The sequence below is a fragment of the Spermophilus citellus genome (assembly GCF_964194105.1).
Source record: "Spermophilus citellus genome assembly, chromosome: 2".
NCBI lineage: Eukaryota > Metazoa > Chordata > Mammalia > Rodentia > Sciuridae > Spermophilus > Spermophilus citellus.
Window position 1 is genome coordinate 155,156,142 of NC_138183.1, and position 121,896 is coordinate 155,278,037.

The window sequence follows — 121,896 nt, forward strand, 5'->3', positions numbered from 1 at the left end:
AAAATTCTACCAAGAAACTTCTAGAACTAGTAAATGAATTCAGAAAAGTGGCAGGATATAAAATCAACACACATAAATCAAAGGCATTCTTGTATATCAGTGACAAATCCTCTGAAATGGAAATGAAGAAAACTACCCTATTGACAATATCCTCAAAAAAATAAAATAAAATATTTGGGAATTAACAAAAGAGGTGAAAGATCATACAATGAAAACTATAGAACTCTAAGGAGAGATATAGAAGAAGACCTTAGAAGATGGAAAGATATACCTTGCTCATGGATAGGCAGAATTAATATTACTAAAATGGCCATATTACCAAAAGCACTCTACAGATTCAACGCAATTACAATCAAAATCCCAATGGCATTCCTAACAGAAATAGAAAAAGCAGCAGAATACAACAGACACTAGTATGACAGTATGTAAAAACATGGATGTGTAACCGATGTGATTCTGCAATCTCTATACGGGGTAAAAATGGGAGTTCATAATCCACTTGAAGCAAATGTATGAAATATGATATGTTAAGAGCTTTGTAATGTTTTGAACAACTAATAATAATAATAAAAAGAAATAGAAAAAGCAATTATGAAATTCATCTGGAAAAATAAGAGACCCAGAATAGCTAAAGCAATTCTAAGCAGGAAGAGTGAAACAGGTGGTATCACTCTACCAGATGTTAAACTATACCTCAGAGCAATAGTAACAAAAACAGCATGGTACTGGCACCAAAACAGGCAGGTAGACCAATGGTACAGAATAGAGAACACAGAGACTAACTTACAAAATTACTTTAAAAAGCATGCAATGGAGAAAGGATAGCATCTTCAACAAATGGTACTGGGAAAACTGGAAATCCATATGCAACAAAATGAAATTGAATCCTTATCTCTCACCATGCATAAACTCAAAATGGATCAAGAATCTAGGAATCAAACCAGAGACTCTGTGTCTAATAGAAGAAAAAGTTGGCCCTAATTTCCATCACGTGGACTTAAGCCCCAAGTTCCTTAATAAGATGCCTATAGCACAAGAATTAAAACCAAGAAGCAAGAAATGGGATGAATTCAAACGAAAATGTTTTTTTTCTGCAAGAGAAATACTATGTGAGGTGAATAGGAAGCCTACATCCTGGGAACAATCCCTCACACATCAGATAGAGCTCTAATCTCTAGGGTATACAAAGAACTCAAAAAGTTAATCAACAACAAAAAAATAACCCAATCAACAAATGGGCCAAGTACCTGAACAGACACTTCTCAGAAGAGGATATACAATTAATCAACAAATATACGAAAAAAATGCTCACCATCTCTAGTCATCAGAGAAATGCAAATTAAAACTGCTCTAAGATACCATCTCACTCCAGTAAGAATGGCAGCCATTATGAAGTCAAACAACAAGTGCTGGCAAGGATGTGGGGGAAAAGTACACTCATATATTGGTGGTGAGACTGCAGATTGGTGCAGCCAATTTGGAAAGCATTAAGGAGATTCCTTGGAAAACTGGGAATGGCATTTGACCCAGCTATTCCTCTTCTCGGACTATACCCAAAAGACTTAAAAATGGCATACTACAGGGACACAGCCACATCAATGTTTATAGCTGCACAATTCACAATAGCTAGACTGTGGAGCCAACCTAGATGCCCTTCAGTGATGAATGGATAAAAAAATGTGGCATTTATACACAATGGAATATTACTCAGCACTAAAAAGTTCATGGAATTTGTGGGGAAATGGATGGCATTAGAGCAGGTTATGCTAAGTGAAGATAGCCAATCCCCCAAAAAACAAATGCCAAATATCTTCTCTGATATAAGGGGGGTGACTCAAAATGGGATAGGGCGGAAGAGTATGAGAAGAAGATTACCTATAGGTCGGGAAGAGAGGTGGGAGGGAAAGGGAGAGAGAAGGGGAATTGCATGGAAGATGGAAGGAGACCTTCATCGTTATACAGAATACATGTATGGCAATGTGAGGGGAAAAAAAGTGTGTCACATTAGATTGGGTAGAGAGAAGTGATGGGAGGGGAAGGGAGGGGAAAGGGGGAATGGAAGGACAGCAGAATAAAATAGACTTTATTATTGCTGTGGGTATATACGTGACTGCATGAACAATGTGATTCTGCAACCTGTACACTCAGAAAAAATGAGAAATTATATCCCATCTGATTCAAGTGTATGTCAAGATCATTGTACTGTCATGTGTAACTAATTAAAACAATAAAAAAACCATCTCTCTGCACACAGGCATGCCAACCCCTAGAACACAGCCTGCAACAACTTCTAGAGAGAAAGCATCCTGATTGGGAACTAGAAAGGGAGGGGTTGAGTGAGATATAGTTTAGAGACTAAATTAGAGGTCAGGAATTGTGGGATCACAGGTGATGTAAGGGGATAATACCAGGTTCCTACATCACACAAGCAGGCCCCAAAGGAGATCCTTGGGGTGCAGTCTCCCATTGGGGACCTGTGGGTTTCATGCCCCACTTCCAGGTGCCCTGCACCCAAGACCAACCCTCTTACCTTGGTAACCTTCATCATCCTGAGGCTAGAGATACCAGCAAATCACAGACAGCTCCACCTGTGGGACAAGAAGGGAAGCAGGAAAGATACTGATCTCCAACCAAAGCAACCCTTGTATCTTCCTTTGAGATTTTTTTCTTTCTCCCTCTCTCTTCTCCCACTCTTTCATTCCCAACATTGTGAAGTAGGGATGAGGACTGGGATGTATGAATTGTATATTACAGTTGTGTTGCATATTTATTTATCTCCAGATTTTTACATTTTTAATTTTTCTTAATTTTATATTTGTTTTTGAACACTTTCTATCATCTTCCCACTTACCTATCTACCTCAAATCACGTTCTCTTTCTTTTCCTGCTACTAACCAACTTCTTTAGATTCCACTTTCACACTTTCTAAGATCTAATAACTCTATATCCTCACCTCCTTCCCTCTCAACACCTCATTTTACACCTCTCCCCCTGGTTTTCTGTCCACCATCAGAAACTGTAGACCCTTTTGCAAACCTACTGTTTATATTATAGATAATAATTAAACTCACCATTTATGTATATTGTGACAAAACTGTAGACATCTTAATAATAGCTATTTGGTTTAAAGTTGTATATTGTTTGTATTTGGATCTGTGAACATTGTTCATCCCCTCAAAGGAGAGGTCTTGGGACCCTACAGGGGCACTATAAGCCTATGAGGTAAAAATGATAATGCCTCAGATATGCAGTGCTAGAAGGGAAGACACAAACAACATGAAGAAACAAGGGGAAAAAGTGCCCCAGAAAAATCAAGAGACTACATTATTAGAACCCATAGCCAGCTCAACAGAAGAAATTACAGAGAAGGAGTTCAAGATGTACATAATTAAAATGTTCTGCAAATTAAGGGATGATGTAAGAGAACAAATACAGGCAACAAAAGATCATTTTGATAAAGAGCTACATAAGCATATAATGGAAGTGAAATATTACTTCAATTAAGAATTAGGGGTTCTGAAAAAACAAACAGAAATCCTTGAATGAAAGAAACAATAAACCAAATTAAAAGCTCAATAGGAAATATCGCTAACAGATTAGATCACTTGGAAGACAGGACCTCAGACAATGAAGACAAAATATATAATCTTGAAAAGAACATAGAACACACAGTGAAGATAGTCAGAATCCATGAGCAGAGCATTCAAGAAATATAGGATAACATAAAAAAGAATAAATTTAAGATAGAGAAAGGCATAGAGTTCCAAACTAAAGAAATGAACAATCTATTCAATGAAATGATATCAGAAAATTTTTTCAAACATGAAGAATGAATTGGAAAACTAAAAAGAGGCTTACAGGATACCAAATGTACAAAATCACAATAGACCCAAACCAAGGCCCATTATAATGAAAATTTCTAGCACACAGAATAAAGAGAAAATGTTAAAAGCCATGAGAGAAAGAAATCAGATTACATATATGGGGAAACCAATAAGAATATCTGCAGAATTTTCAATCTAGATCCTGAAAGCTAGAAGATCCTGAGAAAATATAAGCAAGCTCTGAAAGAAAATGGAAGCCAACCAAGAATTTTATATCCAGCTTTAGATCTGATGATGAAATAAAAAAAAACCTTTCACAAAAACAAAAGTTAAAAGAATTTTACTACTAGAAAGCTGGCACTACAGAAAACCCTTCACAAAATATTCCATGAGGAGAAAATGAAAAACAACAATGAAAAATTAGCAGAGGGAGATAGTAAACTAAAGGAAAAAAAACAATTAAGGAGAAAACAAGTCAAATTAAATTCCAAAAATAAACAAAAATGGCTGGGGAAATAAATGATATCTCAATAATAATTCTGAATGTTAATGGCCTAAAATCACCAATCAAAAAGACACAGACTGGCAGACTGGATTTTTAAAAAAGACCCAACAATATGCTGCCTTCAAGAGACTCATAAGAAAAGACATCCACAGACTGAAGATGAGAGGTTGGGAACAAACCTACCACTCACATGGAATGCAGAAACAAGTAGGGGTTTCCATTCTCATATCAAATAAAGTACACTTAAAGCCAAAGTTAATCAAAAGGAATGAAGAAGGACATTTTTTACTGCTCAAGGGAACTATACATAAACAAGGCATAACAATTTTAAATATACATGCCCAAAACAATAGAACATCTATATTCATCAAACAAACAATTCTCAAGTTCAAGAGTCAAATATACCACAACACAATAATTCTGGGTAACTTTAACACACCTCTTTCACCACTGGATAGATCTTCCAAACAAAAGCTGAACAAAGAACACATAGAACTTAATAATATAATAAATAACTTAGACTTAATTGAAATATTTAGAATATTTTATCCATCAATGTGTGAATACATTTTCTTCTCAGCAGCACATGAATCTTTCTCTATAGACCATATATTATTCCACAAATAAACTCTTAGCAAACACAAAACAGTAGAGATACTGCCCTGCATTCTATCAGATCATAATGGAATGAAATTAGAAATCAATGATAATTTTTTTAAAAAAGCTACTCCAATAACTGGAGACTAAATAATATGCTATTAAATGAACAATGGATTGCAAAAGACATCAAACAAGAGATTAAAAACTTCTTAGATGTAAATGAGAACACTGATACAACATATCAAAATCTCTGGGACACTATGAAGGAAGTACAAAGAGGGAACTCTATGGCATGGAGTTCATTCCTTTAAAGAAGAAAAATTTATCAAATAAATGACCTAACATTACATCTCAAAGACCTAGAAAAAGAATAATAAATCAATACCAAATGCAGTAGACAGAAAATAATTAAAATCAGAGCTAAAATAAATTAAATTAAAACAAAAGACACAATTGAAAAAAATGACAACACAAAAATTAGTTTCTTTGAAAAAATAAATAAAATCAATAAATAAACCTTTAGCCATGATAACAAAAAAGAAGAAGAGAGAAAACTCAAATTACTAACATCCATGACAGAAAAGAAAATATCACAATGGACACTACAGAAATACAGAAGATAATCAGTTGTTATTTTGAAAATGTGTAGTCCAATAAAATAGAAGGAGGCATTGACAAATTTCTAGAATCATATGATTTGCCCAAATTGAATCAGGATGATATACACAATTTAAACAGATCACTTTCAAGCAATGAAATAGAAGACCCCAACAGAAGCCTACCAACCAAGAAAAGCCCAAGACCTGATGGATACACAGCTGAGTTCTACAAGACCTTTAAAGAAGAATTAATAGCAATACTCCACAAATTATTTTGTGAAATAAAAAGGAGGAAACACTTACAAATTCATTCTATGAGGCTAGTATCATCCTAATTTCAAAACCAGGCAAAGACACATCAAAGAAAGAAAACTTCAGGCCAATAACTCTAATGAACATAGATGAAAAAATACTCAATAAAATTTTTGAAAATCAATTACAAAAGCATATCAAAAAGACAGTGCATAACAATTAAGTGGGGTTTATCTCAGGGATGCAGTGTTGGTTCAACTTACAGCAATCAATAAATGTAATTCATCACATCAATAGATTTAAATATAACAATCATATAATAATTTTAACAGATGCAGAAAAAGCATCGACAAAATACAATACCCCTTCATGTTCAACACACTAGAAAAACTAGGGATAGCCGAAACATATCCCAACATTGTAAAAGCTATCTATGCTAAGCCCCAAGCCAACATCATTTTAAATGGAGAAAAAATGAAAACATTCCCTCTAAAAATTGAAACAAGACAAGGATGCCCTCTTTCACTACTTCTACTTAACATATTTCTGGAAACACAAGCCAGAGCAATTAGACAGAGGAAAGAATTTAAAATATACTTAAATTTAAAGGATAGGAAAAGAAGAACTAATTTTTGCACTATTTGCTGATAACATGATTCTATACTTAGAAGATCAAAAAATTCCACCAGAATATTTCTAGAACTAATAAATGAATTCATCAAAGTAGCAGGATATAAAATCAACGTCCATAAATCAAAGGCATTTGGTACATTAGTACCAAATCCTCTGAAATAGAAACTATAAAAACTACCCCATTTAAAATAGCCTAAAAAAACAATAAAATACTTGGGAATCAACTTAACAAAAAGAGGTGAAAGACATCTACAACAAAAAATACAGAGCACTACAGAAAGAAAATGAAAAGGACTTTTGAAGATGGAAAGTTCTCCCTTGTTATTGAATAGGCAGAATTAATATTTTCAAAATGACCATACTACCAAAAGCACTATGCAGACTTAATGCAATTCCAATCAAAATTCCTATGACATTCCTCATATAAATAGAAAAAGCAGTCATAAAATTCATCTGGAAAAATAAGAGACTCAGAATAGCTAAAGCAATTCTTAGCAAGAAGAGTGTAGCAGGTGACATCACTGAAACAGACCTTAAACTATACTACAGAGCAATAATAACAAAAATGACATGGTATTGGCACCAAAATAGGCATGTAGACCAATGGTACAGAATAGAGGACACAGAGACAAAAACACATAAATACAGTTATCTCATATTAGACAAAAGTTCCAAAAATATATATTGGAGAAAATATAGCCTCTTTAGCAAATGTTTTTGGGAAAACTGGATATCCATATGCAGCAAAATTAAATTGAGGCCCCATCTCTCACCATGCACAAAACTCAACTCAATGTGGATCAAGGACCTAGGAATTAAATCAAAGACCCTGTGCCTAGTACAAGAAAAAGTAGACCCAAATCTCCATCATGTCAGATTAAACCCAGACTACCTTAATAAGACTTCTATAGCACAAGAATTAAAATCAAGAATCAATAAATGGGATGGATTAAAACTAAAGAGCTTCTTCTCAGCAAAACAAACAATCACTGAGATCAACAGAGAGCCTACAGAATGGGAGCAAATTTCACCATATGCACTTCAGATAGAATACTAATCTGTAGGATATATAAAAACCTAAAAAATCTTAATATAAAAATAAAACAAACAACTCTATCAACAAATGGTCCAATAACTGAACAGACACTTCTCAGATGATATACAATCAACAAATACATAAAAAATGTTCAACATCTATAGCAATCAGAGAAATTAAAATCAAAACTACTCTAAGAGTTTATCTCACTCCAGTAAGAATGGCAGCTATTAAAAATACAAACAACAATAAGTGTTGGCGAGGATGTGGGGGAAAAGGCACACTCATACATTTCTGGTGGGACTGAAAAGTGGTGCAGACAATGTAGAAAGCAGTATGGAGATTCCTTGGAAAACGTGGAATGGAACCACCATTTGCCCCAGGTATCTCACTCCTCGGTGTATACCCAAAGGACTTAAAATAAGCATACTATAGTGATGCAACCACATCAATGTTTGTAGCAGCTCAATTCACAATAGCTAAACTGTGGAACCAACTTAGATTCCCCTCAGTAGATGAATGGATAAAGAAACTGTGGTGTATATATACACAATGAAATATTTCTCAGCATTAAGAGAGAATAATGTCATGGCATTTGCAGGTAAATGGATGGAGTTGGAAAATATTATGCTAAGTGAAGGAAGCCAATCCCCCCGCCAAAAAAAAAAAAAAAGCCAAATGTTTTCTCTGATATGAGCATGCTGATCCATAATGGGGATGGGGTGGGAGGAGTATGGGAGTAAACTTTAGATAGAGCAAAGTGGAAGGAGGGAAAGGAGGGGCAGTGGGGTAAGAAAGAAGGTGGAATGAGATGGACATCATTACCCTAAGTACATGTATGAAGACACGAATGGTGTGACTATACTTTGTGTACAACCAGACATGAAAAATTGTGCTCTATATGTGTACTATGAATTGAAATGCATTCTGCTATCCTATATAACAAATTAGAATAAATAAATAAATATATCATAAGTCAAACATTAAAAATAAAGCAAAATGATAGGAAATGACAAATATCTTTCTATGATAACACTGAATATAAGTGGTTTTCATTCTCCATTTTAAAGATGTAGGCTGGAGAATTGTATTGAACAAAATCCAATGGTGTGTTTTCTCCAAAAAATACAATAGGCAAAGATATTCACAGACTGAAAGTGAAAGGATGAAAAATTTATATTTCATTGTATCTGAATCAAAGCAGCTATTTTCATTTTAGAAAAAGCTGACTTGAATGAAGCTCAAATTAGTCAGACGAGACAAAGAGAATCATTATATATTGGTAAAGGGAAAAATCCAACAAAAAGTTTTAATGGTTATAATATTTATGCCACAAATGATGTGTACACTTAATTTAATAAAACAAACATTACACAACATAAAGGGACTAACAGGCCCTAATACAGTAATAGTGGAGGACTTCAACATATTGATTTCATTAATAGATAGGTAATTTAAGCAGAAAATCAACAAAGACATCAGATTTAAATGATACCATCAATCAAGTGTACTGAACAGATATATACTGAATATTTTATCCAAAACCAGCTGAATATGTTTTCTTTTCAGCTGCCCATGGACTTTTCTCCAAAAATTATCATATTAATTAGGCCATAAAGCAAGTCTTGGAAGATACAGAAAAAAAATCTCTTGCATCTTTTCATATCATAAAGGAATGAAATAAGAAATCATTAGCAAGAGAACCTACTGAAACTTTACAAATATATGGAGATTAGATAAACCATTTTTGAATTGTAGGTCACCAAATAAATCAGGGAGAAATTTAAATATTCTTAGAATAAAATGAAAATTGAAACACACCATAACAGAATCTGTGGAATGCAGTGAAGGCTATTTTAAGATGGAAATTTATAGCTATGAGTGCTTGCATTAGAGAGAGAGATTACAACTGACCTAATAATGTACCTCCTAGTCTTAGAGAAACAAGAACAAACCAAAACAAAACCAGTAGAAGAAAAGAAATAATAAAGATCAGAGCTGAAATTAATAAAATATAAATTGAAAGACTGATATAAAGGATCAATGAAACTAAGATTGTTTTTTTGAAAGGATAAATAAGATCAATAAACCCTTAGCCAAACTAACCAAAAGGAAGAGAAAGAAAACACAAATTAATAAAGTGACAGAGGAAAATGAAAATAATTCAAAAACGACTGAAATCCAGAAGATCACTAACAACTATTTTGAAAAATTTTATTCGAATAAATCAGAAAATATAAAGCAAATGGATGAAATTCTTGGCACATATCATCTACCAAAGCTGAACCAAAAGAAGTAGAAAGTGAAACAAACCAATAACAAGCAATGAGATTGAAGCAGTAATAGAAATTCGAACAAAATAAAAGCCCAGGACCAGATTGGTTCATAGCTCAATCATACCAGATCTTCAGAGAAGACTTACTACCAATGATCCTCAAGTTATTCCATGAAATAAAAGGAGGTTGCTTCAAAACTCACTATCACAAATGATAGGAAATATATATATATATATATATATATATATATATATATATATATATATATATATATAAAGCCAGTATCACCCGGATACCAAAACCAGATAAGGACACTTCATAGAAGCAAAACTATAGACCAATACCCTTGATGAACACAGATGCAATAAATTCTTAGTAAAATATTAGCAAATTGAACTCAACAACATATGATATTTTTACTTAAAAATGTCATACACCATAATCAAGTTAATTATCTTCAAGAGATGCAATGATGTTTCAACATATACAAATCAATGAACATAATACATCACATAAATATAAACAAAGACAAAAATCACATAATCATCTCATAGATGCAGAAAAAAATTACAAAATTAGCATCCATTCATGATGAAAACTCTGAAGAAACTAGTGATATAAGAAACTTACCTCAGCATCTAAAAGGTCCCTATGAAAACACCACAGCCAATATCAAACTGAATGGGGAGAAACTAAAAGCATTATCTCTAAAATCAGGAAAAGATAAGAAATCAGGAAAAGATAAGTCTACTCTTACCACTTCTATGCAATATAGTACTTGAAATTTTAAAGCAATTAGACAAGAGAAAGAAATAAAAAGGATACAAATAGGAAATTAAAAAGTCAAATTATTCCTATTTTCAGATGATATGAGCTAATATTTAGAAGACCCTAAAGTTTCCAACAGAAGACTTCTAGATCAGATAAACAAATTCATCAAAGTAACAGTATACAAAATCAACACATAAAATAAATAGCTTTTCTATACACCAATGAATCCACTGAAAAAGAAATCAGAAAAAAATTCATTCCAATACCTTTTAAAAATATGTAGGAATAAATATTATCAAAGAGGTGAAGGAGCTCTACGAGTAAAATCACAGAATACTGAAAAAATAAAATGAACAAGACACACTAAGATGGATAGATTTTCTATGTTCATAAATAGGAAGAATTAATGTTGTTAAAATGACCATATTACCAAAAGTGATCTATAGATCCAATGCAATCCCACTCAAAATACCAATGACATTCATAACAGATCTAGAAAAAAACAATTCTAAGATTCATATGGAAAAACAAAACACAAGAATGGCCAAACCAATCCTGAGCAAAAAGAGCAAAGCTGGTGATATTACAGTCTCTGACTACAAATTATACTTCAGAACATTAGTAAGAAAAACAGCATGGTACTGGCATAAAAACAGACACATAGACCATTGGAATGGAATTAGAAGACAAAGAAACAAACCCACACAGCTATACCCATCCGATTCTTGACAAATGTATCAAAATTATATGTTAGAGAAAAGACATCCTGTCTAACAAATGTTGATGGGAAAACTGAATATCCATATGTAGAAAAATAAAACTAGATCACTATCTTTCACTGTGTACAAAAATCAATTCAAAATGGATCAAAAATACAGATATAAGACCAAAACTTTGCAACTGTTAGGAAAAAAAAAACAGATGAAATACTTTGATATGTAGGCACAGACAACAATATCCTGAATAGGAAATTATAGCAAGCCCAGGAAATTATAGCAAGAATCAACAAATGGAATTGTATCAACTTAAAAAGTTTCTGCATAGCAAAAGAAAAAAAACAGTAAAGAGACAGCCTACAGAATTGGAGAAAATCTTTATTTCATACTCTTCTGTCAGGATTGGTATCCAGAATATGTAAATAACTTGAAATACTCAATACTAAAAACAAATCAAAACAAAAACCTCCATCAATAAATGGGTAAATAAACTGAGAAGACACTTCTCAAAAGAAGAAATACAGATGGCCAATAATTATATAAAAATACTCAATATTTTTATGGGGCAAACATAAATTGAAACTACACTAAGATTCTATCTCACTCCAATAGAATGGTAATTATCAAGAATACAAATAATAATAAATTCTGGGGCTGGGGATGTGGCTCAAGTGGTAGCGCTTGCCTGGCATGCATGCGGCCCGGGTTCGATCCTCAGCACCACATACAAACAATGATGTTGTGTCCGCCGAGAACTAAAATATAAATATTAAAAAATTTTCTCTCTCTCTCTCTCTCTTAAAATAATAAATGCTGATAAGAATGTGGGGGAAAACTCTTATACACTGTTGGTGGGAATGTAAATTAGTTCTGCCATTATGGAAATTATTATGGAGTTTCATAGAAAACTAAAATATTACTACCATATGATCCAGCTATAATACTCACTAATATTTACCCTAAAGTTTTAAAGTTAGCATACTTCAGAGATGCATGCATACACATGTTTATCACAGAATAACTCAAATAGCCATATTATGGAATCAGCCTAGGTATCTGTGAACAGATGAATAGATAAAGAAAATATTATATATATGGGTGTACAAACACACACAGAGGAATTTTATTCAACCACAAAGAAGAATAAAATTATGTCATTTACAGGAAAATGGATGAAACTGAAGAGTGTCATATTAAGTAAAATGAGCCAGACTCCAAAAGGGAAGAGTTTTCCCTCTATGTGGAAACTAGTGGAGATAGGAGAGGGCATCATGAAAGTAGAAGGGAAAACAATATTATAGAAGAAAGGGAGCAGGGGGGAGGATTTAGAGGGTGGTAGGGGGCTGGGGTAGAGGTTATGGGGAGTGACACTGATCCAGTTATGTTACATGCATGTACCAATATACCACAATGAAACCTGCCATTCTGCATAATTAATTGCACCAATTAAAAATAGGTCAAGAAGTATGCAATTGACAATGAGTATAGTACATTTAGAAAACAGAAAGTAATTCAGTATTTTGTAACACTATTACTACTATGTGCAACAGTATTTTTTTTGAGGGCTTTTTAGATACCAAGTACTGTATTGAGTCTATTTTAAATATTTTTCATGTAATTAAGTCCTCACAACATATCCTTAAAGTAATGTACTTGATCCTTATTTGAAAGATGAAAAAAAAAGGATCCAAGAATTTTAAACAACTTTTCTAAGATCCAGTAGTTTGTGTAGTAGTCCCACCCTATGCAAGATACCCAGCGGTTGCCTGAAATCACAGATAGCACCACATCTTATAGTTAATGGCAATTCCTGACTTATTATAATTCATCTTGGTATTTTCAGACTTCCTGATGACACAAAAGCCACACACATTCAGTGGAAACAATACTTTAAATTTCGACTTTGTTTCCTGAACAATATGCAAAACCATACTTTCTCACAACGCTGGGCAGCAGCAGCGGCAGCAAGTCAAAACTCCCAGTCAGTCCCCAATCACAAGGAGAGCAACTGGTACTCCACAGCGCACTGTGCTTTTGAGCCAGGATACTCAACCGGCTAGGACTATCCAATGCATTTGCAACTCATAATCACAATAATAATAATGGGTTTTTTTGGGAGGCAGCCCCATCTGGACTATATATTTTCAAATACACAATACTTACTTTATAGTTTAATTTATAAATAGGGCACAGTAAAATACTAACAGCAACAAGTGATAATAAACTAGAACAACTATAACAATATATTCTAATAAAAGTTATATGAATGCATGCCACCCTTTCTCTCTCCTTCTCCCTCTCTCAAACTATCATAGTATGCAGCACTTCTCCAGGTGACAGTGAAAGATGATACAATGCTACAGTTGGCTGTAGTAACAGAAACCACCAAAAGCAAAACATGGGTAAGAGAAGACTGTTGTAGGTGAGAGATCATGTATTTAAATCCAGATTTTTTTTTCTTTCAAAGCTTATAAGGAGTTTGGGACATCTCTTTATCTGTGTAGGAGGCAGGTATTTCAGTCTAGAAATGATCAGGGTTGAAGAGCCTCGAATGCCAGACAAAGGCAAGTAGACTGCATTTTGAAAACTAACATGAGCTTGATCTCCTTTCCAGCTTCATCTGATCCCTCTTCACATGCACCTTCACCAGCTTTAGCAAACATAACTTCGTTTTCCCACCCTCTTGCTTTGCACCTGCCTTTCCCTCCTCTAGGTATGTCTCCTTCCTCTGACAGCTGGAAACATCTTTTTAAATTTCCCAGGAAGTTCCTCTCTAGCTCCTTGTTTAGGAAAGCTGAATTCAAACCCAAGCAGCAAAGGGGAAAATATTTTCAAAGTTGCCTTATAGGGTCAAAAAAAAAAAAAACCAGAACCATGAGAAATCAGAAGAAAATTTGAGAGTTTATTGCCTCTATTATAAGACTGTTTGAATTCTGGGGAAAATAAAAAGGGCCATAAGCTGACTAACAACACTGTTACTTCCTTGAATAACCCCACCTGGGAGTTCAGCCCTTATATAACACATTTATAATGTTTGTCTACATGTCCTTGGACATCTCTAATCTTAAGTTGTTAAATCTAGAACAAGAAATTTGTTCTTTTAAAATGTCTTTCCTCAAACACGTCTACAGGTTGGACCAGTCCCTGTTGGTATATACAGGTCTTAGAAAACTCTGTTCTTGAGAATTCAGTCTTCCAACTAGTGAAAAAGTGAAAGGCACTGTGGGACATCTAATGATGAGATCTATAGCAGCACAGCCTCTAGGACCTTACACAGAGGTGGAAAATTGGCACCTCACAGTCACCTTTGGTGTGCTCCAGAGTTTTAAGAATATTGAAAATTCAGATTACATATAATCATCTAGACTTCTGGCTTCAACTGAAGAAGTGGATGATTGGTGTCACAAGCCTTGCGGTTCCAAATGAAATGTGCTGGAGCTGAGGGACCTGCTTTTTACAGACCAGGTACAGGCATTCCAGAGCCCTTAGAGATGTTCCTGCCCTGCCAATTCCCAAGTATCAAGTGAGGAGCAATTCTTGACCTTGATCTCTCATCCTTCATATTCAGTCAAGTCAATTCAATCTCTACAAAGTCCTTGTCTTCCATCTCCTTCTTTGCAGTCTAACTTTCAAAAATGATTCCAGGACTTCCTGATGATAATTATAATAAGAACTAACATAAATGGAGAAGCACTCACTGTGTGAGCATTTTACATGGACCATCTCAGTTCTCATAACAGCCCTTTGAGATAAATTCACCATAATCCTCATTTACAGTAGAGAAAAGCAACACACTAAAAGTTCAACACATCTGCCCACATCTTGCAAGTGGTGGTCTGACTCTATGCATTATAAATCACAATCTAAAGAGGTTTAAGTTTGGTGCCTAAGCAGAAATGAGCAGGATGCTTTAAGGGAATAGTTTTCCATTCCAGATGCTCAATGTCTATAAATATTCTGTCATAAAATGGTTTCACTTCTAATTCCACTGAGGTTCCAGAGTCCCCTGTCATCCCAACTCTTCTCTCACTGCTTACTCAACTTGAACTGGCAAGCCTTGTCCCAGATGTGAAACACTAGGCAGTAAATAAAAGAACTACTTGAAATATCAATATAGGTGTTGGAAAAGGTAAATAACATTTGGGTGACAAATCCTTCTGAAATTCAACTAAGTTTCAAGATCCTCTTCAACCTGGGAAGCAGAATACTGGAGTGTCGCTGCAACTCTAATAACGTTCTAATAACATTTTTTTTTTTAATGATTACCTCAGTGCATCACAGACTTCAAGTTCTTTGCTGCCTTATTCTAGGGTGGGGGCTGAGAGGCAGGACTGCTACTTCTGCAGTGTTCCTGCCTCCCCCTCTGCTCTCAGATATCTCTGTAAGCCAGCATCAGCATTAGCAAACTCCCCCTTCACCAGGGGGAGGCTGCCCTTACTGTTGTTAATGGATGCCAGACTTGGGGTGTGAGCTGGTGGCATCCTCTGCTTTCCTGGTCCAGCTTCTGTGTTTGGCAGGTCCTCTGTGCCTGGATTTTGGAGAGACCCTTTTCTGGCCCTCTGTGCTGCAGCAGCCACATTCTGCCTTGGATCCACAGTTGGTCTTTAGTGGGAACCGCCCACTTTCCTCAGGGTGGTAGCAGACCTCCACTTGGTATCAACATAAATCAAAGATGGCTTCCTGCCCCTCTGTAGGAGTAGAGGGTTTGTTCTTCTACCTCCTCTCCTTGTAGCCATGGATCTTTACTTGAGACAGGGGAACAAGAGAGTTACCTTCACCTCTCCCAAGGCAGACAGATCTCATCTCTAATCTTCCTTTTTTAGCAATGGATTTTTGCATGTGTCCTAGGGGCCATAGCCTTTCATGCCCCTCCTCCATGGACTTTAGGAACTCAATTAAGCCTAGGGATTTATGCCCATCCCCCAGGAGCTGCCAATTACTGTTTTCATGCCCACAACAAATAGGAGTGCTCGCTCAGTCTCCCACCTGAATTCAGCCTATCTCATTCACACCACTGGTAGGACCATAGGGAAGAGCTTCTGGAAACTGGTGACCTCCACTTTTCTGGTAACTCCAGCTATTCCAAATCAGCACACTAGCCCACAATTGGCCTTTAACAATTCATATGCCACTTTGCTGGTTTTTTATTTCCCTCTTCTATTGCTGTCTTCCTGTATCTGATAGTGATGAAATACTTTGTGTATCTCATCTCTTCTTGGAGACGCTTGATCCTCTTTGGAATCCAGGTCATTTGGTTGTCTTGCCATTAAGTGCTCTGATGTACTTGAGAAAGTTATAATATTTTATATTATTTGGATTTTTTCTCACTGTTAGGCTAGGAATAATATTCTTAGCAAGTAAGGATACTAATAAGAATATTTGGTAAGTGTGGATGGATGGGTTCTTTGTCTTGTGAATTTGAAGAATGAAATCCATGGACACAAGTATGAGAGCAAAGCAACAGAATTTACTAGAGTAATAGAAAGAAAGCAGAGCTCCTAAAGAGAGAGAGGGCCCAAGAAAGGGATGCCTACTGGTGTCTGTTGTCTAGGGGGTTTTAAAGGCATATTTGATGGCCCATCACAGGTGATTGGTGGGTGAGGGATGCTAGCACAGACCAATCAAGCTCTTCAAGTTCCAAACTTAATAAACCAATCAGAAGAGCATAAATTATTATTAACATAATTAAGAGAATGAGTCCAATCTTGTAGTCTGGCACATCTGTTGAGGAGAGAAAGTGCTTCATATAAGGGAAAATTTGGTGGTCAGCCATTGCTAGGAATAAGGGTAGGAGTAGCTAAGGAAGAGCTATGGTGGAAGCTATTAGGAACAGTAACCGGTGTTCTAGCTAAGAAGGAGGCGTTGCAGTTGAAGCCAGTAACAGGATGTTCTCCAGGCCCAATGTCTCCTTCTAGGATGGCCTGATGTTCTCCTCCCCTCCTTCCTTCCGATCTCCAAGGCCCTTGACCTGTCTGCCTATGGAGGTCTACCTTCTTGCCTCATCCCCTCACTACTGTCCTCTTTTTCTTCAGACACCCATATTACATTTAGTAGTCATGTCTGCCTAGGCTCCTTTTCATTGTAGCAATTTCTCAGACTTATCTAGTTTTTGATGACTTGTATTGATTTTTCTGGTGTTTTTCTCTTGATCAGATTGGGTTTATGGGTTTGGGGGAAGAAGACTACACAAGTAAAGTTCCATTTTTATCACATTTTTAACACTGTTGATGTTAACACTTGTCATCTAGCTGAGGTAGTGTTCATACATTTTCTCCACTGCAGAAGTTACTCTTTCCCCTTTCTGTGCTACACTCTTTGGAAGTAAGTTACTATGCACAAAATAATTACCATCTTTTTAAAATTTGGGTTTTCTATTTCTCCTCCAACCAAATTCATATTTATGTACCATGAAAATATATCTTATATGTCTAACTTTGCAAATCTGTTGGGTTATTCTAGTATTTGCTCCTGATTTTAAAAACCTTCCTAGTATCAGATGTGGTATACTTCTTTTTTATTCCCCAAGTTAATTATTTGTACATTTTCTTTTTCCCTTGGACAAACTTACTGGAAAGTTACTTACTGTTTAGTTTTGGTCCATGACTTGAACATTTAGTTCATTTAGTTTTAATTTTTATTGCTATTTAATAGCTGCATTAACAATTTTATATTTCCCTCTTGTATAATTTGGTGACATTGTACAATGTTTGATATACAGTACTTTCATTTTTATTCATTGCTAAATAAATATTTTGCAATTTTATTGCAATTTACATTTACATGATGGATTTGCAAGTTGTTGAGATTTCCTTTGTGACTCAGTATGTGGTCAATTTTTTATTCTGACATGTACTTGAAAATAATGTATTGCTTTTCTTTGTTTCCTTAGGTTTTCTTTTTTTTACCTTTCTGAGATTCATATTAAATATGGATATGGACATACTTATTTTTTGCTCCATATCTTTTAGCTTGTCTTTCATATATTTTCAACTCCACACTCCTTGTTGATTCCTAGGAGAGTTACTTAACCTGATCTTCCAACTTACTAATGTAATTTTTGTATAAATTCTACTTTGCACCAGACTATTTCTTATTTCAGTTATTATATTTTCCAGATCAAGACTCTTCAACTATTTTTTTCTTAACTGCTTTTTTTTCTGCTTCACATTTTCTATATTTCTAGCTTATCATTCTCCAATGATGTTTAGGCTTAATTCTATTTCTTACTTTATATGATCTATTACTTTTTTTCCTTTCTAATATAATGGTGTGTTCTTCAGATATCTTGTTATGTTTTTCCTGTGAGGTCACATTCCCCCGAGATGTCTTACTAGTTTGGATAATAATGTCTCCCATAGAAAGTAAACAAAATTTCAAGCCTTAGCTTGTGCCCTTGCTAGTGGAAATCTGAAGCCAGGATTCCTGTCTTTAACCATTTCCCATTCTCTCTCTCACACACACACAATACAGCACTGACCTAAAGTGACCTTCTGTATCTCTACCCAAATAATTTTTCCAAGGGCTATTAACCTCTTGAAATCAAATTACTTAGACCCCAGGTTCTCAACCAAAGATGGCATTTGGAAATGTGTAAAGGAAATTTGAGGATTTCTATGGATTATTACAAGATTTAGAGCAAGAGCCCAAGAAAGTATCTCAATACGTTGGGGGGGGGGAATCCCACATTATTAAGAACTGTCCCAAACAAAATGATAATAGTGGTAGGGGAGGTTGAAAAGTCAAGGAATGGTTCATTCGTTTGTACATGTAGGTTTCTCCTCACTACCTTCACTGGTCTCTAGTGCTGACTGATGTCACCACAGTTTGTACTGCATGGTGATACCATTTCTCTGTCACCCTATAGTATCAGGGTGCCAATCAATGTTCTAACCAGAACACAGTAAGAGAATTTAAAGGACTCATAATGCTCACTAAGTCCTTTCCCTGTTATGGGTATCAGCTTTTTCCTGCCCTGTGTTGGCTTCTTCTGCTTATATCTTCACCTACATCATGCACATCAGAACTCAAATATCTGGAACTTATCAGGGATTTCTCACAGTTTTTATAAATATCTGAAATCTATCACTTCCCCTTCACACTGTGGTATTTCTAAGGCTTGATCGAATGAGGTCCACCAGCATATTCTCTTAGTACCCATCTTGCTACCTTACTAGGAACATTGGTACTTAACAGAATATGAGGAAAAAGGTACATAGACCTGAAAAAAAATTACAGCAGCAAAGGAGGCCTTACTTTAAAACATATCTTCTTCAAACAGCCAGTAAAGCCACACAGAGAGTGGTGGTCATTTTCAAGTGGCAAAATACGGTATGTTGCTCACTGTTTCTCTGCTGACCATTCCTGTTATTGTCTGGGGCTTTGCTCACCTTCCAGGACCATTAAGGTCTTTGTTGGTCATTGTTAGGACAAGATGAGGTCTGGCCCAACTGGCATAGGGTTGACCCAGATCTGTGTGGCTCTATTGTCTAAAGCAGTGGCTGATAATGAATATATTAAAAAGTTGAATATTTTTAGCAATTTCAGAAATGCAAATCAAAACCACACTAACACTTCATTCATCTCACTCCAGTCAGAAGGGCAGTCATTAAAAATACAAATAATGATAAATGCTGGAGAAGATTTGGTGAGGGGGAAGGAGCACTTTTGAACTGTTGCTGGGACTGTAAGTTAGTAGAACCACTATGGAAATCAGTAAGGAGCATCCTCAAAAGACTAGGAATGGAATAACCACATGACCCAGCTATGCCACTCCTTGACATTTATGCTAAAGAATTAAAGGCACATACTATAGCAATACATGCATACCTATGTTTATAGCAGCACAATTTATAATAACCAAATTATGGAAATAGCCTAGGTGTCCATCAACAAGTGAAAAGATTATGTGTGGTACATATACACAGTGAAATTTTATTCAGCCACAAAGAATGAGATCACATCATTTGCAGGAAAATGACTGGGTTTGGAGGGCATTATGTTAAGGGAAATAAGCCATACTCAGAAAGTCAAGTGTCATGTGTTTACTCTCATATGTGGAAACTAGAAAGAAAAAAACGGAAAAAAAAACCAGGGGAGTGAATAAAATAAAAATTGAAGAAAGACCAGAGAGCAAAGAGAAAAAGGACCAGGAGTAGGGAAGAGAGGAGGAAAAAGAAATAAAGAAATGTACTGGGGAATGTAATTGAAGAAATTATATTGTTATATTGTGTGCATGTAATAATATATAACAATAAATTCCATAATTATGTATAATTAAAATAACTAATAAAAAGAGTAGAGGGGTGCGGTTATAGATCAGTGGTAGAGCACTTGCCTGGCAGGTGTGAGACACTGTGTTCAATACTGAGCATTACATATAAATAAATAAAATAAAGGTCCATCAACAACTAAAGAATATTACTTAAAAAAAAGAGTAGAAAAAAATTGGAAATGGGAAAATAAAAAGAACAATTTTTTAAATATATTCTACTTTCCCTTACAATTCAATATTCTTTGAAAACATGATTTTTCATAATTGTATAAATTCTGTATATGCTATACTGCAATATATTTGTACTCTATTGTTGGAGATTGTGTTTACTAAGAATTTTTGTTGTTATCTATGATACACACCCCATATATTACAAGCTTAAAAACGAAACTCAACAAAAAACAGTGGCTGAGTTTTCAGCATCAACTCCTCTTCTACAAACTTCAAATCCCCACTGCCCTCGCAGTGTTCTAGTGGTCACAAAGTCTGTCACCAGGCTACGCCATTGCCACCCAAGGGTGCCACATCCTCCCTGGGTTTTGCCTAGGCCCAACAGGGTTGCATGCAAACACCCAGCAGCCTGTATGGTCTGGGCTGCGCAGGCTGCAGCCATCAGGTCATCAAGGTGAGGCAGGGAGAGGTTAGTGGTGCTTCAGTCCCTGCGGTCTGGGATCTGCAGGACTGAGACCCTGCCTGACCTGCCCAGCCTGTGGCTTGGGGAGCTTGGTCTGGCTTTCTCACTGAACACATCCCGTTTCACTTTAATATATCAGTTCTCATTTTCTTATTTGTAATTTTTTTCTCCTAAAAGATTTATTATCTGGCTAGTTACAGAAAACATTTGTCTACCTCTGGATCAGATCATTCAAATTTCATGTCACTATTTCTGTCTTTGGATTTAAATCCGCTATACTAAGAGCTGTTTTCTTTGTTATTTTTCTTACTTCCTACATACCTCCGTACTCCCTCTCTCTTTCTCTCCCTCCCTCTCTCCCTTCCTTCCTTCCTTCCCCTTCTGTTGAGTTAATTGAACATTTAAAAGTTATTTCATTTAATTTCCATTATCATTTTATTATTTATGCCTCTTTTAAAAAGAAATGTTTAGTGGTTGCACCAAGTGTTACAGTACTTTTTATAAATAGTGTTTATGTCATACTGTTTTAGGATTAATGATAAGAATAAAGTCTGTACATGTTCAGTACATATGCAGTGTCCTGTTTCAATACTTTTCCATCTATGGTTGATTGAATTCACAATTGCAGAACTAATGAATACAAAAAACTGGCTGTATTTAACCTAACACAATCTCGTTTTTATTCTAATGTCATCTGTTTTGTTTTCCAAATTGTTCTAGCTTATTTGCTAAAATACTAAAGTGTTTTAAATCTTGGCATGGAATATTTGAGAGCCATTTCTCCTCAGCACAGAGTCCTTTTAGAACCTAGCATCACACATGAGGGCTTGACAAAAGTTTATTGTCTATATGACTTGGATTCGATCTTGAAAGACCAGACTTCTGAATTCCTCTATAAACATGACCCTGGTCTTCCAATTTAGAATTCAAAAATGTGCTTCAGGTAGTTAGTACAGACTTTAAGTCTCCTTGATTTGATGGTAATTACCGCCTGGCCTGCAAATGCCAAAATCTTTTCTTTCTCATTGATGGTTGATGGCAGATAATATGATGGAATAAGTCCCATTCCCAAAGACATAAATTGCTAACACCACCTTTTTGATGCTCTGCTTCTGCTATAGCAAATGACCAAAGGATCTGAATTCTAAAACAATCCAATATTTCAACATTTTAAGAGAGCTGGTAAGAATTTATCTCCAGAACAAACTCAATACTTACGTGCCAGGCTACAAATTCATTCATGGCATAGGTTTCCCATTCATTAGGAAGATTTATTCTTGGCCAACCCATTTCCAGGAACATTGCTACCACTGCTATTATTTTAGTAGCTGTTTCCATGCTCCAGTGAGCATCTGTATTCTTGAGGCATGTTACCGTTATCTGAAGACTACCAGAAGAAGCTGAGGAACTACTAAAGTCATCACTATACACCAAGGTACATGTGGTAACCTGCAGGCCAACTCCAGCCTCCTCTGTATACAAAAAGCATAACAAAAGCAAAGTAGATGAGGACAGGTGTGGTGAGCACAAGCATTTGATGCACCTGAAACAGAGCTGCTTACTAAGGAAGAAAGCGCTGTGACCAAAAACTCTGAAGAAACAGGCATTCACCTATGCTAACAGTAGTGATCCATACCAAAAACATTATGGCATCATGATCCTTCAGAAGAAGTGAATAATGGATCCTCTTCTATTCTTTGGATATCTGTCACATCATGTTTTTCATATGTAATTAAAAAATTTCAGTCAGTGCTTATAAATTTGACTATCACTAGCTGTACCATTTGCTAGAAATATGTAGTAGTTTCTATTCTTAACCAAAGGGTAATGTTTCTACGGAATGAACACTGCATTATACCATGTATCACCTCTAAGCCATAACCTTAAGAATATCCCTGAAAGTCTATTCCAGGGTGGCTTTGTCCCATTAGGGTTGTATATGCACAGTCTGATCTTCATAAATATACCTATAAGCCAAACACTGGTCATGAGAAAATGAAAAAAATAAATAGCCATTACTAGGACCGTTTATTTCAACCATCACTAATCGGGCATCTTGTGAAGGACAAGAAGGCACAGCCATCTGCCTTCTCTGGGTACAATCCAAAGGACTACTTATATAGAATTTCTTGTTCCCATGGTCTTAGGCACTGAGTGATTTGGTTAAATGGGTAACAAGACACTGAAAAAGGTAATAGAATAGCTTTAGGTGTTATAAATCAAAGTGCATTTGGTTGTAGAATTATAAGACCTGACATCTCCACCCATTAGATTTTATACTTCCTAACAACCGTGAATAAAAAACTATGTGTGATTCAGGTCACTGGGGAATTCCAGTAGACTTTAATTTCTGGTTCTTTAAATCAACTTGTATGATTCACAGCTAATCCCTGTAAATCTTCACAGAACACAAGCAATATCTGACAGTCAATCAGTGTGAAGAACACAACTCAAATTCTCAAAAATCACAAGCTCTTAAGGGAAAGCCTTTAAATGACTTCTCTGACAAAATAACTTAATAACTTAGATCTTATCTCTGGTCGGAATGACTCACTGACATATGGAGAGCAGGATCAGATTCTGGACTATGACCAAGTTTAGGAATCATTCCATAGCATAACTTGACTTTCATCTTGGTGTAATTTGCCACAGAACTAATGTCAGGGGTAAATCCAGGAAGGATCTGGCACCCGGTTGAGGGGCTGAATCTGGTAATGACTTTTTTATGTATGTGAGGTCCTGGGGATTGAACCCAGGGGTGCTCTATCACTGAGCTACATCCACATTCTTTTTATGTTTCATTTTGAGATGGGGTCTTGCTAAATTGCTGAGACTGGCCTCAAACTTGTTGATCTGCATGGGCTCTCTTTCATCCAGCAAGGAGGTCCACGGAGCAGGCTAGAGGAGACAGTGGCTATGGAGTCACTAATCAAAACCTACAGAGACCAAGCAGGAAGCAGATCTGACTTTATTGTGCAGATACCATGTATATATATTCAGGCTGTAGCTAAGCAGCTTACAGGCAGCTACCAATACAATTTCTGGCCAACTGTCCTTGCAGCAACCAATCGAGGAGCAAGCTGTGGAGCAAGTGTAGGGACTGCAACTCACGGCCTCATGCCCAGGGCTGTGCCTAAGGGGTAAGCGGTTTGCCGGCTCAGAAGCCTAGCACAGGGGAGTGGTTTGACACTCAGATGCCCTTAATGTATGCCATGTAGGCAGTACTCCATGCACTTGTCCCCACATTGATCCTCCTGCTTTAGCCTCCAGAGTCACTGGGATTACAGGTGTGGACCACCACTCCTTGGTCCCAGTGTGATAAAGTGCATCACATGGCAAGAAACAGCACTACAATAATTTTCTTAATAAACATTCAAGTTATATACTATTAAAAAAAAGCTTTAAGATAGTTTTTCCAACTTCCTACATTTCACACTTTGTGCTTTTGTTGATAAATGTTTTACTTTAATGTGTACTGTAAACATACAGTCCAGTGCTATTTTGCTTAGTAGCATCATTTATCTTTTAGAATAATTAAAAGTACTGAAAATCAATTGTATTTCACCTTTATTTATTTACTTTCAGCAGTATTTTTTGTGCAGAACTAAGCTTCTTTCTGATATCAGATTCTTTCATATTAAAGCCAGAGTATCTGCTGGTGATGAATTCTGTTTTCATCTTACTTTGCTTTTGAAAGGCCTTTTTGCTGGGCTTAGGTTTCTAGTTCACAATTTTTTTTTTTTCCAGTAAAGATTTCATTCGAGTTGCATGGTTTCTGATAGTCTGCTGTAATTCTCATTACACATTATTTCCCCTTTTTCTCTGGCCACCTTTAGGATTTTTCTTTGCTGTTTGTTTTCAACAGTTTGAATGTTGTCTACTTTTCCTTTTAAAGACTTGGTCATTTAAAATTTAAAATTCTGTTAGATAATTCCAGTCCATGCCTCATCCCTGAGTCTGGTTCTGCTCATTTTCCTGCCTCAATGGACTGTGTCATTTTGTCCCCTACCTTTCTATATGCCTTATAATTTTTTAATTGAAATTACAATTAAACAAATTAGTAGAGACTGGAGTAAATAATTACTATGTTTTAAAATAGGCTTATAGTTCTGTCCTCTAGGTCTGTAGTGTGGGGAATTGTGTTAATTAAGGCAGGAGCTGGGATGGACTTGAAGTTTATTGTTACAACAGTTGCCCTTAATGTACAAAGAACTTCAAATTCTTTTAGCAATATACAGTGTTTGGAGTGGAGACTAGTTTGCCATAGGGGTTTCCTCAGTATCTGTTCCAACCAGGGCTTTAGTTCATCCCTTAGTGCTATCTGAGGGTCATTCACGTTCAATATTTACTGTAGTATTTACTTATAGTAGTTAGTTGTTGCTCAGTATCTATTGGCCTGTACACAGAAGGTTCTGTTGTTCTGAATAACTTTCAGGTCACTTTCTTTTCCTTTTGTTCTCTTCCAAGCAAGTTAGGTCCTTGCTTTCATTTTTTAAAGCAGAAACTTAGATAAGATTATAATTTTCAATAGGAGTCTACGATTAGTTCAAAGATAAAAAAATTACAAAGCAAAAATAATTCCTAAGCTCTATTAAGAATTTAGGAGACTCAAAACCCAAACTATACCTTTTTCATCTACCTCCACCTTCCTAGACACAAATTTATCCATTGGAATCAAAGAATTCAAGAATCTTTTTACCTTGACCTCCAAACAAAGCTGACTGTCAGGGACCCAGTGAGAAAAGAAAGTTGAGTCATGAACATCAATAGCCCAATCCAGTCTCTGATAAATCTTATCCTAGTGTTTACAAGTCTCCACTTCAGCCAGAAGTGCTGGGGAATCAGGCCTACATTGCTTTCTATGGTTGTAAGGACCTCCATTTCCAATAAACCAGAACCACCTGTCTAAATGAGAACAGAAACAACTCTGAAAGAATAAGCAGTAATTCACACATATGGAGCAATTTAAGTTCATACTGAGAAGCAAGATTACCTCCAAAGAAGTAATAAATCCTGTGGATAAATGAGGCATTTTAACCATGCATCTATTTATACTATGAAATGGAATGCTTTTTGTTCTAAAATATCTGCATTTGAGTCATTCCAATTCGCCCATGTTCTCTGCAAGAAAAGGGGGCATACACTTGCTTTAAAATTACATCACTAAAAGGACCTTGGTGGTGAAAGAGTTCTAGTCAATCCAGAAAGGGAAATGTGCTTTCAAATTCTAAATTCCTCTTTTAACTGTGGTTATCAAATCTCGGTCGTGCAATTCTGTTATACCAAGTTTGAAGAAAAATCGACCTGGTGGACCAGTGCCCATATTCTATTGAGGTACAAATCCATTAAAGTTCAGGAAATCAACCATATCACTATCTAAACAAACATGTTTGCTTACCTAATAAAAAGGTTAATATACCTTTTCAACATAACAGAAAACATTAGACAAGTGGTATTAGAATTGATGAAGTGTCAAAGTCTGGCATGTTTGAATACACTGCTCACAGTCTTCCTGTTTCATTTCTCATCCTCATGGGAAACATGTTGTCAGTCAACAAAAAATAGGGAATTGGGTATAGAATGATGAATCTGGGTTTGTGTGATCAGAAGAGCTTCACACATTTTGGAATGCTCCTGGGAGTTTGAGAGGAGAGGTAAGTAATTCTTTCAGAGTCCCAGCCTGCCCAAGGACTCACAGAGATCTTAAGTGATGCTGAGGACAAAGTAGAAGGACCTTTAAGATAGGATACAGCTCTAGTGATGGCTCAGAAACTGCCCTAGCAGCAGGCCATGATTATTGTGGAGCTTCCACTGCTTTCTGTCCCTGCTTCTCCTCCTTCTGCTGTCAACATCTAATCTCTCCTCTCTTCCTCTGCTTCCTGCCTTCCTGCCTTCCAGCTTCTGGCAGTACCTGAAGTGGTTAAAACTGCAGCTCTGGGGCTCAGGTTTCAAGGCCTGCCTCTGCCATTTATGACCTGTGCCACCTTTGCTAGTGTATTTTGGCATCCTGTGCCTCATTTTCCTCCTCTGAAAATAGAAAGCACCTCATAGTATAGGTCGGTCTGAGGGTTAAATGGGTTAAAGCTTAGAAGGCATTCAGAAGAAAGCCCGGCATGTAGTAAGTCATCAGATAATGTTAGTTATTGCTATCCTATCCGTAGGTCTCTCCACATTCACCCCACCAATGCTTTTTTGTTCATATACAAACATATTGTTCAAATTCCAGTAATGAGGATATCTAGTGGTAGGCATTGCCAACAAAAGGAAGCACCCCAGTTGGCAAGGTGGTCATGCTAGCCTTCAGTAGGTTTCTACCACCAGGGTTTATTGCCTTTGAAATGTGCCCATCTCTGTTTCAGAGTGGCAAGGTAACAAGTGACTTAAGCCTGGAATTTTCCACTAGCTTTTCCAAAGAGGGCTGTGACAGGGCAGTCCCTGTGAACTGCATACATTTCCCCATTACATGACTGAAAATGGCAGTATGCCTCTGACCCTCTATGACTAGTAAATCTGGGGCCACAGTGACCTATCTGTCCACAACATTGGCCTTTTTACCTTCTATGGATAAAGAGGATGTTGACTGGCACCAGCCTGTGCCCTTCGTCGTTATTTCATGGGTCCTATGCCAAGTTCTCACTGCTGAAGTCTTGAGTCGTTCTTGGGCTGCATCTTTTCTAGTCTATATAATCAAAACCCTGCAGGGTCAAGGACCCTCTCCCTTTGCTCAAATCTCTTGGAAATGAGACTTCCTACCAAGTAGTGTAGCCTCCTTGGTGTTGGCATCTTTTTGTTTGGTTTCTGAAACAGTGGCCATTTCCCTACTTTGTGGCTGCATCTCCAGTGCATGTTCTTTGAATTTGCCGGATGCTTACAGTTGGCCTGACCATTTTTGCCTGGGCTATTTTAGATCATAGCCAGCACCACTCTTACCCTACTCCTTATTCAAAGAACTGCTGATCTCCTGGATGGTTTTTTATTTTGTAAACACATAGCTCTATAATCCCACCTGTAACTAAGCTCCCATGTTTAGACCGTTTATTAAGACTCCAACATTTAGGAGGAAGGAAAATACATAATCGAAGATGATGATGAAATGAACATTATTACCTGCAAGGAGAGCACTCTGTGGAAAATCAAACATCCTGCTCACACCAGGCTTTCCAGCCACTTGAATTAAAATAGTTTTTAAAAAAGCCTTTTTTTTAAAAAGCATAGTTGACAATAAATACATGAACCACAGAACCAACCCGAACTTGGTTATATCGTATGTGCTAGAGCATGCTGAATAGTGAAAAGTGCTCTGGATCAGAGATCAAAACAACTGGAATCCTGAACTCAGCCATGTTTCAAACCTCACTAGATGACCTGGACAAATTATTTAAACTCTCTTCTCTGTTCCCAGTTTTTTACATCAAGCATAACTAGTATGCCTATCTTATAAAAAATAAATTTAAAAGTGCCGGATTCACATTGAGTACAAATATATATATAACTAAAATAAAATCTATAAATGTTTGACTCAAAATAGGCTGTGAACTTGGGTGCCTGCTGGCATCTGTCTCCTAAGGAGAAGCCAAAGCAAACCCACTGCAAAGATTTTAATTTTATCATAGGTTCCTTGGAGCAAAGTTAAGCAATCATAGACCCAGGTACATAAGGTTAAAACAGCTTTTACAATCATCCTTATGTAAAGACATAAAGAGGTATTGTCAAAGTTAGTTTGGCAGAACAAGAGCAAGGATGTTGGAAGGACTTTCAAAGTTGGAGAGATTCTTATGAAACAGGTCTTGATTTTTGCTTTTCAATGAAAGGACTGAAAGGATTGATGGACATGTTTAAATATGTGTTACGCAAGGTAGCATCAATGAGACCCATGGAGCTACAAGGCTTCTCGCAGACCCTGGTGCATGTGTCCTAGGCACTTGCTTTTTCTGGCACCTTTTTTATCGGCTCAACAATACAAATCCCAGATGGATTAAAATCTGTGAATGTAAGCTGTTCTCAGTCTAAATTGTCTTGCCTTTATCGCATTTGAGGTTCTTTCAGTTTGCTTCAGCAAATTTTATTGACTATGTACTACATGCAAGATAATATGCAAGGTGGTCTTCATAACAAGGCAATGGGGTCTTCACAGCAAGGTTCACATGGAAAATAGGAAGTTCAACTCTCCATGGGTAACTGTTAAAATCTATAAATGTTTGACTCAGAATAGGCTGTGAACTCTCAATTATTTCAACTTCCGGCTATATTCGCTTTTGCCTTCTCAGGTATTTATCATGTCCTTACCAGAATTAGACTCCTAAAGTCTTAGAACATTGAAATCATTTCACAACACTGCCTGTGTTGCCTTGAACTGATGATTAATCTTTGTGATCCAAGCCCCTCCTTAATGGGGAGTTGGCATGCCTGACATTTTGCAGATGAGTTACACAGAAGGTTATAAGTCCAAGTAAAAAGTATCCAGACTGGTATAATTTATGCTTGTGTTTTATTTTGTTACAGAAAAGAGGTACCTCAGTAACATACTGGGAACTTCAGAAGAAAACCTCCACACCCAGCTCACAGGAGTTCTTAGGTATGGGATTGAAGAAGTCTTTACAACTAAAGGTAAGAAAACATTTTTAAAGTGGAGCAGGTGAAGGAGAGTGGTAACAATCATTCTTGAGTGCAGAAACTTCTAAAATCTTTTGTAAACTGGGAGTCCAGGGTAAGAGGTGCTTCTAGAAGGAGACAGTAAATTTGCAAGGATGGAATATTTTAGAAAGGAATCATTAAGCAATCTGATTTAACTTTATTTATTTATTTATTTATTTATTTATTTTTATGACTCCAAGGATCAAACCCAGGGCCACGTGCATGCTAGATAGGCACTCAACAACTGAGTGATAATCTCAGCCCAAGCAATCTGATTTTATTTATTTAGAATTTTTCCTTTGCCTCTTTTATTTTCTCACATGTAGGTATTTTTTAATTTGTTCTAATTAGTTAAACATAATAGAAAAATGCATTTTCATTCATTGTACACAAATGGAGCACAACTTTTCATTTCTCTGGTTGTATACCATAGAGTTGCACCACATATGCAGTCCTACATATACCTAGCGTAATGACATTTCATTCCACCAGCTTTCCTATGCCCATTTCCCCTCACCTCACCTCCCTCCCCTTTTCCCAATAAAAGTTCCTCCATTCTTTCAACACCCACCCCATTATGGGTCAGCATCCACTTATCACAGAGAACATTAGGACTTTGGTTTGGGGGGATTGGCTTACTTTGCCAAGCAACCTGATTTTAAATGACAAGTTGAAATCGCAAGTCAAAGACAAATCGTGTGAATTGAAGAAAAATGCTGATAAAGCCTGAAACAATTTTAAAAGGAAGTAATAGATACAAGTTTTAAAATAATTATTTTCAAGGTTGGTGGGTGCCAGAAAGTCTCAGAGTAAGACAAGAAAACAAATTTACAGATAGGGATTGGGGAAGCTGAATGATCAATTTACATAAGAAGATCAGTGAGATAATATGAATCTCAGGGTCAATATTTACTCAAGTTCTTCCGTCTTCTCATGATGTTTAAGGAAGAGAATAGGAGGCATGTGAGATGACACATAAGCTGGAGTCTTCACCTTAACCATGAGCATCCCTGCACCCTTTAGGTGCTTAGCTGCTCAGTTCCTTAGAGTCCATGGTGGGCTGCGTGGAATAACTTTCCTGGGCAAAGTACAAGCTGATCACCATGAACAGCTGCTGGGGGAGCTCAAGGGCAGCTGGGAGGGCCAAGGTTTACTTCTGGGAGTATCTCATCTGAGGAGGCACAAGCACTTCTTTCTGTTTTGTTGCATTGTGTGTTTTGTTGTCTCTTGTAGGATCTTGATCATGAAAACAACTGTGACCAATCGGAAGTCACTGTGGCTACTGCTGCTGATATTAGCCTTCTTGATCACTTTTACAGTTCTCCAAATGTCCACAAAGGTAGGAATTACTTGCTTTCTGTGTTTGCAAAAGTATATTTTTACTTGACACCTCCCCTGTTCTAGGAAAGTCCAGACTTCAAGACCTATAAAACGTAGTAGGGGAGTTTCAAAGGCGTGCACACTTTTTAAGTAGCAGAGTGACTGAAAATCATTAAGCAGCATCTGAGAGGGTAACACTGTGCTTATTCATAGACCTTGTTCCTTTGTTGATTATTTATTCATCACAGCTATCTCTTCACAACACTTAACCTGTATTTTCACCTTCTTTAAGAGAACATCTGAAGAATAAAATGTTTATTTTCATTTAGTAAAATTTATCTGCCTTTTTACTTTGAAGAGAAATATTTCCCCTCTCCAATATCAGACTGTTTGTCTAAACATTCTATTGAAACTTAAATGCTGCTTTTGAAGATCTAAAATCAGCATATCATAGTGATATGGCCGACTCAATGTTTATAGCTGCATGCTTCATAATAGCCAAATTGCAGAATCAACTCACATGTTCATCAATAGATGAATGGATTAAGAAAATGGAGTTTTACTCAGCCATAAATAAAAATGAAATAATGGTATTTACCATTGTGTAGTATTGGCACAGGAAATTGACAGTAAATTATAGAAATAGAGAAAAATCATGTGAAGTGAAACAGGCCAGACTTAGAAAATCAAGGGTGGAATGTTTTTTCTCATACATGGAAGCTAGAGCAAAGCAAAGTAAGAAAAGCTGTGGGGAAGGAGATGGGATATCAGAAAGACACAGGGAAAATAAGTGGAATAGAAGAAGGTCAAGAGTGAGGAAGGAAGGGAAGAAGGAAGATAAATAGAATGAATTTAATAAAATCATGTTATATTCACATATAAATTACCAAAGGAATTTTACTTTTATGTATATATAGAAGAAAGGAAAAAATTAGTAGACTAGAGGAGGGAGTATGGGGGTAGGAGGAAGGAGGTCTGGGAATTGAAATCAAATTCCTTGCATGTGTGATTTGTCCAAGTGAACCCAACTACTATGTATAATTATGATGCTCTAATAAAAAATGTTGCTTTTGTTATTTAACCTTTCAATGCATGTGCTTTATTTTGTTTTTATTTCCTTCTGTTATTCTTTTATTTCCATATAAATAGCCACTTCCTTTTATTTAATGTAGTCCTTCCTTTCTAGGGCATGCCACCTCATATCTCAAGGGTTGTCTACCAAGTGAAGGTCCCTTTGGGGCTCTTGTTCTGTTCCATTGACCACTTGGTCTTCCTTGTGCCAACACTACATTGTTACTACTGACAGAGCTTCAAAATTAGTCTTGAAAGCTTGCAGGTCACATTACCATTGTTTGTTTCACTTCAGAAGATTTTAGCTCTTTACTCTCTCTTGCACTTTTTAGAGTCAGCCTATTAAATCTGAAGAAAAATTCTATTTGAATTTTATAAACATGACTTTACCTTACGTAAGTCAAATTGGAAACTGATGTTTATATTTTTCTATTGAGCAACATCAAATATCTACTTATTTAGGTCTTTCTTCAAGTCTATCAGTAAATCTTACAGTTTTGGCCTACAGATCTTCCACATTTTCTGTTAGATTTATTCCTAGGTATTTTGTAATTATATGTTGCTATAATATTTTGTTTGTATATGCTGTTCTTTTTAAAATGAGAGTTTCTAATTGCTTAGTCATGGTGTAGAGGAGCACAATTGATTTTTACATATTGAACAATAAAATTTTAACTTTCCAGGATCTCGACTTGATTCATTAATGCCACCACCATCTCTTAGAGAATGGAAAGTATATTTATACTATAGCTTCCATCTTTTGTAGAACCTTATCTGTGTTTGGAACTATGATTTTTCTTTCTTGATTTAATCTCATCTGTCTTTAATTTTACTGGAGATTCCCCACTAGTTCTGGTTCAATTAAGGTATCTCTGTTTCCCAGAATAAAATTTGTGAAGTTCTCTTCTGTCCTAAGATTTTTCTGGCAAGAAATTGAAACTTCAGTATTGGCTTAGTCCTTCATCTTAAATCAGACTTTTCTTGTTTTCTTTCTACAAAATTATGAGCACAGAAAATAATTCTACCATTCTAAAAATCACTTCTTAATTTTTATTTAAAGTTGCAATAATATATGCATACCTGATAATGTGGTGTGATGTTTCAAATACACTATTATGAAAACATTGTTAAGATCCTCTGGGTCCTTGCTCCTTTTATTATATAGTTCATGTAGCAACTACTGACAGCGATTTTTACATTTCTAATTATGATTGTGGATTTTCCCTTTAATTTGTCAAAATTTGCTTCATTTATAAGTACATGTGTGTATAAGTGTATACACATGTATGATTGCTATGGTTTCTGACAAATTGATCCTTCTAACACGATGAAATGGCCATCTTTATTTCTAAAGATATACTTTGTCCCTTCTATAGTCTATCACTGTCTGTAAGGAATATGGAATATTATTTACCCTAGAGGTAACTTTACACTTGAGTGGTCTTCCTCACGGACAGAAAATGATTAGCTCTTGCTTTTTTTGTTTCTGCTTTTTAGTGAGGCAGGCAGTCCACCTACATTCAATGGAATTATTAAAATGGAAGAATTTAGATTGTTCACTTTGCTCTTTCTTTTCTGTTCTGTCCTTCTATTTTTTTTTTTTGTTTCTCTATATTCCTTTTCCTGCTTATTTTGAGTTTTACTGATTTTTTTATATGTCCTTTTAGTTTCTATGTTGCTTTTTCATTAGTTTCTTTAGGGATCATATCACATATTCTTAACTTTTACAATTATTAATATGTCACTTCATGGAATCTGTAATAACCTTTCAACCACTTAGTTCTCTTTATATCCAATCCTATTCTTTGGGCTATAGTTGTTATATTATTATAATTTTTTAGTCTTTAATTTACCAAATAAATATAGGTACTTTAAAGAAATAGAAACAATCTTTTATATTTATCTATATATTTCCTGCTTCTTATGCTGAGGTTCTGAGTTTCCTACAGCCTAAAGAACTTCAGTCAGCACTTAGAATGCAAATCCTGTGCTGCCCATTCTTCCAGGTATCGACTGCTGACTGCCCTCCAATTCCTGCCTGCTTGTGCTCATTCTCCACTGCTTTTAAAGAGTTGTTTTTTAAAATATATATTTATTCACAGTTTATAATTAGTAGTTGCAGGAGAATTGGTCCAGTACAAACTACTCTGCCTTAATTGGAAATCCTGATAAATGATTAATAGTAATGATTTATCCTACTAATATTTTATTATTTGACATGTTAAGATATTTTTAACAAAAATATTTAGTTATAAAATAATAGAAACAGTTATGATGAATACTTAGCATGTGACATAATCATTCCTAATGCTTTGTGTTATTCCATCAATCCTCACAATAACTACATAAAGTGTTTATTTTGTATTATGTGATACTCAGATGATAAAACTGATTCAAGGGAGGTTAAGAACTTGACCAAAACTACATAGCTAGACAGTGAAGAAGCTAAGCTTCCATCAGAGGAAAATGCCTCTAAAAAAGAGCTATCTACTGTGGTGAGCATACAGTAAGAATAGAATTCTCATGCACTTCTCGTCTGGATGTAAATTGGAACGATTTTATTTTTAACAATTTCATAGTATGTGTCAAATCCTTTAACAATGTTCACCACATTTTACTAATTATTCTATTTCTGAGATTCTTGGTAAATTTCTTGAATTGCAAAGAAGAGTCATTCTTTATAGAATTAAATGTATGATAAAAAACTGAAAGCAACAAATATCCAAAAATATAAGAATGAGTAAAATATTAAGCTATATCTGTAGGCTGAAATAATATAGGACTTTGACATAAAGTTGAGAGATTTTGATGTCACTGATTAAAAGTCAAAATTTAATGATGAATATTTATTTACTTTCATGCAAAGTGGTATACAAGGAATGAGAGAAATTCACCAAAATTTTAACAGTAATTATCAATGGGTTGGTATAATTATTGGTTCATTTTATTTCTTATACACTTTCAGCATTCTTTTAATTCTTAATAATATATTGATATTATCTTATGATTAGAAAATAAACATTCTATAAATCTGTTTTTCTGTATCATGTTAAAAAAATCAATCTGAATACTAATAACATAGAATGTTTAAGCAAAGTAAAAAAGATTAAATAGAAATAATGATATTTTTACATAAAAGCTCCATGCATTTAAACATTTTATTTCTTATTTTTAAATGTAATTGAAAAATGAAAATTTTATATATGCATTATGCATGAAATATTTTGAAATATGTGTACATTGGGGAATAATTAAATCAAAATAATTAACATTACTATTACCTCATTATTATTATTATTTGGTGGTGGTGACAATATTTCAAATCTACTCTCTAAGCAATTTTTTGCTGGGTTTTGTTTTGTTGGGGTATTTTGTGGGGGAAGGGCATTGGTGGTGCTAGGGAACAAACCCAGAGACTCACACATGGTAGGCGAGCACTCCACACCTGAGTTACATCTCCAGCCTCAGCAATTTTCAAGAATACAAATGCATTGTTATTAACTGTTGTCACTAGGTTAGACAATATATTTCTTGAACATATTTCTCCTAAGTGAAAATTTGTGACCAACATATTTTGCACTCATATCTACAAATCATTCTCCAGACCAATGTCAAGGAGCTTTTCTCCTATGTCTTCTTTTAGTAATTTTTCAGTTTCAGGTGTTACATTTAAATTTCAATTCATTTTGGATTGATTTCTTTATAAAATATGATGTAAGGGTATAATTACATTGTTCCACATGTGGACATCCAGTTGTCACAAAGATTTTTAAAGAAAATTTGTTTTTAAAGAAATTTTTATTTTTCTATTGTGTGTTCTGGATACCTTTTTTTAAAAAATTAAAGGACTAGAATACATGTATTTATTTCTGGGCTTTCTGCTGTGTTCTGTTGGTCTGTCAGTCTGTTTTATGACAGTACTATACTGTTTTGATTACTAGACTTTGTAGTATATTTTTAAATCAAGTATTGTGACCTCTAATTTTGTTCTTTTTGTTAAAGAGAGTCTTTGTTATTTAGGCTCTTGTAAGTTCATGTAAATTTTAGGATTCATTTTTCTATTTTTATAAAAACTGCCATTTGTATTTTGATAGAATTTGCATTGAATCTGCAGATTGCTTTGGATAGTATGGATGTTTTAACACTATTAATTCTTCCAATCCATGAACATGGAATATCTTTCCATTTATTTGTATCTTCTTCAGTTTTTTCATCAATGATTTGTAGCTCTCAGTGTACAGGTCTTTCACCTCCTTGGTTAAATTTACTACTAAATATTTTATTTTATCTAATTTTATTTTTGGCAGCTATTGTAAATGAAATCTCTTGATTTTTTTCAGATAATTGGTTATTAGCGTTCAAAAATACTAATGGTTTCTGACTGTTGATTTTATATCCTATAACTTCACTAAACTTGTTTATTCATTCTAACAGGTTTTTGGCAGAATCTTTAGGAGTTTCTAATTAAAAGATCATGTCATTTGCAAACAGGAACAATTTAACTTTCTCCTTTTCACTTTGGATGGCTTATATATCTTTCTCTTGCCTAATTGTTCTGACTAGTACCATGTTAACCAAAAGTTGTAAAAGTTTTCCTTGATATTAGAGGAAAACTTGCAATTATTCAGTACAGAGTGTGGTAGCTGTAGACTTGTCATATGCAGCCTTTATTGTGTTGTGGTACATTTCTTCTATACCTAACTTGTTGAGTGTTTTATGTTAAATCCCAGAAACTCAGGAGGTGGAGGTAGAAGGACTGCAAGAGGGAGGCCAGCCTCAACTATCCTATCTAAAAATTAAAAAAAGGAATAGGAATGTAGCTTAGTGGTAGCACCTCTGGGTTCAATCTCCAACACACACACACACAAAGATGTTACATGATTTTTCTGCATCTATGAAGACTGTCATATGGTTTTTGCCTTTCATTGTGTTAATGTGTTGCACCATTGTATCACACTGATAGATTTGCCTGTTGAATCATCCTTGAACCCCTGGAAGTGATCTAACTGGATTGTAATGAATGATCCTTTAAAAGTGCAGGTGAATTCATTTTGCTAGGATATGTTAAGGACATTTGTATTTATGTTCATTCATTAGGAATATTGGCCTGTAATTCTCTATTCTAGTGTTCTTGTCGGGTTTTGTTTCAGGGTAAGTGTGGCCTCGTGAAATGTTTAGAAGCAGACTCTCCAATTTTTTTTTTTTTTTGGCATACCTTGAGACAGATTGGTATTAGTTCTTCTTTAGAGGATTTAGCAGTGAAGACTTTAGACCCTGGACTTTTCTTTGATGTGAGACTTTTTTAGTAGTGAGTCAATCTTCTTAGTCATTCATCTCTTAGTGCATTCATATCTTCTATTTCTTCATGATTCAGTCTTCGTAGGTGTTATGTGTGTAGGAACTTATCCATCTCTTCTAGGTTATCTAGTTTGCTGGTATGTAGCTATTAAGAGTGGTCTTTTTTGATCTTTGTATTTCTGTGCTAACAGTTGTAATGTATACTTATTCATTTCTGAATTATTTATTTATATGTTTTCTTTCATTTTTCTTAGTCTGCCTAATATTTTGTTTGTTTGTATTTTTTTTAAATCACTTAGTTTTAGTGATCACTTCTATTGACTTTCTATTCTCTATTTCATTTACCTGCTCTGATTTTTATTATGTCCTTCATCTGATAACTTTGGCTTAGTCTGTTCTTATTTTTCCAGGTCCTTGAAGTATAGCATTAGGTTGGTTATTTGATGTATTTATTGCTGTAAAATTCCTAATTAGAATTATTTTTGCTGTCTTCCTTAGTTTTGGTATACTATGGGTACATTGTAATTTGTCTGAAAATATGTTTTTAGTTGTTGTTGTGTGTGTGTGTGTGTTGCTAGGGATTGAATATTGTGCCACATACATGCTAACCAGATGCTCTAACACTGAGCTACTTCTCTTACTCTCCTTTCTAATTTCTTCTTTGACCTATTGGTGGTTTGTATTTAATTTTCCTGTATTTGACAATTTTCTGAAATTCCTTCTGTTATTGATTTCTAGTTTAATTACATTTGAAAAGATACTTGATATGATTTTAATGTTAAGATGTGTTATGTGGCCGAACATGACCTAGCATGTAGAACATCCTGAGTGCACCTAAGAGGAGTATATATTCTGCTGCTTTGGGTGGAATATTCCATATATGTTTATTAAGTCCATATGGTCTAAAGTGCAGGGTTTTGATTTTTTGTTTGTGGTACTCGGGGTGGGACTCAGGGACTCACACATATTAGGCAAGCACTCCACCACTACCACCACTGAGTTACATCCCCAGCCCAGCTAAAGCGTACTTTAATTATGATGTCTCCTTATTGATTTTCTGTCTGAATGATCTATCCATAGCTGAAAATGGGGGTATTAAAGTGTTCCTTACTATAATTGTATTGCAGTTTATTTCTCTTTCTCAAATCTATTGATATCTTCTTTATATATTGAAGTGCTTCAATGTAAGATGGAGATAGATTATATATGATTTTTTATATATATATATATATATATATAATCATATCATCTTAATGAATTGACTCCTTTATCATTATATAATGACCTTTCTTTACAATTTACAATTTTTAACTTAAATCTATTTCATCTGGTGTAACTATAGCTACTACTGCTCTCTTTGTTTCCATGTGCAAGGAATGTATTTTGCCATTCCTTGACTTTCAACCTGAGTGTGTTCTTACAGGTGAAGTCTCTTGTAGGCAGCATATAGTTATGATGTTATGATGGTATCTCCTTTGGAGAATTTAATTTATTACATTATTATAGGTAATTATTGATAGATAAAAACTTACCACTGCCATTTTGCTGTTTTCCTGTTGTTTTGTAGAGTGTTTATTCCTTTCCTCTATGCTTGCTTTCTTCCTTTGTGAGTAGTGATTTTCTCTGGTGGTATGCTTTGATTGCTTACTTTTTACATTTTATGTATTTACTAGAAATGTATTCTTTATGGTTACCATAAAACATACAGAAATATCTAATATTTATAATACCCTCTTTTAAGCTGATAATAGCTTAAGTTTCACCACATGAAAAAGTTTCTTTTTATACCACTCATATTTTAAATTTCTGATATCACAATACATTCTTTTATATTCTGTATCCTTCAACAAACTAGTTTAGCCATTATTATTTTAAATCTTTTGCTGTTCACCTTCAAAATGCAGAAATGTGATTTCCTCCTCATCATTATAGTATCCTAGGATTCTGATTCTGAGTTTGTACTTATCCAAATGTACCTATACAATTGAATCTTATGCTGTTGCATGATTTATGTTATTAATGGCATTTTTCCTTTTATCTCACAGAACTACCACTATCATTTCATGTAAGACAGATCTGATAGTGATGAACAGATTAGATATCTTTGAGATTAAATATTCTTTTACTAAATTTTAGTTTTTTATATAAAAATAATAAAACAAAAGCATTCATTCATTACAGTTTAAAACATTCTCTCATTTGGTCTTCATAGTTGACCAGCAAGGTAGATTTCACAACTATTTTACAACAACTTCTTTCTTTTACAAGAAAGAAGATACTAGGGCTCATTTGGGTTGAATGGTTCTTCCAGAATTGATGAGCCAATGAACACTAACACAGTATCAAAAGTGTGTTGTGTATGACACACATGTGAACACAAAATCTCAATGTTATTTAATTTTAGTACCTCTCATTATTTCATAAAAGTTAAAGTGATATTAAAAAGGAAGATTTTTGATGTTCTCTATCCTCTGTCTTGTCATTTGAGGTATGGACTGCTCTCAAGTTGCCTATCTCCCTCCATCACTGGAACATGATCACAGAGTCCTCAAGCCCTGGAACACCTCTGAATCCAGCAGCTTCACCAACAGAGACTGAGCTGAGAATAAGTAAGATCCGGGAGAAACTAGACCAGCTGATCCCGCCCAGACCCTTCACCCATGTGAACAGCACCACCAGTGCCAAACACAGCACAGTCACCATCCTTAACCCTAGGGACACATACTGCAGGGGGGACCAGCTGGATATTCTGCTGGAGGCCAGGGACCACCTGGGACGCAGGAAGGAATATGGAGGGGACTTCCTCAGGGCAAGGATGTCCTCCCCAGCCCTGAAGGCAGGTGCCTCAGGAAAGGTGACAGACTTCCACAATGGCACCTACCTTGTCAGCTTCACTCTGTTCTGGGAGGGCCAGGTCTCCCTGTCTCTCCTGCTCATCCACCCCAGTGAAGGGGTGTCGGCTCTCTGGAGGGCAAGGAACCAAGGCTATGACAGAGTGATCTTCACGGGCCAGTTCATCAATGGGTCCACACGGGTCCATACTGATTGTGCCCTGATTTTAAACTCAAGCACTGAACTATGCCAGTACCTGGATGCTCAATACCAAGAAGCCTTCTACTGCATGAGGCCTCAGCATGTTCCCTGTGCAGCACTTACCCACATGCATTCCAAGAACAAGGAAGTTTCCTATCTTAGCAAACAAGAAAGGACCATCTTTGTAAGGTAAATAATTACAAAGAGATACCAGGGCAATATGTTGAATTTTCCCATATGTTGGTCCAAAGGAACATCGTATAAGCAAATCAACTTATGTACTGTTTAAGAAGATCCATTTGGGGGAGGATTTGTCAATTAATTTGGGGGACAGGGCTCATTGTCCAGAAGTCCTCAAGTTTTTTCAATCCTTGTCAATGAAATGAAAAAATACAGGCACAATGAAAACCAAGAAAAAAATGAGAAACATGTGTGGGTACTAATATATATATATATATATATATATATATATATATATATATATATATATATTGCAAAGACTTAGCAAGATATATATATCTTGCTAAGTCTTCCTCTGGGTACCTGGATTTCATGGAATTATAGGCAAAGAAATGGAAATTCCCTCACTGTCCTGAATTGAGGGCACCATAATTAGCTAATCACTAAGAAATAACTGAAACATTGGATTTTCTGACTTCGTGAATGTTTCCTGATTTGAGGCCACCAGCAGGTTCATTTCTATACTTGTCTTTTGAAGGTCAAATGTGGGTGTGGAGATTATGGAAAACTTCAATGTGATTAGTGTCTCCAAATGCAACAGTAAGTGCTCCTGTGTTTGTGGAGGGTGCTTAGTGCTAGACACACTTACAGCCTTTCCTCTTTCTGTTGGACTTGTTCAGTTTTAGTTTCATCAGCAAAATGCTCATTTATCTTGCCAATTGTGAGCCAAGGTATCATGTACTAAGTGAATGAATTATTAGAATCCCTAGGATATCAAATGCCTCTTTAGCAACTGTATCTCTCATCATTGATCTACTCTACACATCAGGTAATAGATCACCTGTCCATCTTCCACAATAACCTACAAACTGTTAAACTCTCTTCTAAGTCTTTACAAGGCCCCCTCCTCCAACACCACTCTTCTCTACACCACTACCCTTACTGCTTTCTGCATCAATTCTAGTCCAATAATCACCATCTAGAGGTTTCCAATATGCTACCTAGAAGTCTGGTTACTGTCATTATCTCCTCTTGATTTCTCACCTTTCAAACAACTTCAATATACAAAGTAGAATTTCCACATTCATTTTTACTAATTTCTCTTTAATTTATTTGACTCAAAACAGCCTAGGAAAAAACGATCTAAAATTATTTAAGGCAACATCTTTTATGTCTCTGGAAGCATAGCTAATTGCTAATGTACTTGTCCACACTAAAGTATAAATAGGTACCTTGTTGTAGAAATGATATTTTTCACTCCACATATATGGATAAGCCTATACCAGTCATTAAAATACTAAAGTATTCCATCTAATGAACAATCAGTGCTCCAAATCTGTCACTTCACTATTGTAGCCACCTCAGACTCTTCATGATCTAAACTAGCAGATGAATACCAGGCCCTTCATGGACCCTCAGGACTCTCTCCAGCATACAAACACACTCAAACAGATTGGAAGTTTCTAAAGTTGTTAATAATTTTTATAAGATTTTGAATTTAACTCAATGAATTTATAGACTTTTTTAGTGGCTTGTAATACACTGTGACAGAGTGAAAAACTTAAGAAAAAGGTGAATTAATTGATACTATGCATTATTTTTCATTTCTCTAGAAAAATGGATGACATTGTTTTCATAGAAAAACCGACAAATACTTAAATTTTAACAGAGGGTCATTTTCTTTCCTGGGAGAAAATGTGCCATTATAATGGACATTAATGATACACATTAAGAAACTCACATTAGATCATTTTTTCTGAAAAAATAGCTATTACTTATGAGGATATTTCTGTAAGGATTTTCTACTATAACCACCATCTTCACCCCCCTATTAAGAGGACACTTAGAAAACACAGAAAGTTCCTTAAAAATACTGATGAATAATTTGATATTTTAAGAAGGACCATTTCTTGCTGATTTTTGCAGAAGATCCAGTTCCAGTGAAAGAGAAATGCAAGCCTAGAATGACATCCACAATCCCCAGTGGGCATGTCTGGAAAGAAATATGGAACCCTGTCTCCTGTGATTTAGCTCCAATCAAAATGAATGAGTGCCTGAGAGGAAAATTTATACACCTACTGGGAGATTCCACCATCCGCCAATGGATTGAATTCTTCAAAGCCAGTAGTAACAGTATGATTCAGTCTAAGCTTTTATTCATATTCCCTTCAGAAATTCTCTTGCCTTTCAAGTAGGGAAGAAATGTAGAAAATGCCTCATCTTTATCACATTTCTTCATTACAATACACCAAAAATTTTCACAAGATATTTCCTTTACAAGAATACAAGGAATGGGGGCTGGAGATGTGGCTCAAGCGGTAGCGCGCTCGCCTGGCATGTGTGCGGCCCGGGTTCCATCCTCAGCACCACATACCAACAAAGATGTTGTGTCCGCCGAGAACTAAAAAATAATAAATATTAAAAAAATTCTCTCTCTCTCTCTCTCTCTCTCTCTCTCTCTCTCTCTCTCTCTCTCTCTCCCCTCTCACTCTCTCTTTAAAAAAAAAAAAGAATACAGGGAATGGAAAAGAGCCAGTGTAGAAAAATGTCCCTGTCCAGAGAGAAATTCACACGTCAGTATTTATCCAGAAATCATAGAAAATTATCAATGAAGCTAAAGATGGTTTGAGAAATTAAACTGTGTACTTTCTATTGTTAGTGTGAAGATTATGGGTGTAGATTCTAGATCCAGATGTCCTGAGTTCAAAACCTGAATTCAGATCCTTTATGACTGACTTGGACCAGTTACATGAGCATTCCGTCCGTCAGCTTACTCATCTGTCACCTACAGATGAAAAAAAAAAAAATACCAACCTGGTAAAATGAAATAATACAGAGGGTGCATTTGGAATATTATCTGTGAAGAATTAAGGTTTTATATAAATTATCATCACTATTATCATCACCTGATAGTATGACAGATACAAGAGGAAGGTAAAACTTATATCACATTGGCACAGTGTTTAAAAGCATGGGATTCAGAGTCTAATAGCACTAGACTTAGAAAAAAGGACCTTGGGCCTATTATTTATTTTCTCTGCCACATTTTCTCATATATACAATAAACATGGTGCTTGTTTTGAAGGTGAAATCAGGAAATGAATATAAAGAATTGAACACATTGCAAGGCACATTAGTATATAGAAAGCACCCCCCCCCCAAAAAAAGTACAGAAATTTCAGTTATCATTAGTTAATGTTAGAGTTGGGTTCAGAATACAGCTGGAAAAATCCTAGTACAATTGCTATATTTACAAAACCGAGAGTTCACCAACAATAGCTCAAAATAGATCTTAGCAATCTTACCTAGAGAACTGTCACTACCTGCCTATCTATGTCCCTGGGTGCGGTTCCTACTATTTAGGACTATGCCTTCATGGTGGCTCCATCCTGGTCTTCCAGACATGAAGCCACCCAGGATCTCCAACTTAGCGAGAAAGATGATTCTCAATAAAAAGGAGAAATCAGTAGGACCTGGATTTCAAGTTTTAAGAATTCCCAGTAGAAGAGAGGAGTTTTCAATCCTGACATCTGGGAAATGACAGAACTTCTTGGGAACTCAGTTTGCTCAGTTATAAAAGCAAGGGTCTAGTGATGACCTTCAGCATCACATTCTACAATGGAGGGTCTCAATTCTACAAAGTACTGCAGTACTGAGTTACCTAACCTCTTTAGCTCATCTTGGATGTTGCAGTTGGAAAACATCTCCTGTATGTTTTGTTTAAAGTTGAACTTTTTGGCCAGAGTCTGCTTTGGAGGAGAAAACTGAAGTAAGTTGGAAGCAGAATGAAGAAAATCATTCTGCCATTTTCCACCAACCAATCCTCCAGCATGTCTGTTTTCTAGTCACTAGGTTCAGATTTCAAATATATCTGTTTGCTTCTAAGGTAACACATGTGACCAAACATTAATTATCACTTAATACACATTTACCACTGATATTTTTGCCACAAATCAGCTGGCCTTAATATTCAGATAACAATGTAATTGAGATGCTGAAAAATGGTAGGACTGCATCTTTTCTACTCATGCTATATTTGTTTTCAGGAGTGTCAAGATCAGGTAGGATAGTTTCGCAAGACATGGTGGGAACTTCAAGTTAAAGGCTGACTCTTTACAAAATGTATAGTCCTCAGCAGGTTATTTTCTCTCTCTTTTCCTATTATATGATAATTAAATACATAAATGAGGGATGTTGACATGAGTGATTACCTCAGTCTAAATGAATGCTTTGTAAACTCAAATGACTTCACAAACAAATAGTAATACTATTATTATTATAGATTATTATTCAAGACAATTGCATGCATATGGAAGGAAACATATGCATGGAATTATATTATAAACTTTTGTGTAGACTGTAAGGAGGGGGATGGGGTGATGGCTCAGTGGTAGAGTGCTCGCCTAGCCTGCATGAGGCACTGGGTTCAATCCTTGGCACCACATAAAAACAAACTAATGTATCCACCTAAAACTAAAAATACATAAATAAATAAATGTTAAAAAAAGAAATAGACTTCAAGAAATTTACAAGAAGTTTGAGGAATAGATTTACTTTTGTTTCTTAATTTAATTACATTAGTTAGTATCTTTATCTTCAAATGATTTTAGTCTAGAGTCAACAAGTTGTACAAAAATAATACTTACAAAACTAACAACATTATCCTCCAGTGACATTTTTCCAGTGCCTTACCATCATCCAGTGCCATGGTTTTGCAGAAGGACATACATAATCTATAACATATGTGCAACATTTTTAATTGTTCAAGTAAATTTCAAATGAGTTCCCTCAATCAAACCCATAGTAAATCAGACATGATTAGCTTATTTATATATAATCACCAAATATTTTCTCTTGTATTTATGACTTTGTCAGTCAATCATTTTTAGTGCATTATAGTTATATATAACATTGGGTTTGTTTTAACATAATTATACAAGCATGGAATATAATTTGCTCCAGTTCAGTTGCCAGTACTTCTTCTTTCCTTCTCTTCCCCACCCCTGTTCCCTTTCCTCTATTCTACTGATCTTTCTTCTATTTATTTACAGTTTTATAAATTAGTGTGTTCTAGATCTATAAAGGTGAAATTCACTGTGGTGTACGCTCATAGGATTGTGTGGTAAGATTCATTCCACCATTCTTCCCTTTTCCGGTCCGTCCACCTTTCCACTCAATCACTTCCCTCTACTCCACTGACCTCGCTGCTACTTTCACGAGGTATTCTCTTCTCTTCTTTTCCCACTTATTTTTGTCTAGCTTTCACAGATGAAGGAAAACATTTGACCCTTGACTCTCTGAGTGTAGCTTATTTCACTTAGCATAATGTTTTCTATTTATATCCATTCACCATAACTTGTCAATCATATAACTTTTTTCTCCTCTCACTTTGGGATTGCTTATTTGTCTTCAGCACTCAAGTCAGTGGATCTGCATGAGCATGGAAAATTGCAACACCAACTAGCTGTGGACTTGGATAGAAATATCAACATCCAGTGGCAAAAACATGCTTATCCCTTGATTGGATCATCTATTTATTCAGTGAAAGAAATTGAGTACATTGCCCGAGTCATTGACAGAACTGGAGGAGAAAAAAATACTGTTGTTGTTATTTCTCTGGGCCAGCATTTCAGACCCTTTCCCATTGATGTTTTCATCCGAAGGGCCCTCAATGTGCACAAAGCTGTTCAGCGACTGCTTCTGAGAAGCCCAGACACCACAGTCATTATCAAGACAGAAAACATCAGGGAGATGCACAATGATGCAGAAAGACTAAGTGACTTTCATGGTTACATTCAAAACCTTGTCATGATGGACATTTTCCAGGATCTCAATGTGAGCATCATTGATGCCTGGGATATCACAATTGCATATGGCACAAATGATGTCCACCCACCACAATATGTAGTTGGAAATCAAATTAATATGTTCTTAAACTATATTTGCTAGATAGCACGTATCTCTGAAATTCATTCGTTTAGGGAAATGATAACTATTGAGTGCCTGATAGCATATTGGGTGTCATTTTTGTCTCAGAACTCCAAGGTAGCTGACAAGATAATCTGCACTGTGGCTGGTATGGATCCACCAGTTCAGCCAAGTAAGCTATTTCTACTATGGAATTTCACTTACAAATAAAACTAAGAGTAGTCATAAAAAGGTCATACCCTCCTCAATCAGAGTTATGCTGCTCTTCACCAATGGGAAGCTACGACACCTATGGTAAAAGCTCTTCTCTCTGGTACATGTGAACTATCAAGTAATTGTAAAACAAACACTTGTAGAAAGAATTTTCATTTCATTATCCCTACCACTATAGAAAGATTCTCTCCCAGCTTTAGGGGAGAAGTATAATTCTAAGCAAGGTCTTTGAATCCTGGAAACCTCTAACTTTTCTCTCCTTATAGGAACTCCCACTGAGAGGTTATAATCAGCATTTAGCATCCAGGAATATTAGGATATCACAGATGAAAGCACAGTGTGCTGGAATTGAAGGACCTGGGTCTTAGTTCAATTATGGCCAGTAATTTTAAGACTGAATAAGTCAGTTCAGTTCTCTAAGCAGCAGTTTCTCAAAATGAGAGGTCAGTCTAAAATTTATGATCTTATAAATTAAGACCTTGCTCTGTGTGATTCTGGGAGAGGAGACAGGAGAGGTACATGGGGGGCTGGGAACAGGTTCCATTGCTCCGGCCCCAGTATCAGCCCCTCTGTCCTATGTGTGTATTACACTTCTGGGTGAGCTTCTGCTTTGGACAAAAAAGCCCCACTACTTAAAACATATTTGAAAATCCTTCTGTACATAATCAAAAATGTTGGTTCCTATAATCTACAGAGGAAAGTTAACATTTTAATCACTCTCATTTGCATTTTAATAGGTCTTCCCAAAAAAAGTGACCAAAAAGGAATGACTGATATGAGAATGTCAGTCGAATGGGACAATTTAATTATCACAAAATAATTTGGCAACATACTCTTCCTTAATTTTATACAACAGGGCTCTAACCTACTCACTGTATCTGGGGAAAAAAAAGTGGATATAATAAGACATCTTATGCCTGTTTATCAAGTTTCCTGTGGGAAGGGGATAAAACATTTTATATTCATTTGCCAATGAAGCACAGTTTTCAGTTTAGTGCCCAGTGTACACTCAGATCTACAGAAATATTTATGGAATCTCTATCAGGTGCCAGATACCATTCTAGCTTTGAACATACAGTGGTCAAGAAGTCACGTGAAATATCTGCAATCAAAGACTTTACATTCTTTTTAAGGGGAAAGATCAAAAAACAAAACAACAAAGAAAGATATAGTTCTGTAATAACTATTGTGGAATAATTCTAAAATTCATAGTAAAACAATATGACAGACATTTGGCAGGGTACTGTGATAGGATGCTGTGTGGTGGTGATGGAGGTGACAAGTTAGTTAGGAAAGCATTTTAAGTGGGATCAAAATTATGAACAAAGTGTGGAAAACAAAACATGAAGTGATAGCCTGTCTTCCTAACAAGGACAGGCTAGTTTTGAGTATGACAAGGTTTCAGGATAAAGTGTTTTTTGAAGAACCAACCAGCAGAAGTGCCCAGAGCTCCATGGGGAACAAGCACAGAGAATCATTCAGCTAACATCTAGTTGGAGAGAGAGAGAATATGTCAAAAATATCTCTTCACAGCTGATAATATTTTTTTTGCCTTGTATCATGTGTGACATTGGGTGGAAAATGTACAAATGTGACACAGGATTTCAAATATTGGAGGCATCAGAGTGGCCTGGGATTGTTCTAGAAAACTTTCTAGAGAGATGGGTTCTAAACTGGGGACAGACTGTTGAGTTTGGATTGGTGCAGGGACAACCAAGCCCAGGTGGGCAGTAGGATCTCATAAAGTCCAAAAAGCAAAATCTCTTTGTGTTTTTCAATATGTGTATATACCTATAATAATGCTTTGTAGGTATATTTCAATTCACATGGAGAATGTTGTAATAAAGATTTCTCATGCTTATTGCCTTCTTCCCTTACATACCACAACACTCCATGGTGCCTCTACTGCTGGGCAGTGTCTCCCAGTGCATTTCCACTACATTTTTCTTAGCTGTTTCATACTAATGCATACGGAAATCTACCAATTCCCTGCAGTTACACACAGATACACAGTCAACAGAAATAAATTTCATATATGATTCCTTACAGATACAACCAGCAAATCCTCTGTAATGCACTCAAATTGGATTATTTCAACTAATGCCTAGGCAGACAGAACTTACACAAGGAAAAAGAAGGAAGGAAAAAGAAGGAAGGAAGGAAGGAAGGAAGAAAGGAAGGAAGGAAGGAAGGAAGGAAGGAAGGAAGGAAGGAAGGAAGGAAGGAAGGAAACAGCACAGTCCAACTGCTTTCAAAATGACTATATTAATTTGTGCTCTTACCAACAGTGTAACAGAATTGTGTTAAAACTGTAATCTAAATTACTACCCCGTTGGATCCAGCCAGCAGTGGCAGCATTGTTTGGTTTTAGAAAATATATTAATGCAACTTATGACATTTAAAGATATAAATAAAAGAAATCAGACAACTACCTCAGTGAATCAGGAAAAGATGACTTGACAGTAACCCAATTTCCTTCCATTGATAAGAAAAACACTTTGTGAACTGTTTTTCAGAAAAGAACTTCTTCAACCCAAAAGACTAAAAACAAATATCATGTACCACAATGTCACATATTTAATCAAACATCAAAAATACTGAAACTACCAGTGGAAACAAGACAAAGATGTCTAGAATGGCCACTTCTAATCATCTTGTTCTGGATGTGCACTGATGTGAAAGCACCATAAAAATAGAGCATTGGTATTTCTATATATCAGCCACAAGAGTTTATTAATAAAATTAAATAAAAATAAAATGTAATATCATAAAATAAAAATATTCTATAGGGTGAATACACGCATATGTATGTATGTGTGTGTGTGTGTGTATATATATAAATACACATATAATTTGTTTCCAAAAATAATAGATTAACTTGTAAACACCTTTTAAGAACAACAAGAAAAGCTGAATAATTTTATTTTCAATCTGTTTGAACCTACCAAGACAGTGAGGGCTTGAGATTCTGGAGACCAAAAGAAGATAAGAGAGGAGCAAAGAGAAATTAGAAAAGTAAGAGGGAAATATATGACATTTCAAAGGGCCGATGCTCTCTTCTACCAAAACACAAAGAACAAATGGAAAAGAAACAAGCAAAACATCTAGAAAACAGAATTATTCTCAGCAAAACTATCCCTCAAAACTGAAAGTAAAATAAGAGGGGCAAATGTAATTTTGAGAATTACAGATTTATATGTTCAGACTATTAAAGACAGTTCTCTAAACAAGAAAAATGCTCCAAATGACATTATAAAAAGACGGGACAGGGGGCGGGGGGTTGCCTAAGGGTACAAATCTAAAAGAAAAGAATAAGGATTATACAAATAATGTAATTATATATTATGTAGAACTAATTATTCTAGAATTAAAATAACAAAGAAAATAGGCTATAATTTTGTAAGGTCCTTCACCCTAGAAATTAATGCAAGTGCATATTTATATTAGACAAAACAAAGTCAAAGGTACATGCTGAAATTTCTAAAATAGAGTAGAAATTACAAATGTGCTGGTGTTTCATTAAAGCTAATAACAGCAAAAGAATAATTTAAAATTTCCTGATTAATGCACCGGGAGACAGTGAAATAGAGACAAGGTAAATAAAATAAAAAGCAAATAGAAAGATAAAACCACCCAGGTATATCAATAATAGTGTGAAACACAACAGATCAGGAAGCAAAAAGGGACAGAGCCACTCCTCTGGGACTAACATCTCCCACATCACATTACTAGGCTCTGAAAAACTATGTTCATAAACTGGAAGACTCAATGTTGTTACTAGAGCAGTTCTCTCCAAATATATCTACAGTTTAAATGACAACAACAAAGTCCATCAGGCTTTTGGTAGATGTACCAAAAGTTAAATATCTACTTACCATGTCAATCAGTCATTCCACTCTTTGGTACTTATCAAAAGAGAGTGAAAATTTTGTATAGAGAACAGTATAGGAATATTTGCAGCAGTTCTATTCACAATAGTCCAAACTGGAAATAGCTTAAATGATCATTAAATGATAAAAGATACAAATATTATGGTACATTCAAAAAAAGTAATACTAGTCAATAATGAAAAGAATCAGAAGAGTGATAAGTACACCGACACAGAAAAATCCTCAAAAATTGACCCTGATTCAAAGGAATCAGATAAACTTGTACATTCTACATAATTCCATTTACATGAAGCCCCAGGAAAACAAATCTCATCTGTAGCACCAGACACCGGGTTTGTGATTGCCAAGGACCAAGAAGCAGAGTAGGTTGATGGAGGTGAACAATTGACCCAGAAATGGAACTTTGGGGGTAATGGTAATATTAGAAATGTTGAATATGGTGGCTGCTCAGGTCGATGAAATTGTCAGCACTCATTAAATTGTACCCTCAAAAGGCATATATTTGTAATGCATATAGCAATGTTTCAACACAGTTTTTTGTTTGGTTTGGTTTGGTTAAAAGCAGTTTGTGAGCAATATGTTGGAAATGCCTGTACCAGGAAGCAAAAGAGGTAATCAAAACAGGAGAACTAATGTGCACATACCAACTAGGCAGGTTTAACCAGGCTGAACCACTGTGGGGAGAGAAAGAGAAGATATTCAGTGACAAAAAAAGACAGGTGTTTATTTCTCTCTACTGTGACTATCCAGGCAGGTTCAGCCCATAGAGGTCATCCAGGAAGCAAGGTACTCTGGAAGTTCTGCCATCTTCTGCCTGCAGTCTCAACCAGGGGTTGAAGGAGCCTCAAATGGGCCATGGATAGAATTTAGAAGATTTGTGATCTCAAATGGGAAAAAAATACATCTTTATTATCACCAGGCTCTAAATAAAGTTTATCAATCTCCTCAATTAGGAATACTGACACCAAATCACAGGATTTTTAGCAAGGCTTGTGGCTCAGTCAACAATTTGAAAGTAGAGCTATCTTCTTATGACATAGTTATAAAAGAATTTTAAAATGTCATCCATACATATCTCTGCTTTAAATTATTGTAAATATAAGACCTGCTGCTACGTTTTGTCTTTTAGTGTATTAATAAAAATTGCTTTATGAGTACATAACAAATAGAGTTATGTGTTGATTACTATACTTCAAGGTAAGTGGAATTCATTATATGTTGCATACACTATATGTTGCATTTTACACATTGTAAAACTTTTTTGGAGAAGAGATCCAAAGGCTTCATTAGATGGATAATGTGGGCCCATGTTACAAAGAAGTTTTAGGAACCCTGTGTTCTAGGATTTTGTCATCACGCTCACTGTTATTGCTGTTCCTAAGTTGCAGCAGGTAGGAAGAGACAGACTGGAGGAGGTAAGCTACATGTTGCCTCTGCTTAGTCCACTCCATGGAAAACAATCCAATGGCCTTTCTCAAAACCTTGGCGTCCAGGAAATATAGTCTAACTGGGCTGCCACGTGCTCAAGTTTCTATTCCTAGTGATGGAAGGGACAACATTAGCCTTGTCTGTACGTTGACTCCATAGAGTCTGAGGATGACTGGATATGAGCATAGGAGATAAATGAGGCAGAGCACCCAGGGTTCTGCACAGTGATACCACCCACAGAGAGGAGAGGAAGCAGCAGAGGACTCCAGGAAGAGAAAATATTTTCATTGAACCAGTTGACTTTGAGATACCTTTAAGCAAGGGTGTGTTGACAAATCTGTTCTCCCAGAAAAACAAAAACAAACAACCCAAATTAAAAAAAACCTATTTTTGACCTTTATAGATCTACATGCTCTAAATATGCCCATTATGTAATAGATTGGAGAGAGATGCACACAATAGGCTCTGGAATCTGAGACACTGACTTGAAAATAAATGAGATTTTCTGGCCATAAGGCTTTAAGCAGAATGCTGATCTGCAGTTACTTGTAATTTATATAAAAATTGACCTTAAGGTTTCCCAGTAAGAAAGAGATGTAAAAATAATTACTACCTTGTGTTAGACAGCTTTCCACTGCTGTGACAAAATACTTGAGAAAAACAACATAAAGGAGATACCATCTCACTACAGTAAGAATGGCAGCCATTATGAAGTCAAACAACAACAAGTGCTGGCGAGGATGTGGAGAAAAGGGTACACTCATACACTGCTGGTGGGACTGCAAATAGGTGCAGCCAATTTGGAAAGCAGTATGGAAATTCCTTGGAAAGCTGGGAATGGAACCACCATTTGACATAGCTATTCCTCTTCTCGGACTGCATCCAAAGGACCTAAAAACAGAATACTACAGGGACACAGCCACATCAATGTTTATAGCAGCACAATTCACAATAGCTAGACTGTGGAGCCAACCTAGATGCCCTTCAATGGATGAATAGATTTAAAAAAATGTGGCATATATAAACAATGGAATATTACTCAGCACTAAAAAATAATAAGATCATGGCATTTGCAGGGAGATGGATGGCATTAGGTCAGATTATGCTAAGCGAAGTTAGCCAATCCCAAAAAACAAATGCCAAATGTCTTCTCTGATATAAGCAGGGTGACTCAAAATGGGGTAGGGAGGAAGAGCATGGGAAGAAGATTACCTCTACATAAGGAAGAGGATGGGAGGGAAAGGGAGGGAGAAGGAGAATGGCTTGGATGGTGGAAGGAGGCCCTCATTGTTATACAAAATGCTTATATGAAGATGTGAGGGAAAAAAAAAGAATAGCATTACCTTAGATTAGGTAGAGAGAAGTGATGGGAGGGGTGGGGAGGGAATGGGGGGATAGGAAGGATAGTAGAATGAAACTAACATTATTATTACTGTGCATATATGTGACTGCTTGAGCAATATGATTCTGCAACCTGTATACTCAGAAAAATGAGAAATTATATCCCATCTGATTCAAATATATGTCAAGGTCATGGTACTGTCATGTGTAACTAATTAAAATAAATAAAAAAGAAAGAAAACCTGGGTTAGGCTTAGGATGGGGTGGCAAGGGGTACTCAGAGTAACATTTTGATACTGATATTTTGGCCTATTAAATATGCTATTATGAAATTCTAAGAAAATATGAATTTTCAGTGGAGAGAAATTAAATTTGGTCTGAAAATCAGGATTCTGTTTTTTTTTTTTTTACATTTTCATACAATAAATAATATGTTTGTCAATCACTGTGCTAGGCACTGGACATATAATGCTGAGATACACTTTACTCCAATTCTTTAATAATTGACATTTGCAGTATGTCCCCCCCCCCATATCCTCTTTCATGAATTCATTCATTTCATCCCAACCCTGACCTGGACCCGGAATTCAACACCTCTATAAATTCTCTCACACCAACTGCTTGAGCAGTTGGGAAATCTAATCATAGGACAGTGATTTTACATGAATTGTGCCTGTGTACTGCATCTGCTTAAACAATTTCTCCTTGGACTCCCCAAAAGTTAACCAGCTCTAAACTGACCCTTTACTCTCTGGCATCCATTTTGCCTAAAAATATCTGGTTTCCTTCTGCACTGATCAGACTCAAAAGAACCTTTTCACATTCCACTAAATGAAGCCACTGACACAAAAGTTTTACACACAATACAGACTTCACTGGGGGTTTGTTAAGGAGCAGAGAGGAGGGGCTTTAGATGTTGCACCCCACAATAAGCTCTATAAAGATACAATCCTCTTTCTGTTTCCATGACCACTTTAACATGGGCATGGTGACGAGGACTTCTGACTCTCTCTCTTTCTCTGCTTCCAAACTTTGCCCCCTCACTACCTCTTCTTGTCTCCATTTCTTTTCTTTCCCTCATATGTTCCTAACCTTGTTGAATCATCTCCTTTCTTTTACACAGAATAATTCGGTTCCAAAGGAGTTGCCACTTCCGAATTTCACACTGGGCCCTCACCAAAACAAAATCCTCTGGCTCTGTTTACCTGCCTAGTTAACAGGATCAAATTTCACTTAGTAGGGCTGGGGTTGTGGCTCAGTGGTAGAGCACTTGCCCAGCATGTGTGAGGCATTGGGTTTGATTCTCAGCACCACATATAAACAAATGAATAAAATAAAGGTCCATCAACAACTAAAAACACATATTAAAAAAATTCACCAAGTACATTTATAGTTTATGTTTTGTAACATAAACACATTCTTGTAAAGCCATCAACTATCCCAAGTCTACCCCAAAAAACATGCTGGTAAGTTCATTTTTCTGATTTTCATTGCATTGATGATAAGTGGAATTATGGCAAGTATTCTGACTAAGAAATTACAAGGTACAGTGAGAGAATGTAGGAGGAACATTTGCTTCCCATTTCAGGGGTCATGGAAGGAGGAAGCAGAAATCCGAAACAAAACTTGAATAAGGAAAAATCAACAGGGCAAAGGGTTTGGTGATGGGGTCATTGGTTGGGAGAAGGAGGAAGAAAGTATTTCTCTAAGGAGGAACAAAGTCTCAGGGGCAAATTACAGGTAAAAAAAATAAAACAATGAATATACTAACAATGAATCCCACCATTATGTGCAATTATAATGCACCAATAAAGATATGTAAAAACTAAAGTTGCTAATCCAATATGTAATGAAAAATAAAATAAAATAAAAACACACGTACACACACAAAGGAAAATCACCTCTCGTATGACTCTTGTCTCTTGCGTCGTCTTTCGTAGGACTGTCATCACATCCTCAACTATGATGCTTGAAAAAAACTTACTGATGTTGACATCTCTTTTAATTATTACCTGGATAACTTTAATAATTTCTCAGAATGCTACAAGGGTAGGAGACGTTTTTTGTAGTGGTATTTCATCTGTATGGTTAGAGTACACAGCAATTTCATACTGCATTCTTTGTAGAAATAATTTAAACTTATTTCTATAGTATAACTGATGGTTAATTCTTACCACAAATCCTTATATCACATTTTTCAGTTATTTATTTGTAGTTCATTTGGTTTAATAGCTCTTTGGAAGAACTTAAGCAAAATAGCCTCTGAGTTCCACATGATTTTTCTAAATAAAGGTCAGTTTGTCTTATTATAAAATTCCCGGTTCATTTTACTTCTTTGAGTTTCTTAAACATTTTACTCCACTGAAATTTAGCTTGAAATAAAGCGGGCGTGGTGGCGCATGCCTATAATCCCAGCGGCTGGGGAGGCTGAGACAGGAGAGTTGAGGATTCAAAGCCAGCCTCAGCAACTGTGAGGTGCTAAGAAACTCAGTGAGACCCTGTCTCTAAATAAAATATAAATAGGGCTGGGGATGTGGCTCAGTGGTCAAGTATCCCTGAATTCAATCCCTGGTATCCAAAAATCAAAAACAAAATATTAATGTTAAAAAGCAGTGAAAATAAAATTTAAGAAAATGACATAAATAATAAACAAATGATATGCTACATAAGTATCAGTTTATAAAAAGAAAATTATATAATCATCATACATTTGGGTGGACCTAGAAAATCCTAGATACAAAAGTGACCACAGTCAGTGTTATAATCTAAAATTGATATAGCCACAGCCATAGTAGAAAACTTACTCTCTTTCTGAAATTTATGAATCAAACAGACCTAAAATTAGCAAATATGTATATGGTCTGAACACATTGATAAATATAAACTTAACCTAATAGATAAACATTGAGAAGCAGGAAAGTAGTTTAGATAGTGACCTAAAAGATATACTTTTGCTTTAGATATTATTTTGTTCCATTGTAAAATGTTTGGTCCTTTTAAAATATTTCTCCATCCATTTTTACATATTCATCTTAAATATTCCTCCATCCATTCATTATGTTTTTCTCTACCTTGCTTAGCATAGTTATAATAGCTGTTTCCAAGTCCTTATCTGGTTATTATAACATCCAATCTATCTGTGTGTTGGTTTCCACAAATCAATCTCCTTCTTTGAGAAAGACTATGTGTTTCTAATTCCTCCTGTGCTGAGTGATTTGTAATTGTATCCTGGACATTGTGACTGTTATGTTGTGAAAGCTGTGAATTCTGTATTATTCCTCAGAGTTGTGTTGATTTAAAAAATTAATTTTTGATGAATCTTCATTTTATTTATTATATGTGGTGCTGAGAATCTAGCCCAGTGCCTCACATATGCTAGGCAAGTGCACTACCACTGAGCTACAACCCCGGCCCTGTGTTGATATTTTTGATGCATCAAGTGACCAACTTGGTTCAGCTTACACTAGAAAATTTCTCACATGTAGTTATGAAGAATTCAAATCTCACTTGAGTTTTCTAGGGTTAGCTACAAATTGCTTTATATTTTCTCTGTACTTGTGCTTCAAGGGTCAGCTAGATTATTGAAGAAAGTTCTTATGGTCTGTGATTTCCCCTTCCCTCCAGTGACAATAGATGTTAAAGAGGAAGGGATGCTGGGTTCTATTGTGTACAAAGCCTCAATGCTTGTCTGTAAATTTCATTTAGGCTAATGATCAAAACATGAAACTCGCCTCTTGATAGCTCCTTCTTTTAGACTTCGGCTTCCCTCCAAAACCTGCCTGCTTTTGTATACTCTCCTTAGCCTGCAGGTAGTTGTATTATGGGATCCAAATCTGTCTGCTTGCCCCTAGAAAGCCAGTACTCTGGAGATGAGACTTGGTGGGAAGGAATTAGGTTTATTCAAAGGCGGGCCCTGTGGGGCTGGGGCTATGGCTCAGTGGCAGAGCGCTTGCCTGGTACTCATGAGGCACTGGGTTTGATCCCCAGCATCCCATTTAAAAAAAAAAAACTAAATAAAAAAAAAAGGCTGGTCCTTCAAAGAAGGAAAGAAAGAGGGAGATTTGTCCTGAAAGCACCAATTTAGGGAAGTCTTATACACAAAGTGTTTTATGAAGGGGAAGAAACAATGGGCAGGAAGACTTGATGCTGAGTGGGGTATTTTTCATCCAGGACCTGTGCTTTCTTTTCTCTTCTGCAGGAATGTCCTTGAGATGGCAATGAACTTTCATCTCTGAAGCCAAACCCTATAATTTTTTAATCAAAAACATTAATTCTCTGCAAGTTAAACATTATTCCAGTTCTAATTAGTGAACAAGGTTAGCTAGTCCATGGTCCACACTTTTATGTTATCTGAAGACCATCAAATGTCCTGGATTCTGAAAAACTAAAGGAATATTACTGATTAGGGGCCAGTGTTTATCTAGTTCCTTTTCATGCAACAATTGACTGTCTCAGCCATTCAAAGTTAGTCTTCCTTAGAATTTACAACACTGAACAAAAGGAAAAACAAAGAACACCTTTACAAGGGGCAGTTTATAAAATAGAACCAATCAAAAACAGGGTGGTGTTTCTGTTGTCAATATTATAACTGTTTTGGTATGTGGTTCAGAGGTGAAAATTGCTTTCTGAAGAAGAGACAGTCACAAGTTACTTGGCCATATATGAAACAGAAATCATTTATGGTTTAGTTTATGTGCTTTAAATAACTTATTACCCACTCATATTATCATTCCCCTTTTCCCACAGGCACGTATTCCATTCTATTTATTCCTCAGAGTATTCCAGCTCTTACTCAATACATATATGTGTGGCCTTGAAAGATATGTAGTAATGTGTTAGTGTGTGCATTTATTTATTTATTTATTTGAGGAGAAGAAATTGAAGATTTACTTGAATATGACACTTTAGATTTTAAACAAAAGATAGAATACCTGAAGAGGGGACCAAATTCTTAAAGAAAGGTGTTGATAATGGGATATACATATATATCAAAGATTTATATATAAAATGATAAATATAATCAAGGTAGAACTGGCAGAAGGTTCAATTTAAAACTCAAAAAGAGTAGAGCTAAGTCAGGATTCCATTTGGCAAAAAGTCTTCCCTTGGTAAAACAAAGGCTTTCTTTCAGAGCATCTGGGTGCCTTCATAGGATGACGTCTTGTTCTTACACAGCATGAAAGCATTGCTTTCTTTGCCTCTTGAACTATTAACCAAATTGCCAAATGTTCTTCCTCTGGACCTCTTGCCTTTAGTCTCTTTATCTTCAAGTCTTGAAGAAAGGTGAATGATTTTATTTACAACTGCATTGTACTCTGTTATTTTTTTGTTCCTTAAGCATGTATTTATTGATTAAAGTGACTATGCCCTTGATATCTAGTGAGGAATGAGAAGCCAGTGATAGTTAAGTCAAGGATGAAGAGGTGAGAGATGGGTGCATGGATTCCTCCAGGTTAATTGGACCAGTGAGCATCTGTGTGTGTCTATAACTTTTGCCACAGTTGTTGTTTTGCTTTTGGCAAAAACAACCCTGTTAAGGCAAACTAAAGCTTCTACCACTTTGTAGAAGTACACAGCATTTTTCTATACTTTCAAAAAGCAATTATCTCCCCATATCACCCGCAGGTTGGGAGGGAAGGAGGTCTAAAAACCCCAACAGCCTGGCATGCTTGAGGCTCTGGGTGGGTCTCATCCCAGAATAAAAAAGAAGAAGAAGTGTGAGGTATTGACTCAGTGGTGGGGCAGCACACAGAGAACGATGTCAGACATCTGATGACCTTTGTTATGCCATGGTAAAGAGTTAGGGGTCTGCCACATGGGCTATGTTGGAAGGCAGATAATGACAGAGCTGCAGTTACAAAGAACAGGCTGCAATATCTCAGAGTATTGGTTTCTGTTGATGCTGAATGACACTTTTAGAAAGGTCCTATTTAAAAAAAATTAAGTTCAGTATATCATATAAATTTGAAATTATTAAAATTAAATTTTAAGCCATTTTTAAAATGTGGAAAAATTAGCATTTTTCCTTCATTGATACTAACTGGCCTCCTAGAAGAAAATGTAGGCCCAACTCTCCATCATGTCACCTTAGGAACTGACTTTAACAAATCCCCTAAAGTGCAATAAGTAAAATCAAGAATCAATAAATGGGAAATATCAAACTAAAAAGCTTCTTCACACCAAAGGAAATAATCAAGAATGTGAAGAGCCTATGGAATAGGAAAAAATCTTTGCCACATGCACCTCAGAACATATATCTCCAGGATATATAAAGAACTCAAAAAACCTAACACACACACACACACACACACACACACACACACACAATCAATAAGTGAGCTAAGGAACTGAACAGTTTATGGAGGAAGAAATATGATGGGCCAACATATATATGAAAAAATGTTCTGCATCTTTAGCAATTAGAGAAATGCAAATTAAAAGTACAGTGAAATTTCATCTCACTCCAGTCAGAATGGTAATTATCAAGAATACAAGCAACAATAAATGTTGGCAAGGGAAAAGATTCACTTATATGTTGCTGGTGGGACTGCAAACTGGTGCAACCATTCTGGAAAGCAGTATGGAGATTCCTCAGAAAACTTGGAATGAAACCACCATTTAATCCAGTTATACCACTCCTTGGTATATACCCAAAGGACTTAAAATCAGCATACTACAGTGACACAGCCACAACAATGTTTATACAATTCAATTCACAATAGCAAAGCTTATGGAACCCACCTAGATACCTTGAAAATATGAATGGCTAAAGAAAACGTGTGTATATATACACAATGGAATAATACTCAGCACAAAGAATAAAATTATGACATTTGCCAGTAAATGGATGGAACTGGAGACTATCATGGTAAATAAAATAAGTAAACCTCAAAAAACCAAAGGCCTAATGTTCACTCTTATATGTGGATGTTAACACACAATAAGTCTGTGTGGAAGAATAAAAATTCATTGGATTAGACAAAGGGGAATGAAGGAAAGGGGGGAGGGAAATAGGAAAGACAGTAGAATGAATTGGACATAACTTTCCTATGTTCATATATGAATACACCACCAGTGAAACGCATATCATGTACAACCACAAGAATGGGATACTAATTAGAATGTTATACTCTATAGGTGTATAATATGTCAAAATACACTGTGATGCCATGTATATGTAAAATGAAGAAATAATGATTTTTAAAAATAAAACTTTATTTTGGCTTACAGTTTCAGAAGTTTTAGTACATAGTAAGTTGGCCCATAATGATGAGCTTGTGGTGAGGCAGAACATCATGGTGGAGAGCATCTGGTAGAATAAAGCTGCTCACCTCTTATGGGTAGGGAAACAGAGAAATAGAGAGAAAATATTCAGGACCAAAATATGTTTTTGTAATGGACACCCAGTGACCACTTCCATCAAATAGATTCCACAAACAGCTGTTCACCAAGCTGTCAGAAAAAAATGAGCATTTTGAGGACACTTCAGATCTAAATTATAAGAGGAATGGAGGATGTGATTAATAAATATCCAAGATTCTGCCCTCTGCCATATTCCTCCTTAAAAAGAAGCACCTTGGCACAATCAAAGGAGCCTCCTCTGGACAGCTACTATTACATCAGTGGAAATTTTAGACCAGGAATATACACAACAGAATGAACTTGTTGTCAGGGCCAGTACCTTGTGAGGCAACTATCAGCAATCTAAGGTGGATGGATTCAGTCTGAGGTGATTCTCCTCTTGAATAAGGTAATCTCTGGGTTGTGGCTCAGTGGTACAGAGCTTGCTTAGCATGTGTGAAGCACTGGGTTCAATCCTCAGCACCACATACAAATAAATAAAATAAAATTCACCAACAATTAATAAAATATTTTAAAATGAATAAGGTGATCTCCTCTGGAATGTCCAACAGCCTCATGAAGTAAATGACACATAGAATATAAAATAACCCAGTGCAGTATGTATTATAACAAAAGTATGCACAGTAGACTAGCACAAAGAAATAGGCTATTATTTAAAACTACTAAGGAAAGAACAGTGTTCACTCAAGCACAGACTCAAGTGATAAATAGAAATTCTCCAGCTTTACTGAAGAAGGAATTGGAGGGGATGGGTACAGGGAGAGAAGAAGTGAGAATTTCAGGCAGGAGGTGTAGGCACTGATTCAGAAGCATGGAGGAATAGGCTTATTCAGAGACCAACAAGAAACTAGTGTTTCCACTAACATATTGTGGAATATGAATATCACTCCTCATGAGTGCTAAAGTAATTCATTTTGTTGGTTCACTTTATCTTCAGTATATTCCACAGCATATGACCCTTATCAGGTATATAGTTAGTAATTTTTAAATGAGTGAATAAACAGAAGAATTTTTAAAACCTAGGAAAAGGAAGTTGAGATTCTAGGTTGCACCAAATTGCAATGGTAATCATGCATGTTTTTTTCCAGTACTGATAAAATTTATCCATAAAACAACTTCCTTTGTACATAAAAATAAATCAAACCAGTCATTGAAACTCACAAACTATAAAATTCACTTAGAAGTCAGAAAACCTTGGTTAGGTTCAGAATGGGGAGTGAGGGGTATTCAGAGTAGCCCTTGAACTCTAATATTTTTCCCTATTGAACATGCTATATGAACAATGTGAGAATATATGAAATTTCAGTAGATGGAAGTTTAAGTTGCTCTGAAAAGCATGATTCTGCTTTCAAATTATTCATTTAACAAATATTATGTTTTTCTGTCACTGTGCTAGGCACTGTGCACACAACACTGAGGCAGACACTGCTCTACTTCTTTAGTAACTGGCAGTCATTGATGATCAGAAAGTAATCAAAATATTTCAGTACAGTGAGTGACACAGACTGGAGGTTGCCCCATTCTGTTCCCTTCTCCTGTCTTCTTTCATTTCATCCCAACACTTTCCTGGACCTAGAACTCACCTTTACAATTTTCTAGTATCTTGTTCTAGTAATTAGAAGTCCCACTTCAATAATAAAAAATAATAATTTGTTATGAATCATGACTGTGTGCTACATCTTGCTTAAACAATTTCTCCTTGGCTTCCCCCAAAGTCAGCCAGCTCTAAACTGACCATTTTTTTCTACTTCTGCACCAACCAGAATCAAAGGACATTTGGGTATTCTACGAAATGAATCCACTCTCACTCGGGCATTTTCACACAAACTGGTCACCACTGGAGATTTGGTAAGAAACATGAAGGGGGATATTTACATCATGGACCCCAAATAACTAAGGCATACAATCTTATTTCTGTTTCCACGATCACTTTACCATGGACATGAAGGGGAGGAACTTCTATCTCTCTCCATTTCTCTTCTTCCCACCTTCTCCCCCTCACTCCCTCTTCTTATTTCCTTTTCTGTCCTTTCCCTAATGTACTACATAACTTTCTTGAGTCACCTCTTTTTTTTAACACAGAATAATTTGGTCCAAAAGGAGTTTCCACTTCCAGATTTCATATTCGGTGCTCAGCAAAAGTCATCTGCCCTGCTTACCTGCCCAGTTAACAGGACCAACTTTAAGTGTATTTATAGATTGTTTTTTTCTTACATAAAAACATATTCTTGTGGTCCCTGCAGCTATCCAGAGTCTTCCCCTAATAATAGACTAATCAATTAAATTTTCTACTTCTCATTGTAATGGTGGTCTGTGGAATTGTGGTAAGTCCTCCAAGTGAGAAAGTAAGTATTCAGTGAAAGAATGTAAGAGGGACCTCTGCCCCATTTCAGGGTCATGGAAGGAGGAAGTGACAATCCTGAATAAAACTTGAATAAGAAGCAGCTGTTATAGTAGAAGCAAATGTGACTCCATTTTGTATTATGACTTCATCCTGTAAAACAACCATGCCAAGTAGAAGGGTCATGACTGGAGCAAAATGTTCTTTTCCTTTTGCTATAGAAACCTTTAAGAACATGGAACTACCTAATGGGATATTGTTTCTGTAACTAGGGTAATGGGGCTCTGTTTCTGTAACTGGGGTGACTGGGCTAACTGTGATTGGTTAGGCTTCCAACCGCTTGACTGCACTGTCCAGCTTCTGTAACCTGGCTTGCTTGCATTGGCTAGACCCCCGAACATCCCTTTTGCAGTTTTCAGGCTTATAAGGAGTGTCCTTGCAATTGTTCAGGGCTGATGAAGGGAATAGCTTTATGTTCTGATCAGCTGCCACCAGTGTGCTTCAGTAAAGGCTTGATTTTATTATATGTGCACTGGAAGTCAGTTTATGAAACCCAGGAATGAAGCTTTAACTACAACACAGCCAACAGGTGGGCTGTGGGAGGCTGCCCATCATGTGACCAGCACTTTCCTTTCCTGATTGGTTAGGCTCTGTTGGTCACTTCCCATGATCTGGCTACATGAAAGTGGCCATAGACGGTGGCCCCGATCTTTAAAGTCGAAAAATGTCGACAAATGTGTCTTCATGCATGGGTGTGCCTTCCTACAGCCACAGAGGGCGAATTACCTTACCTGCCCTTGTAACCCCACCCCTCTTGATTTTTATTGGATGGAAATTTCTAAAGAATGAGAGTCCCCCAAATAAAAGACCACTCCCAAATGTGCTTACTCTACCGCTTGTTTGCCTCTTGTGACATTCCTCACTCTCCTATTTGGGGAGCTTGATGCTGAGGGCAAAGGAGCTGTCCTGGGGCTTGAATTAGTAGTAAATTTTGTGCCTGTGTTTTATTTGATACCTTGGGAAAATCACTTGAACTTCCCTAGTTTAGCTGCCCGCGCTGGTTGAGGGTGGCAGTGGGCAAAGGAGTTGGTGCTGTGGGCTAGTTAAGAGAGAGAAAGAAAGTGGTTCAGTGAGGAGAAACAAAGTCTCAGGGGCAAATTACAGGTGCAAAATAAAACAATGTGTACAGATGTGTTTTATGATTCTGTCTCGTGTTGTCTTCCCTAGGACTCTCATCATATCCTCAAATGCAGTGCTTTAGGAAATGTTGCTGATGTTGACATCTCTTTTAGTCATCGCCTGGATACTTCTACAATTTCTCAAAACCACAAAGGTACTGTTTTAGTCAGCTATTTCGCTGCTATGACTAAAGAATCTGACCAGAACAATTGTATATGTGGAAAAGTTTATTTGATGGCTCACAGTTTTAGAGGTTTTAGGCCATAGAAGGCTGGTTCCATTCCTCAAGGCTTGAGGTGAGGCAGAACATCATGGCAGAAGAGTGTGGCAGAGGGAATCAGCTCACATAATGATCAGAAAGCAGAGAAAGAGAGACTAGACTAGATTTGCTAGATACAAATATATACCCTAAAGCCATGCCCCCACTTTCTTCAGCCACACCTATCTACCTCCAATTACCAGTTAATCCCACCAGGAATTAAAGCACTGATTAGGTTAAGGCTATAACCCAATCATTTTTCCCCAATCCTTCTTTCATTTTTTCACATGTGTGCTTTTTGGGGATACCACATCTAAACCATACATTCTGTCTCTGGCCCCCAAAAGCTCACATTCATCTGACAATACAAAATATATTTAGTCCATTCCCAAGAGTCTCCATAGTCTCAACACTTCCTAGATTGCTCAGAGTTCAAGTCCAAAGTTTGCTCTGAGGCTCAAGGCAATCTCCTATTTTGAGCTCCTATAAAATTAAAAGCAATTTACAAGTATCCAATATATAATAGCACAACGTAAATATTCCCATTTACAAAATTATGGGCATAGAAAAAAGGAATAGGACCAAAGCAAGATCAAAATTCAGCTGGACAAACAAGTCCTGTGTCTCCACATCCAGAATCTTCTGCACATTGCATCCTGATGTTCTTTCCAAAGGACTTATGCAGCTTCACAACTGGGGCCTTATTTGTTGCAGCCCAAGTGACCTTTCTGTTGGCTTGTCTTTGCTCTATTCCTGAAGCTTTCCTAGAATGACGTCCCACATTACTGGCATTTCTTAATGTCAGGATCTCCTCTGCAGTTTTGGCTTTCTCTTCACATCTCCTCCACACTTTGACTTCTCAGGGGGTGCCCACAGGGACTCCAAACTTCCTGCACCTTACCTGGCCTCCCAGCCCTTCCTATGAAATCTTGGTGAAAGTCTCCATGACCTCTTAACTTAAACATTCTGCATTCCTGCAAAACCAGCACCATGTGGTTGATGCCAAGGTTTGCTGCCATCTTGAGCAGCAGCCAAGCTTCCAGGTACCCTGGCTGTAGCAGCCTCTGAGTGTCTGAGCACATTGAGAAACTTTCTAGACCCCCTTGTGCAATAAGGGTGCCCCACTGGTCTCTTCTCAAAAGAATTTTCACCTTTATTTCCTTGTGCTTGAGATGGGTGTGGTCTTGCTGGCTCCTGAGATGCCCTCAAGGAATCTTTCTTATAGTCTCTGGGCAGTCTTTAGCATTTCTTTAGTGTCAGTAGTGCCTGTAACAACTGCAACTACCTTAGGCCCAGTTTTACTCTTGCCTTTCAAGTCCAAGTTTTTCAAACTTTCTGCTCTGCTTTCTGCTCCTGATTATCACAATAAGTTTGGTTAAAAGCCACCAGCAATATCCATGCCACTGCATGAATTCTATATTGCCTAGACATTTCATCCACCAGATTAAGAAGTCCATCACTTTTAAAATCAGCTTCACAGAAAGTCTCAGAACTGGTAAAATACAGACAACTTCTCAGTCAGAACATAACACGAAAGCCCTCTACTCCAAATTCTCATAGAATCCTCCATTTCTGAACCCTTTTGAGACCTGTCTTCACTGTCCATGTTCCTATTGGCATTCTGGTCTTCAGTGCTCCCACCAGAATGGTTTATTAAACTCTGCTTACAATAATCTAAAGCATTTTGTCATGAGCCGTGTTGGAGGAACTAAGCTAGAACAAGATGCATTTCAAATGCAGTTAGTTATATTAACTACAATCTTAACACACAGAACAGTACTGTGCCCATTTCACCCAGTCAGCAAATCCCTGAGATGTACAGACCACGTTCCACTGGTAGCATGAGGTCTCTTGGCCACAGAGGTGGTCTCTTGATGGTGGTCAGATGCGAGCAGCTCCCTTAGAACCAGAGTGGCAGCAGGTTTCATAGTCACAATGAAGCAGCATGGAAGATGTTGCTGGGAGACTGTATCTGTTTAGTCATGGCAACAACCCCTCTTCTCTGTAACAGTTTCTGTTTTAGTCAGCTTTTTTACTGCTGCAACTAAATGACCTGACCAACACAAATGCAGAGGAAAAGTTTATTTGAGGGCTCATGGTTTTAGAGGTCTTAGTACTTAGAAGGCTGGCTCCATTCCTGAAGGCTGAAGGTAAGGCAGAACATCATGGTAGAAGAGGGTGGCAGAAGAAAAGAGCTCACACAATGATTGGAAAGCAGAGAAAGAGATACTCGACTTGCTACATACAAATATATACCCCAAAGCCATGCCCCCAATGACCCATTTTCTCCATCCACACCCACCTGCCTCTAGTTACTGTTACTGGTGACGAGTCCTTGCTTCCCCAATGTGGAAGAATAACACCAGAGAAGCACACTGAGGAAGGTCAGAATGGAAAATTAGAAGTTTATTAAAGGACAGCAGAAAAGACTTCTCCCGGAGGAAGAAGGGGACCCAAGAGGTGGAATCCATTGAAGGGCCAATGTGTTCCCCTTTTTATAGTTTTCAGTGATGGAATGTAGGTGGGAAGGCCCGAAGGGTTGGGACACAGGGGGGCCAAAGAAGTAATCTGGGCACTTCCCAGTCAGCATCTTCAAGTTTGCTGTTCATTAACACTTCTTTGGGACGGGCTATCTTCATGTTTGCTGGGGGCTGTCCATTAACTCTTCTTTGGGCTTTTTCCTAGACTTCATTAACATTCCGAGAGTTGCTCAACTTTTCTGGGAATTCATTCTCAACATGGCCTCCATTTTAGATTTCACTCGATATTAGACCGGATTTACCTAACTACACTGACTACCTAAACTTTAAATCTGGCTTCATTACCAGTTAATCCCATTAGGGGTTAAAGCACTGACTAGGTTAAGGCTACAACCTAATAATTTCTCCTCCAAACCTTCGTGCATTGTCTCACATTTTCAGGGATACAACATCTAAACTATAACAGGTACAAAAAGATTTCTCTAGTTTGATTTGAAACCTCCACCTGTGACCTCCATCAATTTAGAAACTGTAAATTAATCCTTCCCCTTACCTTCCACTCCAACTCTGCTTTATTTTTCTCCTTCTTTACCTCATTTCAGAGGAAGTTTGTCTCCATTTCCTCATTTCTCCTTTATCCACAATCCAATCTAATTAAATTGTACCTCCTACATGCTACTAAATGGCTGTTGTAAGGTCAAAAACTTCCCTGTCACTAAATGAGTACTTGCCACTAAATCAGGTGTATATACTTCTTGACTGTATATATCGTTTGCCATTTTCTTTTTATTTTGTCTATGATTCATTTTTCCATGTCAAAGTTAATATTTTTACTATCCCAGTTAACTTTACTATTTCTGGATATTAAGTCATAATTTAAAAATCTTTTCACATGCCATGATTATACAGGAATATCTCCTTTTAAAAAGTATTTTTACTTAGATAGTTTGCATTCATTATTTTATTGGCATGTTAAGTTTTTCCAGATTAATAACAATTAGATATGAAAACAAATATTATTTTAACACTTCCTTTCTGGTTCCAATGTCTTATTTGTTTTCTCATTTCTAGCATTTGCCAATACCTTTATCCAAATGTTAAATACTAATGGAATAGTGGGATTCCTTGTCTTCTTTCTGATTTTGTTGGCAAAGTCTCTAATGTTTCCCTTTAAAAACAGTGTTAGCTTATGAGCTAAAGTACATGTTTTTTGGATAAAAAGATCTAGAGCTTTCTTTCTGTTGAATGAATTAACATTAATCAGTGCTAGAATATTGGAAAAATATCTTTTTATTCCAGTTGCTATCTATATAGTGGTCAAAAGTTAACTGTACTTCTCACTCTCTTTCCACTCTTCAACCATTTGTAATAGTGGTATTACACCTATATTGTCAAAGTATACAGTCATTGCATACTAAATTCAATTCCTTGTAAGCATCAGCTAGAATTAGTTCTGTAAGTGAATATGCAATTTTTATCACAAATAGTTACATTACACTTTCCCATTATTTTTGTTGTTGAAGCTCATACTGTTTAATATATTCCATGAGAAGAATTTGGGCAATAGTTTGAGTTGTAATACATTCATAAGAAGTTGTCTGTGATTTTTATAATTAAAGTCAATTTATCTTATTGTAAATTTTCTGGTTCATGTTTATTTTATTTGAGTTCCTTATCATTTTACTCTAAAATATTTATGTTTAAAAAATAAAGAAATAGAATTTAAGGGAAAAGACACAAATAACAATAAAATGGCATACCACATATGGAGCAACTATGAAGATATAATCATTCACACATCTGGATGGAGCCAGCAAAAAAAAAATGAGCATGAAACAGACTGAAGTTGAGTGTAACTGCCTCAGATTGAGACCTAATGCTCAAAATTGTTTCAACTTCTTAACTTCCTCATACTGAGAATAAAAACATTTCATGTTGATAATAAAGCTGAAGGGATGTCCTATACCCCAGGGTTGCCAAAGAAGCCCAGATTAACAAATCCTTGGCTAACTAAATCTGCACATGTGTATTCCCTATTTTGTGTCCCATTTTGCTGTCTTTTCTCTCATATAAGCTATCCTGGTCATTTAGTGTGTCTAAGATGATGATTTGAAATTTAAAATCTCTGGGAAACTATAAAAGCAATTCTATGAGAAAAAATTACATTATTGAATGCTTACATTAATATATTTTTTGAGATCCCAAATAAGTAAGCTTATATTCCACCTTAAGGCCTTATAAAAACAAAAATAAGCTAATTCCAAAATCAATAGAAGACAAAAAATAATTGATATCAGAGCTGAAATTAATGAAATTCAGAACAATACACAGGATCAATACAGCAAAGAGTTTGTTCTTTAAAAGATAAATAAGATTTATGGACCTTTAGTGAAACTAACAAAAAGAGAGAAGACCCATATACACAAAAGTAGTATGAAATGAAAATGAAGATCTTAATCACAGACCCTCTGATATGTAGAGGATCATTATAAATTATTTTAAAATTTTTATACTCCAATAAACTGGAAATTCTACAAGACACTGATAAATTTTGACACATATGATCTACCCAAACTGAAACTAGAAGATATAGAAAACCTGAACAGACCAATATCAAGTAATGAAATTGAAACAACAATTAAAAGCCTTCCAACAAAGAAAAGTTCAAAACCAATAGATTCTCAGCTAAGCTCTATCAGACTTTTAAAGAAGAGGCAACATCTGTTGCTCTCAAATTATTCCATAAAGTTTAAAAGGAGAGAATAATCCCAAATACAGTCTATGAAACCAGTATAACCCTAATGTCAAAACAGACAAAGATACATCAAGGAAAGAAAACTACAGACCAATATCCTTGATGAACATAGATGCAAAAATCCTTAACAAAATATTAGGAAACTGCATTGAGAATCACATCAAGAAGATAATACACCATGATCAAGTGAGTTTCATTCCAGGGATTCAAGCTTATTTTGACATACACAAATCAATAAATGTAAAACAACACTTAAACAGAATTAAGGACAAGAGAATCATATGATCATCTCAATAGATGCAGAAAATGGCTTTGATAAAATCTATCACTCACTGATGTTAAAAATGCTGGAGAAACTAGAGATCAAAGAAACTTACCTCAACATATAAAGGCTATCTATAACAAACCCAAAGCCAACATTATACTGAATGAAGAAAAACTGAAAGCATGCTCCCTACAATCAGGACCAAGACAAGGATGTGCACTCTCACTACTTGTATTTAACACTTTTCTCAAAACACTAGTCAGAGCAATCAGGCAAGTGAAGAAAATTAGAGGGATACAAATAGAAAAGAAATCAATCATCTCTTTTTGCTGATGAGATGATTCTATATCTAGAAAAGTCAAAGAAACACTACCAAAGACATCTAGAGCTGATGAATGAATTCAATATTTTTTTATACTCCTACAGTGATTCAGCTGGGGGAAGAAATCAGGAAAATCATGCCATTCATAATAAACTCAAAACAAAAAAATACTTGGGAGTTAATATAACCATGAAAATTAAAGATATCTACAATGAAAATTATAAAACACTGAAAAAAGAAGACCTTAGAAGATGAAAAGACATCTATATTCTTGGATAGGCAGAATTAATATTGTCAAAATTGCTAAACTACAAAAAGCAATATACAGACTTAATGCAATCACCCTCAAAATACCAATGACATTCTTTGCAGAATTAAAAAACAACAGTCCTAATATTCATTTGGAAGAATAAAAGATCTAGAATAGCCAAAGCAATACTGAGCAAAAAAAAAAATACATTTCAGTAAGCATCACAATAACTGATCTGAAATAATACTATAGAGCTGTAGTAATAAAAACAGCATGGCATTTGAATCAAAACATACATGAAGTCTAATGGAACAGAGTAGAAAACAAAGACAAACTCATGTCCTTACACTACTCTGATACTTGACACAGGCACCAAAAATATGTTTTAGAAAAAAAGATGACTTTTAAACAAATGGTGCTGAGTAAACTGAATCTCTATTTATGAAGAAGAATGAAACTAGATTTCTATCTTCCATTCTTCACAAAAATCAAATCAAAACAGGTCAGGTATTTAAGAATTAAACTAGAAATCTTGCAGCAGCTAGAATCAAATACAGGGTCAACGCTCCATCATATTGGTGCACGCACCAACTTCCTTAACTAGGCCCTTAAAGTACAAGCAATAAAACCAAGAATCAAGAAGCGAAATACAATGAAATTAAAAACCTCTCACTGCAAAGGAAACAAGAGTGTTGGAAAGTAATATGGAGATTCCTCAGAAAACTTGAAATGAAACCACTATTTGATCTAGTTATCCCATTCATTGGTATATACCCAAAGGACTAAAAATCAGCATACTACAGTGATGCAGCCACATCAATGTTTATAGCAGCTTAATTTACAATAGCCAAGCTATGGGCTAACCTAGGTGCCCTTCAATAAATGAATACATAAAGAAAATGTGGTATATATACATAATAAAATATTACTTAGTCTTAAAGAGAAATGGAATTATGGCATTTGCAGGTAAATGGATGGAGCTGGAGAATATCATGCTAAGTAAAATAAGCGAATCCTAAAACACCAAATGCTAAAAGATCTCTCTGATATGCAAGTGTTAATACACAATAAGTGGGGGGAAGAACAGAAATACAGTGAATTAGACAAAGGGTAATGAAGGTAAGGGAGGGGGATGGAAATAGAAAAGACAGAATGAATCCAACGTAACTTTGCTATGTTCAAATATGAATACACCACCAGTATACATGAATACACTACCAGTACATGAAACTCCATGTCATGTACAACCATAAAATGGGATCTTAATTGAATAAATTATACTCTATGTATGTATAATATGTCAAAATACATATATAAAAATATATATGTGTATATAAAAAATAAATAAACAATCCAATAAGAAAAAAAGTGTGTGAATCAAGAGTTTACAGAATGCAAGAAAATCTTTGCAAGCTGCTTCTCTTATAGAAGATTAATATCCAGAATATATAAATAATTCAAAAACTTAACACCAAACACACACACACACACACACACACACACACACACACAATCAATCAATCAATCAATGGCCCAAAAAAACTAAACAGACACTTCTCCAAATAAGAAACACAAATGACCAACAAATACGTGGAAAAATGTCCAACATCTCTAGCAATCAGTGAATTGAAACAGTCACTAATATGGCACTATGTAAAAACGTGGATGTGTAACCGATGTGATTCTGCAATTTGTATTTGGGGTAAAAATGGGAGTTCATAACCCACGTGAATCAAATGTATGAAAGATGATATGTCATGAGCTTTGTAATGTTTAGAACAACCAATAAAGTTTGATTTTAGAAAATCAAACTCCACTAAGATTTCATCTCACTCCAGTTAGAATGTCAATTATCAAGAACACAAACAATGCTGAGGGCATGCAGGGGGAAATGTTCATTCAGACATTGCTGGTGGAACTGCAGACTAGTAAAACCACTCTGGAAAGCAATATAGAGATTTCTCAAAAATATAGGAATGGAACCACCAAATGACCCAGTTCTCCCACTCCTTGGTATTTATCCAAAAGAACTAAAGTCAGCATACTAAAACAATATAGTCACCTCAATGTTTGATCAGCACAACTCACAAAGGATAAATTTTGGAATTTATTCTGTCAGCAGATAAATGGGTTAAAAAATTGTGATATATATATATATATATATATATATATATATATATATATATATATCAGCAATAAAGAAGAATGAAAAGTATGACATTAGTTGACAAATGGATGGAAAGGAATCATATCATGCTAAGTGAAATAAGCCAGTATCAGAAAGTCAAGATTCAAATGTTCTCTGATATGTGGAAGACAAAGCAACACAAAGAAGAAGGGTAAGGCTAGGCACAGTGTCAAATGCTTGTAATCCCAGCAGCTCAGAGGTTGAGGCAGGAGGATCTCGAGTTCAAAGCCAGCCTCAGCAACTTAGCGAGGTGCTTGGTTATTCAGTGAGACCCTGTCTCTAAACCATATAAAAAGGGGCTAGGAATGTTGCTCAGTGGTAAAGTACCCCTGGATTCAATCCCTGGGACCAAACAACAACAACAAAAAAGAGTGGAAAGAAAGAAGAAAGGGAGGATTGAATATCAAAGAGATATTTGGGAGATCAAGGAAGATGGTAGAATAAAGGAGTTGCTTGTGGTGGTTCTGGTCACTGGTGTGGTCAATTAGTCACTCGGCTACCTCAGTCGAAGGGGGCAGAGATGCAGAGTCAACACACAGACACCGAGATCTGGTGAGAAAACTGGCTGGTGGTGACATAGCCAACATCCAATAGCCCGTTTATTTTTGGAATGCATACAACTATTATAGGGTTTAGGTGGGGCATTCCCGTCAATTATACATAAGCAAGATGATATCCATAATCCAATCATCTTATGCCTAATGTAACTGCACTATGAGGAAGCTCTAAGTATTGCTGCCATGGTGGAAATCAGTCTGGAAGGGTCTTTGTCCCTAGAGGAAGGGGTTTCTGAGTCAAGAGTTTCATGTCCTGAAGCTTCTGACTCTTGGTTTTCTGGCCCTGTAGTTTTGCAATGCTAACCACAAATGCTGAGGATGTGGTTTCACTAATGGCTCGCTAGAGCAGAGCACCCCATCCTGCAGGTGTTTCTGTCAGGCCTGAACAAGTGTAGATTTTTCAAGCACTCCTAGTTGCTCATAGCTGCTAGCTACTAGCTGTAAACTGAAAGTTATTCCAACATGGTTGTTTCCCTGGAGAATCTATGCCAACAACCAAGAAAAACAGACAGGAAGCTTTTCATCAAGTTGTATGAATTATCAAGAATTGGGGGGGGGTTACTAGAATTTAGCACTAGATCTTCAAAACAAATTGGGGACTCAGGAGATCTTGTATAATAAAGTAAAGGGGAAAGATTCCCCAGCTCCTCAGCTGTGACAGCAGTGGGAGGTCAAAAATAGAATAATCCCTATAGGAACGCAGTAAAGCAATAAAAGAATCAAAGAAATCCTCATTCTCAGGAAAGCCAAGGTGTGTCAGGGTATTGAGTGCTTAGAGATCAGAGACACTGCTCAAAAAAATAATAAGCTGTGCTGCACAATATCCATGAACTGGAGGGAAGCTGCCTTCTCTCTTGGCAGTGTACAGGGAGGATAGCCGAAGGAACCATTTAACACCTGTAGTGTGGGGGCCAACAGCTGGGGGATCCGATTACTGGAAGCCCTGAGTCTGGCCTGAAAACACTTGCTAGACAAACTGACACTGCATGACAGAGAGTATGCTTAAATGACCCAGGGAAAATCAAAAGTGAAGAGATGTTTATATAGTGGAATATCAGTTCTGGAAAACCACCTGGCTTCCCCTTCCCCCTCCAATGTGGCTGATTACAGCACTTGGTGTGAGAGAAATGCCTGACTGGGAATTCAAAAGGGCGGGAGTGGGAGAAAATGAGTTTTGAGACTAAATCAAAGGCCCTGAATCATAAAAGTAGTGGGCTTAGAATAAACTCATATACCCATATATCACAGAGTGGAACCAAAAGGAGATTCCTAGGGTACAGTCTTCCAGTGTGGACCTGCAATTGCAGGACCTTGGAAGTATGCTGACTTAAAATCTCTAGACCAATAGGCTCCAAGAAAAGAGCATTCCTAAGCCTATATCCCACCTCCAGGAGTTCTACCTGCGGAACTAACCTTATCACCATAGCAACCACAAACATCCTGAAGGAAGAGCTAGCATCAAACTCCAGACAACCCCTCCTATCAGCTGAGAAGAGAAGCTGAGAAACTTTTGAACTCCAGAGTAAACAATTGTTTAATTTTACATCAAGATCTTTTGTTTTTATTTTTTCTCACACCTCTCTCCACCATTTTTGAAACCAAGTATTCTTCAGACATCTGTTTACTGAGGATTAAAATGTCTAAATAGTATATTACAGTTTTGTTGTGTATTCTTTTATTTTTACTTTTTCCTATTAATTTCTCTTTCACTTTTCCTAAATTTTTTACCTCTATATTCTCTCCTCCTTCACCACTTCTGTTCTCTCTTGGTTCACCATTTGAACTTGTAAATCCTTCTGCAAACTTACTGTATATATTGTAGACAAAAAATGAACACACACATTTCTGTTTATTGAGACAAGACTGTAGACCTATATACAACCTTAAACTACATAGCAGCTATTTAGTTTAAGATTGTATTTTTTTGCATTGGATTTGTTAATATTGGTCTCCCCTTAAAGGAGGGATACTGGAAACCTTCAGGGACACTATAAGTCCAAAAGGTAGAAAGTGTACTGCCTCAAATCCACACTTCTAGATGACAGGACACATGAACAACATGAAAAAATGAGAGAATAAAGCACCCCAAACAAACCAAGATGCTCTAATAATAGAATCCATTGACAACACAATAGAAGAAATGTGAGAGAGTAGTTTATAATGTACATAATTAAACTGATTTATGACATAAAGGATGATGGAAGGAATGAAATCAGAGATAAATTTCAAGAGGCAAAAGATCACTTCAATAAAGAGATAGAGATTCTGAAAAGAAATCAAGCAGAAATCCTTGAAATGAATGAATCAATAAACCAAATTACAAATTCAATGGAAAGTATGACCAACAGACTAGACTGCTTGGAAAAGAGAACCTCAGGCAATGAAGACATAACATATAATCCTAAAATAAAGTTGACCAAGCAGAGAAGATGGTAAGAAACCATGAACAGAAATTTTTTTTTATTGGTTGTTCACAACATTACAAAGCTCTTGACATATCATACTTCATACATTAGATTGATGTGGGTTATGAACTCCCAATTTTTACCCCAAATGCAGATTGCAGAATCACATCGGTTACACATCCACAATTTTACATAATGCCCTAATAGTAATTGTTGTATTCTGCTACCTTTCCTATCCCCTACTATCCCCCCTCCCCTCCCCTCCCAACTTCTCTCTCTACCCCATCTACTGTAATTCATTTCTCTCCTTGTTTATTTTCCCATTCCCCTCACAACCTCTTATATGTAATTTTGTTTAGCAATGAGGGTCTCCCTTCATTTCCATGCAATTTCCCTTTTCTCTCCCTTTCCCTCCCATCTCAAGTCTCTGTTTAATGTTAATCTTTTCTTCTTACACTTCCTCCTTGCTCTGTTCATAGTTGCTCTCATTATATCAAAGAAGACATTTGGTATTTGTTTTTTAGGGTTTGGCTAGCTTCACTAAGCATAATCTGCACTAGTGCCATCCATTTCCCTGAAGATTCTATGATTTTGTCATTTTTTATTGCTGCATAGTACTCCATTGTATATAGATGCCACATTTTTTTTATCCATTAATCTATTGAAGGGCATCTGGGTTGGTTCCACAGTCTAGCTATTGTGAATTGTGCTGCTATGAACATCGATGTGGCAGTGTCCCTGTAGCATGCTCTTTTAAGGTCTTCAGGAAATAGTCCGAGAAGGGCAATAGCAGGGTCAAATGGTGGTTCCATTCCCAGCTTTCCCAGGAATCTCCAAACTGCTTTCCAAATTGGCCGCACCAATTTGCAGTCCCACCAGCAATGTACAAGTGTACCCTTTTCTCCACATCCTCGCCAGCACTTGTTGTTGTTTGACTTCATAGTGGCTGCCAATCTTACTGGAGTGAGATGGTATCTTAGGGTGGTTTTGATTTGCATTTCTCTGACTGCCAGAGATGGAGAGCATTTTTTCATGTACTTGTTGATTGATTGTATATCCTCCTCTGAGAAGTGTCTGTTCAGGTCCTTGGCCCATTTGTTGATTGGGTTATTTGTTATCTTATTGTCTAATTTTTTGAGTTCTTTGTATACTCTGGATATTAGGGCTCTATCTGAAGTGTGAGGCGTAAAAATTTGTTCCCAGGATGTAGGCTCCCTGTTTACCTCTCTTATTGTTTCTTTTGCTGAGAAAAAACTTTTAAGTTTAATTATGTTAATAATTTTAAGTTTAATTATGTTAATAATGTTAACTCTTGTGCTATGGGTGTCCTATTAAGGAATTTGGAGCCCGACCCCACAATCTGTAGATCGGAGCCAACTTTATCTTCTATCAGACGCAGAGTTTCTGATTTGATATCAAGCTCCTTGATCCATTTTGAGTTAACTTTTGTGCATGGCGAGAGAAAGGGATTCAGTTTCATTTTTTGCATATGGATTTCCAGTTTTCCCAACACCATTTGTTGAAGATGCTATCCTTCCTCCATTGCATGCTTATAGCCCCTTTATCAAATATAAGATAGTTGTAACTTTGTGGATTAGTCTCTGTATCCTCTATTTTATACCATTGGTCCACCCGCCTGTTTTGGTACCAGTACCATGCTGTTTTTGTCACTATTGCTCTGTAATATAGTTTGAAATCTGGTATCGCTATACAGCCTGATTCACACTTTCTGCTTAGAATTGCTTTTGCTATTCTGGGTTTTTTATTTTTCCATATGAATTTCATGATTGCTTTATCTATTTCTACAAGAAATGCCTTTGGGATTTTGATTGGCATTGCATTAAATCTATAGAGAACTTTTGGTAATATCGCCATTTTGATGATGTTAGTTCTGCCTATCCATGAACAGGGTATATTTTTCCATCTTCTAAGATCTTCTTCTACTTCTCTCTTTAGGGTTCTGTAGTTTTCATTGTATAAATCTTTCACCTCTTTTGTTAGGTTGATTCCCAAGTATTTTATTTTTTTTGAGGATATTGTGAATGGAGTGTTTTCCCTCATTTCCATTTCAGAAGTTTTGTCGCTGATATACAGAAATGCCTTTGATTTATGGGTGTTGATTTTATATCCTGCCACTTTGCTGAATTCACTTATTAGTTCTAGTAGTTTCTTTGTAGACCCTTTTGGGTCTTCTAGGTATAGAATAATGTCATCTGAAAATAGTGATAATTTAAGTTCTTCTTTTTCTATTTTTATGCCTTTAATTTCTTTCGTCTGTCTAATTGCTCTGGCCAGTGTTTCGAGAACTATATTGAATAGAAGTGGAGATAGAGGGCATCCCTGTCTTGTTCCGGATTTTAGAGGGAATGCCTTCAACTTTTGTCCATTCAGAATGATGCTAGCCTGAGGCTTAGCATAGATAGCTTTTACAATGTCAAGGTAAGTTCCTGTTATCCCTAGTTTTTCTAATGTTTTGAACATAAAGGCATGCTGTACTTTGTCGAATGCTTTCTCTGCATCTATCGAGATGATCATATGGTTCTTATCTTTAAGTCTATTGATGTGGTGAATAACATTTATTGATTTCCGTACGTTGAACCATCCTTGCATCCCAGGAATGAATCCTACTTGATCATGGTACACTATTTTTTTGATGTGTTTTTGTATTCGATTCGCCAGAATTTTATTGAGGATTTTTGCATCTAGGTTCATTAGAGATATTGGTCTGTAGTTTTCTTTCTTTGAGGTGTCTTTGTCTGGTTTCGGGATCAGGGTGATGTTGGCCTCATAGAATGAATTTGGAAGAGCTCCCTCTTTTTCTATTTCCTGAAATAACTTGAAAAGTATTGGTATTAATTCTTCTTTAAAGGTTTTGTAAAACTCCGCTGTATACCCATCCGGTCCTGGGCTTTTCTTGGTTGGTAGTCTTTTGATGGCTTCTTCAATTTCATCCATTGATATTGGTCTGTTCAGATTGTGTGTATCCTCCTGACTCAGTCTGGGCAAATCATATGACTTAAGAAATTTATCGATGTCTTCACTGTCCTCTATTTTATTGGAATATAGGTTTTCAAAATAATATCTAATTGTCTTCTGTATTTCTGTAGCATCTGTTGTGATATTGCCTTTTTCATCCCATATGTTAGTAATTTGAGTTCTCTCTCTTCTTCTCTTCGTTAGCATGGCTAAAGGTCTGTCGATCTTATTTATTTTTTCGAAGAACCAACTTTTAGTTTTGTTAAGTTTTTCAATAGTTTCTTTTGTTTCAATTTCATTAATTTCCGCTCTGATTTCAATTATTTCTTGCCTTCTGCTACATTTGCTGTTGTTTTGCTCTTCCTTTTCTAGGGCTTTGAGTTGGAGTGTGAGCTCATTTATTTGTTGGTTTCTTCTTTTTTTGAGGAATGACCACCAGGCGATGAACTTTCCTCTTAAAACTGCTTTCATAGTGTCCCATAGATTCCGATATGTTGTGTCTGTATTTTCGTTTATCTCTAAGAATTTTTTGATTTCCTCCTTTATGTCTTCTGTAACCCATTGATCATTCAGTAGCATATTGTTCATTTTCCATGTGATGTAGGATTTTTCCTTCCTTCTTTTATCATTGATTTCCAGTTTCATTCCATTATGATCAGATAAAATGCGTAGTATTATCTCCACCCCTTTATATTTACTGAGGGTTGCCCTATGGCATAATATATGGTCTATTTTTGAGAAGGATCCATGTGCTGCTGAGAAAAAAGTATATCCATTTGATGATGGTTGATATATTCTATATAAGTCAGTTAAGTCTAGGTTATTGATTGTGGTATTGAGTTCTATAGTTTCTTTATTTAACTTTTGTTTGGAGGATCTGTCCAATGGTGAGAGAGGTGTGTTGAAGTCTCCCATAATTATTGTGTTGTGGTCTATTTGATTCTTGAATTTGAGGAGAATTTGTTTTATGAATGTCGCAGCACCATTATTTGGTGCGTAAATATTGATAATTGTTATGTCTTATTGGTGAATGGTTCCTTTTAACAGTATATAATGACCTTCTTTATCCCTTTTGATTAACTTAGTCTTGAAGTCGATTTTATTCGATATGAGGATGGCCACCCCTGCTTGCTTGCGAGGACCGTGTGCGTGGTATATTTTTTCCCATCCTTTCACCTTCAGCCTGTGTATGTCTTTTCCAATCAGATGTGTCTCCTGGAGGCAGCATATTGTTGGATTTGTTTTTTCAATCCATGATACCAGCCTATGTCGCTTTATTGGAAAGTTTAAGCCATTAACATTCAGAGTTACTATTGATATGTGGTTTGAACTTCCATCCATGTTTGATTGTTTATCCTTTTTTTAAAAAAAATTTGTTTGTTTCTCCATGATTGTCTTTCCCCTCTCCCTCTGTCTTTACTGAGGCACTTCCCACTGATGGTTTTGGTTATTGTTTTTCATTTCTTCTCATGAACAGAAATTTGAAGAATTATGGGATAATGTGAAAAGATCAAATCTAATATTTATCAGGATAGATGAAGGCATATAGATACAAACCAAAGGAATGAACAATCTTTTCAATAATACCAGAAAATTTCCCAAACCTAAAGAATGAAATAAAAAATTAAATACAAGAGGCTTACAGGACCTCAAACATGCAAACTTACAATAGGCCCACACCAAGGTACATTATGATCAAAATGCCTAACATAAGGAATAAGAATAAAATTGTAAAGGCTGTGAGAGAAAACTATCAGATTATGTATAAGGGAAAAACAATTTGGATCTCAGCTGATTTCTCAACCCAGACCCTCAAAGGTGGGAGGTCCTGGAAAAACATATACCAAGCTCCAAAACAAAATGGGTGCTAACCAAGGATAGTACACTACACAAAATTAAGCTTCAGATTTGAAGATGAAATAAAAACCTTCCTTGATAAAGAAAAGTTAAAAGAATTCACAACTAGAAGGCCTGTACTATACACCATTTGCAACAAAATATTCCATGAGGATGAAAAGAAAATTTAAAAGGTGAAAACCACCAAAGGGAAGAACTACACTAAAGTAATAGTCAATCAAAGGAGAAACAAAGTCAAGTTAAAAACCAGAAATAAACCAAAATTACCAGGAATACAAATAATATCTCAATAATAGTCTTGAATGTTAATAGCCTAAACTCATCAATCAAAAGATACTAACTGACATATTGGATTAAAAAAACTAGACTCAACAATATGTTGTCTCCAAGATACTTACCTTATAGGCAAAGAAATCCACAAATTGAAGGTAAAAAAAAAATTAAATAAAACATACTATGTGGATCATGTAAACAAGCAGGGTTTTCCATCCTCATATCAGATGTAGATTTCAAGCCACAGTTAATCAGAAGGGAAAAAGAATGACATTTCATGATGCTTAAGGGAATTATACATCAGCAAGACATAACAATCATAAATATTTTTGCCCCAACAGTGGAGCATCGACGTACATCAAACAAATCCTCTCAATTTCAAGAATAAAAATGCACCACAAAACAGTAGTACTGAACACACCACTCTCACCACTGGATAGATCTTCCAAACAAAAACTTAACAAAGAAACTGTAGAGGGGCTGGGGATGTGGCTCAAGCGGTAACGCGCTCGCCTGGCATGCTGGATTCGATACTCAGCACCACATAAAAATAAAATAATGATGTGTCCACCGAAAGCTGAAAAATAAATATTAAAAACTCTCTCTCTCTTTTTTAAAAAAGAAACTGTAGAACTAAATAATATAACCAATTATTTAGACTTAAAGGATATATATATATATATATATATATATATATATATATATATATAATTTCATCCATCAATGAGTAAATACACTTTCTTCTCAGCAGTACACAGATCCTTCTCTAAAATATACCATGTCTTATGCCACAAAGCAACCCTTAGAAAATACAAAAAAAAAAATAGAGACACTACCCTGTATTCTAGTCTATCATAATGGAATGAAGTTAGAAATCAATGGTAAAATAAAAAATAAAAGCTACTCTAATATCTGGAGTCTAAATAATAAGCTATTAAATGGCAAATGGATAACAGAAGAAATCAAGGATGAAATAAAAAATACTTAGAGGTACATGAGAACACCAATGAACTACATCAAAATCTCTGGAACACTATGAAGACAGTGTTAGAGGAAAAAAGTTCATTAATCTCCAGGATATATAAAGAACTCAAAAAAACTTAACACCCCAAAAATAAAAAATAAAATAACTCATCAACAAATGGGCTCAGAAACACTTCACAGAAGAAATACAATCAATCAAAACTATATGAAAAAAATGTTCAACATTTCTATCAATTAGAGAAATGCAAATCAATACTACTCTAAAATTTCATCTCACTCTAGTCAGAATGGCAATTATCAAGAATATAAAAAATAATAAATGTTGGTGAGGATGTGGGGAAAAGGCACACTAAAGCATTGCTGGTGGAACTGCAAATTAGGGCAACCACTATGATAAGCTGTATGCAGATTACTCCAAAAACTTGGGATGGAATCACCATTTTCCTAGGTATGCACTCCTTGGTCTATACCTAAAGGACTTAAAATCAGCATACTACAAGGACACAGTCACATCAATGTTTATAACAGCTCAATCCACAATAGCTAAACTATGGAACCAATGTAGGTGCCCTTTAACAGATTAATGGATGAAAAAATTTTGTGGTATAGATACACAATTGACTATTAGCCTTAAAAAAGAATGAAATTTATGGCATTTTCAAGTAATGGATGGAACTAGAGAATATGATGCTAAGTGAAGTAGGTCAATCCCAAAGAACCAAAGGCCAAATGTTTTCTCTGATATGTGGATGCTAATTCACAGTAAGTGAGGAGGGTCTCAGGAAGAATAGAGGTACTTTGGATTAGAGAGAGGGGAGTGAAGGGAGGGCAAGTGGTATGGGGTTAGGAAGGATAGTAGAATGAATCAGACATTATGGTCCTATGTGTATATATGGCATTTGCAGGTAAATAGATGGAAATTGAAAATATCATGCTAAAGAAGTAAGACAAACTCAGAAAATCAAGGATCAAATATTTTCTTTCATATGCAGAAGAAGTTAAGCAAAATGAGGGGAAAAAATAAAGAGAATTCAACAAAAAACCTAATGATGCATCTTGATGTCTTAGGAAAAACAAGAAATAAGCCAATCCACTAATCAGCAAATGTAAAGAAATAACAAAGATCAGAGCATAAATAAATGAAATAGAAACTGAAAGAACAATACAAAGCATCAAATGAACAAAGAGTTGGTGGTTTACATTGTAACTGAAATATACTGGAACATTAGGAAATATTTTGAGAAACTGTATGCCAATATATTGGAAAACCAGAAGTTAAAGAAAAATTTCTGGACATATATGATCTATCAAAATTGAACCAAGAAGATATTAGAAAACCTAAATAGATCAATAATGAAGAATGAGATGGAAGCAGGAACACAAAGAAACAAAAACAATGTATAGCTCAGGACTGAATGGATTAACTGCTGAATTTTACCAGACATTAGAAAATAACTAACACCAATGCCAATCAAACTGTTCCATAAAATAAAAGAGAAGAAACTTTTCCAAATTCACATAATAAAAGCATTACCCTACTACCCAAACCAGATAAGGACACACTCAAAAAATACATATAACTATGAGCCAATATCCCTGATGATCATAGATGTAAAAATTCTCAATAAAAATACTTGCATATGGAAATCACATCACATTAAAAGACCATATGCCATTTTTAAGTGGGTTTTATTCCAGGGATATAAGAATAATTCAACATATACAAATAAATAAACATAATTCAGCATATAAATTAAAATCAAAAACCAAAATCTCATGATAATCACAGTGTATGTAGAAAAACCTTTGATTAAATTCAACATCCCTTCCTGGAAAAAATCCCTGAATAAATTATGTATAGAATGATCACACTTCAATATAATAAAGGTTATCTATGATAGCCCACAGCTAATACCATAATGAATGGAAAAAATCTGAATCATCTCTACTAAGGTCAGGAACAAGGTATGTATCCACTGCCATGACTCTTATTCCACATAGCACTATAAATGTTGCCCAAAGCAATTAATCAAGAGAAAGAAATAAAATAGATACAAATAGAAAACAAAAAAAAATTATCCCTGTTTCCAGATGATAGTTCTATACATAGAATACTAAAGACTCCATCAAAAGACTAGAACTGACGTAAAAATCAACAAAGTAGCTAGACACAAAATCAACATACCAAAATCAGCCATTTTTTATGCTTGAGGGTGTGGAAGACATCTACAATCAAAATTACAAAATACTGAATAAAGAAATTGAATACCATACTAAAGGGTAGAAATATCTCCCATGTTTATGGGTTGTGAGAATTAATATTTGTAAAATGAACATACTTCCAAAAGCAATGTACAGATTTGATGAAATCTTCATCAAAATACTAATGACATTCTCCACAAAATAAAAAAAAAATTCTGAAATTTACATAGTAGCACAAAAAATTCTAAATAGCTAATGTGTGAGAGAGAGAGAGAGAGAGAGAGAGAGAGAGAGAGAGAGAGAGAGAGAGACCATGAGTGTACGCACGCAATGCTGGAGACAATGCAATAACGGATTTCAAAATACGCTAAAGGGATATAGTAACAAAAACAGCATGGTACTGGCATAAAATACATACAAAGATCAATGAAATAGAATATTTCCTGACTCAGAAATAATTCTATGCATCTACAGCCAACTGATTTTGAATATACTTGCCAAACCATACCTTAGAGAAAAGACTGCCAACAAATTGAGATGGAAAACTGGATATCCACGTAGAGATGAAATCTAGATCCCTCTCTCACACCCTGTACTGAAATCAACTCAAAATGGATGAAACACCTTAATGTAAGACCCGAAATTTTAAAGCTACTAGAAGAAACCATGGATGAACACTTTGAGATACTGGCACAGGCAATGATTTGTCATTATTCCATTGGTCCAAAACAAGATTGGACCAATGGAATAATGACAGAGTTACTTCGACATAGCTGAGAAAACAATCCAAAGAGTAGAGAAATGATGTAGAGAATGGGAGAAAATATTTACTGTCTATTCAATTGACACGATTAATATCCAGAATATATAAGGAATTCTAAAAACTGAAGAGCAAAAAACAAGTAGTGAATTAAAATATGGACAAAAGACCTGAATAAACACTTCTCAAAAGAAAAAGTACAAAGGCCTATAAATACAGGAAATAATACCCAATACCTTTAACCATCAAAACTATACTGAGATTCCATCTCATCCCAATTATAATGGCTATGATCAAAGAAAAGAAAGATGAAAAAATGCTGGAGAGGATGTGATGTGACGGGAACCACACATGCTGTTGGTAGGAATGGTAATTAGTATGCAAAACAGTATGGAGGTTCCCCCCCAGATAAAAATAAAACTAACATGTGATCCACTGCACCACTCCTGGGAAGATACCCCAAAGAAATGTAGTCAATATACAAAAGATACCTGGATGCCCATGTTTATTGTGGCACTTCTCACAATAACCAAGATGTAAAATCAGTGTACGTGCCAATCAAGAGATAAAAAGATTTTTCAAATGCGGTGTATATGTACAAAAACTACCACGAAGAATAGCCTTATGCTATTTTCAGGAAAATGGGTGGACATGGAGGTCTTTATGTTAAGCAAAATAAGTGGCAAACAGAAAGAAAAGTATCATATGATTTTTCCCATAGATGGAAACTAAAAGAATTTTTTAAAAAAATTACCTGAAAGTAAAAAAGTTAGTATTACAACACGGCAAAGGTGCTGGAGAAGGAGTGGAGGGGATAAGATGGGATAGAAAGGAGGATGGACATGACCAATGCACAATATTAGCATGATGAAAACATCATAGTGAAACCCATTAATTTGTACTATTTGACAACTTTTGCATGTTAATCAAAGTAAATAAAGTGGATAACTACCTAAAATTCTGAAAAAGGAAAAACAAGCCAGAGCATTCATATGATGAAATATCATTCACTGCTAAAAAGAATATGAGCTCTCAAAGGATGAAAAAAAATCAAGAAACTTAAATATATGTTATTAAGTGAAAGAAGCCAATCTGAAAAGGCTGAATAATATATTATTTCAGTGATGTGACATCATGGAAAAGGAAATCTATGTGGGCAATAAGATTAGTGGTTACCAGAGATCAAACAGGAGGGAGGGACAACTAGGCAGAGCACAGAAAATCTTTACAACAAAGAAATTACACTCTAAGACACTATAATGGTGTAAAGATGTCATTACATATTTGTCCTTACCCATGGAATATACAACATCAAAAGTGAATACCAATATAAACTATTTACTTTGGGTGCTACTGGTGCATCAACAATTTAGGGATAACAGATGGCTGATACAATCTTCCCTGTTTGATCAAACTTCCCACTGAAGACTTCCGTTGTAATTTTCTACCCTGGTGTGTTCCTAGCACATTTTTTTCTACTTCCTTATCTACAACATCTATATTTCCTTTCCTTTTCACACTTCTTTACATGTTTCTTATCTAAATTAATCCACAGACCAGTGCCAGTCCATGAATTGCTTGTTACTGGTCCTTCTTAAGTAAGCACAGAAGGTGATAGGAACATTCAAAACTTGCAGGACAATTTTACACTGTCATGGCATTAATGCAGATTTTTATTGATTTTCAAAAGTAGTCCTAGGTGACAGGAAATTAAAAGCAAAAATAATTAACTTTGTCTTTCACCCATATAATTTATGGAAAACTGTACCAGAGATATTTGATTTACATATGTTACTTGTGAACTTCTAAACCAAATCTTAGGAATTGGCACAAGTCTGGGGCACACAGGTTTAGAGAGATATAGTTGGCAATACATACATCAGAGCTGAAGCAAGAGTTGCATGACACAAAGTTAGGTATTAGAGGGAAGGACATGATGTGTAGACATTCCCCCTCAGCAGGAAAATGAGCCACACCTCATTTCCCTACCCTCCAGAGCAAACATGCCTTCACACTTAATAGGGATCCTGTCCAGGCTGATAGCAGTCTCTCAGCCACCCACCTGCTCTCTGCTCATGTTCACTGGCACGGCTTCCTCCCATGGGGAGCTGTCCTGAGACTCCAGGGTTTCAGAGGACACTCTGCCCACACAGCAGAACCAGGCGGGGTGTAAGTTTACACTAGGACCTCAAGCACCATAGCTGTCATTCCCAAGAGTCTCTCATATGGGAAGAGAAGCAGGTAGCTTGGACAATTTCAGACAAATGTTCAGTTAGCTGAGCCTGTGAAATAATATCACCTTTTAATTGTACTACTCCTTTTGAAAATTTTTCTTTTTAATTGTAACTAACTGTGTATATTTTGATGGCTGTATACATGGTGGGATGAACACATCTTGTTAATTAGTAAATCTATCATTATCATTTCCTTGGGGTGGGAATATTGGACATCGTCTTAGCTGTTTTAAAATGTACATTATGATGGAATACACTCACTATGTTGTACTGTACAACAACCAAACTTTTTTATTCTGATCCAATCATCAAACAGAAACTTTGTACCTATGACTGTATGGTTTTTATTGCTTATTCAAATCCATGACCTAAGACTGTACTAAGCCAGTCGACATTGTATACAGGCTGAAGGAAACAAAAGTGTTTACAAATGAGGAAGAGAAGGAGTTTTACACAACTGCTAGTTAAGAACTCACAGGACTTTACAGACTACTCAGGTGGGAGATCGCAATCAGGTAAGTAGGAAAACTATGGAGACTCTGCCATTCTCTATCTCTAGTTCTGCCAACCATCAGAGCAAAGGGGAGAGAAAATAAATTAGAAATACCATGTCTCTGCCAAGGTCTTCTCCCAAGTAAGACAAAGAAAAAAAGAGGGAGAATGTTTAGATGATAAGTGTGGAAAACAAAACATGAGGTGACAGTCTGTCTTCTAACAAGGACAGGCTGGTTTTGAGTATGATGTGGCTTGAAGATAAAGTATTTTCCTAAGAACCAACCAGCAATAGTACCCAGACCTTCACAGGGAGCGAGTGTGTAGAGTCACTCAGCTAACATCTAGATGGAGAAAGAGAAAATATGCCAAGAAATCCTGTTTGCACCTGATAATATTTATTTGTCTTGTGTCATGTGTGAAATGTCCAGGTGGAAAATATACAAATGTGCTACAGGATTTCAGCATAAGGCAGACATCAGAGTGGTTTTGTTCTGGAAAGAGTTAATTGTTCTGGAAAGCTTTCTAGAGAGATGGGTTCTAACTTGAGGACAGACCACTGAGTTTGGATTGGTGCAGGGGCAACCCAGCCCAGGGTGGCAGCAGGATCTCATCAAGATAGAAACGTAAGAACCTTTTTAAATTTGTGTTTTTAATATGTGTATGTGTATATACAATGCCTTATATGTCCTTTTTAAATTCACTTAAATAATTTTTGATAAATATTTAGCATACTTGTTACTTTCTTCACATAGTACTTCACAACAACACTCCTTGTATATAAACATAGTGAATATCTTCTATATTCTGGGGACTGTCTCTCAATACACATCCAGCATATTTTTCTTGATCATTTTATAGTATCACATATTAAATCTATTTAATTCCCAACAACTCTGCAGACAAATATTCAAAAGAAGTAAAATTTTGCATGTGATTTTTATTGACCTGACTGAGAAACATTCTGTGATTGCTCAATGGAAACAAGACAAATGTGCCTAACATGGCCACTTATCATGTTTGTTTGTTTTGTGTGTTGATATAAAGGAACTATAAAAATAGCACTTGTATTTCTATATGACAGCCACATAAAATCTTTTTAGAAAATGAAATGAAAATACAGATAATCAATGTACACACGTATATGCTCTTAGTATATATTTTATACATGTATATATATAAATATAATTTATAATTCCAAAAATAACAGACTAGCCTGTGACTTCCTTTTAAGAACAGTTAAAAAAACTGAAAAAAAATATTTTTACTCCTTATGAAGGATCAGTGAGCTGCCAAGACAGTGCAGGCTTGAGAAAGTAAGAGACAGGCAAAGAGTTATTTAGAGACACAAGAGAAAAATGGGGAAATGGGGTAACATATTCAAACTGCTGAAGCTCCTCTCCTCTACCAACAAAGACACAAACAAAATCACATCACAATATAGATTTATACTCAGCAAAGTATCCCTCAAATATGACAATAAAATAAAAGGAAAATTTTTAATTTTCAAAATTTGTCACTAGAAGATGTAGAGATAGAATATTAAAGACCATTCTTCAAACAGAAGAAAAATGCCTCCAAATGAGAGGTACACAAGGTAGAATGAAACAAAGAGCCATTAAGTGTACAAATATAAATGTATTAAAGAAAACATAGTAAGTATATCTGCTATAATTCTTATCATTCTAGGATTTAAATACCTAATAATACAAATGACAAAAAGGAGACAGAAGTGAATGCCAATGGAATATGACTTTGTAAAGTCCTTCAGTGCTACCAAAAAATATACATAAGTCCACATTTATATTAGACATTATGAAGTCAAAGATGGATGCTGTAATTTCTACAATAAAACAAATAACTAAAGCATTTTGTACACCTGAAAACCTGAGGGGAGGAAATTGAATAATTATAAAATTTGACTAATGCAAAAGGAGAACAAAAGAGGAACAAATGGAAAGGAGAACAGGTAGAACTTACAAATAAAAACCAAATAGTAGCATAAAATTACAATGATAATAATGCAAACATACCAGGAAGTTCCAGCAGCAAAAATGGCAAGTCACTCGTCTGGAACTAACATTTCCCATATGACAGCATTAGACTAGGGGAAAAAATGTGTTGAAAATAATTACTTTGAAGCACTAAAGAAAGGTCAAAAACTGCAGATAAAAAAAAAAACTGTAGGATATTTTGGGTCCTTTAAAGAAGGGATTCACACCCAGTGGGAGTTATGCTTTAAAGGCTTTTGCCAGTCAAGAAGCCTCAGTGACCATTGTGCAGAGCACTTTCAATTCAAGCAGAGAAATGCAGACTTTTCATGCAAGCATCATGATAGAGTTCAGAGCAGAGAGTGGGTGTGGATTCAGCAGAAAGGAGAAAGCTACAGAGAGAAAGACCCCCCAGACCCAGGTATAATCCACTCAAATCCTTGACTGAGCCCTGAGCTGCATATGCACAAGGGAAACTCCACAGAGCCTAGCAGAAAGCAGCAGCTAGGAAGCCTGAAATGACTGAGTAGGGCTCTCATCTGTTGCCAAGCAGGGAAACAGTCTGTACTTGGAGGTCCATAGAGTACTTGATAGAAATCCCAGGCTTCTCAAGACCCACCTTGAAGATCATCAAATCGAGAATTCACAAGTTCAATCAGAGAGCTTTAAAACATATTCACAATCAGAAATACTCAATATTGTTTGTAGGGCAATTCCTCCCCAATATATCAGAGAAATAAATAAGAAAATAAAGAGAAATAAAGTCCAGCTGGCTTTTGGTAGTTAAACATCTACTCACTGTGTTAATTGGTGATTCCACTCTTGGCTATTTCCCAAAAGGAAATGAAAATCTGTCTGCAGTATAGAGAACTATATGTGGACATTTATAGAAGCAGTTCTATTCATATATTCCAAACTGTAAATAACTCAAATGATCATAAAATGATCATTTTATACATGTTATGGTACATGTATAAAATGGAATACTCGTCAATAATGAAACAAATCAGAGGAGTGATAAGTGCACCAACTCAGACGAATCTTCAAAAAATAGAGTCAAAGGAGACAGATAAAGTACATCTTACATAATTCCATTTACATGAAGTCCTAGGAAAACAAAGTTTTATCAATCTTCTCAATTAGGAATACTGACACCAAATCACAGGAGTTATAGCAATACTTTAGCATATGATACAATTATTAAAGAATGGTGAAATATCATCCATACATATCACAGCTTCAGAATTATTGTACATATAGGCCTGCTGCTAAATTTTGTATTTTTGTGTGTTAGTAAAGAATTGTTACTTGTGCCTGTAACAAATGGAGTTACTTAAAATGTTGTGATCATTATATCTCAGTGACTGAGCTTGTTGTCACTCCATATGTTGCATTTCACATATTATAAAAATTTGGAGAAAGTCAAAGGCTTCCCAAGGTGACCAAGGGTGCCATGTTACAAAGAAGTTTTAGGAACCCCCTCTTCCAGGATGTTGTCATTATACTCACTGTCAACGTGAGGCTGGTGGCATGCCTAGTTTGCAACAGGCAAGAAGAGAAAGAGCCTGGAGAAAATAAGTCATGTGTTGCCTCTGTTTATAATTCCACTGCAGAGACAGCAATCCCAGGGCCAAACCTGAATGCTACAGCACCTGGGAAATCATTAACTGTGTTGCCACGTGGCCACCTACAAGTTTCTATTACCAGCAATGGAAGGGTCAACGCTTGCCATCTCTGCACGTTTACTTAATAGTGGCTGAGGATGACAGCAGATGAGCAAAGGAGGCAAATGAGGCAGAAAGTGCCCAGGGTTCTGAAAAGAGATGCCACTCACAAACATTGTAGAGGAAGAAATAGAGAATTTGAGGAAGGGAAATATTCTTTCCCTTTCTCAAATGCACAATATATATTTGTGCATTTTATACATAATAGTAGGATTTGTTGTTACACATTTGAACATGCACAAAATAAAAAAAAATATGATTTGGTCATTTGCATTCCCCAGAACCTCCCCTTTCCCTTCCCTTCTTCCTTCAGTTGGTTTCCTTCCTAAATCAGAGGGATCTCCTTCTATTTTCATGAGATTTCCCTCTTTTTCTCATTTTACTCTCTAGCTTTCACATATTATTTTACTTTTAAAATTCGTTCTTTTTAGACATGCATAACACTACTGTGTATTTTGACATACATACATGGAGTATAACTAGCCCTTCTCGGGCTGTAGATGATGTGGACTTACACTGGTCAGGTATTCATATATGAACACAGGAAAGTTATGTATGATTCATTCTAGTGTCTTTCTATTCCTATCCCCATGACCACTGACTTCCTGAGTTGGACTTATTTTGTTTCACACGTTCCATCCACTTTCCTGCAAAAGACAAAATTTCTGTTTTCTGTATGGCTGAATAAAATGCCATTGTGTATATATACCACATATTCTTTATTCATTCATCCACTAATGGATATCAAGACTGATTCCATAATTTGGCTGTTGTGAATTGTGCTGCTATAATGCTAGGTGTGCATGTATGGCTACAGTATGCTGAATTTAATTTTTTATGTCTTCACATGTACTTTGTATAATAATGATCATCACATTCCACCATCATTAATAACCCCAAGACCATTCCCTTCCTTTCCAACCCCCCTGCCCTATCTAGAGTTTGTTTATTCCTTCCATGCTCCTGATCCCTATCCCACTATGAATCAGTGTCCTTATATCAAAGAAAACATTCAGCATTTGGTTTGGGGGGATTGGCAAACTTCACTTAGAGAATTATCTTCTCTAACTCCACCCATTTACCTGCAAATGCAGTGATTTTATTCTCTTTTATTGCTGAGTAAAATTCCATTTTGTATATATGCCACATTTTTAAAAATCCATTCATCTATTGAAGGGCATCTAGGTTGGTTCCACAGTTTAGCTATTGTGAATTGTGCTGCTCTAAAAATAGATGTGGCTGTGTCCCTGGAGTATGCTGTTTTTAAGTCCTTTGGGTATATAGACTGAGGAGAGGGATAGCTGGGTCAAATGGTGGTTTCATTCCCAATTTTCCAAGAAATCTCCATATACTTTCCATATTGGCTGCACCAGTTTGATATAAGTGTACCTTTTCCCCCACATCCTCGCCAACATTTATTGTTGTTTGTCTTCATAATGGCTGCCCATTCTGAGTGGAGTGAGATGAAATCTTAAAGTGGTTTTGATTTGCATTTATCTAATTGCTAGTGATCATGAATATTTTTTTCATGTGTTTGTTGATTGATTGTACATTATCTTCTGAGTAGTGTCTGTTCAGGTCCATGGCCCATTTATTGATTGGGTTATTTGCTATTTTGGTGTCTAGCTTTTTGAGTTCTTTATATACCCTAGAAATTAGTGCTCTATCTGATGTGTGAGGGGTAAAGGTTTGCTCCCAAGATGTAGGCTCTCTATTCACCTCACAGATTGTTTCTTCTGCTCAGAAGAAACTGTTTAGTTTTGGTCCATCCCATTTATTGATTCTTGATTTTAATTCTTGTGCCACAGGAGTCTTAATAAGGAAGTTGGAGCCTAATCCCACATGATGGAGATTAAGACCTACTTTTTTTTCTATTAGACACAGGTCTCTGGTTGTATTCCTAAGTCTTTGATCCATTTTCAGTTGAGTTTTGTGCATGGTGAGAGACAGGGGTTTAATTTCATTTTGTTGCATGTGGATTTTCAGTTTTCCCAGCACCATTTGTTGAAGAGGCTATCTTTTCTCCAATGCATGTTTTGGCTCCTTGTCTAATATAGGATAATTGTAGTTTTGTGGGTTAGTCTCTGTGTCTTCTATTCTGTACCATTGGTCTACCTGTCTGTTTTGGTTACTATTGCTCTGTAGTATAGTTTAAGGTCTGGTATAGTGATGCCACTTGCTTCACTTTTCCTGTTAAGGATTACTTTAGCTATTCTGGATCTCTTATTTTTCCAGATGAATTTCATGATTGATTTTTCTATTTCTATGAGGTATGTCATTGTAATTTTGATCAGAATTGCATTAAATCTGTATAGTGCTTTTGGAAGTATGGTCATTTTGATAATATTAATTCTGTTTATCCAAGAGCAAGGTAGGTAGATCTTTCCATCTTCTAAGGTCTTTTTTATTGCTTTCTTTAGGGTTTTGTAATTTTCATTATATAAATCTTTCACTTCTTTTGGTAAGTTGATTCCCAACTGTTTTATTTTATTTGAGGCTATTGAAAATGAGGTAGTTTTCTCATTTCCCTCTCTGAGGATATGTCATTAATATACAGAATTGCCTTTGATTTATGGGTATTTATTTTATATCCTGCTACTTTGCTGAATTCATTTACTAGTTCTAGAAGTTTTCTGGTGGGACATTTAGGGTCTTCTAGGTATATAATCATATCATCAGCAAATAGTGCCAATTTGAGTTCTTCTCTTCCTATGTGTATCCCTTTAATTTCTTTCATCTGTCTAATTGCTCTGGTCAGTGTTTCAAGAACTGTGTCAAATAGAAGTGGTGAAAGAGGGCTTCCTTGTCTTGTTCCAGATTTTAGAATACCTTCAATTTTTCCTTCATTTGGAATGAAGTTGGCCTGGGGCTTAGCATAGATAGCCTTTATGATGTTGAGATATGTTACTGTTATCCTACTTTTTCTAGTGTTTTGAACATAAAGGGGTGCTGTATTTTGTCAAATGCTCTTTCTGCATCTATTGAGATGATCATATGATTTTTACCTTTAAATCTATTGATGTGATGAATTACATTTATTGATTTCTCCATGTTAAACCAATCTTGTTAATTCATCTCTGTGTTGAATCCCACTTGATCATGATGCATGATCTTTTTGATATGTTCTTGTATTCAATTTGCCAGAATTTTATTGAGAATTTTTTCATCTATGTTCATTAGAGATATTGGTCTAAAGTTTTCTTTTTTTTTAATGTGTCTTTGCCTGGTTTGGGAATCAGAGTGATATTGGCCTCATAGAATGAGTTTGGAAATGATGCCTCTTTTTCTATTTCCTGAAATAAATTGGAGAGTATTGGTATTAGCTCTTCTTTAAAGGTTTTGTAGAACTTTGTGTATACATCTGGTCCTGGGCTTTTATTGGTTGGTATACTTTTGATGGCATCTGCTATTTCATCACTTGAAATTGATCTGTTTAAATTATGTATATCATCCTGATTCAATTTGGGCAAGTTATATGACTCTAGAAATTTGTAAATGCCTTCTATATTTTATTGGAGTACAGGTTTTCAAAAATAATTTCTAATTATCTTCTGTATTTCTGTAGTGTCTGTTGTGATATTTCCTTTTTCATCATGTATGTTAGTAATTTGAGTTTTCCCGCTTCTTCTCTTCATTAGCATGGCTAAAGGTCTGTCAATTTTATTTAGTTTTTAAAAAAAAACAACTTTTTCTTCTGTCAGTTTTCTCAATTGTTTCTTTTGTTTCAATTTTATTGATTTCAGCTCCAATTTTAATTATTTTCTGACTTCTACTGTTTTTGGTGTTGATTTGTTCTTCTTTTTCTAAGACTTTGAGATGTAATGTGGGGTCATTTATTTGTTGACTTTTTCTTCTTTAAGGAATTTACTCTATGCAATGAACTTTCCTCTTAGAACTGCTTCATAGTGTCCCAGAGATTTTGATATGTTGTATCTGTGTTCTTATTCACCTCTAAAAATTTTTAATCTCCTCCTTGATGTCTTCTGTAACCCACTGTTCATTTAGTGGCATATTATTTAGTCTACAGGAGTTGGAATGGATTTTATTTCTTCTTTTATCATTAATTTCCAATTTCATTCCATTCTGATCTGATAGAATGCAGAGTAGTATCTCTACTTTTTTACATTTGCTAAGAGTTGTTTTATGGCATAGTATATGGTCTATTTTAGAGATTAATCCATATACTGCTGAGAAGAAAGTATATTTTCTTATTGAAGGATGGAATATTCTATATATGTCAGCTAATTCTAAGTTATTGATTGTATTATTGAGTTCTATAGTTTCTTTGTTCAGCTTTTGTTTGGAAGATCTCTCTAGTGATGAAAGAGGTGTGTTAAACTCACCCAAAATTATTGTGTTGTGGTCTATTTGACTCTTGAACTTGAGGAGAGTATGATGAACATAGCTGCTCCATTATTTGGGCATATATTTATAATTGTTAAGTTTTGTTTGTGTATGGTTCCCTTGAGCAATATGTAGTATCCTTCTTTATCCTTTTTGATCGACTTTAGTTTGAAGTCTACTTTATTCAATATGAGGATTGAAACATCTGCTTGCTTTCACAGTCCATGTGAGTGGTATGATTTTTCCCAATCCTTCACCTTCAGTCTGTGGATATCTTTTTCTATGAGATGAGTCTCTTGGGGCAGCATATTGTTGGGTCTTTTTTTTTCATCCAATCTGCTAGTCTATGTGTATTGATTGATGAGTTTAGGCCATTAACATTGAGGGTTATTATTGAGACATGATTTGTACTCCCAGCCATTTTTCTTTATTTTTGGTATTTAATGTGAATTGATTTCACCTATGATTAGATTTTCCTTTAGTGTAATCCCTCCCTCTGCTGATTTTAATCATTATTTTTCATTTCCCCTTCTTGTAATATTTTGCTGAGGATGTTCTGTAGTGCAGGCTTTCTAGTTGTAAATTCTTTTAACTTTTGTTTATCATGGAAGGTTTTTATTTCATCAACAAATCTAAACCTAGTTTTGCTGGATATAAGACTCTTGGTTGGCATTCATTTTCTTTCAGAGCTTGGTATATGTTGTTCCATGATCTCTTGTCTTTAAGGTTCTGGGTTGAAAAATCTGCTGAGATACAAATTGGTCTCCCCCTATATGTGATATGATTCCCTTCTCTTGTGGCTTTTAAGATTCTATCTTTATTCTCTATGCTAGGCATTTTCATTATAATGTGTCTTTGTGTGTATCTGTTGTACTTTTGTATATTTGGTTTCCTGTAAGCCTCTTGTATTTGGTTTTCCAATTCATTCTTCATGCTTGGGAAATTTTCTGATATTATCTCATTTTGAAGAGATTGTACATTCCTTTGGTTTGAAACTCTGTGCCTTCCTCTATCCCAACAACTCTTAGATTTGGTATTTTGATGCTGTTCCATAATTCTTGGTTGTACTGTTCATAGTTTCTTACTATCTTCACTGTGTAATCAAGTTTATTTTCCAGATTGTATACTTTGTCTTCATTATCTGATGTTATTTCTTCCAAGTGACCTAGTCTGTTGGTTATACTTTCTATTGAGTTTCTTATTTGGTTTATTATTTCCTTCATTTCAAAGATTTTTGACTGTTTTTTTTTCAGAGTCTCTCTTTCTTGAAATAATCTCTTGCTACCTGTATTTGCTCTCTTATATTATTGTTGGAGTGACCAATTTTTGCCTGTATTTGCTCATTTAGGTCATTCTTGAATCCACAGATCATTTTAATTATGAATCTTCTAAACTCCTTCTCTGACATTTCATCAATTTTGCCATCCCTGGTTTCTGTTATTATAGTGTCCTGGTTTGTTTGGGGCACTTCCTCCCTTGTTTTTTCATGTTATCTATGTGTTTTCCTTTCTTGCAATGGGGATCTGAGATATTACAGTTTCTTCCCTATATTCTTATAGTACCTGTGAAGATTGTCTGTACCTCACCTTGATGTTGGCTTCTAGACCCTCAATGAATCCTATAGCATCCTGGATCTGTGTCCTCCGCAAGTTGGTGTGAGTGGATCTGGGCAGCTGGGCTTTACCTCCCCAGGTAGTCTGCAGATCAGAAGGAGCAGTCCTGAACCAGAGGTTAGGCCCTGGTGGGTGTCTACCCTGCTTGGGGAGGGGTGGACTGGGCCTGCTGTGAGCCTGGGACCTGCACTAGCCAGTGTGGGTGAATCTCAACTTCTTTCTAGCCCTGGTTTTTTCAGTGTTTCCGTAGTGAATCTGTACTAAATTTTATCAGGTATTTCCTGAATTTATTGAAATAACTTATTTTTTCTTTAATTCTATTTGTGTGATTAATTACATTAATTGATCTGTGTATGTTGAAGCATCCTGGCATGCCTAAAATAAAACTAATTTGATCATGTTATACAATCTTCTTATTGTGTTGTTGAATATGATTTTCTAAAATTTTATTAAGAATTTCTACATCTATGTTCATCAAGAATATTGATCCATGTTTTTTGTTTGTTTGTTTTTGTTTTTGTATTTTGGGGGTATAATTGTTTTTTTTTTCTTCATGTGCTCTTTTCTGGTTTTGGTATCAGGGTGATACTGGCTTTACAGAATGAATTTGAAAGATTTTGGTTTCTTTTCTATTCCATGGAAAAAATTTGAGGAGTATTGGCACTAGCTGTTCTTTAAAGGTCTGGTGGAATTCAGCCGAGAATCCATCTGGTTCTGGGCTTTGCTTTGCTGCAGGCCTTTTATTACTGATTCTGTCTCATTGACTGATGTTGGTCTATTTAGGTTTTTACATCTTCTCAGTTCAATTTGTATCCACTTCTATATTTTACCATTTATTGGAGTATAAGTTTTCAAAGTGGTACCTAATGATTCTCTGGATTTCTATGTTGTCTCACATCTTATCTCCTTTTTCATCTCTATGTTATTAATTTCATCTCTATTTTATTAATTACTCCTTTTTTCTCTTTAGTTTGCCTAGGGGTTTATCAATCTTGTTTTTTCATTTCAAAGAGCCAACTCGTCATTTCCTTGATACTTTGTATTTTTTACAATATCTGTTTAATTAATTTCATTACTTTCTTCTACTATTTTTGTAAATGGTTTGAACTTGTGTTCTTAGGGCCATGAAATGTATCATTGGGATGTTTACTTGGGATATTTCTAATATTTTTGTAGATGCCCATAGCTACAAATTTTTCTGTTAGCTAAACCCACATGAATACAGTTATCTCATAGTAGACAAAGGCTCCAAATAACATACATTAGAGGAAAGATGGCCTCTGCAACAAATGATGCTGGGAAAATTGGAAATCCATTTGTAGCAAAATGAACTTAAACTCCTATCTCTCACCCGGCAAAAAAACTCAACTCTAAGTGGATCAAGGACTTAGGCATTAGACCAGAGATCCTGTACCTATTTGAAGAAAAAGTAGGCCTGAATCTACATCATGTCAGCTTAGGAACTGACTTCCTCAACAATTCTCCTAAAGCATAAGAAGTAAAATCAAGAATCTATAAATGGGATGCTAGGAAACTCAGAAGCTTCTTTGCAGCAAAGGAAATGATCAAGAGTAGAAGAGTCTATAGAATGGGTGCCACCTGCACCTCAGATAGAGCATTAATCTCCAGGATATACAAAAACCCATAAAATTTAACACCAAAAAAAACAAATAACCCAGTCAATAAGTGGCCAAAGGAACTGAACAGGCACTTCACAAAAGGAGAAATATAATCTGTCCAAAAATATATTTTAAAAATGTTCAACATTTATAGTAATTAAAGAAATGCAAATTAGAACTATACTGAGATTCCATCTTACTCCAAAGGCAGAATGTTCTTTCTGATATGTGGTATCAGAAAGTATTAGTAAACACACAGTATGAGAGAGTGGGGAATGGAAGCTCATTGGATTAGACAAAGGGGAAGAACAAGAAGGGAGGAGGGATTGGAATAGGAAAGACAGTAAAACAAATTGGACATAATATTTCTGTGTTCATATAGGAATACATGACCAATGAACCTTCACATCATGTACAACCACAAGAATGGAAAGTTATACTACATGTATGTACATTATGTGAAAATACAATCTACTGTCGTCTATATCTAAAAAGAAAAAAATAAGAAATTTTCTCTTGGAACCACCTTCATAGTTTTCAAGGCATTCTGATACATTGTATCTCTCTTCTATTCAATCATAAGCATTTTAAAAATTCTTCCTTGATTTCTTTTATCACTCATTCATCACATAAAAGTGTATTGTTCAAAATGTCTGAAAAAATGTTCAATATTTCTGTCAATTAGAGAAATGCAAATTAAAACTACACTCAGATTCCATCTCACTCCAGTCAAAATGGCAACAATCAAGAATACAAGTCACAATGAATATTGGCCAAAATGGGGGAAAATGTACATTCCTAATTTAGCTGGTGGGACAGGAAATTGGTGCAACCTCTCTGAAAAGCACTATGGAGGTTAAAAAAATACACTTGGAATGGAACCACTATTTGACCCAGTTAACCTATTCTTCAGTATATATCTAAAGGACTTTAAATCAGCATACTACAGACACAGCTACATCAATGTTTATGTTAATAGCAGCTCACTTCTAAATAGCTAAGCTATGGAACCAAGTTAGGTGCCCTTCAACAGATAAATGGATAAAGAAAATGTGACATATATACACAACAGAATATTACTCAGCCATAAAAATAATGACTTTATGACATTTTCCAGTAAATTGATGGACCTAGAGAAAATAATAGTAAATGAAAAAAAACAACACCAAAAAAACAAAGGTCAAATGTTCTCTCTGATATATGGACGTTACCACACATGGAGTGAGGTTGATAAAATTTCATTGTATTAGCCAAAGGGGAATGAAGGGAAAAGATGGGAAACATAAATAGGAAAGACAATGAAATGACTCTGACATAACTTTCCTATATTTACACATGAATACACTACAATGAATCTCCACATCATGCACAACTAAGAGCCTGGAACCCTAATTAGAATAAGATACGATCTGTGTATGTGAAAATATGTCAAAATATACTCTACCATCATACAGAACTAAAAATAAGAAAATTTTAAAATATTTCCTAAAAGTGTATTGTCCAATTCTCATGTATTTATATATTTTTGGTATCTTTTCTTACTACTAATTCTTGATTTCATTCAATTATGATCAATAAAATGCAATGAATTATATCAATTTTTTATATTTGCTAAAATTTTCTTTGTGGCATAAACTATGATCTATTTTGGAGAAGTTTTCATGAACAGCTGAGAATAAAGTGAATTTGGCTGTCACTGAATGAAATATATTATAGATGTCTATTCAATTCATTTGATTTATAATATTTTTTAGGTTTGGGTGTCTTTACTGAGTTTATATCTGAATGACCTATCTAGTGTGAAAGAGGTGTTGAAATCACCTAGTATTATTCTATTGGAGTCTATCGAGACTTTCAACTGAATTTTCATATGATTTATTGTACCTTGCATTTCCAAGATTTCTGTTTGGTTCTTTTTCAGTATCTTTATCATTTTATTGAATTTCTCATTCATATTCTGTGCTGACTTATTGAATGAGCTGTCAGCTGGCATGGCCTGGAGCAAAAGCTGGTTGAAATAGCTCTCAGCTTCCTTTTTCACCAGTAAAAGGGAAGTACTATCAACTGAAGTTTTGTCTAGACAAACTGTGTTCATGCACTCCCAGGGTGAGGCTGATATACCATTCTAAATGGGAATTTCCTACAGCTAGGGTTTAGCTCTAATTAGAACTTTGGGAATTTTTTAAGATGGTATCTGCCCAGAGATATTAGATCAATACAATGCTAGAGCCAGGAAGATGCTGATCTCAGGGTATCCAGATAATTCTACTCCCAGGTCAGGATAACTAACCTTCTCCATCACCCATGAGAATGGCGTGCCCAGGACCAGTCACAGTGTAATCATGCCTGCCTCATCAATGCCTAGACTCTTTTCTTTTCTTTAATTTTTTCTAATTAGTTGTACATAACAGCAGAATGCATTTTGTTTCATTGTACACAAATGGAGCACCACTATTCATTTCTTGGGTTGGACACAATGCAGTCACACCATTTGTGACCCTGACCCTTTTCACCTGATCACTTGAGCCACCAGCTTCAAAGGGGAAAGCAAGTTGCACTACCCTCTGTATCTCTGACCTTAATCCCCTGGATACAATCTTCTCTGTAACTGTTTCAATCATGTTCTGCTAGGTACAGCCAATTCCTTGTAATGGCACCAGCCCAGACAGGGTGGCGATATTTACAGTGGTCTCCTGGGTTCCCCAGAGTAGCCAACTACAGCATGACCATCTCAAGCTGGCTCAGGCTTCTGTTCTCAACTTTCAAGCAAGGATCACTGTCAAACCCCAATTCACTATGCAGCCTCTGTTTCAGCTAAATTCAGGCTACTTTTTGGTTATACAGGCTTTCCCATGTCTAATTTCTGGATCTGAGTGTACAATATTGAATTTTAGTAATTCCCTCTCCCATCTCACTGAGAAGCGGTATTCCTATTGCTTGAATCCCAATCCATGGAACAAATGGAAAGTGCAGCCTCTCTCTAATCTGCCATTTTTGATCTCCCAGATGACAAAATATTGTAATGGAACTAACGGACTTTCAGAGTCCTTAGAGTGAGGGTGTGTTTACAAATCTGATCTCCCAGATAAAAAGAAAAAAGAATATATTCTTGCAGCCTTTGCCAATTTCCATGATGAAAATTTAGCCCTAATGGAAGACATTGGGAAAAGATTCACAAAATAGACTCTCAGTAGTCAACTGGTATTACCTCTGCCAGTAAGAATTTCCAAGTAGAAAGTTATTGAAGACACTTGCATATGCAGAGTTAAAGCTAGGGAGTAGAATTTAAGTGAGACTTTGATTTAGAAATAAATGAGATTATATGTCCATAGGCACAAAGTAGTACTGTGACTTATGATTTCTCTGTTTTAGTCAAAAGTGGTCTGCATTAGAGTTTCCAAACAGAGAACAAAGGCAAAATGAGTTAGTATCATGTTAGAAATCTTTTTGTTGCTGTGACAAAATACCAGGTGGTAAATGCCTTTAATCCCAGCCACTCAGAAGGCTCAGGCAGGAGGATTGTGAATCCAGTCTAATCTTAGCAACTTAGCAGGACCCTGTCTCAATAATAATAATAATAATAATAATAATAATAATAATAATAATAATAATAAAACACCTACTGTTGGGTTCAATCCCCAGTACAACACTGAAATAACAGTAATAATAATAATGATAATAACAACAACAATAATAATAATGAGGAGAAGAAGGAGGAGGAAGCGGGGAAAACAACTCAAAAGAGGAAAGATTTTATTTTGGCACACAGTTTCAGAAGTTTCATTCCAGAGCCATTTGGTGCCATCCCTTTGACTTCTGTTGAAACAGCATCATAGTGGGGAGCTCATGTTAAAGAAAATACTGCTCACTTCATGGTGGCTATAAAGTACAAAGACTGGAAGGGTCCAGAGACAAACTCTACCCTTCAAAAACATGCCCTTGGTGACCCACCCTTCAAATTGGGTTGTAACTCCAGAAGTTTCCATCACCAGCCAGGGACCAAATCTTCAACACATAAGCCTTTGGGGGATATAACAGACCCAAAATATAACAGATATGGAGGATATAATAAAACACTAAAACCTGGCAATCTGTAAAATACCAGGCCTTGAACCCAAGAGCACTTAAACAATGAGCCACATCCCCAGCCCTTGTATTTTACTTAGAGACAGGGTCTCACTGAGTTGCTTAGGTCCTTGCTAAGTTGCTGAGACTGGCTTTGAACTGGGATCCTCCTGCCTCAGTATCATGAGCCCCTTGGATTACAGGCATGAGCCACTGTGCCCAGCAGTAAAATACCTTATTATAAAGAAGCACTCTGGCCACACTCAAAGTGGCCTGCCCTGGCCAGCTAGTACTGAATCAGTGGAAATATTAGATCACAGATACACACAACAGAACGAGATGGTTTTCAGGACTAATATCTTGTTGGGCACATATCAGCAATCTAAGGTGGATGGATTCAGTCTGAGGTGATTCTCCTCTTGGATAAGGTGATCTCCTCTGGAATGTTCAGCAGCCTCATGAAGTAAATGACAAAGAGAATATGAAATAAACCAGTGCAGCATGTATTATAATAAAGGTATGCACAATAGACTAGCATAAAGGAATAGGTTATTATTTAAAACTACTGAGGAAAGATCAGTCTGCACGCAAGCACAGACACAATTAATGAATAGAAATTCTCTAGCTTTTCCAAAGAGGGAATTGGAGGGGAAGGATGCAGGGATGCAAGAGGTGATGAGAAATTCAGACAGCAGAGTATAGGCAATGACTCAGAACATGGAGGATAAAGCTTAGTCAGAGACCAACAAGAAACTAGTGTTTTAACCAACGTATTCTAATTCTCAGGAATGCTTATGTAAATCATTTTGTTGATTCACTTTACCTTCAGTATACTCCACAGTACTGACACATATTGAGTAGGTACTCAGTGACTATTAAATAAGTGAATGAAGAGAATAAGTTTACAAACCTAGGAAAATAAAGAGCCTAAGATGCATCAAAGTGCAAAGGTAATCATGCTTCCTTTTTTTTCCCAGTACTGCTGAAATATCCATATTAACTACTTCCTTCCTAGATACATAAAAATAAATCAGACCAGTCATTGAAACTCACACACTATGAAATTCACGTAGAAGTCATAAAACCTGGGTGAGGTTCAGAATGCGGGGTGAGGGCTACCCACAGTAGCCCTTTGACACTGATATTGTATTATATTGTATTGAAAAAGCTATTTGAACATTCTGAGAATATATGAAATTCCACTAGATGGAAGTTTAAGTTGCTCTTAAAAGCATGATTCTGCTTTTAAATTTTTCATTTAACAAATATTATGTTTTTCTAACAAATACCAAATGTCTTCTTTGATATAATGAGAGCAACTATGAACAGAGCAGGGAGGAAGAGCAGGAAGAAAAGATTAACATTAAACAGAGACATGAGATAGGAGGGAAAGGGAGAGAAAAGGGAAATTGCATGGAAATGAAGGGAGACCCTCAGTGCTATACAAAATTACATATAAGAGGTTGTGAGGGGAATGGGAAAATAAACAAGGAGAGAAATGAATTACAGTAGATGGGGTAGAGAGAGAAGATGGGAGGGGAGGGGAGGGGGGATAGTAGGGGATAGGAAAGGTAGCAGAATACAACAATTACTAATAGGGCATTATGTAAAATTGTGGATGTGTAACCGACGTGATTCTGCAATCTGCATTTGGGGTAAAATTGGGGGTTCATAACCCACTTCAATCTAATGTATGAAATATGATATGTCAAGAGCTTTGTAATGTTGTGAACAACCAATAAAAAAACACAAATATTATGTTTTTCCGTCACTGTGCTAGGCACTGTGCACACAATACTGAGGCAGACACTGCTCTACTTCTTTAGTAGCTGGCAGTCATTGATGATCAGAAAGTAATCAAAATATTGCAGTACAGTGAGTGACACAGACTGGAGGTTGCCCCATTCTGTTCCCTTCTCCTGTGTTCATTCATTTCATCCCAACACTCACCTGGACCTAGAACTTACCTTTACAATTGCCCCCACATCATGCTTCAGTATTTAGGAGCCCCCACTTCAATCATAAAACAATCATTTATTATGAATCATGACTGTGCACTACATCTTGCTTAAACAATTTCTCCTTGGATTCCCCCAAAGTTAACCAGCTCTAAACTCACCATTTTTTCTCTCGCATCCACTGTGTGTGGAATGTATCTGTTTTCCTTCTGCAATAACCAGACTTAAAAGGACCTTTTTGAATTCCACTAAGTGAATTTCACACACACACACACAAAATGGACATCACTGGGAATTTGGTAGGGAACAGAGAGGGATGTCTTTACATTGGGGCCCCAATGTAATAACTGTTAAAAGTATACAATCTTATTTCTGTTTCCATGACCACTTTACCATGCACATGGTGGGGAGGAGCTTCTCTCTCTCTCTCTCTCTCTCTCCCTGCCTCCCTGTTTCCCATCTTCTCCTCCTCACTATCTCATCTCCTTCTTTTTCCTCATGGACTACATAATCTTGTTGAATCACCTCTTTTCTTTTACACAGAAAATTTAGTCCAATAGGAGTTTCCACTTTCAAATTTCATACTCAGTGTTCAGCAAAAGTCACCTGCCCTGCTTATCTGGTCAGTTAAAAGGACCAACTGTCTTTAAAGGTGTTTTATAGATCATATTTTGTAACAAAAACCTACTCTTATGGTCCTCAGCTATCCCAAGTCTTTCACCAATAATAGATTAATGAATTAAATTTTCTGCTTTTCCTTTTAATGGTGGTCTGTGGATGTGGTAAGTGCTACAACTGAGAAACTGCACAGTGCAATGAGAGAATATAAGAGGGACATCTGTCTCCCATTTCGGGGTCATGGAAGAAGGAAGCAACAATCCTAAATAAAACTTGAATAAAGAGAGGGCAACAGATGGACAAAGGAGTTGGTGCTATGGGCTGGTAGTTAAGAGAGAGAAAGAAAGTGGTTCAGCAGGGAGAAACAAAGACTCAGGGGGAAAAAAACGCAGGTGAAAAATGAAACAATGTGTACAGAGGGACTCGCTTTTTATATGATTCTGTCTTGTGTTGTCTTTCCTAGGACTCTCATCATGTTCTCAAATGCAGTGCTTCAGAAAATACTGCTGATGTTGACATCTCTTTTAGTCATCGCCTGGATAACTTCTATAATTTCTCAAAACTCCACAAAGGTATGAACAATTTTCTCCAGTTTGGTTTGAAACCTCCATCTGTGACTCTGTCAACTGAGAACCTGTAAATCAGTCCTTCCTCTTCCCTCCACTCCAACTCTGCTCTCTTCTCTCCTTCTCTACCTCATTTCAGAGAGACATTGTCTGCATTTTCTCATTTCCTCATTTTCCATTCATCCTCAATCCAGTCCAATCAAATTCTACCTCATACAAACACCAAAATGGCTCTTGTGAAGGCCACAAGCTTCCCCGTGATTCTGAGTACTTGTCACCACATCAGGTGCACATATTTCTTCCAGTTTGCTATTTTTCTTTTTATTTTGTCTATGATTTATTTTTCATGCAAAAGTTATTTTTTAGTAAAACAATTTCCTTTGTTGTTTCTGGTAATTTTTTTTCTTCTTTTGATTCTGGGGATTGAACACAGGGGCACTTAACCACTGAGGCACATCCCCAGCCATTTTTAGTATTTTATTTAGAGACAGAGTTTAGCTGAGTTACTTAGGGCCTCATTAAGTTGCTGAGGCTTGATTTGAATTTGCAATCCTCCTGCCTCAGCCTCCTCAGCTGCTGAGGTTACAGTTATACATCACTGTTCCTGGCTGTTTCTGGTAAATTTTAGTCAAAAGATTTTCTACTACAAGCTTATATGAGAATCTACCCAGGTTTTCTTATATTTTTGTTTTGCATGATTCTATTGTTTGTTTCTAAACATATGATTCACTTCAAGTTTGCTGTGAAATTGTATGTGATATTGACCTAATTTTGTTCTTCCTTATGGCTATCAAGTTATTTTATTCCTCTTAGTAAAATTAAATTTAACCCCCCCCCCCTCGATTGGGTGCAGCTTCTATAACATACTAAATTTCTGTATGTAATAAGGTATATTTTGATTCTTTATTCTGTTCCAGTTTTTATTCATATCCCAATTCTACTCTATTGTACTTAGACTTGAGAAGTAAACATTACTATCTAATAGGGCTCACCTCATGTAAATATTGGACACATGTGAAATATAGAACTGAATATCTTAGTGTCATTTGGCAACCATATACCAGACCATTTGTTTCATTTGACCCTATCTGTAGTTGTGTCTGCACATGTGAAAACTACTGATTTTTATACATTAAATGTATTACCTAACTTTTTGCTCAGTCTTTCTATTGTCTGTAGCCGTTCTTCCATTTCTACTTTGAGGTTTTCCATAAAAATATCCCCTGCATCTGAAAAGAAAGACTATTTTACCTCTTTTTTTCCCAATTCCAAGGACTTATTTGCTTTCCCTTACCAAGTAACATTAAGCGAATTCCTCCAGCCCAATGTTAAATAGTAGTAGAATGTGGGAAATTTACTTGTCTCATGCCTCATTTGGTGGCAAAGCCTCTCCTATTACCTTTTAAGTAAAATATTAATAGAACATCTTATGGGTGGAATATGTAAATTTATTTTTGTTGAGTGTTTTATAACAAAATTGTGCTAAGTTATTTGAAGTAATATCCTTTTGTTCCAGTTAATACTATAAGGCAATTAATAAACAAATACTATTTTTCACCTCTCTTTCTACTGTTCAACTATTTTCATGGTGGTATTACCTCTATAATCTCAGAGTACAGAGCCATTGCATAAATATTGTATTCCTTGTAAGCATCAATTAGAATTATTCCTGTAAGCTAATAGATATTTAGTTCTTACCACAAACACATATATCAAACTTTACAGTTATTCTCATTGCTTAAAGTTCAGTCTGATTTAATAGGTTCTTTAGAAGGATTCAGATAAAAAAAATAGTATCCTATAGTTCAAAAATTTGCCTTTGATAATTATCACAAAGGTCAATTTGTCTATTTTATTTTAAAATTCCTGCCTCGTGTTTCTTTCTTTGCATTCCTTAAATATTTTACTCCAGTGAATTTTAGCTAATTTTACTCCAGTGAATTTTAGTTAATGAGTAAAGAAAATAAAAATTTAAGAAAAAACACAAATAACTATAAAGTGGTATGCTACACAAGGAAAAATCTACAAAAGAAAATAAAATCATCATACATTTGGATGAACCTAGCAAAATACCCACACATTAAAATTAGAACATTCAGAGTTACAAGCTAAACTTGATATGTCACAGCGATAGTAGGTAATTTATTATACCTATTTCAGAAACTTATAAATCAGACTCCAAAATTAGTAAATATCTATAAGGTTGGAAAACAATAAAAAAAAATGATCTAACACAAACCCATACGGGAAGGGAGGGAGTTTAAATAGTGAATTAAAAGGTATATTTTTATTTAGATATTGTTTGGTTCTGTTGTAAAATTCATTTGTTTCTTTAAAATAGTTCCTCCATATTGCTGATATTTCCTATCTTTCCATCCATTACCTCATTTAGCAGTTATAATACCAGTTTCGAAGAAGACCTTGTCTGATAATTCTAATATATTTTCTCCATGTTTATTTCCATCAGTTGTCTCCTCCTTTGAGAAATAGTGCATGTTTCTGGTTCCTTCTATGCTGAATAATATTTAATTATATACTAAAACTTTAACTGTTATATTGTGGGAATGTAAATTCTGTTTTACTCCTCAGGAGTGTATTAATATTTTTGAAGTGGCCAATGATTAACTTAATTCAACTTGAACTGCAAACTATCTCATCTGTGATTAAAAGTGATTCAAACCTTAATTAATGAGTTGTTTATATGATCAAAGTTGACATTAGGATTGTTTATACTATACCATGTCAAGATGAAGAAAATTCTGGTTGAATCTTGGTTTGGATGTCATTGGAGTTTGGACACTTAGCAGATGCCCATCAGACTTTGGCTGTGGATATTTCCTGTGTTGCAGGGGTGTAGGAGCCACTTCTCTAGTTGCTATTAAATTTCCACCAGCAGCTTCTGCTTTGTCAGCACACACCCCTCTAAACTATCTTGTATTTACATATATTTATATAAATATACATCTGAGGAGAAAGAGGCAATTTAAAGTCTATGTTCATGAGTGAAAACTTTCACTTTTCCTATATTGCTGTTATCAAGTTTTAGTATAAGGTGTTTCCTCATTATATAAGTTAATAATATTTGTACTCACAAATAAAAATTGTTCAGCCTGTGACTTTAGGAGGTGGGCAAAATGGAAAAAATGTTTTCATCATCTTTATATTTTTATTAGAATTATATACTGTATAATTATTTTCTATCCCACTTCTCTATTCGTAGTGTGTATACTAAGGTTTATGCTTTCATAAAACACAGACATACATGAAACGATTCTTATTTAAATTTCATATATTTGCATCTCTCACTATTTCTTTTTTTTAAAGAAAGAGAGAGAGAGTTTTTTAATATTTATTTTTCAGTTTTTGCTGGACACAACATCTTTATTTTTATTTTTATGTGGGGCTGAGGATCAAACCCAGCGCCGGGGCGCGCATGCCAGGCAAGTACGTTACCACTTGAGCCACATCCCCAGCCCTCTCACTATTTCTTACATGGCTTAACCAAAGGTTTCTCAGTGCTCTAAGTTTTCCCAAAGATTGAACTTAGATTTTCTTCATCTATGTTTTAGTTATATCTCATTTCATGGTTTCCAGTCTCTTTTGGTTTACTATGCCACTGTGATACCAACCACCAGGGTTTTACTGATTGAGGGTGGGCCACAGAGTATTCAGGAAAGGATTTTTTGTACCGCTGAGATTTGAGATCTACATATGTTCTTACATGTGAGGCAGTTGACAATCACTGATCTATAACCAGTGTTCTCAAGCTTATCTGAACACAGGATGTCTGTGAAGTGTTTGAAAACCACATCCTCCAGGATTGCAGTTTAGTGACTATGGTTCAGTTGACCTGGAATGCAGCCTCAGAATCCATGTTTTGAGAAAAGCTTGGCATTTTCGTGTGATTATCAACAAGATTCAGAAACCACTGAATTTGAGCACCTCTATAACACTGTACAGTGACAACTAAGGTTGTTGGGATTTCTAAATGAGAAGTTAACAGGTATTTAGGTGGTTTGGAGAAAAGAAGAAGGTAGCCACCAATGCAGAAATTGGAGAAAGTGTTAGTAAAATGCAAGATGTACAAGAAAGGAAGGTCATCTCCTAAAAAGAAAAGCAGTTAGTCTTGTCAAAATAGAGTGCACAGGACGAAGTGCAGAACTAGGCTGGAAAGACAGACCAGAGCATAAAGCCCTGTTAAAATTGGATTTTATCCCAAGAATCATGAGAAGACATTAAAGGGGTTTAAGGAGGAAGCAGATGTGAGTAGAGTTTTGCTTTCAAAGGGCTGATCAACTACAAGGGGGAAAACTGAAGGGAGAGAAAGCGGGACTGTCCTCGTGAAGCCTGAGAATCACTTCCCAGTAGAGGAGGAAACTACAATCCAGGAGAAAAATGGTGGCAGCTGGAATCATGATAAGCTGGGGAGGAAAAGATGGTTAAACATGGGTAAAAGTATACTGAGGAGGAACTAAGAAATGAGCTATTGGGAGCAGGGTGTGTCTGAAAAGGAAGAACAAGTGAACCAGCATCACCTTCTTAGTCAGATGTATTATTTGAGATATAAATCTAAGATTGAATATGTTTATTTATAATCGCTCAGACATTCTCCAAAATATTGATGTAAAAATATAATTTTTTAATTTATGCAGAATTGTCAGAAAGTTTAAATGATATGGATGATAATAGGTGAACTCAAATTCATTATAAGTAAAATTTAAAAAAAATTACTGGGAACAGGTTTGTTGAATAGTATGTCCTGTTTGTTATCATTTCAGCTTTGGTCTGCTATAAATGTACCCATCAGCTTTTATCACTGGAACATCTCCACAAACTGTTCATGTTCTGAAATAAAAATGAGCCCTGTAAACACACCAACAGAAACTGAGCTGAGAATAAGGAAGATTCTGAAAACACTAAACCAGCTGATCCCACCCAGACCCTTCACCCATGAGGATACCACCACCAGTGCCACACACAGCACAGTCACCCTCCTCAACCCTAGAAACACATACTGCAGGGGGGACCAGCTGGACATCCTGCTGGAGGCCAGGGACCACCTGGGACACAAAAAGAAATATGGAGGGGACTTTTTGAGGGCCAGGATGTCCTCCCCAGCCCTGAAGGCAGGTGCCTCAGGAAAGGTGACAGACTTCAACAATGGCACCTACCTTATCAGCTTCACTCTGTTCTGGGAGGGCCAGGTCTCCTTGTCTCTCCTGCTCATCAACCCCAGTGAAGGGGTGTCGGCTCTCTGGAGGGCAAGGAACCAAGGCTATGATAAAATTATTTTCAAAGGTAAATTTGTTAATGGCACCTCCCAAGTCTTCACTGAATGTGGCCTGACCCTAAACTCTAACTCTGAACTGTGCACCTACCTGTATGGGAGAGACCAGGAAGCCTTCTACTGCATGAAGCCTCAACACATGCCCTGTGAGGCCCTGACCTATATGTCCTCCACGAACCGAGAAATTTCTTATCTTTCAGTCAAGGAAAAAAGCCTTTTCCATAAGTGAGTATAATTTTTAATACAATGAGAGCTATTGGGATTAGGGTCATACATAGCTGTCTCAATATTGATCCTCTCAGATACTCCCTCCACTCAAAGTTATAGTCATATATGTGATGTGATATTTTCATGGCATCCCTGTTTATGACTCAACACCATAGTTTGCATTTTGGTTGATACAGTCACAAAAAGACGGTTACACAGAAAGAATTCAATAATATACATGCATTTACATCTCTGTATTAATAAGTATTGTTACTATAGATATATGTTTTACAAAATACACTCTGTGGAAAACTATTTTGCTATGTGTTCATAGATGTTCCACATTAGGGAAAAAAAGATTCCTTGTACATATATAAAAACATCATGCTACTTTACCTTCCATATTATATCCCACAGATTCTGCCTCTTAAATGTCTTTATTTTTCATTCCTCTCCATGCCCAGTGCTGCTATCCAAGTAGAGACCACTATTACCTCATTTGCATGACTGAAATGGGTTCCCGCCTGGTCTCCCTTCCATCAACCATCATACCCTCCTTACACTGCAGCCTGAGCAACCTTTCTAAAAGGCCAGCTCCTAAGGTGCATGGGCTCTCTCTTGTCCAGTGAGGAGATCCACAGAACAGGGTAGAGGAGAGTGCGGCTGTGGAGTCGCTAATCAAGATCTGCAGAGACCAAGTAGGAAGCAGATCTGATGTTACTGCGCAGTTACCAAGTATATATACCCAGGCACTAGCTTAGCAGATTATGGCAGCCACCAGTACAATTTCTGGCCAGCTGTTCTTGCAGCAACCAGTCGAGGAGTGGGCTGTGGAGCAAGCACAGGGACTGCAACACCCGGCCTCACACCCAGGGCTGTGCCTACGGGGTAAGCGGTTTGCCGATGGCACAGGGGAATGACTTGCCACTCAGATGCCCTTACGGTATGCCATGTATGCAATACTCCATGCACTTGTCCCCACACTATGGGTCATCTCTAGCTGATCTCATGATCAGACACACCTCAGTGTATACTGTTTAGGGTGGAGGAGTCCTTCTACTTCTCCACATTGTTACGTGGAAGCCCTGGTTGACCAGCCTCTTCTAACCTCAGTGCACGTTTCCCCTATCAATCTTGGCAGCAGCCACACCTGCCCTTCTCCCACTCTTCACAAACAGATGTGCACTCCCTGGTCTCCTTGTTCTCCACTAAGATGGAAACAATTCACTTTGTGGCTTAGAATTAACTATCAGGGTTTTCTCATGGGCTTCTCTGAGTATTTGCAAAAGGAAATTCTCATCACACACACACACACACACACACACACACACACAACAATGAGCAAAACTCTGAGGCATATATCAGTCCCAGAGACTTATGTTCATTTTCTAATTTCCCATAAGCCTCAGTCCACTTCCTTTTCACTTTTCATCTTGCCAAAATCTATTCTCTTACCCCTAGAGACTTATTTTCTCTACATGTGGCAACAGTGAAATGCTAGATTCTGAGCAATTCCTTTCTTAGCAGTTTTCAAAGTCAGGCTTAGAAGTTTTTTTTCCACAATCTTTCAAAAATATTTGCTTAGAAGAAATAAGAGTAAACATTGAACATGGAAAACTAACACACATTCCATATGTAATGCAGTTATACAGATGCTTATGCAGCTATCCTGATCTATAGTGCATGGCTTACTTCTGAACAAATAAAAGCACAGTTGGTTTTCTTTTCTTCCTTTTTGTCTCCAGTGTGCAACTCACCACATCTCTTCCTCTCCATTAACCATCCTGATGGCTGAACCCCACTAAGGATCACTCACCATTTCATGGGATTGGATCTAAAGAGACATCCATAGCATAGAACAGGGTACAACTTATATCTGTTGTATATATGTTGTACTAGGCACCTGAGTCTTCATCATTCCCTTGACCCCTTCCTGCCTGCCTCCATTTACACACAGTCATACACAGGAGATAAGCAGTAGGGCTAAAAGTAGGAAGATTCAGGTAGGCTTTTATCAAGTGGAGGAAAGAAATTCAGTGTACAAATGGAGCGTGCATTTATTTATTCATGCATCAGGTTGAACATTACTTTCTGCCAGTCACATTGACGGATATTTAGGGTACAACAGTGCATACATATGTATACATTACCTGTCTTCACATGATCCTCATAAAGCTCATATTGCAGGACAAACTGAAGGTAAAAGCAGGAAACATGCTTAAGGAGGGAAACAGGGTCTCTGTGATGAGGGGTCTTGGTGCCATGACAAGGAGCCTGGACTCCTTAGGTAAGTGATGCAAATACAATCAAGGGCTTTAAACAATAATGCAGTTGCATTTGCCATTGGAAAGTGTGCTCTGGAGGGTGTGTTAAAGAAATTAGGTGGGATAAAACTTAGGTTGGCCAACTAGAGGCTCACAATAATTAATGAAAAATATTATATAAACTTGAATGGGTGATATGGAAGAGGATAAAGAACTTGCAGATTTGATACACATTATGAATCTAAGATTCTAGGACATACTATTGCATATGGCAGATGAGAAGAGCTGCCCCGGACTTCAGATACTCTCCACAAGATAGAAAGACTTCCAAAACCTAATTTACTTATAATACCCAGTATTCTCAAATTTATAATAAAAAATAATAGTTTCAATTATTAAAAAATTTAAAATTATCCTTTACTTGCAAGGAGGTGATTTATGTGGCCTGTGCTATGTGAAAACACAACAGGCTAATCTATGATCTTATTTTTTGAAGGTCCAAAGTGGGAGTTGAAATGATGAAAGACCTTAAAAATATTGATGTCTCCCATTGCAACAGTAAGTCTGCTTTTTTCTGTGGTAGATGTATGTGTCATGTGTCTTATGCAGAGAAAAGTTATCAGTGTTAACTCTATTAGTTGTAGATTTCCAGCAACATGATTCTTAGCAGGTGTCTGTGATCTCAGTCTTTTTGAACATTATAGAAGAAATCAATTCAAGGAAATTAGTTTAAAATTTGTTTGTAGCAGATTTCTTCTTGACTTATCCTAAAGGAGAAAATCTTAGTATCCTACATTCATCTCCTAGAGTCTGAGGTGCTGTACAGATGTCTGTGATGGGTACCGATGGCTTCAGAGCAGGAACACTCTGGCTTTGGTTTCCTCATCTCTGTTGACATAATTCCAGCTTTTAGTTGGTGCTCTTAGCAATTTCATATGAAGTTTCTATCTTTTTAATTGTTTCAACAGCAAATACAAAGCAACGTTACTCGTGAAAGAATAATATTTATGCTTATTTATACCTTAGCTTTATTTTTAAAATTTTTTACACATTGATGGACTTTTCTTTTATTCATATATTTGTATGTGGTGCTTAGAATTGAACCCAGTGCCTCAAACATGCTAGGCAAGTGCTCTACCACTAAGCCACAGCTCCAGCCCCTATACCTTAGCTTTAAATAATTATATATAAAGCCTGTGATTGGTAAACTTGAAAACTCATGATTTATTTCTTATATTTATTCATTTTTCCATATGAGGCATTTTGAGTCAACTGAGAAAAATTAATACCTAGTAAGTTTGTGATCTGAAAATGTTCAGTCTGGAGCTGGGGTTGTGACTCAGCGGTACAGTGCTCATCTCGCCCGTGCGAGGTCCTGGGTTTGATCCTCAGCACCACATAAAAATAAATAAATAAAATAAAGGTATTCTGTCCAACTACCACTAAAAAAATATTTTTAAAAATTTAATCTACCAACTCTGTGAAGAAAGCAAAACACAGAAGGAGTTATGTTAAAGTTCATATTTGAGTAAGCCCTGAAGAATATCTGTAGTCAGAGAATGAGGTGAAAGTGAAATTTCATAAAGATCATGGTAGACTTGTCAGATGTAAGAAAATAATATAAAACATCAGCTAATTTTGAGTAATTTCTACTTGCCTATGTATTTATACGTTGAGATAAAGAAAACTTTGAATCATACACTAAAAAAAAAAAGCCTTCCTTGCTAGAAGTTATTTAATTGTCTTTCCTGGATTCTTTAATGTGGTAAGATTTTTTTTAATATTTTGTATTTGTCAATGAACCTTTATTTAATTTATTTATTTATGTATTGTATGTGGTGCTGAGGATTGAACCCCGTGCCTCACAATGCTAGGCCAGCGCTTTGCCACTGAGCCCCAGCCCCAGCCCCAGGTTTGTTTTTTTTTTTATCCATTCATGACCACAATTATCTGGACCCTGTTGGGCCTAGAAAATAGGAAGAAGCCAAATTATGGAAATTCTCAAGGGCATGCTTTAGATTTCAGTGTTTATTTGGTAAACTTTTGAAAACTCCATTGATCAACTGAGGAAGAGAGTGGTATGCTCCCCTTTATACTTCAAAAGGCAAATTCATAAGTGAACAAAATAAGTATGAACTACATAAAGAGATTTAAATTGTTACTAAGGGACATAAAATAAAATTTATACATGGAAGAAAGTATGCTTTTTCTGGATGGGATGAGTTCATATTTAAAGGATATCATTTTTCTCTGCATTAATTTCTTCTTGCTGCTACAACCAAGTGGCTTTTAATAAAATGAACATATTCTCTTAGTGTTATTCTTCCAACACCCAATATCAGTCTCACCAAACAAGTCAAGATAGAGCAAACCTTTATTCTTTTCTGGAGGTATATGCAGGAATCTGTTTCTTTGCCTTTTTGGCTTCTAAAACATGCCCTCCTTATTTGTAACTCAAAATTCAAAACAACAACAAGAACAAATAAAACTAAGATCATCCTTATCAAAACCACAACAATGGGTCAGTTACTCAGGTAACATGTTTCTGGCCTACCTTCTGCCTCCCTCTTTCAATTTAGAGGATCAATTAAATTAGACTGAACCCCTTCCCCTAGATAATCCAGGATTGTCCCCTCTCAGAGTCTATACACTTAGTCAATCTTGAAAATCTTTCTGTCATATAAGGCAACATATTCACAGGTTTGAGGAATTAGGACCTGAATGTAATGAGGAACCACAGTCTGCCTACTATAATCTCTAATCAAAAAGGTGAGCAAAATTAACCACAAAATATTGAGCCTATTCTAAAATGAAATTATGTAATAATAATCATAAGGAAATAAATTCTCTGGCATGTAAATATTATACAGGATACGCTTTTCAATAATAAGCTCAAAGGCTCTCATCTTGAATATGCCAGTATATTACTGGGATGGGGATAACTTGGTAATTGTGGGTGTTGAGTTTTTAGGCTTATGATATTCAAGCATCCATGATACAGTGTTATTGAGCTTCCTCCAAGAGCAACTATGTCACAGTAAAAGACCAACATGATTATAGGATTAGAAAAACTACCTTTGGCAAGAAAAATCACAAGGATTTAATAGCTCTTCCAGTTTCATTTTCTAATTCTGCCACCAGCACCATTTTGTCATTTTGTCCTCAAATTACAAATACATCTATCCATTGATATTCATGGAGAGGGTTGCCTGCAGGACCCAACAGGGACATCAAAACTGATACCAAGATGCTTACCCCTTACATATAATGACATGGTACATGGTATAAACTACAACATCTTCCCATATACTTTAAAGCATCTCCAGAATACTTATATCACCCAATTCCACATACATGCTATATAAATAGTTGCTATGCTATATTGTTTATGGAAAAAAAAGAAGAGAAAATCTTCATGTGTTTAGGAAGATAAAAAAAATTTCCCAAATATTTTCTATCCATGGTGGATTGAATCCATAGATACAGATCCCATGGATACAGTGGCTCAACTATACAGTACCAACACGTAAGGAAATACTATTTTGTAGACACAGGCAAACAGAGACTGCAATGCCTATGAGGAGCTAAAGAAGGAAGGTAAAGCAAAGACTGCTGGTAATCCCCCACTATCCATTCTATTCTCTCACTCTAGAAGAGAAACCATTAGTTTAGCTGAACCCCTGGCCACCTTTCCTTGTGGCTACTTATGGCCACATTACATTTTTTCTAGGAGTAAAAATATGGGAAATTTGTACGTAACATCTTTAAAAGCAAAACAGCTTGCCCTCCTCATCCATTTGTCTCCTTCCTACTGGCTGAACTATAAAAGGAAGTTCAGTGGTAATGTGCTGACCTAGCATGCAAAGGCTCAGGGTCCCATTCCACACACTGCGCAAAAAAAAAAAAAAAAATCAAAACAACAACCAATAAAACTAATGAGGCAATGGCTCAGCAGTGGTGCAGCAGCATAGAGCTTGGCAAGGCAGCATGATGTCAGACATCTGAGGACATTTGTTACAGCATGGCAGAGTTGGTGCTCTGCCACATGGGATACCTTAGAAGACAGACCATTAAAGAGCCTGCCATTCTAGGAAAACAGGCTGCAATGGCTCAGAATATTGGTTTCTGTGGAATACTGCAAATCACCTTTAGCAAGGTCCTATTTTTTTTAAAAAAAAGCAACATTAAGTCAAGGTAAATATTTTATACTGTTGAAGGTTTTCAAAATATGTGCATGTTATATTTTAAGCCATTTTTTAAACATGGCACACTTCATAGTTCCTTCATTGATGGAACAAATAAAAATGATTCAATAACAAAGACAACAGCTGGCAATCCCATAACACAATTCAGAGTAGAGAACAGAAAAGTCACTATAATATCACAGGAATGGCAAAAAAAAAATACAAGAAAAGAAAGGACATCACAACTTAGGTAACGAGCCCAGGTGGGAGAAAATGAATGAGAAGTGTCAGTATGACTCAAAATCTCTTAAAAGAATGAGTAGCAGTGCCTAAAACAAAACCTGTGATCAAAAAAATGCCTCTAGTAAGACAGAAGACAAGACTGTAGGGAGAGAGAAAGAAATCAGGAAGGAAAGGACCAAGAAAGGAGGCTGGTGTTTACACATGCCACTACCACCACTCACCACAGGATCTCTGCTCCCAGAGAGTGAAAAGAGCACAGAGAAATGCCAAATTGGAATGAAGATTCCTGTCCCTGGTGGATACACTTTACAAGGAAGGTGGATAACAACATTTTGTAACCAGATTCAACTAGACACAAATAACATCAATGGCTGCTTGAAAGGAAAACTCATTTACCTCCTGGGAGACTCCACAATATGTCAGTGGATCTACTACTTACCCAAAGTAGTAAAAAGTATGTACTTACTTTATATTCTTTTGGAAGTTCTGGCTGATCATAAAGTACTTTCAGTGAGGTCTCCATCTATTCTCACTTGGGCTGGGTTTATTATTATTATTATTATTATTATTATTATTATTATTATTATTTCACTTAGCTTTCTAGAATGCAATCTTAATTTGAAATCTGCTTTATTACCTCTTTCATAAGAAATGTTGTTCCTCTTTATAAACTCCAATGAAAACTTTACATTTTGATTGACTCTTCATGCGTGTGAATTAGTAATTAATTCCAGATGACAGAATGCTTCTGACAAAACTATATCAGGTAGGTATTGTAAATAATATTGTGAATATTCTTTTAAAATGAACTAATATTACTTTTTAGTTAATACCTGTTTTGTTTTGTTTTTTAATCAGCATTGAAATTTTTTGATCTTCATGAAACCGGATCTTTTCCGAAGCGTTTGCTTCTGGATGCTGGAAGACATACTCAAATTCAATGGAAAAAACATGGCTTTCCTATTATCACTCATAATCTCTACTCTGTGACAGATGAAGCTTACATGCCTCGAGAAATTGACCTAATATCAGGGGATAAAAACACAGCCATTGCGATAACTTTTGGCCACCACTTCAGACCCTTCCCCATTGACCTTTTCATTCGCAGGGCCATCGGTGTTCGAAAAGCTATTGAACGACTATTCCTAAGAAGCCCAGACACTAAAGTGATCATTAAGACAGAAAATATCAGGGAGATGCACGTAGAAACAGAGTGGTTTGGAGACTTCCATGGTTACATTCAGTATCTTATCCTGAATGACATTTTCAAGGATCTCAATGTGGGTGTCATTGATGCCTGGGACATGACCATTGCATATGGCACCAATAATCTCCACCCACCTGATCATGTGATTCAAACTCAGATTAACATGTTCTTAAGCTACATTTGCTAAAGCATAAGTATAAAAAATTACTAAATACCAATTTTTACACCCCTTGTGTCGATGAAATTTTATTCATTTTAAGTATTAAGAAAATCAAATTTAAAAGAATACCCATGGGATTATTTGTGGGACACTTACAGACAATAAGAATGGAGATGAGATGCAAATCCCAGAATTTGAGATGTAAGGAATGATCATATCATGCCTGGAGCTTGTCTGTGTGTAAATAATAAATATTTTAGGCATGGTTGAGTATGATTTCTGTTACTCATGGCTAATAGAAGAGTAAAAGGGAATAAACATGTAATCGTCATGATGTTCTAAAACTCTCACCTAACTTTCTCTGTAAAAGTATAGAGAGTAAATATTTTGGAATCTGCAGGCTATCCTGCCTCTGTCACAACTGCTCCACTCTGCACTGAAGAACAAAAGCAGCCGCAGACAACGTGTAAAGTGAGTGGGTTAAATTTTAATAAAACTTTAGAATGGACAAGAAAACTTGTATTGCATATAATTGACACATCAGGAAATAGTATTCTTCTTTTGATTCCCCCTCCACCCCAATTATTTAAACACTCAGAAAACATTTATAGATCACAGCTTCACCAAAAAATGTAGTGGATATATTTAACCCCTAGGCCTACTTTGATGGGGCCTGATTTAAAACAAACAAATTGGTAGAATTGATCAAAAATTCCTCCAAAGTTAAAGGGAAAACTAGTACAAACTAGAAACAGAAGAAAATTCCCATGAGTTGAGAAAATTGATCTAATAGAAAACTATAAGCAACATCACTTTCTGAGTGAAGCACAGCAAAATTCCTTACCAAGTCAGATAACAGAGCTGAGGACCTCTCACTAGCTCTATCTACCTGTGAACTGCAGTACACTTCAGAAAGGAACACACTAACTGCTCCCATTTCATCATTCCCTTAGGAAAAACAAAAAGCCTAGGTAGAAGAATTTAGAATGAGGGGCACCACAAGCTCAATATACAAAACTTAACTTCTCTAACAATATAAATAGATACTAGATAAGAATTAAAATTGCATGGAATCTCTGTGTACATATTGTGCATATCTTTCATTGAATTTAATCCTAGATTTTGTAACTTTTTAAAGTTCTACTATTGTATTTTTGTAACACATTTTATTTTTACAAATATGCACAAATCTTCAAAGTGCAGCTCACTAAATTATCAAAACTAAATACCTGTGTAACCCAGTGGTTTGGAGTAAATGAAGCAGAAGATATGCGAGAACACAACCCCATATCAAACTGAATGACTAAATAGTTCTACAGATAAAATAAAATTCTACAGATAAAACAAAATTTGTATTTAAAAGTCTTAAAAGATTATATTGTGCATCAGGTTGTATATAATTTAACAATATGATTCTAAAATTTCTAAAAATAAATGTGAAGAGCTAAAAATAATGAAGATACTTCTGAAAAAGAATAAAAGAACTCACTTTTCCAAACATCAAGAATTACCTTAAAGCTAGAATCTAACAGTGTGGCACTGGTGCAATGAAAAACCAAAGACCAATGAAACAGAATCAAGGAAGCAGAAGAGGCCCTGCAAACACAGTTGCTCCATGCCACATGGAGCAATAAGGAAAAGACAGTAAATTGCATAAGTGTTATGGGAAAATAGGATAACCATGTGTGAAAAATAAAACAAAATCAGAGCCCTACATTACACTATTCATAAAAAATAAATTAGTGTCCAGGGAAATCACAAATTAATGTAAAAGAAAAGAATAGAGCTTATTAAAGTGTGCATCTCACACTATCGGTGCTAAAGTCATTTTCTTTAAAATACCTAAACTTTCCATGCCTGGTCCTAGTGCACATGACTGGTACACAGCTGGGTCACCTTCGACTCTCCACTTGAGTTTGACACCCACCAGGGAGCCCAGTCTTGCATGCCTCGGTAAGGCCATGTTCCTATATCTCTGCACGTTTCCTAAATTTCTATATTTGTATCTCATGGAGCAGCAAAAAGCACTTCACAAATTCACCCAGCTCCTCACATCTCAATGTAACACAGTGAGAAAAGATTCTTAGACTGGTGACAGTAACATAGGAAAATATCATGATAGAGTGTGCTATCTGAGACTGAGTTCAAAAAGTATTAATCAAAAGGCAAAACACTAGTCAGTCTTAATATATTAAAATTAAGAATTACCTATCAAAAGATACCATTAAAAGAGTATGTGTAATATATAGAAT

The 121,896-nt window shown here is 36.0% G+C and overlaps 2 protein-coding genes across 3 annotated transcripts; both read left to right on the plus strand.

Annotated features, from left to right (window-relative positions):
* Positions 1 to 30,994: 30,994 nt before the first annotated feature.
* Positions 30,995 to 46,602, plus strand: LOC308642257 (NXPE family member 4-like; the record flags this gene model as incomplete). The annotated part of the gene is made up of 5 exons (XM_081281097.1): positions 30,995 to 31,090; positions 39,929 to 40,662; positions 41,192 to 41,253; positions 42,580 to 42,786; positions 46,067 to 46,602. The coding sequence occupies 5 exons, from the start codon at positions 30,995 to 30,997 to the stop codon at positions 46,600 to 46,602; spliced, it is 1,635 nt and encodes a 544-aa protein (XP_081137223.1).
* Positions 40,070 to 119,671, plus strand: LOC308642260 (NXPE family member 1-like; the record flags this gene model as incomplete). 2 transcript variants are annotated; one of them, XM_081281102.1, is made up of 5 exons in its annotated part: positions 40,070 to 40,198; positions 111,141 to 111,604; positions 114,347 to 114,408; positions 118,519 to 118,731; positions 119,136 to 119,671. In XM_081281102.1, the coding sequence occupies exons 2-5, from the start codon at positions 111,198 to 111,200 to the stop codon at positions 119,669 to 119,671; spliced, it is 1,218 nt and encodes a 405-aa protein (XP_081137228.1). In that variant the 5' UTR covers positions 40,070 to 40,198; positions 111,141 to 111,197. The 2 variants fall into 2 exon arrangements, with proteins under 2 accessions (XP_081137228.1, XP_081137227.1); XM_081281101.1 differs by lacking the exon at positions 40,070 to 40,198 and having other exon boundaries at positions 110,970 to 111,604.
* Positions 119,672 to 121,896: the final 2,225 nt, after the last annotated feature.